This window comes from Amphiura filiformis, chromosome 14 (assembly GCF_039555335.1).
Source record: "Amphiura filiformis chromosome 14, Afil_fr2py, whole genome shotgun sequence".
Classification (NCBI taxonomy): domain Eukaryota; kingdom Metazoa; phylum Echinodermata; class Ophiuroidea; order Amphilepidida; family Amphiuridae; genus Amphiura; species Amphiura filiformis.
In genome coordinates, this window is record NC_092641.1 from 5948217 (window position 1) to 6063694 (window position 115478).

The 115478-nt window shown below is 37.8% G+C and overlaps 2 protein-coding genes and 1 pseudogene across 2 annotated transcripts; 2 read left to right on the forward strand and 1 right to left on the reverse strand.

Moving 5' to 3' along the window:
• Positions 1 to 13344: 13344 nt before the first annotated feature.
• LOC140169630 (sodium/potassium-transporting ATPase subunit alpha-2-like) lies at positions 13345 to 35351 on the forward strand. Its single transcript, XM_072192910.1, has 20 exons — positions 13345 to 13495; positions 18793 to 18894; positions 19667 to 19726; positions 20082 to 20285; positions 21095 to 21208; positions 22275 to 22527; positions 23092 to 23360; positions 23794 to 23992; positions 24656 to 24767; positions 25356 to 25488; positions 26437 to 26623; positions 27429 to 27604; positions 28218 to 28354; positions 28494 to 28711; positions 29197 to 29453; positions 29740 to 29834; positions 30796 to 30970; positions 31932 to 32062; positions 33162 to 33263; positions 34022 to 35351. The coding sequence occupies exons 1-20, from the start codon at positions 13484 to 13486 to the stop codon at positions 34140 to 34142; spliced, it is 3057 nt and encodes a 1018-aa protein (XP_072049011.1). The 5' UTR covers positions 13345 to 13483; the 3' UTR covers positions 34143 to 35351.
• Positions 35352 to 47063: 11712 nt separating this feature from the next.
• LOC140169629 (sodium/potassium-transporting ATPase subunit alpha-2-like) lies at positions 47064 to 87276 on the forward strand (annotated as a pseudogene).
• Positions 87277 to 94152: 6876 nt separating this feature from the next.
• On the reverse strand, positions 94153 to 111388 carry LOC140169141 (uncharacterized). Its single transcript, XM_072192399.1, has 14 exons — positions 111353 to 111388; positions 110777 to 111029; positions 108393 to 109994; positions 107316 to 107483; positions 105554 to 106417; positions 104472 to 104610; positions 102844 to 103164; positions 102229 to 102720; positions 101614 to 102105; positions 100785 to 101486; positions 98203 to 100503; positions 98045 to 98167; positions 96408 to 96988; positions 94153 to 95776 (listed from the first exon to the last, which is right to left on the reverse strand). Exons 1-14 carry the CDS (start codon positions 111386 to 111388, stop codon positions 95148 to 95150), a joined length of 8703 nt encoding a protein of 2900 aa, XP_072048500.1. The 3' UTR covers positions 94153 to 95147.
• Between the last annotated feature and the right edge of the window lie 4090 nt (positions 111389 to 115478).

The window sequence follows — 115478 nt, forward strand, 5'->3', positions numbered from 1 at the left end:
AACTTTGGTGGATCCTTCATGCAATTTCTGCAGTAATGCATCATTAAGATATTATACAGTTTGTATGGAATCAAGCAGCGTAAACCTTAAATGAAATCTCAAAAGCTCAAACTTTAATTTTAAGTCTGCGATTGTGTGCGATCTGTGGGTAAAACATGCACCAAGTATTGTACATGTGCACTGTGATGGTCACGCCAATAATTATTTCATTTTCGGTCTTAATGAAATTACCAAAGCTGCACTCATTTTGTCTCCAAATGATCCAATAAGGAAGATTATCCACACAATGGTGGCTATATCTTTTGAGATTTTTTTTAGATCTCCCAGTATAACTTCTTTGGTTACCTATTATTTAACCCATGAGTACTACCTTTTAACGTTTGAGATGGTTTGTATGTTTGAAGGTGCAAAATAAACAATAAGGTGCCCGGTTATACCGCCACATTCAGCAAGTCATCATCACGACACTTGTAAACAAACCCTGCTTGACATCAGACGCAATAAAGTCTTTTTATCTCTGTCTTTTATTATAGAGGATTGAGCTTAAATATCTAGAAACTGTATTTTAATTGGTCATTCGGATAAATATATCGCATTAATTAACCAATTAGGAATGCTGTAAAAAAGGCAGTAGTTCTCAGGGAGTTAATTTGCATGGAGTAGACCAGAGAAGATGTCTTACACTTCCCATAATGCATTTCTCCCATTTCATTTTCTGTATTGATTTGCTATCTGGTGCAACATGGGTCGATCAGTGATGAAATGTATCTCAATGAACAGAATATTTTTAAATTGACCCATGTTTAGCCATTATTATGTTTTGATGGATCCAAGTGTTTTATATCAGTAGAGTCTTAAAATGAAAACAAAGGGAAGCAAGGCAAAGTAATGTGAATGTCATTTGATGGAATGAGGCAATGCATCATGCTGCAAAGGATTCTAGGAAGGGTAGACTATCTTCTCTGGAAGTAGACTAAATGGGAAAAACTTATCCAACTTATCCAAGTCTAACTTGAACTCCTCATGTTCAGTGTTAATGAATAGTTTGTTCACCAGAAAATTGCAGCTGAAATGAGCATGTACCACAGGATTTATAGATATATTATGCATTTTATTTTAACATTATCATTAAACTCCATCTACAAGCATATATGCCTCTATAAATTTGGTGGGTTTTTTGTTTTCAGACTAAAGAAACAAAAGCCAGACAAAAACAAAACATTGGGAGTTTGGGCAACTAATTTACTATATTACTGATACAGGCTACAGACAAGTATTATTTTAAGACTAATCTATTGTAATATTTTTGTGGAGGGTGTCTACCTTTCGTCTCTTTCGTCAAAAAACACTCTTTTAGAGGCATATGCTTGCAGCTGGAATTCTACAGTATTTGTTTGTATTTTTTTACTTTGTATGTACCCAATGGATTGTTATATTGCCTCCGTTTATGTGGAATAATTGTTAGAAACAGAGTTGGTGGTAATTCTATGACATCATATTTTTCTATCCCCTGATTGTGACCCAATCAAGTAAAGTACATACAGTGTATAATATAACAACATTTTACTCAAGTTGGACTACCTTTTGATTAAAGTAAAGCCAAGAATTTTCTGCTTTACAAATGCTAAATTCCGCTTTTCTCCGCTTTGTAATTTTAGCACAATTCTGACATAATAAAATTCACGTTCAAAAGGTCGGGAAAGCCCCAAGAGCTATTCTTAGTCGGGCGCACAAAGGATTGTGGGATACTCGAGCTGTGAAAATGACGCATTGGGTATCATGGCTGCAAAGGGAGGTAGGACAGGCGTTGTACGGTAAATCTATGACGGATTTTACTTTATTTTGATGAATTTTGAAGACCCATTTCATTTAGTATATTATTTATTTCTTTTCAATTGTATTTTTTTCTTTTTCTAGGTCATTTTTGCTTATTTTTTTTATTTTTTTCTCAGAAATGCGTTTTCCGCGTTACCTCCGAATTCTGTGATTTTCGCGGAATTTCCGCAACACGGAGAATTCTCGGCTTTAGATTAAAGTACTCAATCCCAATACATCCCTATACACAAACACATAATTATGTCACATACTATGGTAATACAATCAAACAAAATACTTTGAAGGCTTTTAAATTAGCGCAGCAGTGTTGATCCTGAAAAACAAACACAATACAAAAATAAATATATGTAAATAACATAAAGGCTATGGAAAATAACCTGTTACACTGTTTGATGAATTTTACTTGATTGGGTCACTGTTGTTGAACCAGAAGTGAACAAAATACTGTAAACATGGTACTTTTCACGTAACTTAAATTTTCATGGGTTTTGCGCTTGACACAGCTACCATAAAAGTTAAAATGAGCAAATACATGTATATGTTCTTTTATACACGTCTGTGTTCAAAAACTTGTGAATTTAGGAACAAGCGAAATAATTCAACACTTGAAAATTGCCACGTTTACAGTATTTTTGTTACTCAGGTTGAACATCTTGCTTAGACATGAGCAAATGTCTTGAAGCAATTTGTGATTAAATCTTTGATTTGTAAAATTGTGAACATGATTGATTTTGTCAGTGGTTGGTGTATAGTGGTTGATTGTTCAGCAATTAATCAAACTAACTTTTAATTGACCAATCAGTGATCAGTGGTTGAGCATTGGGCTCTTCCAGTTGAAATCCATACACCCCCTATGGAAGACATGATCCACACAAGGAGCATGAATTTCAAATGGGAGTACCTGAATGGGTGACTCCATTTGATATTGACCCTCCCCGTATGGGAGATTAAGTTCATATCTTCCATAGGGGTGTATGGATTTCAAATTTTGTCTTTTTCTCCCATACTTTTGAAGAGTAGTGCCTGGAAGTATGGTCAATCATGTACACATGTATGACCAATAATGAAAAAAAACTTGCTTTACTTTGTACTTGGTACTTTGCTGGTTTCCTCCTAAATCTTCCTCTTGGGAACTTTGCTAGGAGGTCACTAGGAGTGGTTTGATGACTTGTCAAGTAACACAAGTTGCTCATTTGTTATTTGAAATCAGCGATTTGTGAGAAAAAATGTAGTTTTTCAAATCATTTTAATTAAAAGTTATTATGGGAATGGTCAGAAGTACTTGAAATTGAGTCCAAATAGTAGGCAAATCCTGCATGAGTAAATTTGTGTGTGGGCTTTTTATCAACTATTTACATCCCCACCAGAGTTAACATCATTAATCAAATTAGACATTATTAAGGTCTATGGTTTACAAGTTTCCTGTACTGATATGGTGGAATGTATTGATGTGTGGGTGGGCTGTTTTAATGTAAGAACAAAGTGTTTTTTAATATTCTATATGTAGTAAATGGTTGAAGTAGATAAAGTGTAGACAAAAATAAAACAGATTACTAAACTGTAAGGCCAACAAAAATTGTTTGTCTCAAAGGTGCTGCACACATTCGTTTTACGGTGCATATTTGTTTGGGGGAAATTGGCCAATTTAATTTTTTTCTCTTATTTTTTTTTTACAAAAATATCTGTTAAAATATGTTTTGAAAGCATTTGTTGGAAGAATTGTGTGATTTATACAATATATTGATGAAAATATTTCATTATGTGTCATTGGCCCCTGACCATGTTTAAAGCAAAACCGCCTATGTAACCTATTGGCAGTTTTGTTTTTAACATGTTCAGGGGCCACAAGCACATAAGGAGGTTTTTCCTGCCCAACAACGATGTGTATAAGAATGTATGTTTCAAAGGTTCCCAGCATCTCTTGTTTTGACTGTGATTGAGTTGGGGAAAAGAAAAAAAGCATTCCGCATTGGATTTTAGAAATCTTCTCAAGCTGTGAAACAAAATATATACTTCTCATGACATTACAACATATTTTTGCTGCTTGTTCTAACTGTGCTGTAATAATTTTGGAAAAGATACCTCCAACTCAAGTTTTGTTCAAGAAAAGTTAAGAACACATTCATTTGATCTGCTTTACAACCAGTCTGCGATTTGTATAAATGCATAGAGTTTTTTCTTTCATCTTCAGGTTTTTTATGTTTTTATTTGTGTTATTTTTTTAAACAAAAAATTGTGATAAATTGAAAGTAAAATCCACTGGTAACTGTTTGAAATCACCAAAAAACGAACATTTCATTGCAAATAAAAATTATTACTAATTAGTCGATAGCGAGTGATTATATAGATCAGTTTATAGAAACATAATAAGTATTATTTTATCCTCTTTTCTTTTTTTGCCTCAGTAGAAAGTAACTTAGTTTTATATATTAACTTTGTTAACTATTCATTGTACTCTTAACATGTACATGTGTAAGTCTAACCATGTGGCGGAAGTCCCAGTGAGTGATCATCCTGTTTGTTGTTTGTTCTGTATAGACATTGAAGCCACATTTTCACCAAGCTGGTAAAACCAGTGAAAAAGCACATTTAATATCCAGGATAATCATCCACATAAGTTACTAGTACACCTAACACATTTATTTGTGATAGGATTTTTTTAGTTCCATCAGAAACAAGAAATTATTTCTTGCCTCCTATCAGACATAAATCCTGTCATGATAATTTGGTGTGATCTAACTTTGTACATGCTGCAATTTGCTGCATATAATTAACTATGAGTCACATGGCTAGCTAGTTGTTCCTAAAGCACAGTATATGACAGGTACACACATGTCAGTAGAAATGATGAGCACAAAATAGTCTCATCCCCAGTGGCATAGTTAAATAATCTCTATTCAACATTCATAACTCAATACTTGACCTCAAGTTTTGGAGTATGAGTTTTTGTACCCATTGTCCCCAACACATTCAATGGTCATTCTATGAGTGTACAAACATATTGGGGTTAAAGAACTGTGTCCTGAGACATTGTAATGGTTGAGGACCTAGTACATAGACTCTATAAAGCATGATTCCTGGGCATGATCAGGTCAACCGGGGAATTAGTACCGGCTTCTTGGTCAACCAGGGAATTAGTACCGGCTTAGTACTTCTTGGTCAACCAGGGAATTAGTACCAGCTTCTTGTGTGTGCTTTATATTGTATATTGTTGAAGATGAAAATGAAAAAATGTCCTAAAGCAGTTCAAACAGATGACCTTTTTGAAATTCTTTAGGTTGAAGGAAGATAAGCACATAAAAATTGAATAAAAATAAAGATTTGATATTTGTGAAGTCCAAGCTAAGTATGTTGGCTAGAATACATTTGTCAAAGCAAGTAAGTCCTTGGTTGTTATAGTGCACTATATCTATACTTTTGGTTTGTAAATGACGTCAATGCTTTTTCACAGTTGTGCCGCAAGCGTGCAGACAAACCCTCCTTGTTTGCAAGGGTGCACCGCATACACTCTGTACGCAGGATTTGATATTGCGACCAGCGAAATACCGATCTACATCAATATCAAACTTGAGGGGATCAAAGTTTTCACATAAGCAAAGATACAACCATTACAAAGTGCCTTGAGAAAATTAGGTGTTAAACTTGAAACTTAAGTTTCACTGTAGTCTCACTATGGATCAAAATGGTCTCAACTCCAATTGTGTAGTTCAGTAACGTTCATTAAACAATCATAGCACAACATTTGACCTCAAAGTTGTGGAGTATGATTTGGTGTTCCCAACACATTTAAAGGTAATATGATGAGTGTATATGTATATGGGGGTCAAAGAACTGTGCCTTAATAGATGAGCATGTTTGTGAGCCTAGTGTCTGGATCACTGCCAGGATGGAAAAAGACAGGAAATGTATTTAAGTTGGTAATGTGCCAAAAAGAAAGGAAGATACTGCCTACATGTGTAGAGTACAGTTTGGTAATAAGATGTATTGATTAAGTTTAATTTTGCTAATTAATCTTGTCATTGTTCAGTAATTTCTTGATTGAAATTTATTTTAAGGCACTATCGGTGATTCCTTTGAAAGTAATTGAAAATTGTAGGAGTTTCTTATAACGGGAACAGTAGAGATTTAGAAAAAACAAAACAGAATTCTAGTGTGGGAGTGTTGAAGAAATTGAACAAACATATCCACCATTGCCTGAAATGTTAGAGAGGCATGGCCCAATTTTTCATGTTCTGTTATCTCAGATTGAGGCCTGTAATTAAAACAATGTTTCCGGTGTTTTTTTGAGTGGTATTGTTCCATTGGTTTACATATGAGAAGCAAAAATGTGTATAAAATGCCACATAGGATAGTATAATACTTCCGGGGTAGTTACCACAAATCACTACATTTGTGTTCACACCTTTTTTAAACGAAAAAATCGTGGGCGTTAAATTTCACTTGGATAGTGAGAAAAATATGAGCTTTCGTAAATCTCAATTTTGATGATGAAAAATGGGGGATGAGGTTGTCAGTCTGGTCTAGAACCTTTAAATGTTGGCTTTCAGTTACTAAATCACTTTTAGCTGTATCACTAAGTCATATAGATCATGTTAGAACATCTATATATATATATGCTCCTTACAAAAATGCAGGAATCATGATTTTGTTATGATTTTTGAAGATATTTTGTAGTAGTGAATCACTGAGAGTGCCTTTAAAGTTTAGGTTTTAAACAATAGCATGATATACAAGTTTATATACCTTTAAACTTTAAACAATAGCATACTATTCCATTGGGATTGGACAATGTTGGATTTGTGACACAATTTACTCCATGTCAAAAAATCTCCCCTCTTTCAGGAGGAATTGAAATTATGTAGTTTTGTGAAACCAAATGTCCCTCAACTTTGCATCAAGTAGTTTTCTGGTAAGGGAACAAACAAAAAAATTGAAGTCCTATGAAAAAAGCTGAATGTTGTTTCGTTAGGGATGAAATCAAAACTCGACCGGAGTTCAACCGCTGGTTTCGACCGGTTCTGTCCGGTTGCCATTGTTTAGAACAATAGAAACCGGACGGAATCAGACGGAGCCGGCGGTCAACCGCCGGTTTAGTTTTGATTTCATTCATTAGGGAGAGAGGGGGTTAACAATGTTGATGTTGACCCTCCTGGTAGGGAGGGTGAGTTATAAAACTAAACTAGTTCCGTTTATAGGACGTCACTGATCTTTGGTTTGCTCTCTAACTTGGCTGTTCATCAACTTCAAGCAAAAAAAGTGAGAGAACCACACACACAAGTGTCTCAGCAGTGGGTGGGAGGAGATTTTTTGAGCATGAGTATGTCCTTTCTTGGCATTCAACTGCATGATTTTGTAATGCTACAGGGAATGGGCTTTACAATAACAATGTATGTAAATCAGTACAAAATTGAAAACTTGTACATTCAGTACTTCAGACATTACTGTACATTGGCATAATACATGTATTCTCATGGATGGATGCAGAACTGTATAGTTGTCTGCCTTGTGGGTTTGCCAGCACACAATAAAGATCATTACCCTGGGGTTGGGTCGCAGCCAGTGGAGGACTATCCATAAATCCAATGATTTATTTAATTTTGTTGAACTTGGGTTGACAAACTTTGTCCTTTTAAAAATTTGATTGTTTGTATGTATGTTCTTGTAAATGGATAGAAAAAAATAATCGAAGTGAGACTAAATCGGCTGGGAATGTATTAAAGAAGAGGTTGCTTGTTTCCGAGGAGTGGAGCTATGTATAGAAAACTTTCAGAACCATGACATGGACCATTGTAAACATGTACTTATAAGAAAGAGTGTAATATTTTTTTCTTTAAAAGAACCTGGAGAGATTTCATTTATATAGTTTATATTATATTGTGCTTTTTGTGTGTTATCTTACAATGCATACTAAATTTGACGGTATGACATTAAAAGAAATGAAAGATAATTTCCGACATTAATGGAAAATTATGCATCAATGGTAATTTGTCTTTAAAACATGGTTAAACAAAAGAAATCTGTTCTGAAAAATGCTTTCTTAGGGTTTCAGTAGCTATAAATGGTAAGATGATTTAGATGATTTTGCTATTGTGCCAATTCCCTGATATTGATTTCGATGTACACATTATTTGACTTAAACTTGCACTATTAGGTCAGCTGAACTATGAAGTTATGTCAAAACAAATTATTGTTTAGAAAAATGTTCCCATTGAAACAAGGTCAAGTATTTTAACTTCTATAAAGATTCATGTATTGATGTCAAATGTGCCTTCTTTGATGTTTTAAATCATCTTATTTTACAAACCATGTGCTCTTGATATGTCTGTATTAACGAAGGTTAGGTTTTCTGTGCACATAGTGTTTTTCATACGGTTCTCAACAGGCCCATATCCAGGATTTATGGGGAAGGTGCAGGGTGCTAAAATTGGACCTTTTGTGTGAATTTTTTACCAAAAAAGGGACCTTTGTGATTTTTTTCTATAAAGGGCTGATTTTCAGTGTTTTCACAAAAATTTGTTTAATTCCGATTGGCAATTATTGGGTATGTCACACCCCTGCGCTACCTGGCTACAGCTCTGGTTCTCAGTATATGACTAACAATATCGCATGCTACATGATCGCTTGTCAAACTTAGCATGCATCTCGATATCAGTGGTGGTGGGGGGGGGGGGAGACAAACATGAGGAGGGGCACCGGCCTGATGGGAAGGGGCACAAGCCGTTTATGAGAACCATCTGAATAATACCACGCATGGTTTAAACTTAAGCTCGATAATGGTGAAATTGTGCGTTAGTGATAGCTAGTTTCTATTTTAATACTTGCATTTATAAGTAAATGTTTTCATGTGGTTTTATTTTGCATATAACAAAAAAAAACTGAAAAAGACAATCTGCTTTCTGTTAATTTTAAGGTTTCAAAATAGTGGACAACATAAACAAAATATTGTTTCATGGTAACTTGGGATAAGGGAGGGATTTTCGTGTTTAATAAAATGTATTTTCTTCAAAGTGGATGTGTTATTCTTTCTTTATTATGTAGTAATATGTAAAGTAATTACTGATGTTATTTCAGTATTTTGAGTAAAGTATAATGAAATGAAAACCTTAAGAAAACCGTACATTATGACTTTAACTTAGCAGAATCAGTCTTAATAGTCCGGGTGCAGGGGTCTTTATATTTTTGGGTACCCTACCCAAGATACACTAAAAAGATCTGAGAATTGATTTAGGGTACCGGTAATTTGGGGGAGGGGTTCCAAGTTCAAATCTGGTGCATGTAAAATTATAAAATTGGTAGAAAATGGTTAAATCAAGGTTTAAAGGGGCACTACCTGGTATTTAGGCCGACGAATTTGGTCAAATATTAATTTGGTTATTCTTGCCAAACTATTGTTATCTGGTCATTTCAAGCCAAACTAGTGAAATGAAAGAAAACTCACAACTATCTTAAGGGATCTAAAATGAGCGTTTATTGCGTTTCGACAGTATTTTTGTGGGACATGAGAGCACCTCGGACCTATCGAATTGCATTCTGAATACGAAGCATGTCTTTCTGGTATCAAATAATTTTCATTTTTTGAAAATCACAATATAATACAAATTTTATGACAAATTATAAAAATTTGATATTTTTCAAATTTTTGATATATAACAGTCCTCGAAGTAAATTATGTAAATCTAATGATATATTCTTAAAGTGTATGTAGCAGGGAGGAAAAGCCGACGGTCAATTGAAAATTTTGACCTTTCATATTGAAGATATGGATTTTTTCCCAAAAAGACCTAATTTTTTTTGGTGTTTTGGGAAAAAAATCCATATCTTCAATACGAAAGGTCAAAATTTTCAATTGATCGTCGGCTTTTCATCCCACCTACATACACTTTAAGTATAAATCATCAGATTTATAAAGTTTACTTCAAGTACTGTTAAATATCAAAAATATCAATTTTAATGATTTGCCATAAAATATGTATTAAATTGCGAATTTCAAAAATCAAAATTATTTGATATCAGAATGACATTCTTCGTATTCAGAATGCAATTCGATATGTCTGATGTGCTCTGATGTCCCAAAATAAATACTGTCCAAACGTTCATACCCCAGCCCTTAACATCTTAACCGCCTAACTGTGGAGTTCTTTGGGGAATGTAAAGTCATAAGATGTGTAGGCCTACTCCCGGGATGGTGTATTCTCAAAACGGTCTGCAAAAAATGTCCCCTCCTACTTTTGGCCGTGCCAACAACTCTTTGCGCCCCACCTTTTGACGTGTCCAAAAATCACTGCCCTCCCCCTTTTGATGTGCCAAAATATTTGCCCCCCCCCCCCTTCACACATGCAAGATTTTAGGGCGTAATATAGAAGTAGTGCCCAAAACATCTGCACCAAAAATCGATTACCCCTCGACCTGTCAAAATCACCCCCCGCGTTTCTACCTGCCAAAAATGCTTACCCCACTCCCTTTTTTTTTTGGCCTGCCAAAAAAATCAACCCCTCTATATTTCACCACCCCCCAGTAGGCCTACACATACTTATTGCACCACCCCGTTCGAACTTGCTCACTTGTCCTGAAAACAATGAATTTGGCGATGGCTGAATCCAGGTAGCTTTAGGCATTTACATTACAAATAAGCCTATGGCAAAAAAAAAATCGGGTTAATAAAAATACCGAACTAATTTTAAAAGATCGTATATTATGGCTTTAATCAACTCTCATCCCCATCACTTTCACATAACATGACTCCCTCAGCCACCCACACACGATCCGAAAGCTGCTGCTCACATGTCCACTCGCTATTATTTTTAGGTTGCACGAGGTTCAGTCACATTCATAGAGTTGCCACTAGATGAATCACATTATATATCAGGGTGACGTAATATTTCTGTACTTTAAAAGCTACTTGCATTACAACACACGAGAGTAAGGTGCAGATTGCCCTTGTCATATGGTTTCAGGTGTAGGCCAGTCAAATAAAGAAAAATCAGGGCTTCACACAAATAATTGCAACAGAAACCATTTGATCACCATTCATTTCAGAAAAGCATATTAAAGAAAATATCCAAGTCCCCAAAAGTAGTGGAACAAGTGCCTCCGGCAAGTGCCTAATTTGCATAAATCCAAAATGCCTCTTCTTCAGGGGTGAAATTTCAAAGTTGGTCAAACCACCCTTGTCAAACCTTGTAAAAAACCATACAAATGTACAATTACTCTCATCATAAGGATTAAGAAAAATAATAGTTTGACCAGTCTCCGACATGCAGTTCTTGAGTTGGTGACATCCCGCTATCTCTAAGGTCCGCTATCTCTAAGGTTCGCTATCTCTAAGGTTCGCTATCACTAACGTGTAAAGTCTATGGAGATCAGAATCCCGCTATCTCTAATAGAGAAAAGGTTCGCTATACCTAAAAAAGGTCCGCTACTTCTAAGGTTCGATATCACTAATTTAGAATAAGGTTCGCTAGTTCTAAGGTTCGATATCACTAATTTGAAATAAGGTTCGCTATCACTAATTTGAAATAAGGTTCGCTATCACTATTTTGAATAAGGTCCGCTATCACTAATTTATTGAAGGTTCGCTATCTCTAAGGTTCGTTATCACTAATTCCAATAAAGGTCCGCTATACCTAAGGTTCGCTATCACTAATTTTGTTTAAGGTTCGCTATCCCTAATTAATTAAGGTTCGCTATCTCTAAGGTTCGTTATCACTAATTTCGATTAAGGTTTGCTATCTCTAAGGTTCGCTATCACTAATTTCAAATAAGGTTCGCTATCTCTAATTTTAAATAAGGTTCGCTATCTCTAATTTTAAATAAGGTCCGCTATCTCTAATTTTAAATAAGGACCGCTAGATAGCGAACCTTATTTGAAATTAGAGATAGCGAACCTTATTTAAAATCAGAGATAGCGAACTTATTTAAAATTAGAGATAGCGAACCTTAGGGATACCAGCATTGTTAAACTTAGAGATAGCGGACCTTATTTTAAATTAGTGATAGCGAACCTTAGAGATAGCGAACCTTCAATAAATTAGTGATAGCGGACCTTTTTTAAAATTAGAGATAGCGAACCTTATATAAAATTAGTGATATCGAACCTTAGAAATACCGAACCTTTTTCAAAATTAGTGATATCGAATCTTAGGTATAGCGGACCTTTTTCGTAATTAGTGATAACGAACCTTAGAGATAGCGAACCTTAGAGATAGCGAACCGTAGAGATAGCGAACCGTAACCCTTGATAGGCAAAATGATTAAAGGTCGAATTTTGGGGTCCACAGGCGTTTGCAATACAAATATGATCCAATTTTAATCTTGATCTCAAATTGTTCCTTCGGCAAAATGAGAAATGTTGCATTGTTTTAGATGTTTTGTTATAAGTAACATCGCAAAATAGGTCAATGTCAACAGGGCTCAATGGAATACGATCTTCTTTCAAATCACCTGAGCAATATGAGACCATTTTCTTTTTAACAAAATCGGAGCAGTCTTCTTAATTTTTGTCCACGGGGCCAATTTTTAAAAATAAAATTTGGCTGCAATTTATTTGCAAAAAAATTCGGATTTTTTTCCTTCAGATTTTTTGTTGAAATTTTGGGTAATTTTAGCCTCCAGAAAAAAAAAAACGCCCGACCGACTGACCCTCACGTGAGACCCAGACCCCTTCTCCAACTCGGTGCAGTTGGTAGTTCCTCTGTTGGTATATACACTTAAATACAATCTGAAATATTTTTGACCCTGTATAAACTTTGCCCTTTTCAAACACAACGTAAACCCTTCATTAGACAAACAACAGAGGAACTACCAACTGCACCGAGTTGGAGAAGGGGCCTGGATCTCACGTGAGATACAATAATACAAAGAGTTCCAACAAAATTTACAGGTCTGAGGTCTTATGTTATACACACAAAGCTTTCGATATAATTATCATCCTCGTCCCTTTATTAGTTATAAATAAATGAATAATGAATAATATTTTTTTTAAACCTAAAAAACATATAAAAAAACTTGAAAAATAGTACTTTTACTTCTCTTATAAATTAAGGTTGGCACCCTTTGCCTGCATGTCTTTTGGTACATATCTGCCACTGTTCCCCCAATTCAGTGTTGGACCAAGCCATGTTGTAATGTTTTGTAATTTGACATGTGTTTAAGATTTAAACCGAATTTCCCCTATTGGTGTTCAGGTTTTAAACTGGTTTACAAATCGATTATAAGCAACATGCATGCCATGTATGTCTACACTGTTTTTGCAGTGCGGAGAAGGCACGAAAAATAACAGGAAGGTCGAAATATTACAGACCAATCTTGCGAACAAAATAAGGAAACAATGAAACAAACAAAATCCGACACAATCAACTTGTTTAATAAAACAATAAATTTCCATTTATCTGATTTGTAAGTATCAAACATTAGCACCGCCAGTCAGGAAAAGTCATATTAAATTAACCTACCCACACTTGACATATGAAATGTGATTGGGTAAAAAGAAAATTAATCGGATTGGTAACTTCCTCTTTGGGGGCATGCTTCGTCTTGAGGTCGTCTTGAACCATCAGACTCTCCTTGGGTTGGAAGCTTGACGGATCTGAGTCTAGGGCTGCGGGCTGATCACCATACGGAATATAACATCGGCTGCCGAACCTGCACGATGCCAGAAAAGGTTAGTTGGGACTTTATCAATTTTTGTTATTGATCATTCTCTTCTTCAGGGGTATCTCCGAAAGAACTGTACCGTCGCAGGATGTAATGTCTCTACAAGAAGGCGGTGCCGTCGAAAAAATATTTTTGAGGGTTTTACCCCGGGTTTTACAGCTGCAACGAAATAGATCGGAATAGTTTCATTGAGTAATAACCAAATATCCCATATATTTTATTTTCGAAAATTGATCGGGCCGTTCTTGAATAGCAATTTGAAAATCACAACGCATTTTCATGGTGTGCTCTGATTGCTGCATTGAATCCGTGGAAAGAATTCAAAATGATCTATATGTTTCAAGGACGAAGCGATCAATGTTCAAAATTCAAAAAGAGTATTAAAAGCTGTCTTTCCTTGCTATGTATTAAATTGCTAAAATTATCCAATCTTGCATTTTAGAGTCGGAATTTATTCGGAAATCAAAATACTCAAAAATGACAATTTATAATCGTACAGTTCTGTCAGACACACCCCGCGCCTGTCCGATATATAAGATCACTTTTTTAAATTCACAAAGATCTGACCAGGCGGGGAGTGGCGGCCTACTTGAATGATTTTTTCGACGGGGTGTTTGGCTCGAGCTGCTGAATTCTTAGTAGCCTACCTTTTTTTTTTCAAAAATAGGGACCCATATGTAAGGATTTTGGTTAATAGAGGTCCATAATTTTACATTTGTATCACCCAAAATTCGCGCGTAGTGCAAGAAAAAAAATCCGGATTTTTAAGTTGCATAATCTGATAATGTTGACGTTTATTGAATTTGCTGTGTTTTTCGGACATATCGAGGAAAATTGTTCGGAGTACAATGTAGGCCTAGTGAAGTTGAAGAACTACAATCAAGTGCAAATTTCCCTGGGACACTTGTTCATATTTCGCGCCCTCTGTTCAATAAAACCTGTCATAAGAAGTTCACCATATGATATTTTTACTTGTATAGTTTCCAACTATTTCGAATCCCCTCCCTCCCCCCACCCAACCAATGTTGGAGCAAACATATAGCACATTTCAAAAATAATGCGTTTGGTATACAACATTAAAACAGGGGAGAGGGGACGCTCATTGAACTATGGAGGTGTCCCAGCAAATTTGCACTTGATTGTATGGATGATACATTACATATATTGCAGAAATTACACATGTCATATTTTCTTCACTGCCTCGTGCACACACACACTCTTCTCGTGTAGAGTCTACTATATTTTAAATGTCTGACGGAACCGGCTTCTTAAACTACCGGCTTAAACCCATGAATCATTTCCTCCCGGGACAAAGTTGTAGATTCCCAGGGTTGTGTTAAGTGTGGCCTGATCTTCATCAAAGTTGTTTTCCCCAAAAGGTAGCATTCTGGGGGAAGGCACATTAGTGCGAAGCAGGGCGTAACCAGACCTGACCTTCCGGGGGGGGGGGGGGCAAGATTGAAAAATTTCCCAATTTCTGATCAAAAGTTGTAACATAGCGAGCGGCTTGCCGCGAACGGGCGGGGTCCAGGGGCCCGCCTTAGGTCCCCTGGTGGGGTCCAGGGGCAAAGCCCTGGCGGGGTCAAGGGGGCGGAGCCCCCTGAAGCTCCTGGTTTTTGGCATATTAGAAGCTAAAAAATCAGTGTTTCAGAGATCTTCTTCCTCTTTCTTTCCCTTTCTCTTCCCCTTTTCTCTTCTCCTTCCTTTTTTCTTCCCTCTTTTCTTTTCTTCTTTCTTCTTCCTCTTTCTTCCCTCTTTTTCTCTTCTTTCCCTTTCTCTTCCCTCTTTTCTCTCCTTCTCCCTTTTCCCCCTTCCCAATTTTTAGCTCTTCTTCCCAGTTTTTTCGTGACCGGGGGGGACAGCTTGCCCCCCCCCACTGGTTACGCCACTGGTGCGAAGCCCGGTGCGAAGGGTCATAAGCTAGTCCGAAAGGGGCTTATAAAAGCTTATAAAGTTAGGGTTTAGGTCCGGGTTTAAGTCATTTTAGGGTTTATGGTTAAGGTTAGCATTAGAGTTCCCAGCAAACACAAAATATTTTACAGAAAACGTTTCAAAAAACGTTCAAAAAACATTTTTGAAAATTTGTTGCAAAACATTCTAAACAAAATGTCCTGTAAGTGTTGACAAAATATTTTTCAAAAATGTTTGCCCAAAATGTTTTTCAATAACGTTTTAAACACATTTTCACGACCTTTACATAACCTGACATTTAAATGTTATAAAAACGTTTTGAATTGTGTTTAGGATAGGGTCAGGGTAGGGTTCCCGGGTAGGGTTACGCCAAAGTTAAAGTCAGAGTTCAGATTAGTGTCAGAGTTATCATATAGGGTTAGGGTAAGGATTAGGGTTAAAAACTAAGTCATTGGATTTCTATTAAATGACCTGTAACCGTGGGTTCTGTACTATAGCTTTCTTTACAGGTACCCCAAATTAATTTAAAAGAGGTTTTTGTTTTTGTTTGTTTGTTTGTTTTAACTCCTTCAATCTAATTTCATTTGACTTTTTATGAAAATTGTTAATTCATGTGCGACTCTAACTCACATTGGAGGTTTGTGATTTCGAGTCATATTTGGTCATAAACTGTTCATTCATTCCTGTAAAGCCTAGTGTCACCATAGGTAGTTGGGGTTTTGTCTCTACTCACCATGCTCACAAGAAGACTGAATCATAGCTAGCCTCGTTCATAAAAAACAGGAAGCACTGATTTGAGTAAGGACATACTTTTAAATACAGCGCCATATATGACAGCCAGTATTCAGAAATCGAAGAAATGACATTCAACAATTTGACATCAATCTAAGTAGCAAATTTAGGCCTGAAAATACCTTTTGATGACGGGGGGGCTATTTTGAGGGGTATTTGTAACTTACAAAACGGTTTCCATGGTTACTTGAGTTACGAAGGTAACTTTGTGTCTATTTTTTCATTTTTCTCAAAAACTAATAACACAGTGATAACAAAAGTTACGTATATTATACGGGCAAGGAATCCAATTACTACACTGGAATTTCAGTGACTTTAAGACAAGCAGTTCGTTATTTATGATAAGAAAAGAGGTACCGCTAGAATGTACCACATTTCCTATCATATATACTGAACCACTTGTCTTGAGTCACTGAAATTTCAGTGTAGTAATTGATTCCTTGCCCCAATAATATACATAACTTTTGTTACCAGTGTGTATTATTTTTGAGAAAAATGCAAAAAATAGTCACGAATTTACCACAGGGGTGTGGTACCTTAATATTACTGTAAACAAACCAAATTTTGGTGCTATAACTTTAAAAAATTCACCGTAGTAAAAAGTTGTTTTAGGGTAAAATGCTGGAGTCCTATCAGTTGCGATATTATTTCTGTTTTTGTTCCACAAACCCTGTCCGATTGAAACTTCCACCTCCCTTCCTCAAGAAAAGGATTTTTCTGGCATTCCGCGGTCACAGCGAGGAAATGCTAATTTTGAGGGGCCAAATCGAAGTGTGCTGTCATTACCGATAAAAAATACGGTAAAATGCCGTGAATTACGGTAAAATATTCATCTAAATAAAGGACACCTGACAAATATTACAGAACAGGCCGTCTTCCACTAACTTTATACTAATTAATCTGATAATTCAAATTGCTTTGTGTGAAGCTTCAATTTTGAGGGAACAATCATTTCAAAATATAAGACTGTCTGCCATGGTTGATACAACTCTGCGAAAAAAACCCAAAACTGATTGGGTCACCAAAAATACCGAACATTTAAAGGCCTAACTAAAATAAGGGGAAAAGAGGGAGTAAGTAGTCACAGTTTCAAATCAAATCAATAACAATTAAAAATAAACATAACAAAATAAAACAAATTTGTCTTTTATTAGTTCAGAAATAAATGAAAATGAAACTTAAATTTGACCAAATAGGCCTATTCAACGTAGGCCTATATGTGACACGTCTCTTAAGTTGCCCGATTGAATATGCAATCAAAAAGATTGCATTTTCAATCTCGCCGTCCCGAATTAGGGACAAATCGTTTTCGACTGTTCAGTCGGTTGATTTGAATTTTCAATCAAAGGGAATAATTCTCAATTTTTTTCATTCTTTTAGCGATTAAAGTTAGGGGCAAATCTTATTCGATTGAACTTTCAGTAGAAAGGATTGATTTTCATTGTTTTTTCAATCTTTTGCGGTCCAAAATTTTTGGGGACAAGTGTTTTCCAGTTGAAACACATGTCACTTGGCAGTACATTAGGAGTAACACTTGATTAGGTATCGGAATCAGTCTACAAAGAGAGTTACAGTGAAAAAAAATTTCAATCTATTTTTCAATCTATTTAGATTGATTCCTATCATTAATCGTTAAAAGGTTGACATATTTCAATCGGCCAATTTAAGAGAGTATACGGTGACGTATAGGCCTATAGCTTTTAGTGCAATGATAATAATTATAGGGTAGGCCTATGGACTATGGACGTTTAATTCGCAGACAACGAAAAATTGGGTCTTTTCGGTTGTTATAATCGCATTCAATAATTAAAACAGCGGTCAATCATTGTGGCGCTACCTTCAGGATCCATTTCACTAAACTTGTAACCCTTTGTAACTCAAGTAACCATTCGCAAAGTTATGAACACCCAACACAAGACGTAACTTTATGAAGGCTCCCTGTAGTAAATCCCTATCCCGTTTGTAAGTAAGTTTAGTGAAATACGGACGATTTCGTAAAGTTGAGTGAAATGGAGAACTTTGTTTGCTTTGCATGCCAGGTAATTTTCAATGGATGTATATTTTCCACACATTTAATCAAAAATAATAATTGCTGGTTTTTTTTGTTCAATGCATTATTACAGTGTTTTAAGGTTACCATGCCAAAAGTTTTTATCCATAATTTGTTTGGAGTGGGCCTTTGTAAGAAATTTGTAAATTGACAAAGATGACTGTTGACATGATTTATGGCAGTGTCGTTCAAATGTTTTGTATAATGATGACCGAATTAAAAAGACTAGTTTGCGTGTGACGTCCTGTCAACCAGACCAACAATGATGTACTACGCAGGTCAGCAACCAATCACGTCGCGCCTTTGCCCTGACGTCAGACGCAAACTAGTCTTTTTAAATTCGGTCTTCAACATAATTCTGAATAGGAGACAAAAAAGGATTGATCAAGTTGCGACGCACATTCAATGCAAATACAAAAACGAAACAAAACCGAAATGAAAGACTTGAATCAAACTATTGACATCATTTAAAAATTTACTTGACAAATGTGACTCCATATATTTTGTCATCCATTATTAATTTGTTTTATATTTTGTATCTGACTTTACAGGATAACCACCGGCAGACAGAGTTGCCTGACGACCAGAAGAAAAAGGGCGGCAAGAAAGACAAAAAGAAGGATCTTAATGAGCTGAAACAAGAATTAGAGTTCGTAAGTATTCCAGGAATATATGAATAATGTACAGCTAAAATCACAGAATTGCAATATAAAAACAAACATCTTGACATTTTCTAAGCAACATTCTATTGTAGAATTAGTAATTGCCACTACATACTATTATCCCTGAATCTCATGTCAGTAATGGTGCACGAATCGTGTTTGGCGAGAAATATTTTATTGTAGAATTAGTAATTGCCACTCCATCCTATTATCCCTGAATCTCATGTCAGTAATGGTGCACGAATCGTGTTTGGCGAGAAATATTTTATTATTGTCAAATCTTTTGATTTAAAGTATTAAAAAAAAGCATATGCCTATACCGTAAACGTTCGGCTAATGGCGCTATGGGCTCCCTTGACATAACTGAAATTTTAGACACAAACTAAAAGTGCCCTCCCATGAAAAAAAAATCCCACTAAATCTCTATTTGTAGCCTACATGAAAGTTACCCCAAGGCAAAGGAGCCCATGTGCGCCATTAGGCGAACGATTACGGTACTTTTGGGGAAAAAACGATGAAATTATAATTCGGAATTATAAGAAAAAATCATTGTGAAAAAAGTTCAAAAACTGGATTTTCCACCAAAAATATTTGAACCACCATAGCCGGTTACGCTAACACAATTATTCTGAACGTTGCGAGCTGAAGTGATCACACAACTTCAAAGCTGTAACATTTAATGTGATGAAAATATATCATGTACTTACTCATTGTTGTCTAAATTGCTAAATATCTTGTTCTCTTTTTCCCCTTTTAATCACAGGATGACCATAAAATTGACCTACCGGAGCTCTACAGGCGTACGGGAACGGTCCCGAGTAAGGTAATTTTCGTTCATGTGTGGTTATACAGGGTGTCCCAGAAAAAACCGAATGTGGTGATATTTTAAAATGTGTTTTCAACAAGCAATCACTTTTTACATAAGTGAAAGCCACATCGTTAGCGAACATAATGCAAAATCCTGAGCTAATTTGATAAAATAGTTTTGAAGATATTATCTTTGTGAAGTAAAAATAACGGCGGGCAAGATACATTTGCAATATTTGGCAGTAACTTCAAGTCGTTGATGGAAAGGTTATAGTAATTTGTAGAAATATATTTTATTAAAGTAAACCATTTCTACATGTAAAAGGTAGTACTCAAAGTAATCGTGTTGTTTTATTTCTATTTTTCCACAGGGTTTGACGAGACAACAGGCCCAGGCGACTTTGGATCGTGATGGTCCCAATTCCTTGACGCCTCCTCCTACGACGCCAGAATGGATCAAGTTCTGTCAACAATTATTCGGTGGATTTGCCACGTTGCTCTGGATTGGTTCTTTTCTGTGTTTCTTTGCCTTCGGTATTGAATGTGCCACGAAAGATGAGCCAGTCAAAGATAATGTAAGTTTGCAAGAGTGTAGTGTGGGTGCCCACTGTCCAATCTGTCTAATAGAGGTTATCCGTGTTCTATAAGCTGCATATCCTACCAGCGACTCCTATACCTTGTTTAGGACTTTCAAAAGAAGGACCTACATGTGCAACCATGACTATTTCAAAATAGCCCGCCAAAGTCATGCAGGTAACTCCGAGGTCGTGCATTGAATTAGTTTGAATGAGGAATACTACGGGAACCAGTGCCTTTTGTTAGAAGTCACGCATGAGTAAAGTGGATAACCTCTATTATGCAAGAATCAAATTCTTTGACAATTCTAAACCTTCGTCTTTCAATGAAAATATTATTTGTTGGTATGTCTCATTCCCACAGTATAACAATGTTTTCCGTTTTGAGAAAATGCCACCAAAGTTGTTGGTGTCAATAATCGAAGTATATGCATTTAGTAGTAAGTTTGTGTTGTCAATTACATAAGAAATGTTTGAAATACTTATGAATATGAACAGGAAAGCTCGTCCTTTAATTGATTTCAACCCATCACCATTACATCTATAAGACATGGTTGGGGGTAAGACCATCCTCTTTATGCAGCTCACGTTCGGAAAGTGGTGATCTGGGCGGAAAGGCTGCATAGTGAGTGTGCCGAGTGTAGCTAAGCGTGGATGGCAATTTGACTACTTTTTTTAAACCACTGAACTTGATATAACGTTCTTTTGAATCCGTCTTGGAGAACACTCTTGCAGATGTAGTATTTCATGCTGTCTATTGTTTTATATGTGTCATTAAGTAATTTGCGATATGATTTTCTATTTTGCAGTTATATCTAGGTATTGTGCTGGCGTCTGTCGTCATCATTACTGGTGTATTCTCCTATTTCCAAGAGGCCAAATCCTCCAAGATCATGGAAAGTTTCAAGAACCTTGTACCACAGGTAAGTACAGGTACAAATGACAATTACCATACTGGGATGTGCCGCATACATGGGTCACATTTCGACCATTTGGTATACCAATTACTTTTTTTAGGTATATAGATGGGAAATTGTTAAAAGTTTTCTTATAAATAGCTCACATTTGCCTTACTGTAGCACAATATTTTAAAATGTACCAACAATTTCTCGAAATTTCGTAAAAACTGCAGATGACAGAATGTTTGGGCTATACCGATGGGTCTTGGAATACCGAGATATTAACTTGAAGTGACCTTTTGGTATCTCGGTAAAAACTGTACTCGATACCCAAGCCATTACGCAAGTACCCTTTTTTTATGGAGGAATGAGCGAAGGGAACATGTAATTGAGTGGACTAATAGGATTTTAGCCTCCGGGCAGATAGGGGTGATGGAAGTTTAAATTATCATAATATTACTTTGTGGCATCTAAACAATTATGTATAGCTGAAGATGAAAAGAAAATTAATGTTGAACTTTAGCTAATAGTAATATTCAAGATTGATTATCTCAATGTTACAATCAGGAAATCTCATTACTCTGTGGTCACTCGATAGTTGGCCCAACAATAACTTAGAAAATATTCTTGATCCTTCACCCAGCTCAAAGAGTTTACCATGATTTGCTATGGATAAGTTCTGTAGATTTAGTCCATTGACTAAGGTCAGTGACCATTGTTAAGGAGAAGGCCCATGGAGTACATTGTATAATTTTTGACAAAAGGAGTTGTCCTTGTCAATTTGTAGCCATGTACTTTTGATTATTTACATAGCTTCTCCAAATCACTGTGTATACATCCATCCCAAAATCTGATTGCTATTATTATATGGGTGAATGGACAACAAAAGAATTGGTTTCTCCATAGGGCCTGTACTTAAGCAATTTTTTGGAACTGGCCGGTGACTAAGTCTTTATTGTGCGAATAATCGTGTGTCCACCAGTAATGCTGACAAATTGAATCTCAACTGATTTTAAAATCCTTTCAAAGATCACATTTATAATATAACTTAACATTTTCCTCTTTACTCTATACGCTACGTCGTTTACAGGAAGCTTTGGTTATGCGAGACGGACAATGGCAGTCAATTGACGCCACTTTGGTCGTGACCGGTGACATCGTAGAGGTCAAGGGTGGCGACAGAATCCCAGCTGATGTACGTGTGATGGAGGCACGTAGTTTCAAAGTGGACAACTCTTCACTGACCGGAGAGTCGGAACCACAATCTCGATCTGCTGAATTCACTCATGACAATCCTTTGGAGACCAAGAATATTGCATTCTTCTCCACTAATGCTGTAGAAGGTGGGTCACGCAAAAAGGTCATCAGGGGTCAAATGAGGTCAAAATACAGATTGTGCAATTTTATGACACTAGGTGAAAGTACTTTACAAGATATGCCAGTTATTTTCATTGTAATTTCAAGGTCATTAGGGGTCATTTGTAATCCAAATTGTTGGATTATCACTTCTTTGAAAATAATAAATAATTGTTGTGGGTACGGGTGTCACTTTAATCATGAACCGCGTAATTTTACCGCATATCCAATTAGCAGGAATTTAAATAATTTTAAATAATTGACTGAAGTCATTTAATTCGCACCGAACGGTGTGTAATAGAATCGGTATGGTTTTATGAAGACTATCATTTCTGAAAATGTTAGACTTTGTGACTCTGATCGGCAGTGATGTTCACAAGATGTAAGATTTACAGAGTTTAGCAGAAGTAAATAAAAGTGGTGAAAATACTCATTTTAATATAATGCTGTCTTAATTTAAGCTTTTAGAAATGATTTGACACCTTTTTTCATATTTCCATAAGTTGCTGAACCCTCCTGATAAGAAACGATATCCTCATTGAACATTTCAGGAACCGCCCGTGGTATAGTCATCAGAACCGGCGATCGTACCGTGATGGGACGTATCGCTGGCCTGGCCTCTGGTCTGTCCGTTGGAGAAACCCCTATTGCCATTGAGATTGAGCATTTCATCCATATCATCACTGGTGTAGCTGTGTTCCTTGGCGTCAGCTTCTTCTTCCTCTCGTTCCCCCTGGGTTATAACTGGTTGGAAGCTGTCATTTTCTTGATTGGTATCATTGTGGCTAATGTGCCAGAAGGTCTGCTGGCTACTGTCACCGTAAGTCAAAACTTGCAGATTAACAACAGCGCATGTTATTTGGAGTGTATTGTGAAAAATCAAATCATTTTGCCTTTGATACCGATGAACTATCCCAGGGCAAAATATTTAGATTTTAGATTTGTCTGACATAAAACTGATGCAAAGTTATTAATCTAATTCATACCAGTCCTTATCAACTCAATTCATTCTCTTAAGTATGTAAAATAAACGTTTTAATCACAAGTTACATTTTGCTCTTCACACAATCGAACAGACTAAAACTAAAATCTCTAGTTAAAAAGCGAAAGTTGCTGGCTGTAGTCCTTAGCTCTCTTGCAGCAAATCATATTTAGCAACTTAAGATGATCGGATAGTTTAAAAGACATTCAAAGGATTTTCAATGGCCAAATTAATATGAAGCTGTTTCACATACTATTTCCTTCCACTTCAGGTGTGTCTGACACTGACTGCCAAACGTATGGCCAAGAAGAACTGTCTTGTGAAGAATCTTGAAGCCGTGGAAACCCTTGGTAGTACCTCCACCATCTGCTCCGATAAGACCGGTACCCTCACACAGAACAGAATGACTGTGGCTCACATGTGGTTTGATAACACTATTGTCGAATCAGATACAACCGAAGATCAAAGTGGTAAGCGGAAGTTAAATGTTAGTCTGTTGTTAGCATTTGACCTGTTGCTCTTTGACTCATTCCCCTGGCAAAAAGTAAGAGAAAACGAACAACAGTAGTTGCAAGTACATTTGAAATTACATCATTAAATGTGCTACATGATACGTTTGCTTGTTGCTTTTACTGTTTCTATCATTTGGATAATTTCCCTTCGATCTCTTTGACCATCTGTCTCTAATACCTAATATAATCACACACATTCAAGAGACGGGCTACTTGAGACGTGTTATTTTCATAAACAGCCCGTCCCCCGGGCCCGTCCGTTGCCACTATAGTGGCATACCGACCGCTAAAATACCACGACAAAATTGACCAAATTTGTGATGCTTATCTTCTGTTTGGCCTTTCTAGACCACAATCTTTATTTCGGCCCATTTCGATATCAGCATTAAAATTGCACATTTTTGCGCGCTTTGCATATGTCCCAGTAAAGTAATTTTAAGTAACGAATCAGCTGGACGAATTTGGCAACCTTGGCAATTGTGTCCACTGATGATAACTAGACACTAAGACAGCTCGGGCACCGATATGGACAGGTTACTTTCAGACCGAACAGGTTCCTTTTAGGAGCAGCCTGTCCTGATAGATGCATTTTGGTTGAATTTTGCTTTTATTTTCCAACAGGTCATCAATTTGACAAGAGTGCTGACAGCTGGAAATCTCTGGCACGTATTGCCTGTCTCTGCAACAGATCTGAATTCAAGGCTGATCAGGAGAATCTGCCCATCTTGAAGCGGTATGTATCTATGCCTGTGACAGGTGTTACGACCCCTTGTACATGTTGTATGACACGTGAGAGTTACGAATGTAAGCCATCCGTGGTTTCGATATTTAAAATATTTCACGCGAGCTACTTATTGCACTCCTGAGATGTCTAGAAGAGCTGTCAATGCTGGCGAGCTCTCAATACTTGATAGTTACACAACACTCACTGGTATTTCTTTAGGAGAGCTCTTAAGATCTTGATCGCTCTGACGCATTCGTAACCTGAATAACGTTATTGCATAAATTGAGTTTTAACACAGACTCTGAACCTTCAGAATCTATGGCTTAAATGACTGCTGAATTACTCGGCATCATGTTTGAGGCGTGCTGTTTACAACACTGTTGCACCTTACAATAAAGTTAGATATTGGGGAAATCGCACTCAGATAAAACGTGTCTACAATTATTTAAAGCGTCGTGGCTTAACGCTCGATCGTGTATATTATTTGTGTTTGATCACAGTGTCATGCTTCAAACGTAAATCCCAGTTTTTGTAGTTTGTCTTTTTACAAACAGAACATTTTTAATTATGGTACCGATTTTGTTCTCATACTCACAGTCAAACTACCGGCGATGCTTCAGAATCTGCCCTGATTAAGTGTGTAGAGTTGTCCATGTACGACACAGCAAAGTTCAGAGCGCGTAACAAGAAAGTTGCAGAGATTCCATTCAACTCAACCAACAAGTATCAGGTATGGAATATATTACTAATTCAACTCATTCAAATATCTTCTACTATGATATTATAGTGGGAATTCCAATTGAATGAACGCAGCTTTCAATAGCGTGACGAATTTTTGCGTACACTGCGCGATGTACGCCAGCGTGTGCGACTGTGCGTGAGTAACGCGGAAGTGAACTCAACCATGCCAACGCACTCGTGATTGGATAGCATTGTATCCAAGGTCGTGCGTTCGCGTTGTAGTTTGAAATACGCAATATACGATCGCGGTTGGATCGAGTACAGCTGTTAAAAGCTGCGTTCATTCAATTGGAATTCTTACTATAGTATATCTTCTACTATGATACCAAATGAAATGAAAAATGAAATACTATGATATTCATGACACACCATTACAGATTGCTCCGGGAGGTTGCTATCGATAACAGTTTAGTCTTTAGGGACTTTAATTTTCTCCTATCTTCTGGCTTCCCATTGGATCTTGATGAAGCCCTCTCCCAGCTGTTGTAACAGCTTGTAAAGGTATATCTTATAGGTACCTTCTTAACCATATCCTTCTTCTGGAACCGTAACCCTATAATTTCAAATCCTAACACAAAAACATTTTTCTAGCACTAACCCAAAATTTCCAACCTTAATAAGTGTACCTTATTTTGTAACCCCAAATCAAAATTCTAAAGATTTCTCCAAATGTGCGCTGTGCCCCTTTCAAGTGTGACCCAGCTTGAGTAGCCGCGTTAACGCTTGCTATACAGAGTCTAAGTATGACTGAATTATATGGAGAACAGCGAGCAATGGGGTTCTGCAATGTTTTGTCGCCCTAGACAAGCTCCCATCAGGACTCTCATCTATTTCTCCTCCATAGGCTTAAAATAGGTATTTCATACATAAAATATAAGCTGTTCACATCAAAACAGTAGGTCTGTACTAAGATTGTTTCCATTTTGGTAACACACAGGTATCCATTCATGAATGCGAGGAAGATGATCGTCATCTTCTTGTGATGAAAGGCGCCCCCGAGCGTATCTTGGATCGTTGTAGCACTATCCTGATTAAGGGCGAGGAAAAGGAAATGAACGAGGGATGGAGGACTGCTTTCAACAACGCTTACATGGAGCTGGGTGGATTAGGAGAACGTGTACTTGGTAAGATATGATATGTAATGTATCTCAATGGCAGGGTTTCTTGACTTTCTTCAAGAAATGTCTCAAATTTTGAAGCAGATTGTCATCCGCAACTGTAAATATTTAACAATTAAATGTGTCTTTGTTGCATTTTCAGTGAATGCTAAGTAAGCTCATGTTTAAATCACAAGAGCAAAATGTGCCGTACTGGCAAGTGGTATCTTCGCACGAAAATGTCAAGGGAAATAGTTAAAGTGATACGATCTTGTAGAGTGTTCTCGGTGTTGTCCCTAAGTGTCATTTCAAAGTTTGCAATGTAGCAGGTGGGTGACTACTGATGTTGCAGGGGATCGGATTACACGAGTGTGTGAACATATGAAGCCATCTTATAGTTATTAACTGTATACTAATCATACTATACTATACTATACTATACTATACTATACTATACTATACTATATTATATTATACTATGCTCTGCTCTGCTCTGCTCTGCTCTGCTCTGCTCTGCTCTGCTCTGCTCTGCTCTACTCTACTCTACTCTACTTTACTCTACTCTACTCTACTCTACTCTACTCTACTCTACACTACTTATACAGTTAGTGACAGCAATTGTATAGATGTTAACTTGCAACTTGCTAAAGGGGTACTATAGATTACAGTGGGTTAGATGTTAACCCATAAAATGACTTGGACAGAGCAAGAGCAAATAATGCATTTCCAGTTATGAATGCGAGACGCTTGCTTAATGTTATTTCAAGTATGACGAAAGCTATCAGTGCAATAATGATCATTTGAAACTTTATTTATTTCCTTTCCTTTGCAGGTTTCTGCCACTGCTTCCTACCTTTGGATAAGTTCCCCAAGGGCTTTAAATTCGACACTGAAGAGGTCAACTTCCCATTGGAAGGATTCTGTTTTGTCGGTCTAATGTCCATGATTGATCCTCCCCGTGCTGCTGTCCCAGATGCTGTTGGCAAATGCCGTAGTGCTGGTATCAAGGTACGTTGCTTTACTCATACTTGCAGGTCCGACAATAAAGAATGGCGAAGGGTAAAGATTGTGAATGGGGGAAGAAGCTGATCTGCTTCTACAACGACTCTTCGTCATGAAGTACACGGGTCTCATAATGACTATATTTGATGACATTTTGTCTTTTACCATTTGGAGGGGTCGATTTATGTATGACCATTCGATGCCCCCTCCAACATGGCGCCCGAGGTATGTGTCCCCTTTTTCAACCTAACTACGCTCCTGCTTTTGATTGTAACATCATACAGTCAATTCTTGATGGCAAGTAGGGTTGCATGACTTCAGCTGTCTAGGAGTCACGTGGGTGTCGACTGCACATTTCAGAATTGTACATTTCCATGACCATATTTGGAATCAGCATGAAAAATGCATTAAAATGAGTACAAACAAGCCAAATCTCAAAACTTTGACTTTTTATGCTGAAGCCTATATAGCACGCAAGGCATTAAGATGACTGAATTCTAATTGGTGCTTAAAGGTCAATGTACCTAGTTAGTGCCCAAATGTACACATAAGACATTAAGATGTTAAGGAACGGTCCAAAGAATGAAACATAATTTTACATCATTAATCTCTTACACAGGTTATTATGGTTACTGGTGACCATCCCATCACAGCCAAAGCTATTGCCAAAGGTGTAGGTATCATCTCTGAAGGAAACGAGACTGTGGACGATATTGCTGAACGTCGCATGATTCCTGTGTCTGAAGTCAACCCAAAGTAAGTTTTCAATACAATACAAAAAAACAATGCTTACAGGCCAAAGGGCTCCCCTGTATTAACGTTGAATAAGTTTTGCCTGTATATGCCCCTCCGCATCAGAAATGCGCATTAATTTGTTTCTATTGTCTCCACATAGGGATGCCAAAGCTATTGTTGTCCACGGTTCGGAGCTCAAAGACGTAAGTACCGAAGAGCTTGATGATATCCTAGCTGATCACACTGAGATTGTATTTGCCCGTACTTCGCCCCAGCAGAAACTCATCATTGTGGAAGGTTGCCAACGTGCCAACCAGATTGTGGCCGTAACTGGTGATGGTGTCAATGATTCTCCTGCTTTGAAGAAAGCCGATATCGGTAAGATATAAGATTTATGGAATAGGGAGAAGGGCGGCCTAGCATAACGGTTAGGACGTCCGATTCATGGTCGAACCCCACAGGGCCAACGTGGTGTGTCCTTGGGCGAGACACTTTATCTCGTATGTTCCACTCCACCCAGGTATATAATGGGGCACCGTCCTTGTTGACAGCCACATGGTGTGATGTATCCTAATGGTATCGGAATAAAATTAACCTCTTGTAAAGCTTTGTAAAGAACACATTGGAAATTCGCTATATGAATGCCGACATTTATTGTACGTCTCTAACGCTGTGTATTAATTCCTGTTAAGGGTAACATAATGTTACATTTTCTATGTTTGTAGCCACGGTGGTTCAATACAGAAAATAGCAATATAAACCAACCTCACCTCTCGATATGTCTTGCAGAAAACAGGGGGTGATGATTGTTGTCTCGAAATCCTTAATCTGATTTCATGTTTGTTGTGATTTTGCTTTGGCAGGTGTTGCCATGGGTATCGCTGGTAGTGACGTGAGTAAACAAGCCGCTGACATGATCCTGCTGGACGACAACTTCGCCTCCATCGTTACTGGTGTTGAGGAAGGACGTCTCATCTTTGACAACTTGAAGAAATCTATTGCCTACACCCTAACTAGTAACATCCCTGAGATTAGTCCTTTCTTGATTTTCATCTTGGCTAGTATCCCACTGCCCCTTGGCACTGTCACCATCTTGTGTATTGATTTGGGAACTGATTTGGTAAGTATTTGATGTAAGGTATACTTCAAGTAATGAAAAATGCATTAAAAGAAGTACAAACAAGCCTAGTATTGGTTCAGTTGTTCTTAAGATAGCTCTTGATATTTTGAGCAAATATCTCAAAACATTTTATGTAGATGCCTATGGCTATTATACAAATTGAAAGCAGTATCCAATTGGATATTTTCAAAATGGGTAACAGTGAAAATGCATGAGGTTTTACCTGCCCAGCAACGTTATGTAAAAAACTTGGTAACTTAATGTTCACTTTCTTTCTGTTCTTCAGTGGCCTGCCATTTCCCTTGCCTATGAACGACCTGAGAGCGACATCATGAAGCGTAAACCACGTGACCCCGCCAAAGACAAACTTGTAAATGAACGGTAAGTTCAGATAATGGTTTCCGACAAGGGTACCAACAATTGTTGTGAGGCAATGAATGGTATTTACACATATGAGCCATTTGTCGCATGAACTGTCATTTGTATAGGATAGGCTCCAATTCCATGTTTTTTATCGCTGAGCCTGATCTACACAACCTTACATAACAATGTACCAAACAAAGGGAGCAGAGTAACATTTGAAAACGCACTACGCAAATGTTATCGGTCCAGAACATAATAACAGGATAAAAATTCAAAGCAGATACAATTCAATTCAATTCAATTCACTTTTATTTTTTTCCATATCATATAACAAAATATATCATATGACAAGATATTACAAATTACAAATAAATAAAGTTTGGAATTAGCAAATACATATTAAATACAGGAGATGTGGATGCCATCAAGAACGCTAGGCGTGTGGCTGATGGCACCCAAAGTTACAACAAATCAAAAATAAACATGATAAACTTACAAACACTTAAATCTATGCATAAAGAAATCTGATTATAGCATCAATATCGCAATAGAGCCTCAGTTAGTGCGCATATTTGACGACAACAACAGGCGTGCATATTGGGAACAACCCATTAGTTCGTTAGGGTCATTAGTCCTAAGGGTTAAAGTTAGGGTTCCGAACATTTTAGGCTAGGATAAGGGTTATGAATAATGTAAGGATAAGCATTAGGGTGAGTATTATGATAGGGTTGTTTAGGGTAAGGGTCAGAGTTAGAATTAGAGTCGGGGTTATGTTTAGGGTTGATTAAGGTTAGGTTGAAGTTTAAGGTTAGGGTGAAGATTAGGGTTCTTGACTAAGTTATGGGGTTTCAGACTATCGACCTGTAACCCACATAATAGCATAAAAGAACACACTCTGAGAACGCGAATGTGTGACAATCAAATAGACACAGAATAGAATGCAGAATGACAATCGCAATGTCTTTTGTTTTCAACACAGTTTGATCAGTATGTCGTATGGTCAGATTGGTATGATGCAAGCCTCTGCAGGTTTCTATACCTACTTCGTCATCATGGCTGAGAATGGATTCTTGCCTGATCGTCTGCCCAACCTAAGAGCTGACTGGGATGACCAGACTATCAACAATCTGGAGGATTCTTACGGACAGCAGTGGGTAAGTATCACCATGGAGATGTGAATAGCCTTGCTCCTTTTCAAATGGTTGTGTTTTTACAAATGTAAGGAGACTAGTAACGGTCTATTACTTTGGTTATCTTGGCACTCTTGGTATTTAATATACAATTGCACAAAACACAAAATATTATGTAATCATCCAAAGCACCAAATAAATAATAATAAAAAAGGATAATTGTCACGACATTCACACAAATGTAACTTTAGCACCATTGTATGAAAAATGTTTACCTCATTTACTTAGTATATTGAGGATGCAACAGAAGCTGAAAGCATGAACAGAGCAGTCATAACTAATGCAATAGTCACGACTACGCGTCTACGACTATTCAGTATCGAAGCTACGTAATGCTACTATGTCAACGGGATCACGCTCTTGAGTAATGAACCACGATCGAAATAATCACCACACAAGGTATATGGCACTTGAAAGCATACCAAAGTAGCAAGATCCGGTAACCAAGCGAATTACGTAACCACTTTGATGCTGAATAGTGGACTCCGTCGTGCAACCTAAACATTCGTAGCAAATCCTGAACCATTATGCTGGTTTCATACTTTCTGCCGTTTCATTTCATCATGCCGCTTGTACTTTTCTGCAAACGGAGCGGCACGCCGCTGGGCGGCACCGACATGACTATGAACTTGAAAGCCAATGTTGCCGTTCAGCACCGTCAAACATTGTTTTCTGCTCTCATACGTCAGAGCGGCGCCGCTCCCGAGTTGACTTGAATTCAACCCGATCTGCCGCTTTGGGCCAAGCGGTGGAGTGATCGATATATCGGGAGTGCCGCTGATCACCGCTAGCGTTTCTCGTGCGACTACGTCATCAGAGCGGCAAAACGGACAGCAGCAAGAAAGCTTGAAACCAGCGTTACATACAGAGACTAATCACTAGTGTAAATTACTAATGAATATGTTTTGATGTTCTATCATTTCAGTCCTATGCTCAGCGTAAGGTTCTGGAGTACACATGCCACACTGCTTTCTTTGTCAGTATTGTGGTGGTACAATGGGCTGATGTTATCATCTGCAAGACCAGGAAGAACTCACTCATCCACCAGGGCATGCAGTAAGTAGTCATAAACAGACATTGTTTAAACCCTCGTCTATAATTCATTGTACCTTTTATGATAAATTAAAATTACAAATATATTCAGTTTTACGGACTTTGTCGACGTCTGCACACAAATAAATGTTGGTCATTACATCAATTGAGTGTACTGGTTGTCAATGCATTTATTTATATATTCATCAACAAATCATAAAAGATTCCACCTGTTGTACATTCACGTTTATTACTGACTGATATCAATCATGCATCTCCAACTATACTGATACTTATTTTAGATTTTGAATAATCATGGTAATTATACTATACAAATATAACATACAATCAGTAGCTCCAATTCCACCTACTCCAATTCATAATACATGTCGTCGCTGTTTTGGCATAGTGTCGTATGACGATTTTTGGGCAAAATGAGTTATATAAACGTTCAAAATCTATGAATGAAACTCTATATATTCACAAAGTTTTGAGACCTAAATGTGATTAGTTAATGAGATATGGCACTAATTAGTATGATACGACATGTTTTTTTATGTAACACCCCCCTAAATCTTCATTTTGTGTTTTGGCATACAGTCGTATCATAGTCGTATCATGATACGTCGCCATAGGCCATCGTGTATCTGCAGTTTCCTACTGTTTTGGCATACTGTCGTATCACATGGCGTATCATATATTTTTACATAGGTTGTCAAATTGTGCATATTTTGGCATACTGCCGTATGAGTTTGCAGATTAATTACTTCTAATTAGTGAATGAATAAATAGTTTGTATTATGTTGGGAACAAAGACAAATATATTATTGATTATATTCTTTAGTAATAATAAACATATTTTACTTTGGTGCTCTGCAGTGGGTCTTCAAAAATTGGAAAAACTTTAAATGCGATTTTCTCAAAACGGCATTTTTCGTCATACGACAGTATGCCAAAACAGCGACGATGTGTATAATATCAATCATGCAAGCTTGGGTATGGAATTGACTTGGAATTAGGTCCATGACTTGTTGAGTCCAGGACTTGCGAAATGATATTCATTATCAAAACCAGTTAATATCAAATAGTTACTATTTTTGTGTGTTTGTTTTCTTCCTTGCAGTAACTGGGTGTTGAACACCGGTTTGATATTCGAGACATGTCTGGCAGCCTTTTTGTCCTACACCCCAGGACTTGAGAATGGTCTGCGTATGTACCCTCTTAGGTAAGATCCTATTTTGATTGGCTTTCATAGTACGCTCTCGTGGAAAAATTGAGTTAGCTTGAAATTCCCCTGGACAAGGAACTTACTGCTAATTGTCTCGTTGTAACCCATACGAAACTCGGGGAGCTGATCCTGGTTGCGATGGTCATATGTGGAATGCATAGAGTGTGCGCTCTTGAAGCAGCAAAGTCCCTGTGTTGTCAGTGAAGGTTTTTGGAATGATGTGGGGCCGTAGTGATCAGCGACAACCTGTAAAGTGTGCTGAGGCTTGTAGATCAACGTCTAAGCGTTGTGCCTTTCACTGTGCTTTTCCCTTTTTTTTTGTCACAGAAGGTAGGTGACCCGAATGACAGCTTCTTTACACAATTAAAATTGCGATTTGAAACTGAAGAAAGTTCATTTGTTTCTCAATACTTTACGAACTTTATTCTTTATTGTAAAACAAAGTATACCTTTGAGGTTTATTCCACTGTTCGTGGACATTGTTCACTTTTCTCGTTCAATTGAACTTGACACTTTGGTGTGAATCTTGACGTTTTGCAATGGCATAAATTTAAAGCTGTCACAATTAATAATTGTCTTGCTAGCCAGTGGCCAAATTACTGTATATCACTCTAAATACTTTGAATTTGACTTAGATAACCATTTTGGACATTTTAAACTTGGATACTCCAAGGATACCTGAATTATCTTCATACATTTTTATCTGTTATAAGACAAATAACCAATGTTTACTTTTTATGCTTTTCCCACAACAGAATTGGATGGTGGTTTACTGCAATTCCCTTCAGTATTCTTATCTTTGTGTACGATGAAACCCGTCGTTTCATTCTTCGTCGCCGTCCTGGCGGATGGGTTGAACATGAAACCTACTACTGAGACGATGCCCCCTCACCCCCCAAGGAGCAACCGCAGCCACCCCCTACAATGGTTATAAATTCGCTGTACGTTGCAGTAGACTTAAACATCATGGTCAATCCTCCAATGTTTTCAACAATCGACCAGCGAGTAAAAGAGTCGGAGGAACCTGTCATTACGTTTATTTCCAAACCAGAACCATATGAACGTTGTAGCTTCTCTAGTATAAATGAAGTTTTAATTGAACTAGCGCGTGTATCATTTAAAATATTCACTGATTTCTTTAGGTTACACGGATCAGCACTTTTAGGTTTTTAGTTTAGTTTTGAAATAATTTGTTTTCCAAAATATTTTATTAGTATGAGTAACAGGTACAGGTAGTCAATGTATCGTAATGCATCTTCACTAACATCGAATGTAAGCTTTCTCCTGCTTACTAAACGACTCTACTCAATAGAAACAATACAATTAAATATTGGTAATTGATATTTATCATGTAATCCGAGTATTTACAACTCTTTATATGTGACTTTGTGCAGTCTCCTTAACAAATGTAAACAATTGGTATCATTATACAGCACCTTTTGTTAGCCTATATATTACACTACCTTACACAACATGGTATTATTTGCATACAATTAACACAATTCCTTAATAGGAGTGTGTTAAGGAAGAACTTGCTGGTTGTTTAGATGAGTGACATTGCCCATCACTGGTGTATGGGTATCTTGACATGGTACCCAATACTGGTTCAAAGGGCATTTTGAGGGGTGTGGGCATCAAAAGTTGACAATATGCCTACATAGTATCATATTTACAATGAATTATGTATACACGTAGTATTATTTTTAGTGTATTTGGTGGACCTACAACTCTGGCGGAAATTCGTTGCCACACCAGCACGTTCTGGTGTTAAAAGCACGCAATCGAAGCTAAATATGTGATTCCGTATTTCCCACCCCCCATTTTCCAATGTTGGGAGACTGTAATGTAGAAATGATGACGATTTTGTCCAAATCAACATTGCAATAGGGGAGCGGGAAGGATGTTGGCCAATTAACGCTCAGGTGTGGCAACACTTTTCGCCAAGGTTGTAGGTCAACCTAACATTTTCCCTTTTACATTTGCCATGTATGTATACCTCTAATTAAGTACCTGCTTATATTTAGTGCTATCGCATAAACAGTAATGTGATAAAAATAAAATAACTATGAAATGAATATAATAAAAGCAAGTTTCATGTGTGTTTATTCAGTAATTTTGTTTCATCAACCAGCATAAGAACATTTTCTGCTCTCGATTTTACATAGAACATTGTGTTGTCCAAATATAAGTTAACAGACGTGCTTTGAACAGCTTAAAACAAAGTAAACAGGAGACAATAATTCATCTTTCATCTTTTGCACCCAAGTTAATTTGACAACATGACAAATGTTTGAACAAGTTCATTAGGAATGTAGATTTCAACTGTAAATTTTGTTCATTTTGAACAATTCCTAAGAAAAAACGAAGTTTTTGACTCACGTTTTAGTGACGTTTCACCACTACACTAGTGGCTTCATCAGACTGGCAACTCATCACACCTGACTTAAATTTTACAAAACACCAATGATATGCAACAAAATATTGACATTCCACGTTTTTAGGGTATAAGTGGGCACATACCATGAACGCCTTCTTAGGGGTGGGGGGGGGGGCGACCAATGGCAGCACTAGATTCTGCGACACCTCCAAACAAGTTAATTGGCGCACATTTCATTTCATTTGTTTCAGGAATTGGTGGGGATGCCCATTATTCTCCTTGCCCCCGGGTGCCAAAACCCCTACGCCACTGAGCCTCATAGGCAGTTATCAAATGATCTCATAAACTCGATCTACATTATTTTGTAACACTTGCATCATGGGCCTATATAAATATGACGTTTCTTCCAGAAGCACCACACTCACTTCTTCTTCCTTGTAAGTGCCTACCTCATATGTATGAGTATTATCGCACTGCGTACAGACAAGCTGTACTTATTTTTACTCTGGAACCTAGAGTAGATTGAGTGTATTTTGAAGTACAGTCAACAGTACCGGGATGATCCCCTGCTCTTTTCGAATAGCCTGTGACGTTCTTTTACGTGCACACTACATTAATGTGAGAAAATATGCATGTACGCTTCAGTGGTAAAGAGCATCTCACATTAAATATGCTGAAGTTCTTCATACTCCACCTGGCGTCATTTTCACTTTCCATGATTTCCTCATCCTCACTTTCCGGCCATAATTTGAGTCCTTCTCCCATGAACTGATCCGCTCATCGTCTCACGGAATACTGACCAAGGTCACTGAAATTTCCTATCATTTGTAATGATGTTCTCTAAATTTGGTTAACTATTCTTTTGCTTCTAAAACACATCAATTATAACTTTATATGCTGAGTCAGTTATAATACTATCATATTGAAACACAGCAAAGTTGGAAGGTAGTATAGTAGGCTACAATGCAGCCAAATAATCTCGCAAAAATAACATGTAAATAATTTATACTATATAATTACACTACCCTTTTAACATATCATGTATATGATGTTGGGAAACTAGCTACATACTGTTCAGAAGCATGAATTTGCCGGATGAATTGGCAACAGTATTTTCTAGTGATTGTGATGAATTGCTATGAATGCAATTTACGTACACATGTATATGTAGGCCTATACACATGAATGATATCATGAACTTGATTTTCATATGAAATTACACATTCTAGCACAAAATAAACAGCGGAGAGTCTCCGGTGACATTAATACGTCCTAATTTGATCATTTATATGAACAGATGGCTCATTTTAAAGACACAAGATTATTGATTTGTATTACGAATTACGATACTCACATTCGAAAGAGATGAAATTATGAAACGCGTTCACTTCCGTGCCACGCTGAGCCACGATGGAAGACGCTGATTGGCTTCTCCTTATCACGTGACATATCCCGATACCAAAAGACCCGGGCCCAAAGAATTTTATATCTCTTCAAACTTGGCTACAAATATCATTATGTACCAATCTGATCAAAATACAACTAAATCAAGAAAAAATTGGAAATAAATTGGATTTCTTTGCACGTAAACGGCACACTTCAGTTGACTATTTCTCATTGCAAAATTATTTTGTACACATAGGCCCATGGGTATATTTACCCCCGGGATTTACCATAGGGCAGAATGGGCACAGGCCCAGGTACCATGGTCTTTGGGGGCCAAAACTGATACCTGTGTACATTTGTGTGACCAAATTAATCTAATATTTGACCATTTTAGCTTTTTGCATAAATAAGTTCCAATTTTAACAATATTTGACCATTCAAGCTTCAATATGGCCAATTTTTTGCGCGATTCACGCGCATTTGTACTATCAGACTAGCCACGGATCCAAATTATGCTGATGTGCCTATGAACTTCCAAATAAATCCTCTATTTCATTTATCCCTGTAAATTCATTTGAAACATTTGGGACAATTGTGCATGAAATACAAGCACAAGGAAATTTTCATTTTATACTTAATTTAGATTTGTGCCAAATCAGGGTATTTATCTGATAAATTAAGTATAAAATGAAAAATTCCTTTTAATTTCCTCCCTCAATGACATGTGACCCAGATACCACACCACTGGAAACGATAAGGGGGGGGGGGGGATCAAAAAGTTTTGTCTGTCAGGGGGTCAAAAAAGTTTAGCGGTCCATCGAGGAGGGGGGGTCAAAAAGTTTTCGAGCGAAAAATTTGAGGAAGACCAGCCCCTCCCCCCCCACAAAGTATTAATGAACACTCCCTAAAGAACATGGATACAATTTTTTTCTACCTCCGCAGGAGGTAGTTTGCTTTGAAATTTACACCTAAAATGCCGCACATTGCGCGGCATGTAGGCCGATTGTACAAATTTATATTCTGACAAGTACTCTAATTTCCGCCCAATATCGAGAGCCCAATATATATCCCCCACCTCTTTGCGCCATACATCTTACGTCTTACGTCTATCTTTGTCGGTAGGAACCTTCATCAGAAGCAACATCACCAACTTTGATAAGCGTGCTTGGGTGGACGCGCTGCATTACTATTTCAATAAATTCGCCTATCGCCATTTCCGAATGTTCAAAAAGGTAATCACACGCTTCCTCAGCATGTGCAATAAATTAGCATTAAAATTAATCTTATTCTATAGGGATTCTAGAAACACCTAGCACGTGGCGCCAATGGTGCGAGTCTATCAAGCTCATGAATTATGCATTGGAACTTTTTCAAACTCATATGTTGTATAATTGAAGACCGAATTAAAAAGACTAGCTTCCGTACGGCCGTCCTGTCAACCAGACCAAAAATGCCATACTGCGCAGGTCAGCAACCAATCACGGCGCGCCTTTGTCATGACGTCAGACGCAAACTAGTATTTTTAATTCGGTATTTAATTATGGGTTGTAGCCTCATCACATCAGCAATATCGTAGAAATGGAAGTCGGACAACCGTTATGCTGTGTGTGGCAATGGGAATACACATTAAATAAGGTTTAATTTCATGATTACATGAAACCTGATTATCAATGCAAAAACTTTGGCTGGAGAAGTTGAAGCTGACGTTCATGGCGACACTTTGGATGTGATATTTTGACATCATGGATTGTTTTGTGCAAAATTTGAGGTATTTTTGTGCCATTTAATACGCGGTGAGTCAGCAGGCCGACTGGCAAGCATGCTAGGCTCGACTAGGCCGCAATCATCGTGCATGCGTGTCTACATCATAATAATAGGTTGAAATGATGGGATTGAAAAGACCGGCTAGCTATTTGATTTCTCTGCATACGAGATGTATGTGCTGTGCCGTGTTCAACTATGATACGCCTAGCCGCGCCTATGGCCGGCTTCATTGCTGTTCAAATACATGTACTAAATAAGTATTGCAATTTTATTGCGTTGATATAATTCGGAATAATTCGTTTTAAAGTATTTGCTTCCCCAATTCCCAGAGGATGATTTAAGCACTTCCCAGCAAGTCTTGCGGTTAGCACAGCTGTGTGAGTGAACACACACCACTGCCCGCCCACTGCATACACACGTGCATGGTTAAATTTGAATTTGGACAGATATATTTACAGTAAAAACACCTTCTAGAGGTTGGTCGATTTCACATTTTATGTTATATACAGGAGGTGTGAATTATCCTTCATGCATACATCACTTTAGATCTGAAATCGACCAAGAAATAATGACACACGGGCAATTCTAAAACAACATCTTTTGCACAGAGTTCAATGGGATTTGAAAAGTAAAGTGGCAGTTGACACTCTAATGATAACACGTTTGCAGTGCATGATGGGGCTTCCTTAAATCATCCTCTGCCCAATTCCCATGCGTGGTTGGTCATGTTGGTGGTATGTATGTCAGTTTTTTACATTCTACTGAGTACTGTTGCAATATTTTTGTATGCATACCCATGACCGTTTCAAGACCATGACTGAGAAATTTGCTTTTTGTTTGTTAAGATAAAAATAAAAATAAAATGCAAGAATCATCTTTCCCCACACAATACTTCTTACAAACAAGGTGTTGATATTGGCCCTTTCGATGCAAAACAAAGCACAAATGAAGGAAAGAGTCCTGAATACAAAATATAAATAAACAAGCATAAAAGAATCTGATACGAAAATGTGTTACTCTGAAACGGTACAATTGTATTTTCAGTCAAAAATCCACAAGAAATGACTCTTGATACAACTTAGGCCTATTAAAAAACAGAAACGGCTGCCTGCATCTGGAACTCTTCATATCTGAAAGTTTGAAGGTCTTATTTCATACATCAGAATTATCTGCAAGATTGCAAGATGGCTTTAGGTGACCGTGGCCCTATTGGCTAATTCACAAGTTTAGATTTTCTTTCTATTTAAATAATACTATAGTAGGCCTATGTTAAAGCTATGAATGATTACATTCGGTTCTTGAGATATGGCCTGTCAAAATGGCGCGAAACCAAAACAAAAAATTGGCAACAACTTTCTTTTTATTTTGTATATTTTTGACAAGTCCAGTTGCCAGATGATTTTCTAATTTACATGAATTATGCAAAGTAAAGATTTCAGATAATCAGATACAATTAAAAGAGCTATGGCACTGAGGCATGGTAGGCCTACATGGGTAGAACACACACTATACTACAAAATTACGGTTGCGTTTTGGCAAATTTCAATTTGCATAATTAATCAGGGCCACTTACTTCTAGAAATTGTTTCCCACCCCATCACCCCAATGTCAAAATCCCAATCTCTGTGACTGAAATAATTAATATTTAAGTTTGCTTGAAGGGGGGGGTATGTGATTTTGTTTGATTCAATAGGGGGGGTTACGTGAAATTGATTCATCGCAATAGGGGGGGTTAGTTATTTTTCACCCATAAAGCTCAACATTTTCCCGGCCCCCCTCCCGCATTAATAATGAGCGGTCCCTTACATGCATGAATCATGCCGAAAGTAAAGATTTCAGATAATCAGATACAATTAAAAGAGCTATGGCACTGAGGCATGTTAGGCCTACATGGGTAGAACACACACTATACAACAAACTTACGGTTGCGTTTTGGCAAATTTCAATTTGCATAATTAATCAGGGCCACTTATTAGAAAAGTTGATTAGGGTCCTAATTAATTATGCAAATGGAAATTTGCCAAAAGCATCCATGGGTTTTATATCTTATTTTGTAGCCGATCTGAACATTTTACTTTGTATAATTCTTGCATATATAATTAGAAAATAAGGCCTACCTGACAACATTGCATAACAAAAATAAAAGAAAAGCCATTTTGACAGGCCATATTTTGGTAACCGAATATCCGATTAAAATAAAATTTTCAGTCTTGTAATCAGGAGAGAATGGGCTCACATATTTCAATCAGACAAAAATCTATATCCAATAGCGTTACCTTAAAGCTAGCATTATAAGTGTTTCCTTAACTAATAACAAAAGGTGCCCATTGGTATCTTGGAGGTATTGTCTTTTTGAAAGACATTTCTTGTTTTAAATAAGCTTTAATTACATGTATCACATAAAAAGTCAATAATATTCTGCAGGGCGGTTCAGCCGGGGTTCCAAAGGTACCGTACACCTACTTTCGACAGCAATTGTCACATGTAGGCATGGGCGTCAATCTCAGGGACGGGGGGGTGCAGGAGGGACATACCCCCCCCACCTTTCAGCAAAATTACCCATTTTTGGGTTTTTTTAAGCCCCGTTTTGAAAATTTTGGCCCCCCCCCAATCAATTGGCCCAATAAAGCGGATTGGGGCAATATAATTTGCTAATTTAAATTAGAAATATGTGTAAATAGCGTCCTCAATTTGCACACAAAATGTACACGTACACTTGTACAGTTTAAATACAAATTAAATTGCCACAAAAGTAAAAGCAGAAAAGAAATGAATAATTTGATCTAGAAACATGTGCGATGCACTGATCAAACAACGCCGCTGGGGACCAGGGGTCTGGCTGGGGACAGTACATATCAGGACTGGTGGGGGGGCAAAGCCAAATTGTCGTCCCCATGTTTCATTTTTTGTTACATTTTTAGTCTTAGTCATTTTAAGGACTTTTTACTCTTTGCCGTCCCCTTTTTATAGGCCTACCTGTAAATGTGTGTGTATGGGGGGGGGGGGGAAGCTCTGCCCACCCCCTGACTAGGCCTACGTACGATGTGGAAATCGACTGGCGATCATGGAGATGAAAGTAGGCCTATGCTCACCTAAAACGTTCACTGAAATATAAACTAATCATCTAGGCGTAATCACTGATTTTTTTTTCAGATAAAACCAATAGGCCTACATAGGGCCTACGTTTTTATATCTTTACATTTGGTGTGCTCAATTTTTGATGTTTTTGGCGGCCATTTTGAAAAGCGCCAATAAAAAAATCCTTTTAAGGACTAGCTTTTTGGCATATAGAGGAGACCGGGGCAAAGTGGACCAAGGGGCAAAACGAAACACCCCCATTAACTTATGTATCTATGTGATGTGCCCTGAGTAATTTGATTTGATTATTTATCTTTATTTACAAAATTACATGAGTGATGACATTTTGGGGGAATTCCCCTCTCAAATTGAGCAAAACAAATTAAATCATATCTAATTTGGAATATTTGGAAACCCCCTGAGATTGTAAAGTGAAGATGACATCGTATGGGATGTCATGTGAAAGGTTAATGTTATAATTAAGACTTGGGAATTTCCCAGACTGCAGAATAGTAGGCCTATGAAGGTACCGTAGTATCCCCCGGTAGTAGCCTAGTTTTTTTTTTCAGTGCTTGGTATATAAGAAAATGTAAACATAATTCTTCACAGTTTATAGTGTTGATCTGGGCTAGCTAGCTATTATGCTTACAGTCCAATTCCTTCAAAGAAAGGAAATTGCTAACCAGAAATATTTTACGTAGGCCTATAGTCAATGCACTACTGCCTGCTAGTGTTGTCGGATATTAAAGGAGGATTTCGTGATCCTAGCATCCTCTTTTTATGATATTTTTCAGTACATATCCACGAAAAAAGCCTATTCCCAAAATTTCAGTTGATTCCGATTTTTCGTTTGCGAGTTATGCATGATTATGTGTATCACACTGCTCCATAGACAATGCGTTGTAATTTCGTTCTGGTGCACCAGAACGAAATTCAAATTTCACGATATCTTTGCAAAACAAATTAATCTGCAAGAAATATTTTGTACATAAACATTATGTAGCCAGAGGTTTCCAGTGATATAAAAATCTCAACTTTTTTGAGAAAAGTGGGGGATGAGGCTGTGGATCACGAAATGCCCCTTTAATCTAAAACACGTCAAAGAACGTACTTCTTTCAAGAAAGGAATATTCTTCTGCATGCCGATTTCAGTGCTGAAGTCTGGTTAATGGAGCAACACAACTGTCAATATAAGTGTGGACGCTGCATCGCAGTCCTGCTTCCTAAACATTATTTTATGTTATTGTTAATTATTTCATCATGGTTGATGCGCACAAAACATCATGATAAACAGTATCTTCATTTTATGTTTGTATATAATTATGTGGGGGTGAGGGGGTGCGTGTGTGGGGATGAGTGTATAAGGTGTGAGTTTTTACGCGAGGGGCGAAGTAGTGTATGTTTGTGCGGTAGTGGAGATATGAGGACGATAATGTTGTGTGGGGAGTCAGAGTGCAGTGGTGGATATTTGAGGGTGATAGGAGAATATAAGTTCAATATGAGTTTGATTTTGATTCGGATCTGTGCAATATATTTGATTATAATTTTGTGCCATGTTGAGTTACCAATATTAGTAGTAGGCCTACCGTACTTTGTAATGATTTGTTCTTAACATTGTATAGTTTAAGTACTTGTAAATTGGTATACTCTATTTAAATTGTGATTTATATGTTTATGCTTTATTATAATACTCATGTATCTGTAGGGGCCTATGTTTTTTAATGTTATGCAGGGCCCCGTGTAAGAACACAGCATTTTAGCTGATCGGGCCACCCTGGGTAAATATGATGCAAAAGAAACGTGGAAATAGCACCATTTTTGGAGAAAGCAGCGCAAGGAGATGTAGTTTGGAAGCTTTTAAAGAAAGTAGCGCAAGAAGATAAGTGATCGGAGAAAGCAGCATCATTTTCGTGTGAGTATTTCATACGCAAGGATATTTATAAACGCAAGTGTACAATGGACTTCGCTGATTTTCGCAGGACAAATGAATATAAGGATATAGGCCTACATCAGTCGTCCAGAACATTGCAAGAACTTTAGGATCACCAACAAAGACCAATAGTTAAGTAGGCCTACTGACAGGGTCTTAGCTAGAAATTGAGAGTTGCCCGTCATTTGAATAAAATTGGGTGTCCTAATTTGACCTTTAAAACATTTACCAGACATCTATAGCCCATTGGAGGTTCAAAGAGTTCAAATATGTGTTGATATGGCCTTGTTCTACAAATTGGGTCTACTAAAAAGGTCAATTAGCTTCTCAAAACATACAATTTATAATATAGCATCTGTCAAAGGCATTAATTTTGCCCGTCCCAGGAGCAAACTCCCTGTCTAAAATGACGGCCAGACGGGTGGCAGAGGACGGGTGGCTAGCTAAGACCCTGCCTACTGACTGTGATTGTGTGATTTTATTGTATATGCAATATTGTTGTTATATGTACCAATCATATTTTGTTTTCAATTAAAATCTTTGATTTTGTTAGCTTAATCAAACAGTGTATTTGTGTTGTGCATTCGTGTGAGTTCGGGTAAAAGGTGATTTTAGCCTTGAGTCAGGTACGACTCGTAACAATCTATGCTGCACTCTATCTCATAGCATGGATCTCGTGATATAGGGAGTGTTCGTGTGAGTCAGGTACTTACAGAAAATGACTGTTTTTCATAATATTTAATCCGATAATTTATAGAAATATAGAAGGCCTATTTACCTGCAAAACAATGTGCTTTGCGGAAGTACTTCGATAGCCATAAAAATGACAGGTAAGATAGTTTTGCCTCGCCTTTGCCCCAGTCTCGCCTAAAGTTCTTTGTGAACCTCTCTAGGCCTATTAAGGTAGGCTCTATCTAAGAGCATGCATTCTCCGATAAAGTGTCCAAGTTGAGAGTCAACAATGACCAAAAATCATTCAAAAGCAATTCATTAAAAAACACATAAAATTGTAAATTTTAATAGGCCTACTAATTTTATAGAACATGGATATACATGGGTGATTCTTAACAGTTCTCATTTATTCAGAAAAAAAACAACAACATTGAATATCGAATGTTGACGTTACATACAATAAAAACATCTTTTGAAAATGGCAGGTGACATATGAAATGTTTGAGCTTGTTTGGATTCTAATGTTAACATGCTTTTGAAAATTAAGAATGGTAAGTTTAGGACATGTGATGTGCCCTGAGTAATTAATTATTTAATTTTGTTTACAAGCTGAAAGTATTTCATGGGATGGGAAAGCCCCTTTGGGGTGATATATTGGGGTGATGAGCCTTAGGGACCGTTCACAAACACTTGTTGGGGGGGGTGATGTAAAAGGGGGGGGGCTGAAATTTTGACCCTCCTAAGGGGGTCCTGAAAAAAATGACTAAAAATTTTCCTTAGAAAATTGAGTTTAGGGCCTATGCCTATATGCTTTTCTATGGGGTTGACCGATAATTTTCATGTCAAAAAAAGGGGGGGGGGGCTTGAATTTTTGAGATCTGAAAAGGGGGGGGGGGGTGCCGAAAAATTTTCGCGATCATTTTTTTTGTGCATCAGGCCCCCCCTAACAAGTGTTTGTGAACGGTCCCTTACTAGGCCTAGGTATATTGCCCACCCAACACGTTTAGCCTAATGCCAAAGAGTAAACTTAGTGCAGCATGCAGAGGCTCCGGAAGATTTTGAATAGGGGGTGGGGGGGGGGACAAATATTTGGCCTGCTCCGAGGCACAAAACTAAAGGGGTGGGTGAGCCTCCGGGGGTAGGGAAGTGGGGCAAATTGGTCCACCTAATGTCCCATTTTGCCCCACCAGATTTTACTCGGCTATAATACTAATACCCGACAACTTGCGACAAGTGACCACTACAAAATCACCAAGTGTCTAGTAGACTTACGTTTCACAAAAATTGGTGCCGGTCGGCCTCCGGCTTCATTATTTTATTAAGGTGTCTTTAAGGCGTCCCATTTTACCCCACTGCAAGATTTTTCTGTAACAGAGGCTGGGGTAAAATGGGACAGCTGGGGTAAAATGGGACGCCATTGATTTACTATGGGACTTTTTTTTTTGTTGGGGCAAAATGGGACAGTTTGAGTTAGCACACAGTAAATCAATGGCGTCCCATTTTACCCCAATTTGGCATATTTCTAAAAGAAAGCTTTTCTTATAATTTTCGAAGAAAAAAGTTACAATTGTTGTCTTATTTAATTGAAAGGGTAGCTTAGAAGTTATTTTTTAATTTGAGAAACACTAATCCGGACCATTGATTCAGATATTGAGCCACAAGTCGTGACCTCAGCTTAGACATGACAAAAAAATGGAATAGGGCCTACTTATTTTGATGTGTTATAACATACGGCCCTCAGAAGTTCCTGTTTAATGAAGAATGGTACTTTTAAACGGTTTGAAATATAAATAGACATTATATCAAAGTTATTTTATTGCAAAAATGGGCAAAATGTGACAATTCTAAGGTATAAAAGTATTTCCGAAATCACTGTCCCAAATTACCCTGTGTCCCAATTTGCCCCAAGTTACCCTACCGTAGGCCTATAGGCCTATACGCGTGGAAGCTTTCGAAATGCATTTTTACATGAATTGTACCTTACATTTTGAATTATACCTTAAAATTAAGAATTTTACCTTAAAATTATAAATCTGATCATAATAAAATTATGAATTTTACCCGAAAATTATGAATTTTACCCGAAAATTATGAATTTTACCTCATGGGGCTCTATGGTGCTGCCCCTCACCCCAGGCCCTCACCACTTGAAATTATTGCGGGGCCGCCGGTTCCGCCCGGCGGTTCCGGAGCCACTGAAGTGTCCTTAAAACCGGGCCTTAAAATGACTAAAGACTAAAAATGTAACAAAAATAATTATTGACAAAGGCGATAATTTGGCTTTTCCCCCTCACTAGTACTTTCAACACAATTTCGTTTATTTTTAAGGTAGTGCTCATTGAGCACTGTGTGTTGACGGTAACTCAATTAATCAGTTTACCGCGCTGTATAAACTTGGCTGTAGTATTGCTAATAATAGGTATACCAAATCCCCCAAAACTCGGAAATAGGGCCAATTGACCTTCCGGTTTATCCGGTATAATCAAATTGATTACTTTGGTTTATCTAAATGTTACCCATCGTTAATACTGAAACCAATGAAATACGTAACGTAAGACTGCATTATTCATTTGTGCCCAATAAGGCAATTGAGGAAACCAAAATAATTATTCATGAGTACACATCTTGCTCATCCTTCAAATACACCCTATAAAATAAAATGGACGTTTCCAGAACATCAATTTGATAAATGAGTGCTCTTTCGTGCTGAACAAGATGTCGGTCCGCATGGAGAAAGATGGGGAGGTAAGATTTTATAGAAAATTCTACATTTTGTGAGGATAATTTGGGGATTTTAATAGTAGATCTTTGTAGGAAATAAATCAAGCTTTAGATTGATATATTGCACGATGGATGTAATAGTGGATTTGTTAAAATAACAGTGTGGATTGACACCGGCAAAAATGCCGGGTGAACACTTTCACTTGCCATGCTTGGTGCGGTATGGAAAATACCAACATACATGTGCAGATACTACAAAATTAACAATAGCTAAAAATTACCAGACTTGCAGTTTGCACGCACAATGTACCTTGGGACCGATTAAGAATTCTTTTCTCCTATTTAAATATTGCAGTGCTAGTGAAAGAGGGTCAATCAGATACTCGAGATGCAAATCAGTGCCCAGATTTATTGATTTCATTTTTGTAATCTGATTGTGTTGTCACTTGTCAGTCAATACACATTGTCATGATTGTTGTACACTCTGTTTATTTGCTGTGGACAAACATTAACATGATAATATTGGATTATAGGACTTAAAGCCTTACAATAAAGGTAGCTATATACATACAGATTACAAGCTTTAACTTGTAAACAAACTGCATACCAGTACATAGATTTATTATGTGCTGCCAGTCAAGTGCAAGTGCCACTGTCTTTTTTGGATTTTATTTTATGTACTGCATACCAGTAGTCTAGTCGGAAACAGGACGGTTCGCACCCTTTCAATTTCGGACCCGTGCACTTTCGCCCCCTTTCAATTTCGCACCCGTGCACTTTCGCCCCCTTTTTAAACCACGGGTATTGTGCTGCTGTTGATTGATAATACACGATCGATCGCTTTGAACTCCCAGTGGGGTGTTGTGTATAGTATTGGTTGACTGTTTAGTGTTGATTGTCTGTGTTTGCAGTACCGGTACTGAGTCCAGCGTGTACAAAAGGAAATAGTATGTTTACCCGGGAATGGATGTTGATGGACTCTCCGGTTCGATTGAATTTAATAGGCCTATATTATTACAATATATTAAATGTGCTTCAACTGAAGATTGGTATTCATTATGTTTTTGATTTGTTATTTTATTTTACTTAGGCCTATTTTATTTTATTTTATTTCATTTCTATTTTATTTTATTTTAGGCCTATTTATTATTTTTATATAAGTATTATCATTATTATTATTATTATTATTATTATTATTATTATTATTATTATTATTATTATTATTATTATTATTATTATTATTATATTATATTATATTATTATATTATTATTATTATTAGAATTATGTTACCTTATTAGTCCTTTATTAATAGCTATATAATTTAGTGTTAAATTATTTATGGCCTATAAAATTTATATAGGGCCTAATATTGATATGGCCAAAAATTTGATGGCTTATCATAATTTATAATTTTATCCCATCTTTATGTTGCCGAATTGATCTTCTTTGACATGAAACTAAGGAAAAAATATTTAGCAAATTTCTCAAAGACAAATGCGCACAAGCAAAACAAACGCCTGGCAGCAGCTTTACGATAATGCTGTGCTGACTTTCGCCACCTTTCTTCACCGCGAGTATTAGCTGCCACTAGTACGCGAAAGCGCCGGGCGTGACATGGGTTCAATCAATGCAATGGTAGCCTCACGGTGACTAGGCAGTAGCACGCATATATTCGATCCCAGAACATACCCGTGCGGATCGATTGCTTGACACGCTCCGGGCCACGCGGCCGCAGTGACTGTAAGGTGTGACTTCTTCAACCCATTATGTAATGAATGACTTACGCGAAAGCGCCGGGTATGGTATGGGTTCAATCAATGGTACCGTAAACAGACACGCAAAAGTGCCATATGCCTAGTGACGTACGATCGATTGCTTGACAAGCCCCCGAGCCCCGCGCCGGTATAAACTTGTCTAGAAATACACATGCATACAAAGATATTTATTTTATTTACGAACAATATGTTATGATTGCACATTGAGAAATATTACAATTGCATCCATATTCTTTGCCAAATATAAGATATTATTAATCAGGAAAGTTTTCTGTACTGTTCGTTTTAATGAGAAATGTAAATAATGATCAAAATGTTTTAACTTTTATGTCTTTTAATGAATGTCTGTGTTTTTGTCTGTGTTCTTAATTAATTTAATATATATATTTCTACAAGTGTTACGTAAATTGTATAAAACAAAGAAATGTAAATACTTTTAATGAATTTTGATATATTTGATGTATGATTTTTTGATGTTTTATGTTTTTAAAAAAATCTTACATATTATATAGGGCCTACGTATAATTCTACAACTTGTTATGTATATTGTTTTCATGACACAGGGCCCCTGTAATAGCAGATTTATCTGAAGGGTAACCCTGTATAAATATGGTTTTAATAAATAACATAAGTAAATAAACACATTTGTGGAAAAAATGCTATCCAATTCTGCATTGTAAATGATTGACATTTATATGTTCATGATTCATTTTGTTTACCGACCTGTCAATCACGGACTCATTATGACGATGCTTCATTAACACCACGGCATATCTTGACTTACGCGGTATCTTAATCCGCAAAATACTTTATGCCGACAATTTTAAGGCAGGATGTTTGAAGTCGAAGATGTCAATAATGTAATCGCATCTATTTCTTATCAATAAAGAAGATCGTGTAAAGGGGATGACTTTCTTTCTTTATTTTTTTAAATCTTTTTTTCTTTTCTTTTTATCAAGAAAGCTGCTTTGTCTTTTGAAACATGTCTTGTTTTTGGATGTTGCTGCACATAATAATTTATTTCTATCAATTAGATTTGTTCAGTTCATCTTAATTTCTTCGTATTTAGTTTTTTTTTTTTTCTTTTTTTTTTTTTTCTTTCTTTCTCTTTCTTTCTTCTTCTTTCTTTCTTTCTTTCTTTGTTTTTCTTTCTTCTTTCTTTCTTACACTTACACATTAAAGTATTTATTTTGGAACTTAGCTACAAATATTATGAATTGCAACTAAACCCAGAAACGCTATATATTCAATTTATTACTATAACTATTTATTATTATTACTGTTATTATTATTATCATCATTGTTATTATTAGGGGCTGTGCAATAATTATGAGCCCTGGGGAGGGTAAAATTGGGGGGCAAGAAATTTTTGGCGAGCCGAAAGGGGGAGGCCAGCAATTTTGGCCAGCCGAGAGGGGGGGCAAGTGATTTTTGGCACACATTCATGTGGCGCCTTTTAAATAAAACGCTCTAAAAATGCTTAGGAAAACAGTACGGAAACGCAACATATATCTAGACCATTTAAGGTTTAAATTTGAAAATTGGGATCCCAAAAATTTGGCGGGTCAAGGGGGGGCAAGCGATTTTGGCAGGCCGAGAGGGGGGGGGCGATTTTTGGCAGGCCGTTCGGGAGGCAAATAATTATTGCACAGCCCCTTATTATCATTGTTATTATTATTCATATTATCATATTTATTATTATCATCATATTATATTATTAAATTAACTTTGTTTATATGTTTTGTGTTACTCCCCCATTGGATTTTGTGTCATATTTTCATTGTTTTTAATTTTATCCATTGCTTGTTGACACTTGTATCATTTTGGATCCATCCTTTGGTCGTCAGTTGGAACAAATTTCCCCTGTTTTTATACATATTATAATTAATAATTAAATATAAATTTATTATTATTACTATTTATTATTATTACTATTTTTATCATTGAATTCTAATTATTTCATTATTTTGGGTAAGCCTGCTGCTAAAATATCTGGCCTGTAATATATTCTGAGAAAAAAAATTGTTCCTCTATTTTGTTTTAAAATATCCTTTCTTTCCTTCCTTCCCGCCGTTCCCGGGTTTATCATAAGTGCATGCCCGACGGCCCAGTACTATAAACATACTACGCCGCATCGCTGGGAGTTCAAGCAATCGATCGTGAATCAATCAACAGCATGACAGCAGCACGATACCCGCGGTATAAAAAGCCCGATAAAAGGGGGGCGAAAGTGCACGGTGCGAAATAGAAAGGGGCGAAAGTGCACGGGTCCGAAATTGAAAGGGTGCGAACCGTCCAGCATTCGTCTAGTCAGGCTCACATAACACACTATTCTGTCGGTCCGTGTCACGTCACTTCCGGTTGATGATGTTCGAGTGAAAACAAGTCCCTAATTCGATTTTTGTTGATGATTTCTGTCATTGGTGTTATGTAAATTTCGATCGCAAATAGTCAGTGGAATCAAACAACCGTTTCTTAGTCTTCAGAGTGAAAGAAACCTACTTGATTTACCGTTTATATACTGACAAACTTAAAATTAAATTCCATAGTCGAAAGTGTCGTTTTTCTGAAATTGAATGCCACTCCAGCAACATCGCTATGTAGCCTCCTTCACAGCCGGTTTCTGTTGTTCACAACAAACCGTGAGCCACATGCAGTTTGGGCCCGAGACTAGAGATAGCCCGGATGTCCGACCGACAGAATGGTGGCGCTATTCGTCCATAGGGAAGTGGAATGTGCCTGTACGGTCCAAAAATGGCTTTACTGTGGGGCTCAATGGAAAAAATTACTAAAAATTAATTTTGACAACCAAAACCTAAGTGATGTTGACTTATGTTGGTACTGGCATAATAATGGATTCATAAGCTATCACATGGTGCAATCTATGTTCCACCAAGTGGACACTCGTTAAAGCGCAAAAGCAATTTGTGTGTAAATCAAGACCATCCAAGACAGCTTTCTTACAGTAAAGAATAGGAGGTCATCTGGGGTCACATACAGTAGTGTACATTGTACATGTGCCTGCTGTCACAATTTCACACACAAAATTTTGGACAATTTGGTGACACTATTTTTGTCTATAACTTCAAAAGTATATGCACTAGAAACATGATTGACCCCTTATTGTTTAGGTAATTTGATTCTCTTTCAAATGAAAGAACTTTCAGCTAAAAATATTGAACTTCAAAATTTTATGAACATACCTCTGGATAAAATAAAATCCAAAAAAGACAGTGGCACTTGACTGGCAGCACATAATAAATCTATGTTTCGTGTTCACAAAAAATTCCTTTCCAGACCATGTTTTACAAATTAAGCCAAGGTATGTTTTTCCACAAAAGGTCCTGATGACCTGAATCATGAAATGCATGCGGTGGGTATGTTCGACGTCGAGTATGCGCGGTGGTTAACGTTTCAACAGATAATAATTTAAGAAGACGGCTAAGCCCGGGGTACTCAAGTTTGGTTTTAGGGACGTGCTGCTGAGAATTTGAAAGTGGACCCATAAATATACCAATTTTTCAAGAAATTTGGACCCATTGATATACCAAAAGTCAAAATTTTCGGCTGAATTGAACCCAAATTGCCTTAGTTTTTCCAAATTTTTGGGAACATTTTGGGTAGATTAGGGGAAAATTGGGCTATTTTCCGAAAAAAATGAGAAAATTGTGAAAACAAGACCCATTCATACATACGTGCTATATAACGGCGCGCGTGATTGGTCGAGAGCCGGGCATATCGTGGATGTGGGGTAGAAAAAATGAAGGAAATTCATGGTTTTTAATGATGTTACTTGTTGTTTTTGTTATGATTTTGATGAAATAAGAATCCCTCGGGCATAAACAACCGTTTAGTCATGAAAATATATGAATGAACCCCTAATTCATATACCAAAATAGGCTTTGAAAAAGGGGTCATTGATGACCAAAAGGCTGAAAATGCTACCCATATTTGCGGCACGTCCCCGTATGGTCACATCATACACCCCGGGCTAAGCCTAGGCCCAAGCTGGGTAGGACATAAATGCCATGAATAATAGCCTACAGACTCCCAAAAGAAACTCCTCTAACCCTAACCTGCCAGGGGCTTTTTGGCGACGGGAAGGGAAAGAAGGAAGGAATAAAGCGAGAAAAGAAAGAAAGAAGTTGTTTGCTCTGGGTGGGATTCGAAGTTCGAACCCGAGACCCCTCACATGCCAAGCACGGGATCGGTGACACATTGCCACGGGTCTTGGGCTTCGCTGGCCAGCGAAACCGTGCCTATATCACTTACGGTGATTGCGTTGCCATCACACCATGTGAGATGCACGCACGAGCAGCGCATTTATCAAGTAGTATTTTGTAGTACTTACTCAGGCGTGTTAGGGTTAACAGCGTGTCAAGCCCTAGCTGAATTCCAACGAAAAATATGTCCTGCCGGGCGACCAAAACATACCAATCCAGAAAGAAGTACATTACACAAACTTGAAACCGTAGTAATGGTATTGGTACACAACAATTATATTTACAATGTAGACATGGCGGGTCGATTTAGAAAATAAAAGTGACATGCACCACTGTAGTTTTCCATCCATGGGCTGAATTCAAAAAATTTTGCATGCACAATCAATTTTTTTTCTTCTTTTTTAAAAAAAATAAATTACATTTAAAAAAAATGTTTAGCTTTTTTTTTTTGAAAAAAGAAAGTCAGGGTCGGGCTTAGGTTAAGTCTGGTTACGCAAATCAAACATTTTTTTAGGTCCAATGTTATGCATCTGTGCATGTGAAAGTGATAAAACCCTTCCAAATCGAACAGGATTTAAGGGGCGGATACCCCATTGGCATCACATCGGACTGACCCTCAGAATGGTCAATAAAATTGGATTTGCATAAAAATTGGGCAAGCGTAGCAAGCTGGAATTTTTTTTCATGAGTGGGCCCCCCTTTCAAACCCTGGATAGTAGTGTTCATTATACCCTCAGTGTAGGCCAAGTGTGAAAAATATAAAATTGGATCGATTTAGCCCATATTTATTGGTATGAGTTTATAAAATATTGGACGAGACGGAGTCAAGTTCAATATTTTAAACCTTACAGCGAGACCAATTTTTTATCATTATTATGTGATGGATGATGGATCCAATATTTTCACACACTTGGATTCATCAAAACATGACTAGATAATTGCACCACATTTAGGCAATTTAGGGTCTTGTCCAACTTACAATATGACTGAATACTGTAGGCCTAGTAGATAAAAACAGGAAGTTGATGAGTGAAAACAGAATAAAAGCAGCCAGTATTCTGGAAGGGAGAGCTTTACTTTGTATTGCCATGTACCGGTACTGAAGAAATAATAATGTCCAATTGTCCATGTCATGCAGCATCACTGCAACTGCAAGGATCGACATTACTCATTTGGAAAATTTAAAATTAGGAAAATTTATAGTTTACCTTTTAATACCCTACCAACCCAAATGTTCCCCAACCCAAACTCTAGCACTCCTTCGTACATGATACAGTATTAACTATTACAGGCATGGGATTTTCCAGTGGAAACACTGGAACCAGTCTTTTTTGATGTCAAAATTCCCGCAGTTTTATTTATTTTCAGCCTATTTTCAGGTGTTTTTGTCCAATTTTACATGCTTTTCCAGCTTTTCCAGACTTTTTCATAAATTGCGTAGTCCCATGCCTGCTATTAAGTGCCTCCTGTGACCTAGACTACCCCGTAGTCCACTTGCCCATTGTGCATACTCTGGATATTGTATTTAAGCTTAAAACTCTGATTTAATTAATGTGTGCACAATTGATAGATTTTCACATCTGATCAGTCACCCTACTCCCTCTGTTTGTTAGCTTCCCAAGTGGACTACTGACATTGCCTTGCGGTTAAGATTTTTAACACGGGACTCTATGGAGAGTTAGGCCAATTTCTGGCCTAACTAAAATTGTCCATGATGTAATGCATCTTTAAATGGATCTGCCTTGTGATTGGTCGCCCATACCTCGCTATGGTTTAAATCGTCTGGACCCGCGCCATTACCATTAACTACACCGTAAACAACTGTCTGTGGTATATCTCGGCGCTTTTGTGTTGACGCCAAAGTTAATCTCTCATCAAACATCTAGCGCGTCCATGCTTAGTACTTGTGGTTAATGGACTGATAAACAGGTATGCTTGACAGTGTGTTTTAGAGAGCAAAGTCCAGGGGTAAAGTTCTGCTTACAATTCAAAGTTCATAGTCGGATTTTCGGGTTCGCTATCAATAAACTGGTAGATTCCAAAATCAGAATTGTTCAGTATTAAAGTGAGCCGTTATAATTATGCAAGATAATGTTGCATTCAATTACTTTTATTGTCACTAATCGTCTGATATTTTTAACTCTTTATGACAATTTTACTAATGAATACTTTAATTTTAATAAACATCAGTATAATTTTGAGTTCAACGAAATGGGTTCATCATGACTAATAACATATTTTTAATAAAATTCGACTATGGCATAGTCTACCTGTGACCCTCTGACTTCCATTTGGAGAACCCTATTCTCTTCTTTTTTGGGGCTTGGAATTTGGTCAAAACTAAATATTAATCATGTGCATACAATTTTGCTACCGTATAAAATTTGTGGTGTGATCAAGCGAAAATCAGCCTGAACTCGGGCATACATTCAATGTTCAGTTTTTTTTTAAAAGCACAATATTCATTATCAATTACATGAAGGCATGTGTACTACCGTACCCTTTAAAACTTGGAGAACAATTTATATTTTGAGGTAGCCTCTCCTAAGTGAATGCAATGTTTACCTCTTAATATAATCTTGGCTGTACAATCATGAAATTTATGTATTGTAATTTGTACACATTTATATGTTATGAATTTAGTATTGATTATAATTTTATAAAATAAATTTGCATTGATTACCTTTTCTCGCAATAATTACAATACAAAGTGTTTTTTGTAAAACGCTTTTCTATTCTAGCAAAAAAAACATAAAATTTTTTCATATTGGCAATGATAACAGGTCTCGTGTAAACCACATGCATTCATTGTAGTATGTCACCTGCAGATGTAATACTCTTAAAAATGCTTGAATTTTGTACAATTGCATGCACAATATTTAATAAAGACAGACTATGCTATTGAAGTACAGCACAGTTCACCAGCATGGCCTCACAGGTTTAATTGCTCATGCACCAAGTGCATACTAAGCATGCGCGTACACAATACACAGCTGATGCTGATGCTTGAGATGCTAGTGCGTGGGTGGCAAGGCAAGCAGCAATATTAAAGTGAGTGACCCCTGATATTTTGTGCAGAGTGGAATAAGAAAATTGCATGTGCCTTGCTTGCTTGCCTGCCTGCCTGCCAAGGAAAGGCCACTTGAATCAATTGCTCAAGTAGTCCCAGGTTTATTTAGTTTATTTGCCTGACTTTCTATTGGAATGCAGCCAGGTGTAGAAAATTGGGTATGGCTCATTTTAATCCCTAATTCAGTATTTTACACAATAAACCACTTCAGGCACAAATTTCTTTTTTCATTTTTTTTTAACCAATTGGCAAAAAAATAAAAACAATTGATATAAAATGCCGAATTGCACCGTTTATCACTTTTCAAAAAAAAAAAAAAAAAAAGGTCCTTGACATGACTAATTTTTTCTTGATAACAGGTTCACAAGGTTTTATTTAAATTTTATTTTTACAATCCAGTACTTTATAATGTTGTATTTAATCGCATTTTTGTGTGTACTTTTTTGGGTCATTCCAAGTTGTGTGTTTCAAGTACATTTTCAATATTATCAATATCATGATTATTTTCAGGGGATTTTTGTTGATCATATTTTTTAAAAATAATAAAAATGAAATATAACAGTACCTTCAGTTAAATAGCATATCAATTTATGTGAAATGTTCATACTGTTTTAAAGTCAAGGTATTTCTGGGAATTTTCTTTTGCACTTTGCAAATTTTGGACTGTTTCATTTGTTTTTAAATTTGCAATTTTACGTTTTCTTTCATTGACTAATGACTATTTTGAATTCAGATATTTAATTTGTGCACATTCATGTGTTGTTTTTATAAATTTCAATCACATTGAAATGCAAAAACAAATTTGGCGAAATATTTATTTGTTCATGTTTATTTTTAAATGATTGATTTATATTGTTTCCATTTTATTTTACTTTATTATTTATGACAAGGTGAAACTGGTATATGCAATAGTTAACAATAATAAGCCAAAAATTTCATCAGGAGTAGATCCCGGGGGATGGGGGGGGGAGGATAAATTCCCTCCCAATATTTTGCCAGGGGGGATGGTCCATACAATCATCCCCCATGTTGACACCTGTATGTGGGTTTTTGGCCAAAATACCCTCATGTCCATTTTAGCCCCAAAAGTGAACATTTTTGTGCGCTTCGTGCGAATTTACTCCACTTTTGCACCATATTTTAAAACCAGTTTAGCTTCAATATGCCAAATTTTATCGCACGCATTTGTAACATAAATGTGTGCTGTCACCAAAATGTGATGGATTCTCTATACTTCAAGAAATGTTTTCCAACCTCACCCCCCCCTGTCAAAAAGAAATCTACGCCACTGGCACAGGCATAGTTCATTCATTGATCTCAAGGTGTAGAGTTCGGGGTTCAATCATGTATCACCGAAAACAAGCAAATTTTGTTGAATAATATATGAGTTTTTGTACCAAACACATTCATTTTGATGAATGTATGACACATGTTTTGATGAATGTATGACAATAATGTGTACGTCATTGTATGTAGGCGTACACATATTATTGGGGTTAACTTACTATGTTCTGACACAGTGTAATGTATTTAGAATTGTTTGACATATGATGCAAAGCTCAAAGTGATACTGGTATTGAAGATGACTGGTATAATATTAATACTAAAGCCAGTTGTAACTCATGTGACAACTGACGCAGGCACTGAGGTGTTATGTTGGTTTCCTGTGATAGGAGATTATATTTCAGTTTTGATACCAAATGACGCCATTACCTCTCTCCTTATATCCCGGATGTGGTGTCATACATGTACTTGGAAAGTAATCAGGCTCAGATATTAAAACATAGCCTACAATTTGACTCAACAGGAATGATTTGATAATGGTAGATTGTAAATTGAAGACCAAAATGGATGATTTCCATTTTGAAATAAAATACTACTTTGTAAATTATACCAACATGGGTAATTTCCATTTTGAAATGATTTTATTTTGCTAAATTGTGAATTGAAAATATTGTGTACCGGTACCTTTGATTCCAGATGAATGCCAAATGTTGTAGGGAAGTGTTCGTCCTTGACTCTCATTTGTACTTCATGTTCCCATCAGATGTTACATTTTAATATCACCCACCATTTGTTATTACCACTTTTAAATTAAAATGAATTTGATATTTTCGTTACATTTCTTGATTGACAATAAAAAACAATTCTAATTGTGTGTTGAAGTTAGTTTGATAAATTTCCCTTTGGTGCAGCAGTTTCCATCTGCCATAATTACCTGTCTGGCCTTGATGTAATGTCACTGTAGTGCATATTAAAGGGCGACAGAAACTTTTGTTGGTACTGCCTACACGTACTAACAAGGGAAGTGTGTTTCTATCCAGCATTTGCATTTTAAAATAAGTCTGATTGCCAAATTTTAAAATTTGAAGATTTTGTTACAAGAAAGTGCACAGCAGTGTCTTTGGCATTTGGCCTTGATTGATAAGTAACCATGGTGATCGATGTAGCTAGGATACAATTACTATAACAGAGGAAGCCCCATGCTGTGATTGCATTGTATGCCACATCCTGAATGAGACACTGATAGCGAAGCCTTGCATTAGTTCTTATGAATTATATATACCGTACCAAGGAACCATTTGCAGTGTAAAGCGCTCAGATTTAGATTATAATTTTGCCTGGGGACTTTTTTGGGAACCAAGGACTCTACAAATCTGAAGAAATGTCAGAAATTTTTCTGCCAATGTGACTATTTTGTTTTACACTATATACTAGCTTTGTTTAAAAGCTTTTAAAATATAGCCTTGGGTTTAATTTGTGAATTCAATAAGAAGAGAAATGACAAAATGCAGTGCATAATATATATATTTATGACAATGACAAATTAATTACATTTACATTTTACAAGTTATCCCCAATTTTCTGCCAGTTTTCAAGAATTTATGGGGAGACGTACATGTACGAACAAGGGATGAGGGCCAGAGGCTTATACACTGGAACATAGAAACACTCAAACATTTCGAACTAGCACATAAGATCAAATTAATGATGCCTAATGATGTACAGTACCGGTACCGTATACATGTATGACATGCATGTTGTATTCAGTCACTGCACTATGAACCAAAATGGTTGCAGATTCAAAGGAATAGACTTTCTTAAAACATCATATCTCAAAATTTGATCTTAGTTCTGGAGCATGAATTTTTGTATCCAACACTTTCAGAGGTCTTTAAAAGATGATTATACTGGGTCATAAAGAACAGTCTCCTTACCAGGGTTCGAATTCAGTCAATTTTTTTGCATCGCAGTTTGTGCTATGCAAAACACATGTTTGCATAGCAGTATAGCACTTTTAGCTATGCATTTTGGAAAAGTGCATAGCAGTTGATGGAAATTGCATCGCATTTTGCGATGCGATACCGTCGAATTCGATCGCTGCTCCTTACAGATGAGTAATATAAGTTTGTCCAAAATATTGACCCTTATAAACACTAGGGGGGAGGGTGGGGGCTGATGCATATAAAAATTCATCACAGGGATGAAAACTGGTCTTGAAAAAAAAACACTGTTTTTTTACAATTTTCTTTTAATTTGATTCAGAAATAGACTGGAAAGCACCCAAAAGAACATTAACAAAAAACACTGAAATCAGCTGAAAGGCTGAAATCAGCTAAATGCTGAAAATGTTCATGCCTGCATAATTCTGTGCCCAATTATGTTATTATAATCAGCATTATGCAGTATCAATTCAGCCATCTTCAGGCCATTACAGCAACTTAATACTCTATGGATTATAAATAAATTAACAAGGTGCTTTGACTTTCATCAGCATTGATATAGAATTAAAACGGTTACCTCACCAGGGACAGATATCGTCTCGCATGAAATTACAAGTGACCTTTTTGCATATGGTCATTTTCACGGTAAAGGGTGTAACTTTGGATTTTTAACATTTTGATCCGTAGTTTTCTAATAAAGCCACAGAATTCCATGATTTTTGGCCACATAAGTCATCTAGTTAGCAGCTACCTTGGGTAGCATAATCATCTTCGGGAGTTACTGCGTTCAGTTTTAGCAGGCTTAAATGTACCTAATATTGCCATTTTGAAAAACTGTAAAAAACAGTAACATTTTTGTAAAACCCTGTGTTTTCTTCAGTTAGTTCATGGATAATTTTTCTTATCCTGAAAGTACGGTCATATGTTCAGTAAACACTGCCACATTAGATTTAATTGTGAACAGCCCTGTATTTTTGAGAACCGGACTTGATATTTGTCGTTTGAGGCTTCATTTTCCGTTAACAATTGTTAACAAACTTTGTGGGTATAGCTTTGGTTCATAATTCTTGGTTATTTCTTCACTTCTTCTTGATTCATAACAGTTGATATCTTAACTTGAAATGGGTAACAAAAATTAGTTGATTTGCAAGCTTTTAAAATTTTCATAAAATCTTGACTTCAAAGAGCCGATTTTCCGTTAACTTTTTTGAAGCCTCCGAAACAAACTGTTCAGCAAGCTTGGGCAAATATAAATAAAAGAGCTCATCCAATCTATTTATCAAAATGTAGCAAAGTAGATCCTCAAGTCACTTGTTTTTAAAGCATGGAGATATATATCACCGTTTGAAAATGGGACCCAATACAAACTTTCCGTTAACAATTGAAGCCTCCGAAACAAATGAAGCCTCCGAAACAACAGTAAACTTAATTATCATCTATGCATATCTAAATTGGTATGTTCCATATTGATATCTGCATTGTAATTGTTGCATGATATGTGCAGAATGTCATAAATTTAAAAAAATTGATATTATGGTTAATGCTTGAAAAATATACTGATATCCAAGAAAGCCCGCTTTAGGAGGCTTCACATGCAAATAACACCATACTTAACAAATGGGTGAAAAAATTATCATGTTATAAATCTGCAATATCTGCCGCATAGAATCATTGATTCAATACACACAAGAAAATAACAGCTTAGATGATCCCAACAGTGTTGTTTTTAAAAAAACTACTTCTGCCATGTTTAACCATTGTAAACATGAAGCCTCCGAAACAAAAAAATGACTTGCTGTGATAATTTAATTTTGTCACAACTGAAATTCAATACTTAGAAGCAAAGCATGAAAATTGGTAATTGTGATATTTTTTACCTATTTTTTCATGTCAACTTGTAGTAGTTAGCCAAATATTTTACTTTTATGATCACCTGTGTTGTTAACTGAAGCCTCCGAAACACAAATCGCTTGAATTGCCAATTCTAAAAATAACTCCAATTTCTGTGAAACTTGGCTGGGAGGTTCCTTTCATCAAGTAGTATTTGTACATGAAGTTAGACATTTAAATTATTTTAGGAACCCAATTAAAACTTAAAAAATATGTTTAAGGTTGGGAAATTTCCATTGCAAATGACCCTTGATGTTAAAAATTTTCAAAATTGCAATTACAAACATAGCAAAACATGGTATAAAATTTAACTTATATCTGTTGACTTACTTTGGAATGGGATTTCACATGTATTCCAGCTTTCATGTCATAATTTTCTGAGCTTATGTAAAATAAATTTTTTCTTAGATTTTAACCAAAATGTTATGGAAATGTCAAATTTTTTATCAGAAATCAAAAGGTTTAAGCCTTGAAACACTATTTTACTGGAATTTAAGTTGCTTCTATGCATGATTACAGTAAACAGAAACATATTTAAGTGGTTTGAAATTTTGACCCTAAAAATCAAAAGTTACACCCTTTACCGTGAAAATGACCATATATGTAGTTCTATAATCAATAAATATATTTATTACTGATTAAATTAACATAAAGTGCAGTCAGTGGTGTATCCACTTGCTATCTCTACTACATCGATTTGCGGGTTATAAAAATAACATCATTGGTACATGGTATAAATTAATTAAATATAACTATATCCAGTGGCGGTACCATAATTATTATTTTTAAGTGAAGGAGGGGGGTGTTACCATGTACACCAGGGTCTTAGGCAGGATTTGAAAGTTTGGGTGTGTAAATTCAAAAAAACTGGGTGTGTAAATTTAAGATTTGTGTACAAAGTATAGGCCATGTGGGCAAAAACTGAGTGTGTATTTACAAATTTGGGAGTGTAAAACAATCCCTACACGGCTGGCTGCCTAAGCCCTTGATGTACACACAACTGACTGGGGGAGATTTGCATCCTTTGGCCCCGTCACTGATTATATCAAGGGGTAATATTACAAGAAGACACTGTCAGCAATAGCTGCCTTATACATATTTGGCCATTTCTGCATTCTATATTGTGCACATCTAACAATGTGACACCTGGCAGCTATTGCAGATGATGCCTTGCTTAATGTGAAGTGTGGAATGAGCCATTACTAAAAATTCCTGTAAGTAGTGTGAAATTTTGAGAAAAACATAAAAAAAAAATGAGGCTGTTCCCTTTTGATGCAATTTGATATGCAAGTTCACTGATAAATTGTTTCACATTTTATTTAGAAATACCCAATATGAAAAAAAGTGAGGGATTCAGGGATATCAGTTTTTAGGCAATTGCCTGATTTCAGACCTTTTGCTACTCCAAATTTCCGCACTTTTATTTATTTTCAGCCCGTTTTGAGGCTTTATAGCCCAAATTTACGCGCTTTTTCAGGCTTTTCCTGCCAAGTCATGTCAGGCCACTTTCATGTCAAAAAAACAAATCAAATCAGTGCAGTTATAAAATAAAATTGTGACTCCATATTTGCTCATCCAATATGATTTTGCTTTGTTTCTTAGCAGGGTGGCGATAGCTACCGTGTGGCAGTACAGACGGAGTTGCCTGATGATGGCAAACAGGCAGATGGCACTCCAAATAATCTCAACTCGCCAAAGAAGAAGGGCAAGAAAGACAAAAAAAAGGATCTCAATGAGCTGAAGCAAGAAGTCGAGTTTGTAAGTATTGAAGGAATTTATTTGAAAAATAAAGTATAGCTCAAGATGTTTTTGGCCGTAAAACAAATTTGAGCACACAAAAAAAAACACCCAAAGGGAGTAGTAAAATCATTTTTTTTTGTCTCTAGATAAATAATTACCAGTATGTAGTTGAGTCATTTCATATCAACTCACCTAATTTTCAGAAAAGGTTGGCTGGTCACCCTCTCAGATTTTCTTTAAAATCACTTATATCATAGACATATGGGTCAAATGAACACATTTCAAACGGTAGGTCTCAACTCCTTGTCGTTTCTGAGTTATGGCTCGTTGAATATTTGATGTTTTTTGACGCAATTTGTCCACTTCCCATTGAAATACACACAAAATTGTCCTAAATACCAATCCAAATTTTATTATGTGGGAAATGACCCACCATAATCAAACTCTCACATATTCAAAATACTTCTATGATGTTCCTCTGTACCAGAAAACAAAGTGGTGTCAAGCCATCTTCATGGTTAAATGACTGTTTGGAGATCGCATTGAAATACACAGTAATGTTCTAATTCCCAAAATGCAAAGTTCATCAATTTACTGTGTATTTCAATGAGAGATTCAAACACTAATTTAACCATGAAGATGGCTTGACACCACTAAGATTTTTGGTACAGAGGAACATCATGCAAGTATTTTGAATTTGTGTGAGTTTGGTTATGGTGGATTATTTCCCACAAGGTCAAATGGGGTCACTGAACGGGGGTCTTTTGGCCGAGGAGTCATCTTTGAGCCCCTGTGAAATTTTTTATTAAGCCAATGAGTGGTCTACCCTGCTATAGGGGGCCCCACCTGAACCTATATTGCCTACTAAAGGCAAAATAGATGATGTCTGACATCTAGGATGAAGAGGAGGGGGTCAAAAACAGGAATATGTCATGTGCGTCAACATGAACATGCATTTTTATATGTCTATATCATCAAATGGGGGTGAGATACATTGTTTATGAGTCCAGAATCTGGTTATATGGGTCAAAGACACCCTAGATTCCAATTTGTAGCCCTGTAGCTTACCCCTAGGTGAAGATATGAATGTCTAAACTCGGAAGAAAATCAATGTCGCGACACGCGTGCCCAAAAAGGGGGGGTCTGACCCAATTTTCAATAGGCCGGTTCTCGGAAATGACAAGGAGTAGAGACCTACTGTTTGAAATGTGTTTATTTGGCACATAGGGCTATGATATAAGTGATTTTAAACAAAATCTGAGAGGGTGACCAGCCAACCCATTAGGTGATTTGAGATGGACTGACCCAGTTGATTTTATTTGGTATTAGGAAATGCAAGCATATCTAGAGTTGAACGAGTCACAAACTTGTTGTAAATCTGAGCTCTGTGCAATACCTACATAATTTACACAATAACTTCTGAAGGTTTTAATGAAGCAGTAATAACAGATATATAATGTATAGTACCGGTACTTACTACTATTTGTCTTTTAATGAATTGCTAAATATCTTGTTACTTTTTCTTTTCAATCACAGGATGACCATAAAATTGACCTACCGGAGTTGTATGGGCGCTTGGGAGTGGACCCAGATAAGGTAATTGTTGCCCATATTTGGATATAAATAGAGGGCTTGCGATTTCCAAATGCATGTATCATTCGCACATGCATCTATTCAAAATCACTCTCATGTGACAGGATTTTGAATCTAGATGAACGGGCGTATGATACATGTATTACGTTTGGAAATCACAAGCTCTTTTATGTGCCTCCAAACCCCCTTCACCATATTAAAAAAGAATAACAACAGCAGTTCATGTTAAAAATTGGTAGATTTAAATGGGTTTTGTAGCCATTGTATTCTTGCTATAAAGGGGAACAATGTGGCAATCCAAACATTGGACAATGAATATATACAAGCCTTTACAAGGTTTTTTTTTTGGGGGGGAGGAGGAAAAGTACAAAAACAACCAAAAAAAATCTTTGCTTTGTCCCACCATCGATGCCATTGAAACTAATGTATGGACATCATCTAATTGATTCTCTTTTATGCTAAAATGCATTCTTGAAAATTCATTCTAAAATTGGAATGAATTTCTGTAATATTAATATATTGCAGAGAAGATCTGATATGCAAGTCTGTTCTACATGTTTTTCGTTCAATTTTTCAACAGGGTTTGACAAAGTCCCAGGCCAAGGATATTATGGAACGTGATGGTCCCAATTCCTTGACGCCTCCTCCAACGACACCAGAATGGGTCAAGTTCTGTCAACAATTATTCGGTGGATTTGCTACGTTGCTCTGGATTGGTTCGTTTCTTTGTTTTTTTGCATTTGGAATTGAAGTAGGCACGAAAGATGAGCCAGTCAAAGATAATGTAAGTTTGCAACTTTGCAAGGGTGTAGAATGTGAGAAAGTGGGGACAGAAGCTCTGCTCAAGATTGGTAGCTGAATAGGCATAAAGTGATGTGAACTATCGTCACAGGCTATAGTCACAGGCTATAATTATTGTTATATCACTCATACATAAATTCTAGACAGTTCATTGGTTGATTACCATTTATCATTTTTACCATCACCCTCTCCGTGTGATAGTCTTTACCATCATAGTGCTCTGCTGTAGTGCACCTGTAGTGCTGACTCTTGGACTCGCCGATTTAGTTATGGGGTGGACCCCAAAATGTGAAGTATATCACGGCAAAACATGGTGTTATGTTGATGAAAAAATGTATTTCCTACCTTAAATAGTATTTTAGTAATAGAATTTATGCATGAGTGATATAAAACAAATATTAACTGTCTTAAATTTGTGTAATGGTCGAAATATAATCACTCGGTGAAAGATGTATTGCTCCATTGCACTTGCCGTTCCGGCTTGTGGAATGGAACAATCCATCTTTCACCTCGTAATTATATTTCGACCATCACACTCATAGACAGTTAATATTTGTATACTATCCTGTGTCATCAAAATTTCATGTTGAATTTGGGTGGTTTTAATCACATTTCATGATAATTTATATTTTCCTTATCTCGGAAAAATAATTAGTGTTAAAAATATGTCAGCCATCTTGGATGTAGGTTACGTGATATTTCAGGATGACAATAAAGCACCTGTTCCCATGGGATAATCTTTTTGAAATTGCAGGAGAGCATTAAATAGCTCTTCTGGAGCCTTTAAGTAGAGCTGTTTAGAGCATTACAATAGAATGTAAGGAGAGAATGGTCAACTAAGGAGAGCTAAAAATCACTCTATATCAGATTAAAGTAGAGCAGTAGAGAGCGATTGCTCTCGCTCTCCTCAAAAGACAATCCCTTTGTTCCAATCTCTAACCCATAATGTGTGACAATGTTTGATGATGTATTTCCTACTGTCCATTGTAAATCCCCCCAATATTTTGCCAGGGGGGCCTGGTCCATACAATCATTCCCCCTCCCCCCTATTTTGACGCCTGATAATGGTTTCTGACCAAATTAACCTCATATTTGTCCATTTTAGCCCCAAAAGTGCAAATTTTCGCGCGCTTCTCGCACATTTATTCTACTTTTACACCATATTCCAGCAGATTAGCTTCAAAATAATAAAAAAATTCCGCGCGCAATTGTACCATAGACTTATTCTGTCGCCAAAAGGTGCTGGATTGACTATACTTGAAGAATTTCTTCTAACTCCATCCCCCCAATGTCAAAAAGAAATCTACACCACTGATATTCTTGTGTGTTATTAAATATTTTGCAATATGACTTTCTATTTTTCAGTTATATCTAGGTATTGTGCTGGCGTCTGTTGTCATCATTACAGGCATATTCTCATATTTCCAAGAGGCCAAGTCCTCCAAGATCATGGAAAGTTTCAAGCACCTCGTACCACAGGTGAGTCAGTGTCTTTGGGTCAGTGCAAACATCCCCTCCGAAGGACGGAGTACTTTCATGGTTCATTTACCAAATTTTAAATTAATCACGGGGAGAGTGTAAGTCTGAATTTAATCTACAGAGGTTGTCAATTAATTTCAGACATTTTTTCCCCCCAAGTTAAAATCCTTGCAAATCTCCACCTTCAGGAATTGAACCCAGGACCTCATGCACTAAAGTACCCAAGCCATTAGGGCATGTTCCAATTTGCCTCGCTATAGCAAATATTTTGGAAATTTAAAAAAAAATTCCTGAAAATTTGGTGAAAACTGGGTAGATCCTTGGTGTAAGACAAGTGTAAACACTTGAAGCTTTTATTCATCAATAGAAGATTTTTGTTCTAGGCTAATTCTATGTATTTTGACATGAAGGATAAACCAAAAATTGCAATGAAGTTTGCTTTAAATTAGACAGAAATTTGTGCTTTAGGTCTACTTTTGGGTATTGGAAAATTTGTATAGCGACAGGTTCATTCTTTATATCGCTGTGGACCTCCATATCCAAGCCAAACCCTTTTTTTATGTGTGCAAGATATAAGAGAACATAGAATTGAGTGGTGTAACGGGTTTTATCTCTCAGAAAAGGGTTGATGGAACTTTAAATGAACATATTTGACACCTAAATTATACATTATGGAAATGATATATGGTAATAAAAAAGCGTAGTGATTTATGGTGCGCTATGGCATAACACCTAGATGTTGATCCACAAGCCTCAGCATGTGTACAGTATTCAAGATTACTTTGTCTCAATGATGAAAGGATACTGTTAGGGTGAAATCTTTTTTTAAGATTGGATTAAAAAACATTGTTATTTACCCTGATACATTCACAGGAAGCTTTGATTCTGCGGGACGGACAATGGTCCTCCGTAGACGCCACTTTGGTCGTGACCGGTGACATCGTAGAGGTCAAGGGTGGTGACAGAATCCCAGCTGATATACGTGTGGTTGAGGCCCGTAGCTTCAAAGTGGACAACTCGTCTCTGACTGGAGAGTCAGAACCACAATCTCGGTCTGCTGAATTCACTCATGACAACCCGTTGGAGACCAGGAATATTGCCTTTTTCTCAACCAATGCGGTAGAAGGTGGGTTACAATAAAATAAACAACATTTTTCCAAGGTCATTTACCAATAAGCCAAAAAGTAGACCCACATTAAGAGTGATATAGTTGACCTATCTGGTCTATAGACAACGTATAGAACTTGAATGAATTATGATGCTTCTGGTGAGATGTCACAAGACAGTACTCGAAATAGAATATTTATAGATATTAATCCGCGATGTTATAAGGCATGGTGATTACAAGCTGATCAAATTATAGTAAATTTATGTTTTGTAAGTCTATTTGTTAAAGTTTTTAAAAATATTTTCTTAGCCTTTGAAAGTTACTGAATACATCAAACAACTAAAACTCTAATCATCCTTTTTGAACATTTCAGGAACCGCCCGTGGTATAGTCATCAGAACCGGAGATCGTACCGTGATGGGACGTATCGCTGGCCTGGCCTCTGGTCTGTCCGTTGGAGAAACCCCTATTGCCATTGAGATTGAGCATTTCATCCATATCATCACTGCTGTGGCTGTGTTCCTTGGTGCCAGTTTCTTCATCCTCTCGTTCCCTCTAGGATACGGTTGGTTGGAGGCTGTCATCTTCTTGATTGGTATCATTGTGGCTAATGTGCCAGAAGGTCTGCTGGCTACTGTCACCGTAAGTCAAAAATTAGACGGCGCATCTGTTTCGAGGGCATTGTGAAAACATATATTGCCTTTGGAACCAAGGGATATCAAAGCAAATAGTTTATAATTTCACAATGCCTGTTGCCTGACATGTAATTGTTGCAAAGTTTTTAATCTAAATCATAACCATCACTTCCAACTCTCACTTTACAAAGTTACAAAGATTTCGAACAAGCTAAAACAGGGTTACCGCTAACGACCAATTACAACAGCTCAAATCATGCTACATGTGCAAATGTCGTAGTTGGGAACGCATGAAGCTATATAAAGTAGCTATATTTACATTTTATCTCTAGTTCGCATTCCAAGGGTTTTTTGTTTCCGTGCGCTGTGTTTACTTGTGAATGCGTATTGCGGTAACATTTCTCTTATTTGATTTTTGCATGTTGCATGGCTTCTTGCTTTTCTTGATCTCGAAATTGCTGTTGCATTTATGTTGTGCAATATGTATTATGTGCATTGTTTGCTATTTGTCGTTTTATAATGTATATTTCACAGTCAATTGCATTTTGTTTGATCTTGCCTTTTTAGGCTCATGCTGTGCAATATCTTGCTTGTCTTTTTCAAACTGGTTTTTAATATTTTGGTTTCCTCAAACTATTTGTATGTTTTAAAATTGTAAATTCAAATATTGTTCTCATATTTTACAAATGTATGTGCTTTTAATGTCATGTTTTGTAAAGCGCCTTGAGTTCTTTTGATGTAATTGCGCTATATAAGAAATAAATATTATTATTATTATTATTATTAGTTAAAAAGAGAAAGTTGCTGGCAGCAGTCCTTAGCTCTCCTGCAGCAAAACACAGTGTGCAACTTAAGATAGTTTAAAGGACATTCAGAGGATTACAATGGCCAGTTTAATTATGAAGCTAAACTTCAAAAATGATTTTCCTTCCACTTCAGGTGTGTCTGACACTGACTGCCAAACGTATGGCCAAGAAGAACTGTCTCGTGAAGAATCTTGAAGCCGTAGAGACACTTGGTAGTACCTCTACCATCTGCTCCGATAAGACCGGTACCCTCACACAAAACAGAATGACCGTGGCTCACATGTGGTTCGATAACACTATTGTTGAGTCGGATACAACCGAAGATCAATCTGGTAAGCGGAAGTAAACTATTTATCTGTTGTTATATTTTGGCCTATTGCACAGTGTTAACCTCACAAGGCAATTCTTGTGTGATCTAACCTCATCCCGTGCAGAAACAAGGCATTATAGCCAGAGGGGTGTCTTTAGGGTGTCCAAAATGGTCAAAAATACCTTATTCTACAAAATCAGGGTGTCCACTTCCTATTCACTCCATTATAAAAATCAGAATTTTAGGGTGTCCAAATTGAAAACAGAGCTAATGCCTTGTGCAGAAAATGAATTATCCTTAAAATAACAACAACAAAATAATATAATCAGAAGATTAAGGGGTTATGGTTTTAAGGCTAGGAGACATTTGTGATGCGATCAAGCTAAATGAGTCCGATGTCGATCAAAATCATGATTCAGTTTTAAATATTACATGAGCCATTGCTAAAATCCCCATCATAATTAGACTTATGGTTCCAGAGATATGGTCATTTTAGTGTTGCGCAAAACAATAAAATATATACAAAGGAGGATGAACACTATTGTTGCATATCTCAAAATCAATACTCCCGACATCTGACTCCATTTTGCTTGATCGCATCACATTTATGAAGAGAATAAATCATTACATGTGCAATTCACCGGCAGATCCGCCGTATGAGCTGTGGTGGTGAACTCAATCATCATAAAATCAGGATGAGTGGGCACTTCTGTGTTTGGGCTTTTAGCCCATTCACTCATCCTGAATTACTTGCTTTTGTCATGTGTAAGAAATGTAAAGTGTGTATAAATGTACTGTTATTTTGTTACTTTGTATTTTGCAAGTAATTCAAATAAATATTATTATTATTATAAAATTGTGAGTGCGCAGTTGGAATCCAAATGGTTCTGATTTTCTCTCTTTTATTATAATGCCAGGTTCGCCTGGTCTTCACTTGTTCAATTTATAATTGTTACCTTATATTTCCCAACCAACAGGTGATCAGTTTGACAAGAGTGCCATCACCTGGAAAGCCCTTGCCCGCATTGCCTGTCTGTGTAACAGATCTCAATTCAAGGCTGAGCAAGAGAATGTACCCATCTTGAAGCGGTATGTATTAATATGCATCAACCATATAATTATAATCTAAAATCAAAGCAGCTCCAATATTTGTGAGATATTACAGCAGAAATAGATGGAACATCATTGCTGATGAGCTCCACACCACTCCCCTGAAGCACTCCCCTTGTTTAGGAGAGCACTTAGGATATTGATCATCTCCGCACATTCGCAGTCTGTAGATAAAATGCTGCATAGCTGTTAAATTTCTATGCAGTTTCGAGTTTTTCAAGTTGCTTCTTAAAATAATGTTAGATAAATTGTGTTTACAATTTCCAAATATTTTAGGCATTGTGGCTTAACACTCATGTATATTAAATAAAGCTAAAACGTTTACCGTGGTGTTTGATCACCATGGCATACTGTAAAAACTGGATAGTTTTTACAGTATTTGTCTGACAATACAAACAGAACATAACTGGCGCTGATGCTTTTTTTTTTTCTTCACAGGCAAACAACCGGCGATGCTTCAGAATCTGCCCTGATTAAGTGTGTAGAGTTGTGCATGTATGACACAACAAAGTTCCGAGAAAAGAACAAGAAAGTTTCTGAGATTCCATTCAATTCAACCAACAAGTACCAGGTATGGAATACATTGCTCATTCAGTTCCTCATGCAATATCTACTTTACTGTGATAAATGGTTAATATATTTGACTGCAAGAGAAAATGTTGTGTAGTTGCTGAAGTCAAATGGCTGGGGATGATAGAGAAAAGCAGGTTTATCCTTAGTGTAAGAGAGCACGAAATACTAACAGGATTAGAGTTAGGGTTAGGATTTAGGGTTAGGGTAAGGGTTAGGTTAAAGGTTAGAGTTAGGGTTAGGATAATGGATTAGAGTTGGGATTTGTTTGGTATTCTCTTACACGAAATACTCCGAAAAGCAGCTATGGTTTGATTCTGACAGTTCTAAACAAAAGAGTCTGCATTTTTTGTCACCCTATAGGCAGGCTTTCATCTACTGCCATAGGCCTAAAAAGGCTGATATTTTGGTTTTAACATCTGCGGATGACCTGTTTGCAACTTGTTTATAAACATTTTCACCTATGCAATTGCCTAACTGACATTTCTGTGGCCTTATGTTATGAACTAGAGTTGAAGGGATCTCTCCTGGATTTGTAATTTTATTACAACTTCGGCAGGAAAAGGGAAGTATGTCTCAGAGTTTGTAAAGATTTTAAAATCCAATGCGGAATGCATTCCCCCATCTTAAACTCGGTCAAAATAAGCAAACTTTCAAGCCTTTCATTCTTATCCATAATGGAATATTTTCACTAATTTAAAATGTCAATCACAAAATTCTTCCAACAAAGGCTTTTAAAAACATTCTTTCTGGGGAAAAACTTTCAATCGACCAATCAAGGCTAATGTACACCATAAAACAAACATGCGGCGGCTCTGAGACATTACATCCTTAAGGGGGTACTACACCCCTCGATAAATGTGTGTCTATTTTTGCATTTTTCTCAAGAACTAATAACACAGTGGTAACAAAAGTTATGTATATTATAGGGGTAAGCAGGGGCGTAAATCCATTTTTGAAAGTGGGGGGGACACAATGAAAATTTAGTCATTGATACTTGCACGACAGCGCCGAACGTCATGACGCAGGGGGGTGTCTGAGGGGATGTGCCCCCTCCGAAGTAAAAACTTTTGCAAAATGAAGACCTAATTGAAGCCATTTGGTGGACCATTTTGGCACTATTATTGTGTAAAATTTTAGCTTCAAACAGCTGAAAAATTGTGAAATGACGGCCTAATTAAGCCATTCGTGGACAAGTCTTCTCTAAAACAGAAGCGAAAGCGACCACTTGTTTATGTATACGCAGGGGGGTGTCTGAGGGGGATGTTAAGACGTTGGAAAATTTTGCAAAATGAAGGTCCAATTGAAGTCATTTGGTGCATAATTTTTACACTGTTATCATTAAAAAAGGGACTTAACTATATTTGCAAAAATTTAACTTGAGATTTGAGATTCGAAATTATTACTAAAGCATGCATGGATTGATGATGAAGTCAGCATTGAGTCCGTCTTAAAACTGACTTTGGTGATAAAATGTGACGGGCCCTGCATATCGACGGTCTATAATATATTAGGTCTATAATATATTATACTTACGATCGACCCGGCTGTGCGGATTTTTAGGTATGGGCAGTGATGGGCCTACTCAATTACGTGCAATTTAACATTTTTTCTTCTCTTTTTCTCCCTTTCTCTTTCTTCTCCCTTTCTCTTCTCTTTTTCTCCCTTTCTCTTCTCTTTTTCTCCTTTTCTCCCTTTCTCTTCTCTCCTTTCCTTTTTTTTTTTTTTTTTTTGGGGACCAAAATGTGGGGGGGACATTTGATATTGTGTCCCCCCCACTTTGAAAAGTGAGGGGGACGTGTCCCCCTGTCCCCCACCCGATTTACGCCCTTGGGGGTAAGGAATCCAATTACTACACTGGAATTTCAGTGACCCAAGACAAGTGGCTTGTTATTTATGACCAGAAATGAGGTACCACTAGGATGTACCTCGTTTCCTATCATATATACTGAACCGCTTGTCTTGAGTCACTGAAATTTCAGTATAGTAATTGGATTCCTTGCCCCAATAATATACATAACTTTTGTTACCAGTGTGTAATTATTTTGTGAGAAAAATGCAAAAATATTCACAAATTTACCACATGGGTGTAGTACCCCCTTAAAAATAAGTAATTTCAATATTATAAGTAAAATGTAAGATTTTCACATCAAAATAGCAGACTTGTCTATTAACTAAGATGGTTCCATTTTGGTATCACACAGGTATCCATTCATGAATGTGAGGAAGATGATCGCCATCTTCTTGTGATGAAAGGCGCCCCCGAGCGTATCTTGGATCGTTGTACCTCCATCATGATGAAGGGAGAGGAAGTAGAGATGTCAGACGAATGGAGGACTGCTTTCAACAATGCCTACTTGGAGCTGGGTGGATTAGGAGAACGTGTACTTGGTACGATAATTATCATATGCACTGCATCTCAATGGCAGAATTTTATCTATTTAATATTTATATATAACACTAGGTAGAAGTTGTCTTAATTTTTGAACCAGATCTTGCCACCTTCAACTAAGTTTTATCCTAGCACGAAAAAGATAAATCCTGCAACGTTTAATTTTGCACAGTATTTTTTGTGGGACCTGAGAGCACATCTGACACACCAAATTGCATATCCTTTTGATATCAAATAATTTTATAAAGTTTACTTTGAGGACTTTTAAATGTCAAAAATATCAATTTTTAATAACTTGCCATAAAATTTGTATTATATCACGAAATTAAAAAAAAAAAATCAAAATTATTTAATATCAGGACACTCCTTGTATTCAGAATGCAATTTTGATGTGTCTGATGCGCTTTCATGTCCCACAAAAAATACTGTACTGTGCAAAAGTTGCTATCCGATTCCTTAAGAGTGTAATTTCCAGACAAGTAAAAATGAGATGCAATATTCAAAAAACTACAATTAACAAAAAGGACTCATGAGGTTAGGTGCCAATTTTGGGATTGTTACCGACTTACAAACGTGACTGTTTTTTAAGATTATTTTTAAAGGTATACAAAATTATAGCTTTTATTTACTTGAATTAAAATATGACTTGGTAGATAAATCTTAATAGTTGGCCAGCGTGCAAGATCCGGCCTGCCCTTAAACAGCTCTGAATGTACATTAAACATAGCAAAACAAGTTGTATTTGGTCCACAATTACAAATCTTTGTAATGATTTTGGCTCTCCATGGCCCGCGAACAAATTTACTTGAGAACCCTTCAAATAAATAGCGCAATAAGATCATTTTGAAGTTTGTATTTCTTTATGTTTCTGTACAGGTTTTTGCCAATCTTTTCTGCCTTTGGAGGGGTTCCCCAAGGGCTTTGAATTCGATGCTGATGAGGTCAACTTTCCATTGGAAGGCTTCACTTTTGTCGGTCTAATGTCTATGATTGATCCTCCCCGTGCTGCTGTCCCAGATGCTGTTGGCAAATGCCGTAGTGCTGGTATCAAGGTACGTTGTTTTATCCACCCATGCTTGCAGGTCAAAGGTCACAAATTCAAATATTTTTGCATAGTTTGGAGGTTATCGTTGAACTTATTAGTGCCCAAAATGCACAAAGGACGGGGTCAAAATTAAAAACGACTGGTTCAAACAACATTTACATATGTGACACGATCTGGTCCTTGGGGGCCAAAGGCGGCAAATTTGAAACTGAGATAAAGGTAAAAATATGTAGTAAAAAACAACCTTTGGTCAGAGGTGTGATTTTCCCGGATTTCCGGATTTTTTGTATTTAGAAAATTCTCAAAATTCCCCCGGAAAATCAAAAAAATAATCTGCCGTGACGATCTTTTTAAAGAATTTCTTGTTAGTTTATGCTCGCAAAATAATCTCATTTGCAGCATGTCCTTTGGCTAGTCAAACTTGGTAACGAGGCTATGTGTCACGATATCATCTCCGTTTACACGCAAGGAAGTTCATAATCCTGTGTTATAATGCCTGTCTTTAGTGCGTATTTCGCGATCGCGAATACTGACGCCATGTTTGATTGAGATCGCCCATGTGAAAGAATTGCATGCAAATAATGGATCAATATATTGACAGAGACGGGGATCTCTCTCTGGATGAAGGTCTCAAAAATGCTTGGAAATTTAGTTGGCTGGAGGAAGAGCAAGACATTGCTGACTTGGTCGGTGCCGGGAGCACCAAGAAAGCTTATTTCAGGGATTATTTTAAGAAAGTCAACAAACGCGGCTAATATGTACTGTAAATGACAGTGGTGTGACTGTATGCTGAAATACGAGGATGGTGGAAGTATGTATTCACAGATAATAAATGTTTTTATACTATAAAGTGAAGTATTTTAACAGTTTCTCATTTTTGCATTTTACCCCATGAAATTGCATCTCCAGTGGTGCTCAAGTGTAAAACCCCTCTGGCTTCGGGGACTTCGCCCGCCCCACCAGGCGTTAGCCCGCCAGGGGCCTTTAAGCTGGCCCCTGGACCCCGGCCGCAACAGGCGAGAGCTCCGCTCGCTCCGCTCGCTCCGCTTCGCAATTTCATTGCCTTGGGGGATTTTTCTTAAAGCACCAATCACACCCCTGTTTGGTGTTTTCAGTAAATGATAGCCTATTGTATGTGTAATGTACAGTAACACAATTTTCAAAAATGCCTCCTTTGGCCCCCATGGACTAGATCGTGTCACATATAAGCACCCAAAACATGGTAGCAGCTGCTCACAAGTGAACTGAACATGATATAGATAACACCAATTTCAACATTTACATGGATTTTAAACAACTTGAAGTGTAACTTGTGTTGCTTTTTTAATTGCCCCATTTTGCCTTTTGAAGGCTCAATATAGATGTAGTCAACTATTGCGTGATCATAGTCAAGACTACTATATAAGTGGACATTTCTATGACTAAAACCAAAACATTTTGTATTATCAGACTTGTAGATTGAGCTATATGTAGTAACTGCTAAGAATATTCTGTATGAATGTTCAGTGTTTTAATGAAAGAATCCAGCATGGTAATCTTACATCATACAATCTCTTACACAGGTTATTATGGTCACTGGTGACCATCCCATCACTGCCAAAGCTATTGCCAAAGGTGTGGGTATCATCTCTGAAGGAAACGAGACTGTGGAAGATATTGCTGAACGTCTTAAGTGTGATGTGGGTGATGTCAACCCAAAGTAAGTTTTATGAAAGGAAAAATGTGCTCGTATATGTCTTTACCTTTATCTTCCACAGTGGGAGTGAGTATTTCAAATGGAAGTTACCGAATTGTCTATTATATTTAAAACTCTTACTCCCTCTGTTGAAGTTGAGTTGATTTCAAATGGAAAAGCCCAATGGTCATGCGATATAAGGTGGGAACCTCTTTCGTGACGCACCATAAATTTCTGAAAATTACGTCTTCCCGCATTCAAAATACCATATCTTGAAAAGTATTGACCCTACCCCACCAAAATTATACATTTTCTGAAAGGAAATTGTCCAAGGATTCCAAAAATGACATTGTTTTTATGGTGGGAGTATGCCCTAGAATGTTATATTCCAAAGTAGGGAAGAATTTTTCAAAAAAGTGTGTCTGAAAAAGTTTCATATTTTCATTATGATATACCCTACATGAAATTACATGCCAGATTTGAATTCCTCAAGCCAAGACCTTTCCAAATATGTATAGTTTATTGGGGGTTGACATATTACTTGACCCCAAAAATTTGAATGAAAATTGACTACTCGCGACTTGAATAAAACAACGAAAAGGCAGAAATATGTGTAGTGTGTTTCAATAAAGGCAAATATGATTAGTAAAAAGTAGCCCGATTAAACAGAAAAAATCATCAATAAACTCACTGAAACATATTCATATATAAATTTCAAACATACAAATATCAAAATAAGTCATTCTACAAGCATATGTTTATATTGAGCATATAATGTCTTCGTGATCCTCAGTTTGAAGAACAACAAGGTTTGTTGTAGATTTTTCTGTGATTGAGTTATGTCAATACCTAATATACTATGCTCTGCTTTAGGATAATAACTTTTCTTGGATCAAGTAAGCAACCATGCCTTGATGTTTTTTGGTAAAACAACAATTACTTCATCTACAATCTGACTGTGCTTGTGTTTGCTCATCAACAATAATAACTCCGTCTGATTCCAATTCAAACAAATGGTAGTCATACATGTAGGGAATCAGAACCAGGTTTAATAGCAACAAAATGATCCCTTGCATATCAAATCATACATATTATTATTAAGCTGTTCTTCAGTTGGTTCAACAGGTTCAATTGAATTTTCAACAACATTGGTACTTGACTTTCTGGAGCCCCCCCACATTGCACCTTAATAATTAATCCTTTCTTGATACCTAATTACGGTACCCTTCTAATTAATAAAAATGTAATTTTGAACATGTTTAAGATTAACAATGTACATTGTAATATAAATGCAAAACACTTGGATATGAAATAGGGAGGTAAACATTTTACGTGCACATGTAAGTTCTGTAAAATAATGCTTTCATCGGAAGCCGTAAATCAGGAATCTGAGCTTGTTAATTACTTAATCCTTCTAATTGAATTGAAGTTTTACAAAAATTAAAGTATTTTAAGACTACTTATGACATATTATTAATTCTTTAATCAAATAACATTTCCTCTAGACATGTTTTTAGTTTGTAGAATCAAATAAAGTTCAACCAAACTTGGGATGCCGCTTTTCCCATACAGTTTCTATGGTACCGTGTCCCAATATCCGTGTCCCAATATCCGCCCACCTACATGCTCGTTAGCATAATTAATCATAAAGTTAATTAGAATTGGTGGAGAAGGCTGGCTTTGGTTTCAAATGAAAGAAGAAAGAATAGGCTTTAAAATGATATCAAAATAAAAGCTGTAGGTGTTCATCTTCATATCTAAACAACTAAAGTCATTTCATATTTTAAGAAAAATGTCACACCACCCACTTATTAGTACTCCCACCTTGTAACGCAGGGCCCAATACAATGTCAATATGTGCCTTGAGTTTAAACCTGTGCAACTTGTCTATCATGAGTCAAGTCTGTACAACTGCCACACTGTAACTCTCTCCATGCGGGTGTTGGCTGCATACGACAAGTTTCAAATATTTTTTTAAAAATTCAGAATTGTACATTTTGATGACTGTGTTTGGAATCAGCATGAAAAATGTATTGTAAACAAGCCTAGTATTGGTTCAGTGATTCTTGAGATAGCTCTTGATATTTTGAACAAATATCTGAAAACTTCAGAGTTTTTACATCAAAGTATAATACTGTATGCACATTAATTTGTTTCCATTGTCTCCACATAGGGATGCCAAGGCTATCGTTGTCCACGGTTCATCCCTAAAAGACATCACCAACCCAGAGCTTGATAGAATCCTAGCTGATCACACTGAGATTGTGTTTGCACGTACTTCACCCCAGCAGAAACTCATCATTGTGGAAGGTTGCCAACGTACCAACCAGATTGTGGCAGTAACTGGTGACGCAGTGTCAATGATTCGCCTGCTTTGAAGAAAGCCGATATCGGTAAGAAAAAATATTTTCTGTTTATTACTTCATCTGGAATTTAACATACATTGGCTTGTGGTACAAAAAATAACTAGCAAAATAAATCAACTTCACACCTCTTGATATGTTTTTTAAGATCACTGAAATTGCTGTACCATTTTCCACCTGATGTGGCAATGACGTCAACCTGTTGTTGTGGAGGCAGCTGTTTCTTGCGCGCATATACTAGTATGCGGCATCCTTACGCATTGAGCAAACACCAGCTATTTGAATCTGCGCCAATGAAATAACGTCACTGTCACATCGGTGAAAAATGGTACATCACAAATGTGATGGTTGTTATTAAATCAGAAAAGTATGATGTGATTTTTTTTGCTTATATTGTGCGTGATCTAAGATGATCTGATTTCATGTTTGTTGTGATTTTGCTTTGGCAGGTGTTGCCATGGGTATCGCCGGTAGTGACGTGAGTAAACAAGCCGCTGACATGATCCTGCTGGACGACAACTTCGCCTCCATCGTTACTGGTGTTGAGGAAGGACGTCTCATTGTTGACAACTTGAAGAAATCTATTGCCTACACCCTAACTAGTAACATCCCTGAGATTAGTCCTTTCTTGATTTTCATCTTGGCTAGTATCCCACTGCCCCTTGGTACTGTCACCATCTTGTGTATCGATTTGGGAACTGATTTGGTAAGCATTCGATGTAGGATATATATCATCTTATGAAGGCTAGTATATAGTCTTTGTGATTGACGCACCTGTTAATTTTCCACGGCAAGAAAAATTGGCCTCAGCGTTTTCTAGAAATGGAAAACAAAACCCCAAGCAATTTTAGCTGAAAACTGCAGCCGACAACTGAAGCAGAGAACCAAAAGTCATTGCGGCCAACCAGAGAAGCAACACCTGTTGCAGAGGTAGAACACCCAGAAAAACCTTTACAATAGTTTATACTGGACTCTTGATTCAACTTGATTCAAGATGCAATGAGATGAATGCAATGAGATACTGTGGTCATACAAAAATCAGCAGCGGAAGTTTAAGACCGGATCATAGATATACATTGAACATTTTATGGAGGTGTAGCAAACTTGATAATAAATTTTCACTTTGTTTTTGTCTTTCAGTGGCCTGCCATTTCTCTTGCCTATGAACAAGCTGAGAGTGACATCATGAAGCGTAAACCACGTGACCCTAAGGGAGACAAACTTGTAAACGAACGGTAAGTTTAAAAAATTTTCTCCAGCAAGGGAATCAACAATTGTTGTGAAGCAATACATTGTGTTTACATGAGCCATAGGTTGGTTGGTTGGTTGGTTGGATATCCCGCCTTTTATCAGGCGCACCACATAAAATATGTGTAGATTTGTAGATACATGAAGACATTAAAACACTGATGCATACGAAAACGTTTGCCACACCACCACAACATTGTTCATGTAATATCATAAAAAGTACAAAAGTCATTGCAGAAGACCACCACCAAAGTAGAAAGTACAGGAGCAGGTTAAAGTTATACAGCCACCAATATGAAAAATATAATTGTACATTTAGAGCTTGTGCATGTATGTAACATGAAATGTACGTGACTCATTCCTGGGGTTACCAGATCACTAGTGCCAATATATAAAAGTAATAAGCATATGTAAAGTACATACACATCAATAAACATAACAAATATACTAATATGAGAACCTATAATACAGAAACTGATTGTATCGCATCGCACCGAAAACAAGGGCTGAAGCGAGGCAAGCAAAATAATGGCAACATGAAACAGCTGCAGCAACTTAATTCAGCTAAATCTCATTAGATGACTTTATCTCGACATAGATTCAAGCCTATACATTTCTGATTATTGCTTTTAATTTGTCTCATCTTTTGTTCTTGTGCAATGATTGGTGAATAAATATGTTTAAGTGCGCATACATGAACCATATTTTGTACTTGTTCTCAAAATTACAAAAAAAAGCTGCCCAATTATCGTAGCAGGGTGACGATAAATATTTCAAGTTTTGAAAATCTCATGCTTATTTGACTCTATTTAAATATGTTATGCATTGGATTTTAATGTTGTTGCAAGTTTGGAAGATAAAATTTTATGTTTCTTTTTGCTATGTTGTTGCTCATTTCTTCTATAACCAGTGTTGCATTTCTTGTTTTTTTCTCCAACACAGTTTGATCAGTATGTCGTACGGTCAGATCGGTATGATGCAAGCCTCTGCAGGTTTCTACACCTACTTCGTCATCATGGCTGAGAATGGGTTCTTGCCTGACCGTCTGCCTAACCTAAGAGCTGATTGGGATAACCCAACCATCAACAATCTGGAGGATTCTTACGGACAGCAGTGGGTAAGTGTGGCTATTAGAGGTGTTATGTAGCTTATGGTGTTTTGTTCAAATGCGAGGAAGACCAGTAACATTCCCATAAATAAAAAGCCACTGCATTTCTTTAGTTATCTTGGTTGTCTTTTTATACAGTTGCTCCAAGTACATAAAATATTTCACAATTACCCAAAGCACAAATTATTTTACAATCATCCAAAGCATACAATTCTGCTAAAATTGTGCTCACAAATAAGCTTAACATATATATGTGAGTATGTGGTATGTAAAAAGGAGGCACTTCTGAGCACGACCGTGATTGGAGAAAACAGCCAAAATATAATTTGGAATTGAAAGTTTTGGACGAAACATTTCTCACTCCACTTGACTTGATCCATCACCACGGGTACCCGCCCATAAATTACACACATTTTGCTTGTGAAGTCGCACCCCTAATGGATATACTAGTGACTAAATTAAAATAATGAATATTTTTGATGTTTTATTCATTTCAGTCGTATGATCAGCGTAAGGTACTTGAGTACACATGCCACACTGCTTTCTTTGTGAGTATTGTGGTGGTACAATGGGCTGATGTCATCATCTGTAAGACCAGGAAGAACTCACTCATCCACCAGGGCATGCAGTAAGTAGTCATAACTAGAGATTGGTCAAACTCTAGAGACTGACCATAGATCCTATGCAATAAACCAGGCCCTCTCAACTTGTGGCGCTTGGAGTCAGTCGAAGTGGCGCACATTAATTTTTAATTTTAATAAAAAAAATTTCACTTAAATCTTGAACAAAAAGGTGATAAATACCCAATCTGGGCCTTTAAAAAAACCTTAAAATCCAGGAGATTCTGGGGGTGCTTCCCCCTGGACCCCAATAAAGCACCACTGCACCTTACCCTCTATAGACACGCACTACCTTGCAAAGTCCTCCTTTGACATTTGGTACTTCATGATCACTAACATTTTCCAGTTGGCACTTCAAATAAACTAGTTGAGAAGGCCTGCAATGAACCAACTAAAATTGTATAACAATTGAAGAATATGGTATAAAATGACACAGGGACATCGTGTCTATATCGATTCCACAACCATTCATACCTATCTACTACCTGTTATATTGTTTTATCATGAAAAATTTCCCTTAGAGGCCCCATTGCATGGTGTTAGATTTGTTCATGAGGATGTGTGACGCTTATTGCATACACTCTGTATATAACATTTAAAATGAAAGATTAATTCAAATTTGGACATTTTACTAATAACCAATAATATCCACACGCAAAAAGATGTTGGTCACTGATAAATACAACTCATTGATTTGTTTATCCATCATTCATTCCATCAAAACAAATGGTAAAAGAGCAAATCTTTTTCTAAAGGTCAAGCTTCAAAGAAGATAGCCGACAGCAAACCTCTGATTTACAAATAGTCTGTATTCTGTTTTTTGCCCTTTAGGCGACGAAAAAAGAAAACCCTTTTCTACAGGCCCGACCGACCCAGATTTTGAACAAATTGGGAAAAACATTTTTCCTGTACAAATGAATGCCGACACAAATTTTGGAAATTTCAGGAACAACATTTTCTCAAATTGCAAATTATTTACAGATTTAAGTGATTTTTTGGGTCATTTAATGATAAAAAAAAGGCCGATCGACTGACCCTACTTAAAGGTCCGTCCGTCTGTAGAAAAGGGTTTCTTTTTTTCGTTGCCTTACTGATCATATTTTCATTTCTTCTCGCTACATTGTATAGTAATAGAGAAAGTGTTTGTGTGTACTTGTTAGCCTAATGTAAGCCTTGGTATGGTGTTCAAATGGTAAGATCAACTTGCTAAAGTCCATCTGCATACAGCAGGTATTAGAGAGATTGTGAGAGGTATCAGAACTATACTCCACATGACTTTGCATAATATGTCATAGTATTCATTACTTGTGAAATTCAGCAGCTTATGAAGGATAGAGCAACCTCACCCTGGTACCACTTTATTCTCAGCCACTCCTGCCATTCCGTCGACTGACGACAGATGATGATTCATTGCATTCATGTTGATGTTAAGTATTCTGGCTAGTGCATAACCATTTTGCATGTGAAGCTGCTTTGTGCATGTTAGCTGTGAAATGCTGTGCATGTCAATTGTCATGGTAATTACGCACTGGGCATTGTGGTACCTGATCGTCGCTGATTCCGCTTTTTCTGCATCATTGAGTTAGTTAGGACTGGTGTTTTTATCAGCAAGGGCAAGGTCAAGAGTGCAATTGAAGTACCAGCCTACATCGTGAGTTAGTATTTCAGCTAGTGGTTGCCAGCAAAAACAAGGTCATGTGCAGATTTAGCCCGCATTGTGATTAACTCAGTAAGGACTAGGTCATTAGTGGTAGTGATGAATCAGCCTGCATAGTTGAGTTGTTAGGCGGCAAAGGTGAAGAGACATGCAAGTGAAATACCAGCCCACCCACATGAATAATTTTGTAAGCAGTTGAACAAGGTCAAGAGTGCAAGTGCCGGCCTACATCTTTGAGTCAGCGAGTAGCTATAGAGTCGAACAGCAAACATGAGGTCATCAGTGCAAGTGAAACACTTGCCCACATCAAAAATTAGATCATGTTTGTCATCAAGGTCAAGATCCAGAACAGGCTGCATCATCCCAGTCAGTAAGCACTAAGCAGCTAGGGTAGGACAGCAATTGGAGTACTAGCCTACATCTTGAGTTTGTTGTCAGTGAGGACAAGGTCAACGATTGCAAGGGACTCAAACAGTTTGGGGGTCAAACTTGCATCGCAAAACACCAAGTCAAATACCTTATGAGCTAATACTTGACTGCTACAGGATGAAGTACTAAGAACATACCTATGCAGCTAGTGTTTGTTAGCAAGGACAAGGTGTGTAAGTAACAGCCTGCAGTGTGTTAGTATAGTAAAGCAATGCATTGGTTCCACTTCTGCTTAATTCCAGGACTTGCAAAATTACATTGTTGACCAAAACCATTTTAGATTAAATTAATTAATTTACATGTTTTCTTTCTTATAGTAACTGGGTGTTGAACACCGGTTTGATCTTTGAGACAGCTCTGGCGGCAACTCTGTCCTACACCCCAGGACTTGAGAATGGTCTGCGTATGTACCCTCTTAGGTAAGATTCCATATTTGCTTGGCTTTCATTCTATTTGTCAAAGGTGGGTGACCAGATTGACAGCCCTATCAAAATTGTGATTTTTGCATCTGAAGAGAATACAATACCCTAGTAAAATTAACTGTTAGGCTTGAGTTCCAATCAATGGTACATGAATAAAATTGAACCATACCTTAAAAAGAGGATGCTAACTTGCTAAAATCATGGAGATACCCCTGTAAGGTTTTTTTATTTTGAGAGAAACTATTGGACATAAGACTTTCCAGGAATAAAAAGGTTTCCGTGGATTTGATAATTTACCAATCTCATCTCTGGTTTATGTACGAAACCTTCAAAACCATGAATTTAAGAACAACCAAAGAATATCAAAATTTGGAAAGTACAAAAATTACATCCGCTGAATTTACCACTTTTATTAACAGTGTATGACCTGAAAATACATGCAAACAGGAGTGTTCATACGTGAGCGAAATGAAACCGTCTAAGGATACTTGTGCTTCATAAAATTTCAGGTGGTATAAGACCAGTGAATAATGGTTTACTTTTATGCTTTTTCTCCCCAACAGAATTGGATGGTGGTTTACTGCAATTCCCTTCAGTATTCTCATCTTTATATATGATGAATGCCGTCGTCTCATCCTCCGTCGTCGACCTGGCGGATGGGTTGAACATGAGACCTACTACTGAGACGATGCCCCCTCACCCCCCATGGAGCAACCACAGCCACCCCCTACAACGGCTACCAATCCGCTGTACGCTCCAGTAGATTTGAGCATCATCGTCACTCCTCCAATGCTGGCTATAGCAGTAAATGATCAGCGAGTAAAAGAAGAACCTGTAATTACATTTATTTCTAAACCAGATCCATATGAACGCTGTAGCTTCTCTAGTATAAATGAAGTTTTAATTGAACTAGCGCGTGTATCATTTAAAATATTCACTGATTTCTTCAGGTTACACTCTTCAGTTTGCTTGTAATTTTAATTGAGTTAAACCATTTTGTTTTCAAGTTATACACTAAATAGTAACAGGTAGTTTATATTTATTGATAGTTATCGATTTTGCGATACAATTCCAGCATTATAGCATAACATCACTCTTTATGGTCTTATACTAGTACCATGACAAAATATATGCAAATGGCGTCTAGGCCTCATGCTTTGGTATATGTCTGATTTGTTTAGAGAAGTAAAGGTTCATGCATCAAGCCAATAAACTATACTTGGTTGAATTGTTAGCAAGCCAGATATAGCGATATACAATTAGGGGCTCTTTTGTTCTGATAGGACCGATTTGTTCGTGTCAATCCCGTTAGGCTGAAGCGGTAAACTATTCCAAACATCTTTTTCAGTACTTGAAAGTTTTTTGGAACCAAACATAAGGGATAAGCAAACATATTGGTCCCATCAGAGCAGAAAGTTTTTTGGTGCATATTTGTTACTTTTCTTCAGATGAGACGTGCAATGCGGAGACAGGACCCACGCAAATCAAATCAGTAGTTTGTAGGACAGCTGCATAGAAGTTACTGTGCCATTCTGAAAACAGACCAATCCTTAATTTGTGAATATAAAATGTGACATGGACTATACATCTTGGGCAGTGTTCACAAAGACTTTCAAACTTTCAATTTGTGAAGTGTATCATTGGCTTCTAAATTATTATAAAAATTTCTTGCTTGCCAATTATTTAGATCCATATGAACCTGTGTATGTTTCAACTGCATGTCCACTATGGTCAATGCATGTCCCATGATGGCCAATGTTTGTCCCACAAGGTCAATATATGCCCCATGATGACCAATGTTTGTCCCTCGATGTCAATACATGTCCAACGAGGGCAAGTATTTGTTAATCGAGGTCAATACATGTCCCATGATGGCCAATGTCTGTCCTTTAAGGTTAAGCCATATCCATTGTGTGCCAAAAATGACCACACATGGATTTCTGTGCAGTTGTCATAAGTAGTTCCATTGCAAATGTACTTACAACTCAACTAAATTTAAAAAATGCAATTTAAAAGGCTTATCAAATCAATAACGGCTCGATGTTAAAAATATCTTGCTTTGTCAAGATTGTTTTTAAAATAAAATGCATTTAAAAACCTTGTGCCAAAAAGTTTACAATACAACTCATATCTTGGACAACTCTTGTAACCACCTTTGCTCAACTCAGTTTTTGCATGCAACTCTTGCCATTTTTGGCACAATTGCATAATACACGTATTAGTGAGTTACTAAGCTTTAATTTTAGTAATAAATTTCACTAATACTTTAAAATCAAATATAATCTTTCTCCTGCTTACTAAACAACTCTATTCAACAGAAACAATGCAATTAAACATTGGTAATTGATATTTATCATGTAATCCTAGTATTTACAACTCTTCATAGCAAATACACATAGCACCTGTTCGCCTATACACAACATGGTATTAAATTTGCAAACAATTAGCATAAAATTCCATAATGGGAATGCGTAGTGAAAGTAGTACTTGCTGGTTGTTAGAGGAGTGACATTGCCCAGCACTAGTGAAGGATAACATGTTGCCCAACACTAGTGCAAAGGGCATTTTGAGGGGTGGGGGCATCAATAGTTGACAATATGCATACATAGTACCATATTTACAATGTATATTATATTATTATTGTAATTTTAGTGTATTTGGTGGATGTTGGTCACCTTAGCATATCCCCTTTAAACTTATATTGGTGTATAATCTAAATAAGTGTTATGTTAGTCATAAAGGAACGTGATGTCGAAAATAAAATTGCTTTAGTGAATATAATAAATAAGTTTTGTCTCTTGGGTGTTTGTATTTGGTATTTGTTTTGTCAATCAGCATTGGTCTATTGCACAGTTCTGCCATATGCGTGGAGAACCTTGATCTGGCATCAGCATACATACATGTAACATGGGGGTGAATTGTGTATATTCTTCCTTTCATGTCTTTCGCCAGTTTGAGGATCTTGCATATGGCGGAACCATGCAATGGTTGAATTCTAATTCTGGAAATAAATTTGTCCAAATGTAATAAGGTAGAAAACATTGGGTCAAACCGAACCATTTTGAGATGAAAGACCTTTGAACGGCTGGTGTAATAAAGATTTGGAGACAATTGAGGTTTTATTTCTGCATTTATTTATTTGTACAACGGACCAATACAAAGAAATTACAATTATGAGAATTCAAAATATATGCATCAAATTAATTTAAAAACTGAAATAGCACGAAGAAACCGTTTCATTCTGCAAGGTTTGAAGGTTGCCAATAGCCCAGAGTTTGTTGCCATGGTAAAATGCAGACTCAAAAGCTACACCCACTGAAAATGATGCTTTTGTTGCTAGAGCACCTCCTGGTCATCCTTGACTAGTCATGTAGAGAATAGCTTGAGCAGCTTCTCGGTGCAACATTTGAAATTGCAACCTTTTCATGGGCTATTGAGACAAACCAAGGTATCAAAATTGCAGAACATTTTGTTTCTTTTTTAACAATTTCAGTTTTAACATTTTATTGATACATAATACATAATAAAAACAATATTCCCAGATTTCAAAAATTCCATAACATAGGCCTACTTGACCCATTACACTGTTGTCAGAAACTGCTATCTGAAGATACAAACAATGAAATTAGAAACTCAAATATTTATTTTGTCCACCACAAACGGGTTTTAATGTAGGCATTTTCACTTTTTGAGATATATTTGATGGGCAAGTTTTCCTCAAAATAAGCTTTACATTAATATTTCCCTGTTGCTTGTTTGCAAGGTAGTAAAAGAGTTGGGGAAATCCTTTGTTTTCCGCTGTTTTTTGAGAGGTTCACCATACATGTATCTCAAAACAAGATCTGCCAGCATTGCAGCTCATTCGTGGTGGATGGTCTCATATGGAATTCTATTAATACTAAACTCCTCAACAAAAGTTTGGAAAGTGTTTTCACATCTTGTGAATGTAGTGGGGTCTCAAAGAGAAGGTGCCAAATTAACCATTATTCTGTGCAGCAAGCTGCAATACCATATCTATTCTTCACAATCTGGGACCTAATCAGGGATATAAAGGGATAGGCATCGTAGCTATTACGTAACACACCGAATGATGTAGTTTAACTCTAGACAATAGGCACCATATTGCAGGAGGGTTAGAGTTCATAGAGGAAACGTTAAAGGTTAGTAGATTAGGTCACCCAGGCACATCACTAATGTGTTTCACGAGTTGTAATACCGACAGGTAAAAACATTGATTTTGTAAAATTCTCCCGATTTTTTACAATTACTAAATAAGGTTAGTACTTCAAACCATTCTTTGATGAATCTATGCAATATGACGGTAATTTTTGAAACATCTAAGAATCAATCTTAAACATCTTCATGATATTCATTTTTTTTTTTTTTTCAAAGCATGCTCTTGCGCTATCCACAGACTATCCGGTGGAAACTTCAAAGCAACGATCATGCGTTAATATTTACAAAATGGCGAATGATGTAGTTTAAGTCGAACAATAGCGTGACCGGCGTGACGTAGTTTTTGGCATTGTTCCTATATGCACTTTCACCCTCCTGACCTAATGCAATCCTCCAAGATGACAACTCTCGCCCCACAGGGTAGTCAACGACTACCTACAGGATATGGGAGTAGAGAGAATGGAATTGCCTGCCATCATTTGAACACTTCTGGTGCTGTGCGTGCCAGAGTAGCCAATGCAACCACATTGATAGACCTGCGACGAATCCTGATTGAAGAATGGAATACTATCCTACAGGCCACAGCAACATGTGACCAGGCTGGTGAGCAGAGCAGCATGAGGAGGATGTGCCTGATGGCTGATGTGGCTGCATATGGTTTTGAGGTTAGTGACTAATGCTGTTGTGAGCACAGAATAATGGTTAATTTAGACTAGGAGCCCAGACAATTTATTCAGCTCAGAAGAGACAAAAGGTTTGATGGTCTGATTATGTTAGTATAGGCCCAAGATTCAATATTCCATATTGCTGCCGGGTCACAGCCTGTACGTTCAGCCTGGAGGTCACAAAATAGGGGGCCAAAAAATGCATTTATTCAGCTCAAGAGAGACATGGACAAAACTTGTTGGATATCACTCCCAGGAGTATACTTTTCATGCCTATAGCAATGACAGCAACTTTGGCCTGTACGGGGGCCCAGACAGTAGGCCCAAAGGGGCCCGCCCATATGGTGTTATTCAGCTGAAGAGAGACAAGGATGAATCTTTTTGCATTGGAACTATTACACATTGGGGTGCACAAAAATACCAATGACAGCAACTTTTTCCTGTACGGGGCCCAGACAGTAGCCTCAAAGGGCCCAATGTCTCATAACTGATTTATTCAGCTGAAGAGAGACATGGATGAATCTTTTTGCATTGGAACTATTACCCATTGGGGTTTACAAAAATACCAATGACAACAACATTTTCCTGTACGGGGGCCCAGACAGTAGCCTGAAAGGGCCCGATGCCCCATAACAGGTTATTCAGCTGAAGGAAGACATGTGTAAATCTTTTAGCATTGGAACTATTACACATTGGGTTGCACAAAAATACCAATGACAGCAACTTTTTTCCTGTACGGGGCCCAGACAGTAGCTTCAAAGGGCCCGATGCCCCATAACTGGTTATTCAGCTGAAGAGACATGTGGATGAATTTGTCTGAATTGGAACTATTACCCATTGTGGATTACAAAAATACAAAGGACTGCAACTTTTTCCTGTACGGGGCCCAGGCAGTAGCCTCAATGGGCCCAATATCCCATAACTTGTTATTCAGCTGAGGAGACATGTGGGTGGATTTTGAATTGGAACTATTACCCATTGGGGTTTGCAAAAATACAAATGCCAGCAACATTTTCCTGTACGGGAGCCCACACAGTAGCCTCAAAGGGCCTGATATCCCATACATTTTAGCACCCCGTCTGGTAAGTTCATCAGAGTTTATATACCAGTGCTGCAGAATGGGCGTCAAGTCTACACTACATCAAAAGTCAGAGCTGAAACATTTTGCCAGACCTTTGCCGCTAAATGTTAGCTTCCCCACAGAAAAAAATCTGCTCCTGAAGTGAATTTTAGCATTCTTTTTATTTATTTATTTATTTATTTATTTATTTATAACATTTGGCACAAGGCCAGGCAGATCCAATATTGATTACACAATAAATTGAAGGATTGCCCTTACATTAAAATCAAAACATTACTAGAAAATACATAATCAATACAGAATAAAGTAAAAACAAAAAATAAATTATGTGAACTGGTTAGAGGAGGTGGGAAATGGCCAATTTGAAGGACTTGAGAGAAGAAGCATTGACAATAGCCTCAGGGAGATAATTCCAGATGGAGGAGGCAAACGGATAAAATGATCTCTGGGACAATGAAAGCCGGTGGAAAGGAACTTGAACAGCGCTGGAATTGAGGTTTCTTAGACCGGGTCTGGGATGAGGCTGGAAAGGGTCGGGAGAGGAACAAAGATTGGCAAAGATTTTAAATAAGTGACACAGAGAAGCAACATCACGACACTTACTAAGAAGAGGTAGGTCGGAATCCAAGCGAAGGTCCTCATGGGAGTAGACTCAAGACGGTTGGTAAGGGTTATGTTCAGAGGATGCCTAGTAGTACTTCCATACTCCAAAATTGGGCGAACCAAGGCCAAGTACAAAGAACGACGGATGCTGAAGGGGGCTGATTGGAAAGATCTATGGATGAAGCCGATGATTTTGCGAGCTCTTTTGCATATGTGATCGATGTGAAGATTCCAAGAAAGCTTGTCAGACAGCCAGACACCGAGAAATTTGACGGATGGTGACCTTCGAGACATCGAAACGTAAGGCAATGGCAATATCAAGAAAGAGAAATCTAGCCAAGATATATATTCTGTTTGGTACCACCAAACTGGCTGAGAAGGAGGAGCTGGAGATCCCGGGACTCACAGTCGACAGCAAGCTGACCTGGACAAAGCATATTTCTAACGTCTCATACAGAGCAAGACAGGAGTTGGGCGCTCTGAAGAGAGTTGCAAATAAACTTGATGTCAGAGACAGAGCAACTGTTTACAAGGCTAAAGTTTGCATTGTGATGGAATATACCTCACTCTCTAAGATGAGGGCCAGCACACCCACTCTAGGATTACTAGACTCTATCCAGAGTTCTTGAATGTGTCACTCCTCATGGGCTATTGTTCACTTTAGTATTTAAAAAGCAGTAAAATGTTTTTCAGCCAAAAAGACACACAGATCTTTTGAATTGGAACTCTTGCATATTGGTGTTGACAAGACTACCAATGACATCAACTCTGTTCCTATACGAGGCCCCAGAACGTACCCTCAAAGGGCTCGATGTCCCATAACTGGTCAATCAGCCAAATGTAATGTGCATGTTAAAATGCAGTGGGGCGCCATGAAGGAAGAAAGTGTTAATTTTAAATGCTCTCTTTTCCAAACAAAATTGGTTTAACATGAGGGAATAAAGTCGCATTGTGCCGAATGAGGCTTTAAAATTGGCTACTGAAGAAGCTATCAATTGCTGATATTGATATCGATGAAGTAGTACCTTTCTCCTGCTGATATTGGTATTGATGAAGTAGCTATTTTTACTACTGGTGATATCAGTATTGATTAAGTAATTACCTACTTCTGATATTGGTTTTGATGAAGTAGCTATATCTACTGTTGATATTGGTATTAATGAAGCATAATAGCTGTCTACTGCTGACATTGGTATTGATGAAGTAGTTATCTATTGTTGATACTGGTGATACTATCTTATGCTAGCTGAATAAACCAGTTATGGGACATCGGGCCTTTTGAGGCTACTGTCGTGGCCCCCTATACAGGAAAAAGTTGTTGCCATTGATTAGTATTATTTTGTAGACCCCAATATCCAATAGTTCCAATTCAAAAAGATCCATCCATGTGTTTATTTGGCTGAATAACCAGTTATGGGATATCTGGCCCATTGAGGCTACTGTCTGGGCCCCGTACAGGAAAAAGTTGATATCCTTAGTATTTTTGTAGACCCCAATGTGCAATAGTTCCAATTCAACAAGATCCATCCATATGTCTCTTCAGCTGAATAACCAGTTATGGGATATCTGGCCCATTGAGGCTACTGTCTGGGCCCCCGTAGAGGAAAAAGTTGGTGTCATTGGTATTTTTGTATATACAATGGGGAATAGTTCCAATTCAAAAAGATTCATCCAAGTGTCTCTTCAGCTGAATGGGTAGGTCATTGGTAGATCACCAGCGTGGCCATCTTCGGAGTCTAATTTCACCCTTCTTAAGATGAGCACTCCTGGTGTAATTTTCTCTTGCAAGATGACAAAATTGGATAAATCAGTTAAGGGACATTAGGCCCTTTGGACAATTTGAAAAATCGGTTATGGGATATTGGGCCCTTTAAGGCTACTGTCTAGGCCCCCGTACAGGAAAACGTTGCTGTCATTGGTATTTTTGTGCACCCCAATGTGTAATAGTTCCAATGCACAAATATTTATGCATGTCTTCCTTCAGCTGAATAACCTGTTATGGGGCATCGGGTCTTTGAGGCTACTGTCTGGGCCCTGTACAGCAAACAATTGCTGTCATTGGTATTTTTGTGCACTCCAATGTGTAATAGTTCCAATGCAAAAAGATTTACGCTTGTCTCTCCTTCAGCTGAATAAATCTGTTATGGGACATTGCATCGGGCCCATTTCCGTCATTGGTATTTTTGTGCACCACAATGTGTAATAGTACCAATGCATATAGATTCATCCATGCCTTCCTTCAGCTGAATAACCTGTTATGGGGCATCGGGCCCTTTGAGGCTACTGTCTGGGCCCCTGTACAGGAAAAAGTTGCTGTCATTGGTATTTTTGTGCAACCAAATGTGTAATAGTTCCAATGCAAAAAGATTTACGCTTGTCTTCCTTCAGCTGAATAACCTGTTATGGAGCATCGGGCCCTTTGAGGCTACTGTCTGGGCCCCATTACAGGAAAAAGTTGGTGTCATTGATATTTTTGTAAACCCCAATGGGTAATAATTCCAATGCAAAAAGATTCATCCATGTCTCTCTTCAGCTGAATAAGTCAGTTATGGGGCATCGGGGTCTTTGAGGCTACTGTCTGGGCCCCTGTACAGGAAAAAATGGCTGTCATTGGTATTTTTGTGCACTCCAATGTGTAATAGTTCCAATGCAAAAATATTTATGCATGCCTCTCTTCAGCTGAATAAATCAGTTATTGGAAATTGGGCCCTTTGAGGCTACTGTCTGGGCCCCCGTACAGGAAAAAGTTGCTGTCATTGGTATTTTTGTGCACCCCAATGTGTAATAGTTCCAATGCAAAAAGATTCATCCTTGTCTCTCTTCAGCTGAATAACACCATATGGGCGGGCCCTTTGGGGCTACTGTCTGGGCCCCCGTACAGGCCAAAGTTGCTGTCATTGCTATAGGCATGAAAAGTATCCTCCTGGGAGTGATATCCAACAAGTTTTGTCCATGTCTCTCTTGAGCTGAATAAATGCATTTTTTGGCCTCCTATTTTGTGACCCCCAGGCTGAACGTACAGGCTGTGACCCGCAGCAATATGGAATATTGAATCTTGGGCCTATACGAACATAATCAGACCATCAAACCTTTTGTCTCTTCTGAGCTGAATAAATTGTCTGGGCTCCTAGTCTAATTTGGCACATTATGTTCAAGACCCAATTACATTCACAAGATGTGTACTCAGTTGTGAAAAATGTGATTGTTTCAAAATTATTTGATATCAGAAGAACGATCCATTTTCAGAATGCAATTTGGTGTGTCTGAAGTGCTCTAAGATCCCACAAAGAATACTGCAAAGGTGGATGACCGAGGCCTTAAGAAATCTATTATAGTTTTCCATTTACATATACAAAGTACAGCCGTCATGTGTTAATGTGATGGGTCATTAATGGGCTATTCCAGTTGAAATCCATATGACACCCCATAATATGGAAGACATGATCTCAATCTCCCACAAGATTTTAAAATCAGGGGTGTGATTCAAAGCTTGTGAAATATCCTGAAGGTAGTAGAAAATCCTGAAAACAGCATGAAATTGGGCTAAAATACCCAGAAACGGGCTGAAAATCAATAAAATTGCGTAAATTTTGGCCACAAAAAAATCCTGAAATCAGGAAAAATCCTGAAGATTCACACCCCTGTTAAATGGAGTCACCCATTCAGGTAACCCCATTTGAAATTCACACTCCCTGTGACAAAGATTAAGGTCATGTCTTCCATAGGAGATGTATGGATTTCAAATGAAATATAGCCCATTTTATACATCAGGTTATGTGTATCCTCCTAGCTATGCTAGATGTCTTTACAATCACACTTAATAGGCCTACAATTTTACAAAAATATATATTTGCTATATATACAAAAATACTTCCATCTGCATTCAGCAATTTTTTCCACTAGCGTTGTAAGTTATACAACAGTAAAGCGCGACCAACAAGTGTTCCATCTTCTTGACCGAGATTGAATAGTCTGTTTCATCTGAAGTTGAGAGTAAAACCATGTTGGATTTTATAGTGGCAGATAGGGATCATGTGTGTATACGTCCTGCGGGATTACGTAACGCTTAATTCGAATCTTCCACTGCGAAATCCATCATGGCATTACTCTCAACTAGTCTCATACTGGGATGTCTCATCTCTGGCATTCCAAGCTATCTCCAAATAAAGCAGATGCCACTCCAGCAAGTGTGGTCAACTGTTCATCGGACATGGTGGCCAACTGCTGTGATTCTACATGTCCCAATGGTCTCACAGCTTGATGGAAGTCCATATGCATCTGTTGGGCAGTACCTGGTGAGAGCTGTGAGGGTAACACTGGTCTGAGAGTTTGGTAAGATGGTATCCCACTCAGCTGAGGGTGATGGGTGTGTGGAATGCTCCCACTACTGCCTGGTGTGTGTATGATGGGTTGATGAGGTAGTGGGCTAAACTGGTGAGGGTGGGGGTGGGGCTGTGGGGTTGACATAATAGTCCGAGGAGTTGGATATGACATGATACTACTCTGTTGCGACGTTTGCAGTTCTATATGCGAAGTCATAACAGCAGGTTGCGAGGTGTGAGGTTCAGAGGTTATGACAATGGAAGGGTCAGAGGTCAATACAGCAGGAGGAATATTCATATGGTGTGCTGTATGGGTGTGCTCCTGTATCGAAGGGATTTCCTGTGGTGATGTGACATGGATTGGTATCAGTGCTTCTGCTACTGGAGGGATCGTGGTGATTGGCTGATTGAGTGGTGCCGATCCATCTTGGATGGTTGAACCTGAAGATAAAGTGAATGTGAAAAGAATGGGATTTAGTTGATGGGTGTATAAAGTGCACAAATGATGTATAGTAAAATCAAAAAGAACTTGTAAATATTTAACTCTTAGATTGTTAAATTTCAGATAGGAAAGTTCCTTGCCTGAGCCTTCAGAGCGTGCTTGACTTCGGCTGATGCCGGTACAGTGTTTCGAACCTGATGATGGCACTGATCTGAGCATACAATGAGCGCACAACTTGTCACCGCTTATGCACAAGCTCCCGTATGAATGCGCAAGCTTTCGTATACTAAGCTCGCATTATTTTCAAGTTTACTTCCACGTCTCGCACTTATCATCAACCCCCATGGGCAGCATGCCTACTTTGGTGGTATGAATTAATTCAATTGCAGCTACTTATGTTCAACATAAATTACCGGTACCTTTCCTTCTGTATATGAAGCTTTACATTTATAAGTGAATTCCTGTAGTGTGTGCTGAGACTTGTGGGTTTATGCCTGTGCATAGCATACTATAAATCACTGTGCTTTGTTTCTTTTCACTTGCATGGTTGAACTTTTGAATGAGGGGATGGACCCTTAATTATTTCTACATGTTATCATCATCTACAAACAATAATCATCTTTCACTCACCTGGGACTGCTACTGGTATCAAAGACGACACAGCAACCTGACCCTCATCTTTGCCATCGCCTGCATCTATATCCTGTTTCTTGTGTTTCTTCTTCACCCCTACTCCATCTACACCAATACTTCTCCTCTTCTTCTCCTTTCTTACAAGCCCACCAGCACCGCTCTGTGATGCCATGTCTTGTCTTGGCTGGACAAAATTTGTTGCACCCCACAGGAGCCTTGAATCAAGGACACTTGAGCAGACGCCAAGTTTACTATCGAGTTCTTGCAGTACAGAGAAGTGTTCATTGCCGGTGCTATTTACAACCGCAAGAAGTCTATGCACTCTACTTTGGATTCTATCCTTAAGCCACTGTGTGTCTCTAACCTGTGTGCTTCCTTGGTCTTTGTGAATGGATGTATGGACGAGATGAATATGTTTACAGATGGTGATGTTGGTGAGATTGTCTATGCAGGTACAGATGTATTGGTGGATGCATATCTGACACTGAAGGCAAGAGATGGCACACTTACGATTCTTGCAGATTGAGGCTGACTCCTGGACGGTGTACAAGACTTGGTTGGCTTCTATGATGTCCCATCTGAGGAGAAGTCAAACAAAGAAAAATGTGATGGTTAGCATCAAACAAATTATGTAAAGATGACACAAATTAATAAAGTGATGTAAGCTGCACATAATCACATATTAACTGATTGAAGCACATAGAGGTTAAGTACTTTTTCAAATCAGCCACTTTTACATTGAACTATGAGCATTGTAATGTGTAAATCCAAGAGCATGGACATGTCAGAAATGTAGTGCTGTTACTTATAAAATCTGATTGCAGTATAACGGCAAATCTGATCGTACTTACCCTTGGCTTTGCATATTACAATCACATAGTCCATTTAAGGAATTATCAAAGTCCATTTCAGAAATGGCACATACTCTTGAGGTTCAGATGTGGACTTGACTCAAGCTAAAAATGAGCCCAAATGACATAACTATACCTGAATCTGCACAGAGCATCTACATCATTCTCAAAATAGATTCTGTGAAGTGCCACATTATAAAATGAAATAACTGAAGGTGCCACTAACCAAAGGCGGGTCCAGGGTCCCGCCATTGAAAGTGGATAGGAAGAATCTCCTGGCATGTTTTTGTTCACATTTTCAACTATTTCAACAGACATAGTATTACAGAAAGGCCTAAATACACTTCAAAATTGTCAAAAAACTTAAATTGTTTATTTTCCCGATTTTTTCCCCGGATTTGACAAGTGCCCATCATTTTCACCAAAATTGGACTCTGAAAACATAAACCAGACCTCTGCACTTTTTTGGGGTTCAGTCAGTTCAAATTGCTGTAGCCTTGATTTATTAGTCTGGTCTTGTTTTGAGTTCACAGAACTTTAATATTCAAGCATTATTTTTAGAATTTAGCATCTGACGGCGGTATTAATCATGCCTATCCCAGGAGCAAAGTACCCATCCGTAATGACAGGTGGTTGAATAAGACACTGCTACATACTAACCTGTGTGAGTCATCAGGACATGCTCTCAAACACACCTCTCCCATTGCAATTCCTGCATCATGTCTTCCCTGCATATCTTCTCCCTGTGAAACCAGCTTCCCTTTGATACTGCTACATACTAACCTGTGTGAGTCATCAGGACATGCTCTCAAACACACCTCTCCCATTGCAATCCCTGCATCATGTCTTCCCTGCATATCTTCTCCCTGTGAAACCAGCTTCCCTTTGATACTGCTACATACTAACCTGTGTGAGTCATCAGGACATGCTCTCAAACACACCTCCCCATTGCAATCCCTGCATCATGTCTTCCCTGCATATCTTCTCCCTGTGAAACCAGCTTCCCTTTGATACTGCTACATAATAACCTGTGTGAGTCATCAGGACATGCTCTCAAACACACCTCTCCCATTGCAATCCCTGCATCATGTCTTCCCTGCATATCTTCTCCCTGTGTAACCAGCTTCCCTTTGATACTGCTACATACTAACCTGTGTGAGTCATCAGGGCATGCTCTCACACACACCTCTCCCATTGCAATCCCTGCATCATGTCTTCCCTGCATATCTTCTCCCTGTGTAACTAGCTTTCCTTTGATACTGCTACATACTAACCTGTGTGAGTCATCAGGACATGCTCTCAAACACACCTCTCCCATTGCAATCCCTGCATCATGTCTTCCCTGCATATCTTCTCCCTGTGAAACCAGCTTCCCTTTGATACTGCTACATACTAACCTGTGTGAGTCATCAGGACATGCTCTCAAACACACCTCTCCCATTGCAATCCCTGCATCATGTCTTCCCTGTATATCTTCTCCCTGTGAAACCAGCTTCCCTTTGATACTGCTACATACTAACCTGTGTGAGTCATCAGGACATGCTCTCAAACACACCTCTCCCATTGCAATCCCTGCATCATGTCTTCCCTGTATATCTTCTCCCTGTGTAACCAGCTTCCCTTTGATACTGCTACATAATAACCTGTGTGAGTCATCAGGACATGCTCTCAAACACACCTCTCCCATTGCAATCCCTGCATCATGTCTTCCCTGCATATCTTCTCCCTGTGAAACCAGCTTCCCTTTGATACTGCTACATACTAACCTGTGTGAGTCATCAGGACATGCTCTCAAACACACCTCTCCCATTGCAATCCCTGCATCATGTCTTCCCTGCATATCTTCTCCCTGTGAAACCAGCTTCCCTTTGATACTGCTACATACTAACCTGTGTGAGTCATCAGGACATGCTCTCAAACACACCTCTCCCATTGCAATCCCTGCATCATGTCTTCCCTGCATATCTTCTCCCTGTGAAACCAGCTTCCCTTTGATACTGCTACATACTAACCTGTGTGAGTCATCAGGACATGCTCTCAAACACACCTCTCCCATTGCAATCCCTGCATCATGTCTTCCCTGCATATCTTCTCCCTGCGTAACCAGCTTCCCTTTGATACTGCTACATACTAACCTGTGTGAGTCATCAGGGCATGCTCTCAAACACACCTCTCCCATTGCAATCCCTGCATCATGTCTTCCCTGCATATCTTCTCCCTGTGAAACCAGCTTCCCTTTGATACTGCTACATACTAACCTGTGTGAGTCATCAGGACATGCTCTCAAACACACCTCTCCCATTGCATTCCCTGCATCATGTCTTCCCTGCATATCTTCTCCCTGTGAAACCAGCTTCCCTTTGATACTGCTACATACTAACCTGTGTGAGTCATCAGGACATGCTCTCAAACACACCTCTCCCATTGCAATCCCTGCATCATGTCTTCCCTGCATATCTACTCCCTGTGAAACCAGCTTCCCTTTGATACTGCTACATACTAACCTGTGTGAGTCATCAGGGCATGCTCTCAAACACACCTCTCCCATTGCAATCCCTGCATCATGTCTTCCCTGCATATCTTCTCCCTGTGTAACCAGCTTCCCTTTGACACTGCTACATACTAACCTGTGTGAGTCATCAGGGCATGCTCTCACACACACCTCTCCCATTGCAATCCCTGCATCATGTCTTCCCTGCATATCTTCTCCCTGTGAAACCAGCTTCCCTTTGATACTGCTACATACTAACCTGTGTGAGTCATCAGGGCATGCTCTCAAACACACCTCTCCCATTGCAATCCCTGCATCATGTCTTCCCTGCATATCTTCACCCTGTGTAACCAGCTTCCCTTTGATACTGCTACATACTAACCTGTGTGAGTCATCAGGACATGCTCTCAAACACACCTCTCCCATTGCAATCCCTGCATCATGTCTTCCCTGCATATCTTCACCCTGTGTAACCAGCTTCCCTTTGATACTGCTACATACTAACCTGTGTGAGTCATCAGGGCATGCTCTCAAACACACCTCTCCCATTGCAATCCCTGCATCATGTCTTCCCTGCATATCTTCACCCTGTGAAACCAGCTTCCCTTTGATACTGCTACATACTAACCTGTGTGAGTCATCAGGACATGCTCTCAAACACACCTCTCCCATTGCAATCCCTGCATCATGTCTTCCCTGCATATCTTCTCCCTGTGTAACCAGCTTCCCTTTGATACTGCTACATACTAACCTGTGTGAGTCATCAGGACATGCTCTCAAACACACCTCTCCCATTGCAATCCCTGCATCATGTCTTCCCTGCATATCTTCTCCCTGTCAAACCAGCTTCCCTTTGATACTGCTACATACTAACCTGTGTGAGTCATCAGGACATGCTCTCAAACACACCTCTCCCATTGCAATCCCTGCATCATGTCTTCCCTGCATATCTTCTCCCTGTGAAACCAGCTTCCCTTTGATACTGCTACATACTAACCTGTGTGAGTCATCAGGGCATGCTCTCAAACACACCTCTCCCATTGCAATCCCTGCATCATGTCTTCCTGTATATCTTCTCCCTGTGAAACCAGCTTCCCTTTGATACTGCTACATACTAACCTGTGTGAGTCATCAGGGCATGCTCTCAAACACACCTCTCCCATTGCAATCCCTGCATCATGTCTTCCCTGCATATCTTCTCCCTGTGAAACCAGCTTCCCTTTGATACTGCTACATACTAACCTGTGTGAGTCATCAGGACATGCTCTCAAACACACCTCTCCCATTGCAATCCCTGCATCATGTCTTCCCTGTATATCTTCTCCCTGTGTAACCAGCTTCCCTTTGATACTGCTACATACTAACCTGTGTGAGTCATCAGGGCATGCTCTCAAACACACCTCTCCCATTGCAATCCCTGCATCATGTCTTCCCTGCATATCTTCACCCTGTGAAACCAGCTTCCCTTTGATACTGCTACATACTAACCTGTGTGAGTCATCAGGACATGCTCTCAAACACACCTCTCCCATTGCAATCCCTGCATCATGTCTTCCCTGCATATCTTCTCCCTGTGAAACCAGCTTCCCTTTGATACTGCTACATACTAACCTGTGTGAGTCATCAGGGCATGCTCTCAAACACACCTCTCCCATTGCAATCCCTGCATCATGTCTTCCCTGCATATCTTCTCCCTGTGAAACCAGCTTCCCTTTGATACTGCTACATACTAACCTGTGTGAGTCATCAGGGCATGCTCTCAAACACACCTCTCCCATTGCAATCCCTGCATCATGTCTTCCCTGCATATCTTCTCCCATCTTAGTGTACCAGCTTCCCTTTGATACTGCTACATACTAACCTGTGTGAGTCATCAGGGCATGCTCTCAAACACACCTCTCCCATTGCAATCCCTGCATCATGTCTTCCCTGCATATCTTCTCCCTGTGTAACCAGCTTCCCTTTGATACTGCTACATACTAACCTGTGTGAGTCATCAGGGCATGCTCTCAAACACACCTCTCCCATTGCAATCCCTGCATCATGTCTTCCCTGCATATCTTCTCCCTGTGTAACCAGCTTCCCTTTGATACTGCTACATACTAACCTGTGTGAGTCATCAGGACATGCTCTCAAACACACCTCTCCCATTGCAATCCCTGCATCATGTCTTCCCTGCATATCTTCTCCCTGTGTAACCAGCTTCCCTTTGATACTGCTACATACTAACCTGTGTGAGTCATCAGGACATGCTCTCAAACACACCTCTCCCATTGCAATCCCTGCATCATGTCTTCCCTGCATATCTTCTCCCTGTGAAACCAGCTTCCCTTTGATACTGCAACATACTAACCTGTGTGAGTCATCAGGACATGCTCTCAAACACACCTCTCCCATTGCAATCCCTGCATCATGTCTTCCCTGCATATCTTCTCCCTGTGTAACCAGCTTCCCTTTGATACTGCTACATACTTACCTGTGTGAGTCATCAGGACATGCTCTCAAACACACCTCTCCCATTGCAATCCCTGCATCATGTCTTCCCTGCATATCTTCTCCCTGTGAAACCAGCTTCCCTTTGATACTGCTACATACTAACCTGTGTGAGTCATCAGGACATGCTCTCAAACACACCTCCCCCATTGCAATCCCTGCATCATGTCTTCCCTGCATATCTTCTCCCTGTGAAACCAGCTTCCCTTTGATACTGCTACATACTAACCTGTGTGAGTCATCAGGGCATGCTCTCAAACACACCTCTCCCATTGCAATCCCTGCATCATGTCTTCCCTGCATATCTTCTCCCTGTGAAACCAGCTTCCCTTTGATACTGCTACATACTAACCTGTGTGAGTCATCCGGACATGCTCTCAAACACACCTCTCCCATTGCAATCCCTGCATCATGTCTTCCCTGCATATCTTCTCCCTGTGTAACCAGCTTCCCTTTGATACTGCTACATACTAACCTGTGTGAGTCATCAGGACATGCTCTCAAACACACCTCTCCCATTGCAATCCCTGCATCATGTCTTCCCTGCATATCTTCTCCCTATGTAACCAGCTTCCCTTTGATACTGCTACATACTAACCTGTGTGAGTCATCAGGGCATGCTCTCAAACACACCTCTCCCATTGCAATCCCTGCATCATGTCTTCCCTGCATATCTTCTCCCTGTGTAACCAGCTTCCCTTTGGTCAAGCTGATGCACCTGTTAACCAGACAGTCCCTTGCATACTTCAGCAGATGGAACACACAGGTGTCCAGACGTTCTGAGATGTTTTCTTGAGAGTATTCATAATGGAATCTCTGGTAGAAGGGTTCAGTGAAGATGGTAGGAGGGAATGTGTCTCCTTTGTTGTTGCAGTATGTCCACTCGTTTTTCCTGCTTACCCATTGGGTAAGGAAATACCTGTGAATAATTGAAAATGAATAAATGAATAAATGACGTTTCAAAAGACCAGAAATTAATCATGGGATGTACCAGCCTAGACAAAAGAGACGTCAAAGGTGGCTGCCCACATAATCACACGCCATGTAGGGCCTTATATATGCTTGACTGGCTATTAAAGGATCAAAAGATTGTGTATGCTTCAGTTATAGGCTATATATCCTCTTTTACTTAAAAAAAATACTCCAATTTCTAATTGCCCCACTTAATCTACACTGCTGTACCTAGCCAGCAATGTTAGTCAATCATTTACTTCTTGACTCTTACGTAATTAACTGACCAACCTGTAAGGGACATTAAGCCATCAGTCTCATGTATGTACAGAGAGCCATACCTGTACAAGGTGTATCAAAATGCTTGGTACCCATCAATATTCAGTGAACATGGCCAAGACTGCCACATCAAAATGCATCATAACAGCCACCTTTGTAGATTTATGTCATAAAAGGTCATTAAACAATCAATTATATAGTCATTTAAAGAGGATCTAATGTGTGAATGTGTAAGAAACAACTGTTTAATTAGAAAACAAAGTTAATGGGTACCAATCATTTTGATACAGCCTGTATATGTAGGTCACAGTCAGTTTTGAAAAGAGTAGGGTATTAACCCCTGATGTCCAAATCCATCCTGGTGCTAGGGTATTTATAATCCAAGTACTGACAGTGTCATGATGTGCACTATAAGGCTGCCATTCTGCAGACATTATATTATATATTGTATAAACAACAGTGCTGTGATGTTGATGAAATGGCACTATACAAGCGCAATACCTATGTACATGTATGAACCATAAAGATTCGCCTAACGGTGCATGGAATTTTAGGCACAAACTAAAAGCGCCCTCCTGGAAAAATCTCACCAGCAACAAGGGCATAGACCCTTAATTCTTGTTTGGATTTCCATAGGAGGGCACTCTCTACTTTTACATGAAATTCACCTTTAGACAAAGGAGCACAATGCATCATTAGGCAAATCATTATAGTATGTGTAAATGGATATAGACCACTTGACATGTGACATCATTGCCCAGCAGTATGTGTGCAATTTATGTCAATTTCCACTGTTCTCTGCCCTGCAGTGTGTGTATGCATCGTAGTTTGCTCAGGGCACATGCATTTTAAATTGCCCACATTTCATATGGTACAAGAAATCCATTGAACAGTGTAGTGGTTCGTTCAAGCATATCGATAGACCAGTCCCTCGCCTTTGTTGATAAACAATGATGTCAAGTGGTCTATATGCTTACATGAAAGTCTAATCCTTACCTGCAGAATTCCTGCGTCTTAGCTGATACTGAGAGCCTTTCAAGCAGGGTTTGTAGATGATCCTCAAATAATGTCTGCTCTGTCTGCTCTAGTAATATCTTCAACAGTTTATGTACTCTTGACTCAATTGATGCATTGCCTGGATAAAGGACAAATATCCAAATAACTTTGATGAACATTAAGTACACTCTAAGAAGACAGGGGTTTCAACTTGATTTGTTCACAGCCACAATTACTGATGTTGAATCCTGAGGTCCCTTGAATACTTGGATTTGCAAACTTATGAACCTTTTATATCTCTATTTTCTTATGTTTTTTGTTGGTTTTTTTTCCTCACTTTTTACCTGTATCTCAATTTCATTACTGCCAACTTTAGCCAGATTGGATCAGATCTGGCCATAATTTTGTTTAAATTTAGATCAAGGAATTAACCACATTTCAAAAAGAAAATGCTTGAGGACCAAATACACCCTTCTTAATGTTTTCCTTTACATTTCAAAATTGGTCAAATATCAGTGGTTGGTGGACTGGATTTGGCCCGCAGGCTGTCTGTAGAGAACCTCTGCTCTAAGAAGTGAATTATGGTGTGGTGCCAAAAGCAGACTCACTAATTTTAAATAAAGCGAGAAGGGGTTTAGAGTTTAGAAAGCGTTAAGTCTAATAACATATTTAATATACATGGTAGATCCTTAAATCCTGAACTCCAAATCTTTAAATCTCCAACAAAATAGAAATTTCTTTCCTAAAGTATTTTGCTGTAAACCTTTGACAAGAGCGTACTTCAGAAAGTTTGTGTTTTTGCGCGTCATACTCATTGTTAATCTTGTCGCCATTAGCATTGTGAGTTGTGCATTGTCAACATCGTGAATGTATGCTTTTGTCAAAGGTTTACAGCAATTTAATTTCAGTGGTGAATTTATCACTTTTGTTGCAGTTGATTTAACCATATTGATTAAAAGTTGGATGGAAGTTTCTCATTAGTTTATTGTTTTTGGGGGTCCCTATATTACACCATTGTACATCTTTGGCCTGGTTGGATCAGTATATGTAATTTGCTCAAAATTTCAAATCACAACACTTACCTATAGTCTTCTTCAGCATGTCAGCCCAGGCTTTGTCAACGGACCATGGACAGATTAAACGTCTGGGTGTATGATCAAAAACAGATGTCCAGGAGTTGTGAAGATGACCAGGCCATGGAGACATAAACCATGCAGGCACCAGATCTTCACAAGCTTCACACGCCTTCTTCAGTGTGCTAAAGAAGATATCCGCAACACATGTAGTTAGTGTTTTAGTGTGACTGATGCACCAAGCGACTGGGAGAGTTTGTCCGATATCATCGACGACTTGGAGTGTGGTCAATGTGAACTTTGACGATACTTCAGTTGAATCACAACAAGCACCATTTGCACAAAACTTCAACATCATATCTTTCTGAAGTTCGGATTGGATGACAATAATAAAATCATCATGCTGGAGTCCTGGGAAATCGAAATCATCAGAATTTCCTTCGATCCTATAGGTTAAGATCGGACTTGGATCAATAGACCCCGCCCACTGCTTCATCCATGACAACAGACTCAACTTATCGTTTGATTGACGCTGGATCGTACTCGCCACAAAAACATCAACAATATCGGGAATTTCTTGTTTACTCAACGTGTGATGTCTATCATATACATTACCAACGCTGTTACACACATCCTTCATAATTTCTTCCCGAGTTTGACGAGAACTCTTGACGGTGCCTATTTCTTCCCGTGTTTGATCACGATGAGAACTCTTGACGGTGCCTTGTCGCTTGCTTCCTTTTGGAATCCATACATGTTGTAATTCTATTTGGTGTGAGTAGTGAGTACATACGCATTCTACTTCTACTTTTCCGTTTTCAAGGATAGATGCTATCATGGTGGAAGTACAGTTGCTTTCTATTTTACAAGAACCTGTAATGAAGGTAAGAAAATTAATGGATAAATCAAGGATTCTCAAGCATAATATAAGCTTCACAACTAAACATCTACCAAAAGTAATTACCCACCCCCCCCCTTTTATTATGAGATATCTCAAAATCTATGCATCAAAATTTAAAACTGAAATGGCAAAAGGAAACTCAGTTTTATTTTGCAAATTTTGATGCCTCATTTGCCTTGATAGCCCAAAATTTGTTGCCATGGTGACCCTTTAATATGAAAAAGATGCCTATTCAAAAGTAGCACCTAAACAAATTGAAAATCTTGCTTTTGTTGCTACGAGTGCCTGGTCGTCACAGGACACCGCTGGTCATCCTTGACCAGTCATGTAGAGAATGTAATAGCACACTGTCAGACTTGAGTAGCTTTTAAGTGCAACTTTTGAAAATGCATCTTTTTCATTCAAGGAGTCACCATGGCTACACAAATTTTAAGCTATTCAGACAAATGGCGTATCATATTTTGCAGAACCAACCTGGGTTTGTTTTTGCTATTTCAGTTTATTTTAAAATTGATGCATAGATTTTGAATTATGTCTTATAATAAAGGGGGGTAATTACTTTTTGATAGGTGTTTGTGTTTCCCCTAAAGCTTTTTGAAATAAATGGAAAACATATGTTATGAAATGTGTAAAATAGTATGTGTAGCCTTACTTGGTTCATTATGTAAAAAAGAGGCTATTTTAAAAGTTGCATCTGAGACCATAGGAGTAAACTTGATCTCAAACAATACAGTAAGTCAGGCCTCTATACGACGTATTTATGTGTTTGGTAAGAAAAGTTGACTCCCATACTGAGGTGTAACTTTTAAAATGGCCTCTTTTTACATAATGACCCATTGTGACCGAACGTAATGATGTGTGTCCCCTTACCTTGCCACTTCTGTCTTCGTTTGCCTTTGTTATTTGATCTAAACATCCCAGACCTATTGCACTGGTAGTACTGAGTCCTCTTGCCCCCTTGTATCACTTTATCTCCTGTTGTCTTGGTGAAGGAGCACCCTTCAGCTATTTCAATGGAGGCTTTCCATTCATCAAATTCTGAAATATTGAAATGTACAATTTTAATGGTTAGTCACATATTATTTTTAAATACACTTTTTCATTTTGCTTGTTTGCAGTGATAGATGATCTATAGTTTGCAGTGATAGATGATCTATTTAATCTTAATACCTAGTTTTGGAATCTAAAGTTTTAATTTTTGATGCTTTTGTGTCTTATGGCCACCAATTTGAATTATTTTTACTGACCCTTTGTCATTCGGCAATTTGAGATACTGAGTGTTAATATTGATGTTCATAATGATGTTGTTTAAAAATACCTCTCCAAATTATTATGCTACACATTTTCGCCTCAAGTTCGGTAGTGAGTGACATGGATGTGTATTTCGCTGGGCTCAGTATTGAAACGTTCGTGTAAAATTAATCGCGAAGAGCATACATGCATGCGTACAAGGGCGGTTTGTCAAAAAGTATTTCTTCTATAAAAATAATTCAAGTAAAGAATAGTTTGCGATAGCCAGGGTGTTTATAATGACCTGTTGCGTGATCCGTTGTATTTTGACATTGTATTATGATAACGCGCTGGTGTAAGTTGCTGGCAGTATGTCTGTTGCCAACTGTTTGATTTTTTACAGGGAAATTGAAAAATAAAGTTGAATCTATTAAATTTTATTTTGTATTCAAATCTAAAAGAAAAATGATACAGGTGAATAACAAAAACAAAACTGACATTTATGAATGAATTTATGACTTTGTATCAGTAATTTTTTGAGTATTCTAAACATTTTGCTTGGACCCTGGAATATCCTTCAGAGCTGCAGCGCCTGCAGCCCCCAGGATATTCCTCTGTTCTAAAGCGAAATGTTTAGATTCTTAATACTATACCTTCAAAAAACTGATATGAAGTCATTTTACAGGTTAAAACCTGTAATCATACATGTATATTTACCTTCATAGCTATCCAATACCACAGTCTCAGTTTTGAAGATAAATGCATGTTTGGTAGATAAATGCCTTCTCAGATCCGATATCTTATAAAGTCTTTGTCCGCATTCCAGACACTGACATTTGCCCACCCTAGACGACTCCAACGTATGCATTGTTTCATGACAACTCTGTTGATGTCGGTTAATATTATGCTTAGAATTGGACTGATATTGGCATTGAGGGCACTTATGTCGTTTAGGTCCTTCCTTTGCTTTTGGTCCTCTTCTCAGTATCGGCGGTGCCCACTTGACCCCCGGATGACATTCGTTGACGTGTTTGCCAATATCTGTGGATCTGTTAGAACCAAAACTGCATGAAGGGCAAGTGTGTGCTAATTGAGGCGTGAAAGTGATATCAGGGTGATTTCGTTTGAAGTGCCTTTTCATGTTAAAGGTATGTCTTGTATTATATGAACATTTTAAACAAATATGATTGCTTGTGGAAGACTCTGTTGGACGCTTTTGATCATTAGGCGTGGACGTCTCATTTGTCTCCAAAGACTCTGTTGTAGCACCATGTTGTTCTGAGTTGTTTGATAAAGATGTACCATTAAATTGCACATTTGTTGCATTACTTTGATCTTGATGTGAGTCCTGTTGGCAAGACACACTACCATCTCCATTGCTAACATTGTGACCATGGTCTACAGAACTTGATCTCTCTTCTACTATTTCATCAAGTACCTCTTCCTCATCATTTCTCTCAATTCCAAAGTTTCTCGGTATCAGATAATCGACACAGATTTCTCTGTCTGCAACCCAGGTGGCTAAAACTCTACGCAGATATTTTGCGTTGCTGGACGGATTTGTCACATGGTGAATAGCAAATGATGGTACATGACTTTGAGGTGAATGAGTTGTTGTAAGCAGATCAAATATATTTCTCTTGAAGCACGCTAACGCCGCCATGATCAAGGTGACTACACCCGAAATACTTGCGCATCTTTGCAGAGGAAACATTTGTGCGCAGGTTTGGTTTGCACAGGTGTGCTCCTTGTCTGGGGTATTTTGTTTTGGATCATGGCAACATGTGATCTCAAGGTTTGATGGTTTGTATTTGAATACAGCTTCAAAATATCCAGATAATATATCCTGTAGATTATCTGGAACAGACCACCCTAAGGAATCACCGTATACTGCCTTAATACAATCATCTTGTCTTGTGATATTGCAAAAACTGAAACTACACCCTGGTTGCATCTCAGAACTGAAGCAAACTTTATCTGAAGTACACCCAACATTGAATACTACAAATAATGATGACGGTGACTGTTTTCTCTTGTCAAGACATTCCTGTATATACTTTTTATCAATATCACCTGGATGGTGTGGATCGTGATAAATACACAAAGTGTCTTCTTGTGATTGGTTCATCAAATTGAGCATCCAATTGATGATGTCATGTGACAACCATCTGTCACAGCATATCTTGACTAACTCCTCACCGCTCATACCATAGTTGTTTAATTCTTCATCCCATTTTTGATGGAAGACTAGATGTTGGAATTTCTTCAGTGAATCACTGCTTGGACATCTTAAAACAGACTTTGGCATTATCAGTTGACCTAGAGAAAACACAGATTCAAAATAATGATGGTTATGAAAATTAAAATTATATGTACGTATAATTGTATCTCACACAAGATCCAGTCCCTTTTACCAGCTTGTTGCTGTTGGTTGTCCCGGGTTGGTAGTATATCAGTCATTCTGTTGTTTGTCTAAAATTATTCACTCTGAATATCTTCAAATAAAAACAGGTTTAGTTACAACAGAGAGAGAGCACAAGGAACAAGTTAATGGCCAGTTAGTAATGAGCGACTGGACCATATGGGGACGTGTCAGCCTTTTGGTATATCAATGATGACCCCTTTTTCTAAGCCAATATTGGTCATTGATGGGTCATTTTTTTCTCAATTATTTTTGGAAAATAGCCCAATTTTGCCTCAGTCTAGCCAAAATTTTTGAAATTTTCCAAAAATTTGGGGGAAAATTTGTAAAAACTAAATTTAATGGGTTAAATTTGGCTGAAAATGTTGACTTTTGGTATATCCATGAGTCCAAATTTCTTGTAAAATTTGTATATTGATGGATCCACTTTCAAATTCCTAGCGGCACACCCCTACCAAAACTTGAGTAATTAACTGCCAAACCGTGGACCTGGTATTACACCTAGGACCTACACCCCATATGCATTATTACGGAGTGTAGTACCCCCGCTGCCACTCTCTTATGACCATGGACATCCACGGTTACTGTGGGTCCGTGCTTTATGGGTGATTGAAATGTCATAGGTGGGTCCACATTTGTCTGTGAAAACAAACACACATCCACATACCCTGATGCTTACCTGCAAACCACTCCAGCTCTTTTTCCACAGCACTTCTGATATCCCTAGCTTTGTGTAGGGCCAGCATTTGGTCAATGCATTCCATATCATACCGACAGTCCCTGACTTCAATGTAGTAATACTGGCCATCCTGACTGGAGTCTTCACTGTGTTGCTGAAGTTGGCTTTTCCAGAGTTGTAGTACAGAGTAACTTGGTATAGTGGATTTGTTAAAGATGTTGGTTACTTGTTGGGGATTGGTGTACAATGTGACCTAGAATAAACATATTGGGATATTCCAGTTGACATCCAAACACCCCGTATGGACGAAATCATTAGACATGATCTTAATCTTCCACACAGGGGGTGTGAATTTCAAATGGGGGTTGCCTGAATGGGTAACTTCATTTGAAATCTACACTCCAGAGTGGAAGATTAAGGTCATATCTTCCATAGGGGGTGTATGGATTTCAACTGGAATAGACCATTTACTATGAAGAATGTAAATCTTAAAAATGTGGTTTTAAAACATTTATACAATGGAACATTATTAACAGGGGCTCACTTCAATATAAAATGGATAGGTGTAAGACTGACACTTTGACTGTAAACAGCATTCGGTGAGAGCAACATTTTTAGAAAAATGGGATCCTTGGGTGAGAGCACAATTTTTGGCATTGGGTGAGGGGTATTGGTGAGAATATTGCTTTTTCATAAGTCGTATCTTTGGAATTAGTTGTTCAATTGCAAAATGCAGAAAACCAACATCTCAAAATCAACATTTCCGAGTTCCGACTGATTTTGCTTGATTGCATCACATTTAAAATACAAATAGTCAAGTTTCAAAAGTGACAAATTTAGATATTTCCTCCTTCAGGGTGATTTCTGCTACCTTTCGTTGCAGGTTCAATAAAGCCTAACAGATGAATGCTCACTCCGCTGCAATCAATATCTGCATGCTTTGAGGGAAAAGTCAATGCAAATTTTTGTCACTTTTGAAAAGCTCTCTTCTTTATTCAAATTGCTAGTCTTCCATCAAAGTTTGGAAAGTAAAGTCATATCGTACCAAATATGGTATCAAAATATGCAGAACTAAATTCTCTATCGACTACTTTAATTTGTAATTTTATATAGTGCCTTTAAGAAATGGCTTTGGTGGCAATTTGTGATGACTCTTTGAGTTGACTTACTTCATTTTCCATAGGATTTGAGACAGATGGTAGCACAGCTTGAATAGTATCCAATCTGCTGAGTGTCTCAAGACTTTCTTTTGTCAAACGCTTTGAGTTTACATGCACAAACCCCTGTGAAAATGTACAAATTATTGTAAACGAAAGTAAAGAAGTTAGGGAAATCAGGTGATGCAAATCCACAAATCAATTTGCACAAAGATTCTCGTAACAATAAATAGCGCAAAATCCGTGTGGATTTGCATAACATTCCGACACTGGCGACAGTTTACCGAGTAAAAAAATCTTGTAGAAGCACTGAGTTTGACCATGGTTTTGACTACTTTATGCAATACACTTTGTTTTCGTAACAACTGAACCCTCAAAAGGAAAAATTATAATATAACTTGGTCTAATTTACTTCAATCATTTATTGTAATGTATAATAATGCTAAGGGGTACGGTATTTTAAAAGTAAAAACTGCCAATCGGTAGGCCTACTGTGAAAAAGATGTGAAACACAGATGACTTGACATCATGTGACCCGGGATTTGACTCAACATGTGTCCCGGGGGGAGCCGGGTGTTGGCCGGGACTGGTATAAGACTTGACGTCGGCCAAACCCCGGGAAATTGGGCGGGACTTTGCCGGGATTATGTCGTAACTTACCCGGGGTTTTCCAACCAGTAAAATGGGCCGTGAACATGGCCATGGTTTACTAGTATGGATGCCCGCATTTATGGGCCAGGGATCACTTGGCCGTACTTGAGCCGTGGATGTATAATAATCCACTGAGTTGCCACATTAATTTACTGTTCATATAAATCCATTCCAAAAACAAAATCTTGGCTGTTGTTTCCAAATTTTGCAGTAGACAATGTATCTGCTATTTAGAGGGGCTCTAAAGTTAGCATGTTTAACCAGGCCACACTGGCTTCTTGACATTGACATGCACGTGCAAACGAGAGCCTGCTATACGCTTATTTATGCCAAATGTATTGGGGTTTTTTTACGTTATTTTTTAAAAGTTTTAACCACCCACCAAGAGTAAAGTTTTAAATTATTACTAGGCCTACACTCAAAAACAAAACTGACCGTGATAATAAAAGAATCCATGATACTTTTGTGACATCTGCGATCGACTGCTACATGGCCATAATACTTAGTAGTGTATGTTCTTATAAATTCTCTCGAGCTGTATTTTTCTTCTTTGAAAAATTAATATAGGTGTATGATATAAAAATTGAATTCAATGTCTTACCGGTATATCATACACCTATAATTATTTTTCAAAATACAGCTCGAGAGAATCTATGTAGCCTAATTTCGTTATCGTTTTTAGATGTTCCGCAACAAGGTGAGTAACTGACGTATTTGCAATGGAACACACATGTATGTAGACCTACATCATGTATATTTGAAGCGTTTGAATCCACCCAGCATGCATGTCCAGAGTTCGGCAGTCCATTGAATACATAGGGGAGATTGGGGTTAGTTGGAAGCGGGGTAAGTTGAAACATTGTATTTTTTCTGACACAAAAAATTAATTTGGTAAAATACTGGCACCTAGTAATAGGTATTAGTAAGGGTCATCCACCAAATTAGCAACAGCACTGATGCCCCACGAGTGTTGGCTTGGGAAAGGAATATCTGTTTTTTGACTTACCGGGGTACTGACTAATTTTTATACCCCTCAGAAAAGATGCGTTATCTCCATGTTGTTTGAAGATTCAGGGGATTATTTTTTGAGTATCATAAGCACTAGTAGTAAGTCCCAGAATAATATTAAATAAAAGTTTTACTGTATTTCTTATTTTGTGTATGAACTTTGAAATGTAAAAATAGGCATCGGGGTTAGTTGAAACTTTTGAGGTGGGGTTAGTTGACACGTGAAAATCGCATAGAAAAATATGGTTAAAAATTTGACTTTTTAAAAATGTGTAACATGTTTACCATTTCTTCAATATTGCTTTAATATGGTTTAAAAAAGCAATAATACAAGCAAAAAGTGCACACAGAAATTAACTTTTAAAATATTTTAGGCTTCTCATATTTTGGTCCATGGTGACACTCGTCACCTTGTGTCCAAAGTATTGACCCGCACTCCCACATATTTATTTATTCATTTTTTCACACTGATTGTATGTTAAAGGGTGCCTTCAAAGGAAGTATAACCCTAACAACACAATAATAATTATTTTGACATTTTTACAAGCTGTGTTTCAACTAACCCCACCCTATGTTTCAACTTACCCCAGGGGTGGGGTTAGTTGAAACACTTTTTTTCAAATGTTCAAATTGGATTAGGCGAGTGAAAGTCGATTCCGAGTTTATCGTCCCCCGCCCGCGTCACTTTTTGGTAACCAAAAACACCCGCGTCAAATTTTCAAAATGCCAAAATAATTCATTATTTTCAAAGTATCAGTGTTTTCACCAGTTTTAGCAATTGGAAACACATAAATTCATAACTTGGAAGCAAAACGAGGCCCTTTTCTAACTTTTCTAGTCCCTACCCATATAAAAACATGTTTATAAATAACATGTATGAGTGTGGCTTTAAATCAACACGCATTTTAGGTCAATAATGAAATCTGTTGAAATAATGAAAAATGAAAAATGAAAAAGTCACCTCACCAACCTGGGAAAAAAAAGGGACGATAAACTCGGAATTAACTTTCATTGGCCTTATATGAATATTCATAAGCAGGTCCAATAAAGTTTAAGGCTGTATTTGTAGCATGTATGTATATGTTTATACTGATATGGTTAGTGATTCTTGAAAGTAATCGGTTTGCGTTAAAAAGACGATTTTGTAAAAAATGTTTCAACTAACCCCAACCTCCCCTACCTGCCGAATTTTGAGCCCACATGACAAGATTGCCGCGATATTAAAACCATATTAAGATCCAGGCCTACATGTATCCGATGCTCAGGGCGAGAACTTGGGCGAGGAATACCCGGGTTTGCATCGGATATTCGCCCGGTGTGTCCTGGACTGGCCAGGTGTTTACCCGGGACTTGAACTTTTAAACCCAAAATCCACGGCCCATGACCTGGCCATCCCCGGGTCCCCAGGGGCTGTGGATGCATTTGATAAGTGCATTAGTTTGCTCAGGAAGTCAAGCTTCAAATTTGCTGCACACTCATATTTTAACTTTGCATTCGAGGCTAGAGTCCCAAGTTATCGAAATCTAATCTATGAACCAATGGAAGTTCGTAAGTAAACACAGATATCGCATCAAAAGTGTTGCTCCAATTGCACTCCAGACTGTTCAAAATGTACAGTTGACTCATCATCAAAATAACTTTAAAATTTTTGTTCAATTTCAAAGTTTCAGAATACCAGTACCGTACATGTATTTTAACATTATGACATGCATTGGAAAAATGTCACTGCTGATCTACAGAAAACCTACACGTATAGGGGGATAGCTTGGGACTTCATAGTGAATTCCTAGCAGTTAAAATTTGTAAATTAATTAAACAAAACTCACAGGACCGTAAACCTATAGCTTGGGACTCTACATGTAGAAAATGTAGTATAGTGAATTCCT

Bases quoted from the DNA above. Each gene is read 5' to 3' on its own strand.
- LOC140169141 (XM_072192399.1), bottom strand. From the start codon at position 111,388: ATGTTGCTCTCACCGAATGCTGTTTACAGTCAAAGT. The intron at 111,030-111,352 runs GTCAGTCTTACA...TGTTTATTCTAG, and splicing joins ATGCTGTTTACAGTCAAAGT to GTCACATTGTACACCAATCC. The intron at 100,504-100,784 runs GTGTGTTTGAGA...TGACTCACACAG, and splicing joins CAGGGATTGCAATGGGAGAG to GTTAGTATGTAGCAGTATCA.
- LOC140169630 (XM_072192910.1), top strand. The intron at 22,528-23,091 runs GTGGGTCACGCA...TGAACATTTCAG, and splicing joins CTCCACTAATGCTGTAGAAG to GAACCGCCCGTGGTATAGTC. The intron at 29,835-30,795 runs GTAAGTTCAGAT...TTTTCAACACAG, and splicing joins GACAAACTTGTAAATGAACG to TTTGATCAGTATGTCGTATG.